Source organism: Microtus pennsylvanicus, chromosome 5 (assembly GCF_037038515.1).
Source record: "Microtus pennsylvanicus isolate mMicPen1 chromosome 5, mMicPen1.hap1, whole genome shotgun sequence".
NCBI classification, from domain to species: domain Eukaryota; kingdom Metazoa; phylum Chordata; class Mammalia; order Rodentia; family Cricetidae; genus Microtus; species Microtus pennsylvanicus.
Window position 1 is genome coordinate 89,921,135 of NC_134583.1, and position 123,196 is coordinate 90,044,330.

At 52.5% G+C, this 123,196-nt stretch overlaps 15 protein-coding genes across 40 annotated transcripts in view; 4 read left to right on the forward strand and 11 right to left on the reverse strand.

Annotated features, from left to right (window-relative positions):
- Positions 1–26,719: 26,719 nt before the first annotated feature.
- Positions 26,720–29,587, reverse strand: Prdx5 (peroxiredoxin 5). Of its 2 annotated transcripts, XM_075973315.1 has the most exons (6): positions 29,348–29,581; positions 27,984–28,118; positions 27,539–27,670; positions 27,223–27,261; positions 27,046–27,107; positions 26,720–26,965 (listed from the first exon to the last, which is right to left on the reverse strand). In XM_075973315.1, exons 1-6 carry the CDS (start codon positions 29,513–29,515, stop codon positions 26,860–26,862), a joined length of 642 nt encoding a protein of 213 aa, XP_075829430.1. In that variant the 5' UTR covers positions 29,516–29,581; the 3' UTR covers positions 26,720–26,859. The 2 variants fall into 2 exon arrangements, with proteins under 2 accessions (XP_075829430.1, XP_075829431.1); XM_075973316.1 differs by lacking the exon at positions 27,046–27,107 and having other exon boundaries at positions 29,348–29,587.
- Positions 29,588–29,616: 29 nt separating this feature from the next.
- Positions 29,617–30,860, forward strand: Trmt112 (tRNA methyltransferase activator subunit 11-2). The gene is made up of 5 exons (XM_075973317.1): positions 29,617–29,754; positions 29,931–30,142; positions 30,213–30,314; positions 30,434–30,523; positions 30,599–30,860. The coding sequence occupies exons 2-5, from the start codon at positions 30,065–30,067 to the stop codon at positions 30,704–30,706; spliced, it is 378 nt and encodes a 125-aa protein (XP_075829432.1). The 5' UTR covers positions 29,617–29,754; positions 29,931–30,064; the 3' UTR covers positions 30,707–30,860.
- Positions 30,810–41,147, reverse strand: Esrra (estrogen related receptor alpha). The gene is made up of 7 exons (XM_075973314.1): positions 40,945–41,147; positions 39,402–39,738; positions 33,952–34,068; positions 33,691–33,819; positions 32,548–32,715; positions 32,187–32,456; positions 30,810–31,831 (listed from the first exon to the last, which is right to left on the reverse strand). The coding sequence occupies exons 2-7, from the start codon at positions 39,724–39,726 to the stop codon at positions 31,572–31,574; spliced, it is 1,269 nt and encodes a 422-aa protein (XP_075829429.1). The 5' UTR covers positions 39,727–39,738; positions 40,945–41,147; the 3' UTR covers positions 30,810–31,571.
- Positions 41,148–41,740: 593 nt separating this feature from the next.
- Catsperz (catsper channel auxiliary subunit zeta) lies at positions 41,741–44,884 on the reverse strand. Its single transcript, XM_075973324.1, has 5 exons — positions 44,686–44,884; positions 44,188–44,500; positions 42,829–42,908; positions 42,556–42,622; positions 41,741–41,971 (listed from the first exon to the last, which is right to left on the reverse strand). Exons 1-5 carry the CDS (start codon positions 44,704–44,706, stop codon positions 41,865–41,867), a joined length of 588 nt encoding a protein of 195 aa, XP_075829439.1. The 5' UTR covers positions 44,707–44,884; the 3' UTR covers positions 41,741–41,864.
- Positions 44,885–45,032: 148 nt separating this feature from the next.
- Positions 45,033–52,805, reverse strand: Kcnk4 (potassium two pore domain channel subfamily K member 4). Of its 5 annotated transcripts, XM_075973318.1 has the most exons (7): positions 52,245–52,378; positions 51,565–51,830; positions 47,672–47,798; positions 47,384–47,544; positions 47,038–47,224; positions 46,552–46,688; positions 45,033–45,721 (listed from the first exon to the last, which is right to left on the reverse strand). In XM_075973318.1, coding segments are annotated over exons 1-7 (1,272 nt in total). In that variant the 5' UTR covers positions 52,246–52,378; the 3' UTR covers positions 45,033–45,328. The 5 variants fall into 5 exon arrangements, with proteins under 5 accessions (XP_075829433.1, XP_075829438.1, XP_075829436.1 ...); XM_075973323.1 differs by lacking the exon at positions 52,245–52,378 and having other exon boundaries at positions 51,565–51,753; XM_075973321.1 differs by lacking the exons at positions 47,384–47,544; positions 47,672–47,798 and having other exon boundaries at positions 52,245–52,805.
- Positions 52,806–56,886: 4,081 nt separating this feature from the next.
- Positions 56,887–60,316, reverse strand: Gpr137 (G protein-coupled receptor 137). Of its 2 annotated transcripts, XM_075973326.1 has the most exons (8): positions 59,898–60,305; positions 59,329–59,700; positions 59,205–59,254; positions 58,389–58,614; positions 58,122–58,271; positions 57,883–58,011; positions 57,625–57,743; positions 56,887–57,353 (listed from the first exon to the last, which is right to left on the reverse strand). In XM_075973326.1, the coding sequence occupies exons 2-8, from the start codon at positions 59,683–59,685 to the stop codon at positions 57,194–57,196; spliced, it is 1,191 nt and encodes a 396-aa protein (XP_075829441.1). In that variant the 5' UTR covers positions 59,686–59,700; positions 59,898–60,305; the 3' UTR covers positions 56,887–57,193. The 2 variants fall into 2 exon arrangements, with proteins under 2 accessions (XP_075829441.1, XP_075829442.1); XM_075973327.1 differs by having other exon boundaries at positions 57,032–57,247; positions 57,625–57,769; positions 59,329–60,316.
- An 805-nt stretch (positions 60,317–61,121) lies between these two features.
- On the forward strand, positions 61,122–69,325 carry Bad (BCL2 associated agonist of cell death). Of its 4 annotated transcripts, none has more exons than XM_075973328.1 (4): positions 61,122–61,261; positions 61,704–61,883; positions 67,969–68,159; positions 68,814–69,325. In XM_075973328.1, the coding sequence occupies exons 1-4, from the start codon at positions 61,144–61,146 to the stop codon at positions 68,937–68,939; spliced, it is 615 nt and encodes a 204-aa protein (XP_075829443.1). In that variant the 5' UTR covers positions 61,122–61,143; the 3' UTR covers positions 68,940–69,325. The 4 variants fall into 4 exon arrangements, with proteins under 4 accessions (XP_075829443.1, XP_075829445.1, XP_075829444.1 ...); XM_075973330.1 differs by lacking the exon at positions 61,122–61,261 and adding an exon at positions 61,338–61,450; XM_075973329.1 differs by lacking the exon at positions 61,122–61,261 and adding an exon at positions 61,387–61,603.
- A 1,781-nt stretch (positions 69,326–71,106) lies between these two features.
- On the reverse strand, positions 71,107–86,552 carry Plcb3 (phospholipase C beta 3). The gene is made up of 31 exons (XM_075973325.1): positions 86,322–86,552; positions 83,806–83,883; positions 83,563–83,631; positions 83,335–83,475; positions 82,999–83,078; positions 82,864–82,917; positions 82,694–82,769; positions 82,478–82,578; positions 81,620–81,786; positions 81,391–81,537; positions 80,323–80,563; positions 80,082–80,166; positions 79,815–80,001; positions 78,999–79,204; positions 77,903–77,999; positions 77,741–77,825; positions 77,380–77,504; positions 76,424–76,578; positions 76,171–76,332; positions 75,521–75,620; positions 75,335–75,439; positions 75,087–75,178; positions 73,475–73,628; positions 73,353–73,388; positions 73,028–73,220; positions 72,564–72,690; positions 72,392–72,468; positions 72,211–72,300; positions 72,069–72,126; positions 71,738–71,824; positions 71,107–71,657 (listed from the first exon to the last, which is right to left on the reverse strand). Exons 1-31 carry the CDS (start codon positions 86,418–86,420, stop codon positions 71,454–71,456), a joined length of 3,678 nt encoding a protein of 1,225 aa, XP_075829440.1. The 5' UTR covers positions 86,421–86,552; the 3' UTR covers positions 71,107–71,453.
- Positions 86,553–91,485: 4,933 nt separating this feature from the next.
- Positions 91,486–93,666, forward strand: Ppp1r14b (protein phosphatase 1 regulatory inhibitor subunit 14B). Its single transcript, XM_075973333.1, is given in 5 exon segments — positions 91,486–91,534; positions 91,537–91,925; positions 92,960–93,043; positions 93,268–93,300; positions 93,398–93,666. Coding segments are annotated over 5 exon segments (609 nt in total). The 5' UTR covers positions 91,486–91,500; the 3' UTR covers positions 93,467–93,666.
- Positions 93,667–94,181: 515 nt separating this feature from the next.
- Fkbp2 (FKBP prolyl isomerase 2) lies at positions 94,182–97,103 on the reverse strand. Of its 5 annotated transcripts, none has more exons than XM_075973334.1 (6): positions 96,948–97,103; positions 95,566–95,734; positions 94,914–95,026; positions 94,756–94,802; positions 94,404–94,439; positions 94,182–94,327 (listed from the first exon to the last, which is right to left on the reverse strand). In XM_075973334.1, exons 1-6 carry the CDS (start codon positions 97,043–97,045, stop codon positions 94,266–94,268), a joined length of 525 nt encoding a protein of 174 aa, XP_075829449.1. In that variant the 5' UTR covers positions 97,046–97,103; the 3' UTR covers positions 94,182–94,265. The 5 variants fall into 5 exon arrangements, with proteins under 5 accessions (XP_075829449.1, XP_075829451.1, XP_075829452.1 ...); XM_075973336.1 differs by having other exon boundaries at positions 95,886–96,988; XM_075973337.1 differs by lacking the exon at positions 96,948–97,103 and adding an exon at positions 96,568–96,667.
- Positions 97,104–98,974: 1,871 nt separating this feature from the next.
- On the reverse strand, positions 98,975–104,242 carry Vegfb (vascular endothelial growth factor B). 2 transcript variants are annotated; one of them, XM_075973343.1, is made up of 7 exons: positions 103,892–104,242; positions 103,323–103,365; positions 102,838–103,034; positions 102,575–102,648; positions 102,331–102,366; positions 101,883–102,118; positions 98,975–99,367 (listed from the first exon to the last, which is right to left on the reverse strand). In XM_075973343.1, the coding sequence occupies exons 1-6, from the start codon at positions 103,949–103,951 to the stop codon at positions 101,905–101,907; spliced, it is 624 nt and encodes a 207-aa protein (XP_075829458.1). In that variant the 5' UTR covers positions 103,952–104,242; the 3' UTR covers positions 98,975–99,367; positions 101,883–101,904. The 2 variants fall into 2 exon arrangements, with proteins under 2 accessions (XP_075829458.1, XP_075829459.1); XM_075973344.1 differs by having other exon boundaries at positions 101,883–102,017; positions 103,892–104,240.
- A 204-nt stretch (positions 104,243–104,446) lies between these two features.
- On the reverse strand, positions 104,447–109,473 carry Dnajc4 (DnaJ heat shock protein family (Hsp40) member C4). 3 transcript variants are annotated; one of them, XM_075973342.1, is made up of 7 exons: positions 109,430–109,473; positions 109,048–109,161; positions 107,181–107,274; positions 106,491–106,675; positions 106,246–106,410; positions 104,742–104,828; positions 104,447–104,659 (listed from the first exon to the last, which is right to left on the reverse strand). In XM_075973342.1, exons 2-7 carry the CDS (start codon positions 109,140–109,142, stop codon positions 104,548–104,550), a joined length of 738 nt encoding a protein of 245 aa, XP_075829457.1. In that variant the 5' UTR covers positions 109,143–109,161; positions 109,430–109,473; the 3' UTR covers positions 104,447–104,547. The 3 variants fall into 3 exon arrangements, with proteins under 3 accessions (XP_075829457.1, XP_075829456.1, XP_075829454.1); XM_075973341.1 differs by lacking the exon at positions 109,430–109,473 and having other exon boundaries at positions 106,246–106,407; positions 109,048–109,387; XM_075973339.1 differs by lacking the exon at positions 109,430–109,473 and having other exon boundaries at positions 109,048–109,386.
- Positions 109,474–109,872: 399 nt separating this feature from the next.
- On the reverse strand, positions 109,873–112,660 carry Nudt22 (nudix hydrolase 22). Its single transcript, XM_075973348.1, has 5 exons — positions 112,184–112,660; positions 111,604–111,702; positions 110,482–110,579; positions 110,259–110,352; positions 109,873–110,055 (listed from the first exon to the last, which is right to left on the reverse strand). Exons 1-5 carry the CDS (start codon positions 112,658–112,660, stop codon positions 109,900–109,902), a joined length of 924 nt encoding a protein of 307 aa, XP_075829463.1. The 3' UTR covers positions 109,873–109,899.
- Positions 112,661–112,673: 13 nt separating this feature from the next.
- On the forward strand, positions 112,674–115,690 carry Trpt1 (tRNA phosphotransferase 1). 8 transcript variants are annotated; one of them, XM_075973354.1, is made up of 8 exons: positions 112,674–113,268; positions 113,372–113,440; positions 113,631–113,712; positions 114,615–114,784; positions 114,876–115,050; positions 115,218–115,274; positions 115,352–115,462; positions 115,571–115,690. In XM_075973354.1, exons 2-8 carry the CDS (start codon positions 113,381–113,383, stop codon positions 115,663–115,665), a joined length of 750 nt encoding a protein of 249 aa, XP_075829469.1. In that variant the 5' UTR covers positions 112,674–113,268; positions 113,372–113,380; the 3' UTR covers positions 115,666–115,690. The 8 variants fall into 8 exon arrangements, with proteins under 8 accessions (XP_075829469.1, XP_075829471.1, XP_075829465.1 ...); XM_075973356.1 differs by having other exon boundaries at positions 115,400–115,462; XM_075973350.1 differs by having other exon boundaries at positions 115,550–115,665.
- Positions 115,655–123,196, reverse strand: part of Fermt3 (FERM domain containing kindlin 3) — a 17,697-nt gene continuing 10,155 nt past the window's right edge. For all 3 annotated transcript variants that reach the window (XM_075973346.1, XM_075973345.1, XM_075973347.1), the window contains 9 exons: positions 120,439–120,546; positions 120,175–120,309; positions 120,033–120,082; positions 119,835–119,959; positions 119,593–119,699; positions 119,239–119,475; positions 118,780–118,904; positions 116,340–116,481; positions 115,655–116,221 (listed from right to left, as the gene is read on the reverse strand). In XM_075973346.1, coding sequence (XP_075829461.1) covers positions 116,042–116,221; positions 116,340–116,481; positions 118,780–118,904; positions 119,239–119,475; positions 119,593–119,699; positions 119,835–119,959; positions 120,033–120,082; positions 120,175–120,309; positions 120,439–120,546 — 1,209 coding nt within the window. In that variant the 3' untranslated portion in view covers positions 115,655–116,041. The remainder of the gene's footprint in view (positions 116,222–116,339; positions 116,482–118,779; positions 118,905–119,238; positions 119,476–119,592; positions 119,700–119,834; positions 119,960–120,032; positions 120,083–120,174; positions 120,310–120,438; positions 120,547–123,196) is intronic.

Here is a 123,196-nt window from a genome sequence, read left to right on the forward strand (position 1 = left end):
CAGGCTCAGCAGCAGCGGTTTCTGGAGAGGAGGTGTGAGCCACTTAGAAGACGACTCTGAGGCCCTGCAAATGGTGGGAGTGCCCTCAGGAGGGACCTGATGATCTGAGTTACTCCGGCATCCCAGCAGAGAAGTCTGGTTCCCAAGCCCCCCCCCCCCCCCCCGCTGGTGCGACCTGTTTGAAGTGCAGCTCTGTGGAGTATTCTGCACGTCCCCGTCCCCGAGTGGGAAGCAGCCAGGAAATACAGACATAAGGACTCACAACAGAAGGGGTCACAGGCCTCGCCATGGGAACTCTGCCACTGCGCTCACCCATTCGTCTGTCTCGATGTTGTCATCCTGTGTGTGTGTGCATCGGAATTTTATGTGATGTGAGCCTGCATCTAATCAGGAAGCTGGTCTCCTGGGAAAGACAGAAACATCCTAGTGAGGAAGAGCCTGGGGCATGGTTAACTTTCTCCTTAGTGGCATTTTTTTTTTTTGGTTTTTCGAGACAGGGTTTCTCTGTGGCTTTGGAGCCTGTCCTGGAACTAGCTCTGTAGACCAGGCTGGTCTCGAACTCACAGAGATCTGCCTGCCTCTGCCTCCCAAGTGCTGGGATTAAAGGCGTGCGCCACCATCGCCCAGCTAGTGGCATTTTTTAAAAATATTTATTTATTATATATACAATATTCTGTTTGTGTGTATGCCTGAAGGCCAGAAGAGGGCACCAGACCTCATTACAGATGGTTGTGAGCCACCATGTGGTTGCTGGGAACTGAACTCAGGACCTATGGAAGAGCAGGCAATGTTCTTAACCCCTGAGCCATCTCTCTAGTCCCCAGTGGCATTTTTTTTACACTTGATGACATCTTAGAGTTGATATGATATGAGGTAATAGTACCAGCAATGGAGCTGTGGTGGTGCAGGCCTGGAATCCCAGCACTCAGGAGATGGCATGTCAGCCTCTTCATCTAAGGGCAGGGGAGATGGCTCAGGAAGCCTGGAAGTTCAATTGCCAGGACCTACACAGTGGGAAAGAACCAGCTCCTGCAAGCTGTCCTGATCTCCACACTCATGGTGGCATGTGGGCCCCCCAAATGTGACCCAAAATTAAAGCAGTAAATACAAATAATGTGAATTATAGCAAACACAGGCTTCACATAGCTGGACATGGACTGGATTCTAGCATAAATTCTAATTGGTCCTAATAATAAAAACTCAGAGTCAGCTATCAGGGGGTGAAAGCTGAAGGATCAGAGAAGCAAAGCAGCAGCCACTAGCGTTCTTATCTCTACCAAAGCTCAGACCAAAGCGGCGATCCTGTCCTCAGACTGCATCCTCAGACTGACTGCCTAGACTGCAGCCTCGGACTGACAGGTGCTCAGACTACTGCCTCAGACTGCACTGAGCTACAGGACTTCTCTGTGAAATAAAAACTATGGAATATTTCTCATTTTGCAGAGGGGAAAAAAAACCCAAGGCACAGAGGCTTAAGAAACCTGCCTAAAGTCATACAGCTATTAAATTGGTAACGGACCAACTGGAATAGGGCAGCAAGGCCAGAGGATAAGGAACTAGGGACATCAAGGCAAGGCAAGCTGGGGTGACAGGCAGTGGGAAGTCACACAAGACTACGAGAGAGGCTTGTCCTTGAAAAGCATTCATAAGGGGGCTCAGACAAGAAGTTGTTGAATGACCCAGCTGTGCCTTGGGCCTTCCTAGTAATACTTTCCAGGGGTTGTCGACTTGAATCTTGTCCCCTCTTGCCTCCTCCAACACTTTCAGTCCAAGGATTCCTGGAGGTACTGCCACACTGGCAGAGAAGGTCCTTCACAGTCGCCAGAACCGTGACTGCTGCCGTGACTGCTGCTCACCTCCGCTGTGGCAGAGGAAGGCCCTGAGTTGCTCAACTCTGAGTCACACCCTTCCTGCGCCCTGAGGCAAGGACCGTGTCCGATTGCTCTTACTTCCTTCATTTAGATAAAACTGTCTGCACCTCTGTCTGTCCTCAGACTGCTGAGTCAGGTGAGGCAGGGTGGGCAGTGAGGCCCACAATCCGTCAGCACTGGCGTCCTGTGATTCCCAGGATTAAATACAGAGTAGAATTCATGTCGGAAGGCTGGCCGGGGTCCCTGGCTTGAGTCTTCCTTTAAACATTTTCATATGCATATGCATGATTTTGCTGACCAGTTTCATGTCTATTTGACACCGATTAGAGTTATTTTGGAAGAGGGACCCTCAACTCAGACAATGTCCCCACTAAGCTGGCCTATAGGTAAGCCTCTGGTACATTTTCTCTATTGATGATTGATGTGGGAAGGCCCAGTGTGGGCAGTGCCTCTTCTGGGCCTGTGTACTCTAAGTAGCCGGCTGAACAAGCAGGCTGCATTCCTTTATGGCCCCTGTTTCAGGTCCTGCCTCCAAGTCCCTTCCTTGGAATTCTACCCTGACCGCCCTGGATGGTGAGCTATAAATGGTAAGATGAAATAAACCCTTTTCTCCCCAGGTTTGCTTTTGGTAGTGGCTTTTTATCACAGCCATAGACCCATGCATGAGACAATAAATGTTTAAAAAGCAGGGCTTTAGTGGCACCTGACTGGAACTGGAACTTAGAAAGCTGAGGCAGGGCTAGGAAGTTGTAGCCAATCTTGTAGCAAGCTTTTTTGCTGGACTCTTTTTGGGACCGCCAGCCCCCACATAATGACATGGAGACTTCTTATTAACTATGAAAGCTTGGCCTTATACGAGCTCTTATACCTTAACCTGTTTTTATTAATCTACCTTTTGCCACATGACTTCTTACCTCTCTTTCATTCTGTACGTCTCACTTCCTCCACGTCTCAGAGCTGGCATCTCTAGTGTGCCTAGATTCTTCTTGAGTTCCGCCTATTCTCTCCTGCCTAGCTACTGGCCATTCAGCACCTTATTAATCACATCTTCATGCAGTGGAAAAAAAATATTCTGAAACACAATCTGGACTACATAGCAGGACCCTGTCAAAATAAATGGGTAAATAAAAGGACATAGTGGCTCACAACTGTAATCCCAGGACTTGGGACAACTGAGTTCAAGGCCAGCCTGGTCTACAAAGTGAGTTCCAGGACAGCCAGGGCTACACAGAGGAAACCCTATCTTGAAAATAAAAGGAGGACAAAGAGAAACTCAAATGTCTATCATCCATCACTCCCACTGCCCTAGCTAGAGATAGTCACTGGTACACTTTTGTCTGCTTTCTGAGGACCTCAGTGGCCGTGTGCCCTCTGCTTTGCTTCACAGGGCTTTACAGCCTTGTCTCTCTGGTGGTGCTGGGAGGGGGGCATGGCGTCACACATGCTAAGCACACAGTAGCACTGAACTAGTCTGAGCTGTAGCCCCCAGGCAGCCAAGATCTCTTGTCTTTCTGTTCAGGGAGCCAGGCGTGGTGGTTCATGCCTTTAATTCCAGAACTTGGAAAGTAAAGGCAAACAGATCTTTGTGAGTTTGAGGCCAGCCTGGTTTTTTTGAGACAGGGTTTCTCTGTGAAATAGTCCTGGCTGTCCTGGAACTCACAGAGATCTGCCTGCCTCTGCCTCTGAGTGCTGGGATTAAAGGCGTGCGCCACCATCACTATGCAGGGTATGTGGCCTATAGCTTCCAGAGAGTCTCCTGTGTCAGCCTTCCATCTCCTCAGAACTCCAGGACTGCAGGTGCACAGGCCCCACATCTGGTCATTAGGTGGGTTCTGGTGATTCAAACTCAAATTCTCAAACTCGTTTGATTGGCTGGCCTGAAATTTACCGCACAGCCCAGGCTAGCCTCAAACTTGTGATGTCTTGAGACTCAGACTTCCCAAGCACCAGGATTACAGGTATGAACCACTGTGACGTTTTTGTTTGCTTGCTTGTTTGCTGTCAAGGTACCACTTGTGTCATCCAGATTGCCTGCAAATTTGCAATCCTCCTGCCTCAGTTTTCCAGGTTCTGGTCACAGGCACAGGCCACTAAAGCCCTGTTTTGTTGGGTTTTTTTTTTGTTATTGTTCTTTTTTAACACTTTTTAGCCCAGCCCAGACTTGACATTTTAAGAACTCACAGCTCTGGGCTTCTGCTGTCTCTTTTCCACTTAGTCTCCTGTTTTTGTGTGTTTGTTTTTTGAGACAGGGTTTCTCTGAGTAGCCTTGGCTGTCCTGGACCTTGCTCTGTAGACCAGGCTGGCTTCAAATTCAGAGATCCACCTGCCTCTGCCTCCTGAGTGCTGGGATTAAAAGTGTGCACCGTCACCTGGCTTTGTTCGTCTACTGCTGATGGATGTTGGACACATTTGCATCTTGTACTACGAACGACAATGGCACAAGAACCGGCTTTCTCAGAGATCTTTCTTGATCAGTTCCTTTTCAATGAAACTAACTCCTCAGTTCAGCATGGGGTCTCACACCTGTAACCCCACCATTCAGGAGGCTGAGAGGGATGGTAAGTTTGAGACTAGCCTTGGCTACATAACAAAACTTATCTTTAAAAAAATCTACTGGGCATGGTAGCACATTAAATCTCAGGAAAGGCAGGTGGATCTCTGTGAGTTCTAGGGCAGCCAGGTCTATAGAGAGAGACTCTGCCCCCCTCAAAAAAAAAAAATAATAGTCTGGTAGCTCATGCCAGCTCTTAGGAGGAAGAGGCAGGGGAATCAAGAGAAGTTCAAAGCAAGCTTAGTCTAGTCTAAATAAGAAGTTCCAGACTAGCCATAGCTGTAAAGTGTAACCAGAGACTGCTTGTCAGTTTCCCAGCCGCTCAGACCCAAATAACCACATAGAAACTATATTAATTATAACAATGCCTGGCCAATAGCTTAGACGTATTCCTAGCTGTTCTTACATCTTAAATTAGCCCATTTCTGTTAATCTATGTATCACCATAAGGCTGTGGCCTACTGGTAAGGTTCCAGCATTTGTCTCCTTGACACCATCTATATATACTCTACTCCCTACATATATCTCTGTGCAGTTAATCTATGTATCACCACAAGGCTGTGGCCTACTGGTAAGGTTCCAGCATTTGTCTCCTTGACTCCGCCTACTCTATATATACTCTACTCTATATATATCTCTGTGCAGATCCCCCCTTTACTCGGCTAAGCTATTGGCCAAAACTGCTTTATTCATTAACCAATAAAAGCAACAAACATACAGAAAGACATCCCACATCATTACAGTGAGGCCCTATCTCAGAAAACAAAAACAGGGCCAGAAGGATGCCTCAACAGGCAGAGACACTGTTGGCCAAGTCTCACGATCTGAGTTTGCTCCCTGGGCCCCACATGGTGAAAGGAAAGAACCACCTCTCATAAGTCATCCTCTCACCAACACACACACACAATAAATTAATAAATGTAATAAAGTTTAATTAATTATTTTATTTTGATCGATTCATAAAATTTATACAAGAAGTAGAGAAGGTACAAATTTAATCTAGAGGGCTGAGGATGTAGTTGAGTTAGGAGACCATTTGCCTCCCATGCAGGAAGCCCAGGTACCATTCCCAATACTAGATAAGTCAGATCAAACCAAATGTCATGGCACATGCCTATGATCCAAGACTTGGGAGGAGGAGGAAGGAGGATCATCCTCAGCTATATAAGGACTTTGAAGCAAGTCTGGGCTACATGAAGTGCTGTCAAAAAAAAAAATCCTGGGCTTTGTGGCACAGACCTGTGTTCCCAGCCATAAGGGAAACTGAGGCAAGAAAATTGCAAGCTAGGCTCTCTAGTCTAACAAGTTCAAGACTCTGTCTCAAAATACAAAAGTAGAAGTTAGCTGGGCAGTGGCAGCGCACGCCTTTAATCCCAGCACTCAGGAAGCAGAGGCAAGCAGATCTCTGTGAGTTCGAGGCCAGCCTGGTTTACAGAGAGAGTTCAAGGACAGCCAGAGTTGCTACAGAGAAACCCTGTCTCGAAAGTGATGGCTATGAGGTTTGGCTTGGTCTGGGACAAGCTCTTACCGTGTGGGTAGCCCAGGCTGGCTCAAACTCAAGAACCTTCTGCCTCAGGCTGTTAAGTGCTGGGAGCACAGGCTCCCACTGGTGGCAGTTTTTAAAGGGGGCTCAGTTCACACTGCTGTCCAGTAGAGGGATCCAAGAGAATCAGAAAGGAGCAGAATATGTCAGACAAGCAGAAGGCAGTGGACTCAGTGCCCCTGCCCCGTCCCAGAGCGCCTCTCCAGGCGCAAAGTCGGGCTGGGAAAGGCTGCAGCCCTCTTCCGGCTTTGAGATTTCTGCGTTCTGTGATCCGACAGGATGCCCAGCAGGCGGCGGGCCCCAGGGCTGGGGTCAGAGGCATAGTCACTGAGAAGCTTGTCCTCTCTGTTTGGGCGGCATAGAGTCACACCTGGTACCGCAGTGGTCTGGCTGCACCCCAGCTCTGCATTCAGGGTGTTCGGGTCCCCCAGACTCAGAAAGTCAAAACATGGAACAGAGCCTCTAGAGCTTGCTGGAATCTCTGCAGAGACCCCCTCCTTTCCAGCCACCTGTGGGAGAAGCTGCTCAGATCCAGAAATGCCCAATGACCCATGCTGCCCAGGTGGGAGGCCAGATCCAGCTGGAGCAGAGCCCTGTGCCCTCTGCCCATGGCAGCACACACCTTTGCCCCTCAGTGCCAGCTGTAGCCCTAACAGCTGAAAAGAGTAAAACAGCCCAGGTCTGCCACCTGTCAATTGACCACACCGTTTCTTCCTGTCCTTCCCAAGGGTCTCGCTTCTGGGCACCTTCCCAGGGCTCCAGGAATTACTAAGACACAATCCTCCCTCTCTTTCCAGGCCTTCTCCAATGGCCTCTCCTTATACTACAAATCAAGCTGGAATCTCCGTCCATGGCATTCAAGGCCCCGTAGGAAAGGCCCCTTTACCACCCTGACTACTATGGTTTGAATCTGAAATGTCCCCTGCAGGCTTGTGGCTTGAAGGTTTGGCCCCCAGATATGGTTCTGGAAACAATGAGAACGCAGATTTCTAGGGGCCAGTCTTTGGGGTCTGTTATTTCTGACTACTGCCTGTCTTGCTCTCTGCCTCCTGTTCGGCCATGCTGTGACTCTGGCTGCTCCACTATGCCTTCCCCAACACGACAGACTGAAGCCTCTGAAATCATGGGCGGAGTCTGTGGCTCAATTGGTAGAGTGCTTGCCTAGCATGCGTGATGCTCTGGGTCCAAGTTCCAGCACTGCATAGACAGGACTGGTGGCACACGCCCTGGGTCCCAGCACTAGGGAGGTGGAAGCAGGAGGATCAGGAGGTCAGAACCATCTTCAGTCATCTATCAAGTTTAAGGCCAGCCTGAGATCGGCAAGACCCTGTCTCAGAAACAAATGGGCTTCAGCAATGGCTTCACAGATAAGAGGATTATTGCTCTTCCAGAGGTCCTGAGTTCCCACATCCACGTGGTGGTTTCAACCATCTGTAACTACAGTTCCGGGGACTCCCATGCCCTCTTCTGGCCTCCACAGGCAATGCATGCAGGTGGTGAAAAAGTATACATGCAGACAAAACACATAAAATAAAAATAAATTAATCTTCGAAATGAAGTAAAATTAAAAATTTGAATAAGCAAATTTTAAAAATCTTTGTTTCTGTCAGCTATTTGTTAGAGTAAGAAGTACACTAATCCAATCTTCTCGCCTCCATTCCTTCCTGGAGCCCTCTGTCCCCTCCATGTCCTTCTGTCCTTCTCTCTGTCCTCTCTCTCCCTCTCCACAAGAACCCCGCCCCTTTTTCTCACTACAGTACGCTCAGTCAACTACCCTCTTCTCACAGAAGCCTTTTCCTTTCTTCTGAGGACCCCAAGCCCCATGCCAAATCTATGCCATTCTGTGGTGGCTTCATCTTTCCTGTGGAACATTTGTACCTGACAACCATATATGGCAACCACAGCCATCACAAGACCGCCGGCTCTGTATTCGTATCAGGCCCTCTCTCCCCCAGCCATAAAACCGTGCTGGTATTATCCCCATCTACAGAGGTTCCTTCAGTCACCCAAGGCCATGCATCCAGGAAGTTACGGTGCCAAGATCCAGAAGGCAGTCAAGCTCATGCTCCTGACTAAGAGAATTCCCATGGCAGAGACAAAGAAAATGAACCTCCAAATAGGTGTGGTAGGGCACACCTGTGATCCTAATGCCAGGGAGATGGAGGCAGATAAGGAGTTCAAAGTCGTCCACTCCTCAGCTTCATATCAAAACTGAGGCCAGCCTAGGTCACATGAGATTGGCAAAAGAACAAAAAAGGGGCTAGAGAGATAACTGGAATGTTAAGAGCACTGACTGCTCTTCCAAGAGGACCTGCGTCCAATTCCCAGAACCCATGTGACATGACACGTGTAGCTCCAGCTCCAGAAGATCCAAAGCTCCTTCTGGCCTTCAAGGACAATGCACACATATGCTGCGCAGCTATACAAGCAAGCAAGACACCAATAGGCATAAAAATAAAACATTTTTCAATTTTCTTGATTACAAAAAGAGCACTTGTTGCTCTTGCAGGGATCCAGGTTGGTTCCTAGCATCCAGATGGCATCTCATGGCTGTCTGTAATTCCAGTTCCAGGGGATCGGATGTTCTCTTCAGACTTTCAGGAGCACCAGGCAAGCACATGACACATAGATGTATATGTGGGGAAAACACTCATACACATAAATAAATAAAAAGGAAGAAAAGAAAGAGGCCACCTCAGTACTAGGTGGTGCACACCTATAGTCCCATAGTCCCAGCTGAGGCAGGAGGATCGCTTGAACCCAGAATTCAAAATTAACTTGAACAACATAGTGAGAACCTAAGCAAAGGAGAGAGAGAGAGAGAGAGAGAGAGAGAGAGAGAGAGAAGACTCTGGGGGACTGGATGGGGATGAAGAGAGAGAGACAGACAGACAGAGACAGAGACAGAGAAACAGAGAGAGAGACAGAGAAGACTCTGAGGGACTGGATGGGGATGGAAGGGAGCACCTTGGGCTCTTAAGGACCTACCACCACTAAACACCTATTAAGCAGGAAAGCCAAATCCGGAAGGAAAGTGAACTGTGAGGTGTACAAACTCCTCAATGAGGCAGGCCTCCAAGAGGGTCAATAAAGCACAGCCTTTGCCTGGTGACACAGCCTTGAAGAACACACCCTGAGGCAGAAGTCCAAGAGGAAAAAGAGAAATGCATCTGCAGCTGCTGCTCCTCTGAAAGCTGGAGATGCCAAGTTTCCACCAAGCCAAGAGAGCCACACGTCTCTGCCTTACTCCATCAGACTTCCCCCTGCACAGACCTCTCCTGCATCTTAGGACACCCTTCAGTGTTTACCTTTAGAGTCCGTGCCTGGCAGATTCACTGCTAAGTCCCTGAATGCAAGGCAAGGACTCAGACTTGACTCAACAGACAGCTGCTGAAGGCAGGGGCACCCTGTGTGACTGTGAGGGGACCTGGAGGTGAGAACATGAAACCCTAGACATCTGAATATTACCCTTAGAATTCTGCAAAGTTACTCTGCTCAAAGGGAGAAATAGCTTTGTGAGATCCAAAGTTACACTTTAAGTTTTAATTACTATGCCTAAGAAATAAAGGAAATTACTGGGCAGTGGTGGTGCCTGCCTTTAATCACAATGCTTGGGAGGCAGAGTTAGGCAGATCACCATTAGTTCAAGGCCAGCCTGATCTACAAAGGAAGTTTCAGGACAGCCAGGACTGTTACATAGAGAAACCCTGTCTCGAAAAACAAAAACAAAACAAAAAAACAAACAAAAAATTTATGAAATTGTATGCCTCTGATCTGAAAGCCTCGTGTCCAAGGAGAGAGATAGACAGTTCCTGAAATGCTGGAGGCTGTGGCTTATGGGAGATAACAAGCCACAGGTTTTCACTCCCCTAAACAAGTTTGTGTGACCCATCTGCTCCAGATGAGCTTGATCACTGTGGACGGGCAGGAAATATGTCAGGATGTATGCTTGCCCCTGATTGGGCCTGATGGGAAATGCTTAGGCCGCTGCAAACCATTCTGGAAACGCAGAGATGGACCTGGCCAGAGCCCACCCATCCGGTCAGTAGTTAATTAAAGCTTGCTTCAAATTTGGCTTTTAAAAGGTAGTGGTCGTATTCTTGACCCGTGGGATTAGCAGCTTCCCACTTGTTGAAGTCACCAATATTACGAACCCATTTTGGGACCTGAGCATGGTGGCACACACTTGTAATTTCAGTACTGAGGCAGCCTGAGCTAGTGTGACCTGTAAGAACGCCCCCACAGACTCAGCAAAGATGGCAAAGAACCTGCTGACTCCTTGTTGAAGGCAGGAGCCATTGTGCGGTATTGTAAGTTTCTATTGACTGCGAGAGCTGAGTTGCTCTCTCCGAGAACCTGACCTTCCCCAACCAATGACCTTGACTTGTTTTTAAGGTTAACCACACCCTCCAGACCCACCCTAATCACTTGGTGACTACCTGCTGTTTTCCTGAGATTTTTTTCCCTGTATTTCCTTATTGCCTCATTATCTTCCTTCTGTAAAATTACTCCTGCTCTTACCCCTTAAAAGGGGCCCAAGACGTGGATTTAGGGCTTTTCTCTTTAACCCGGCTTAGGAGGCAGTCGCTGGCCAGCTCTTGGGTGCATCCCACTGAAAATCAAGTTTGCTTCAAGTTTGGCTCCAATTGTGGTAGTGGTCTTGTTCTCACTGTTGGGATTAATGGTGGCTACAGAGTAAGCCCAAGGATCTGATTCATTCAATCCCAGAACCCTCAGGGAAAGAGAACTGACCCCTGAAACTGTCTTCTGGTCTGGGAGATGCCAAAGTGGGAGAGGAGCTGGAAGATCCACTACTATAGAATTAGGGTGGAGAAGATCAAGGTTGATAGAACTGAGGTTTACAGTAGGGTCAAGAGGCAGATGAAGCCACACAGAGATCTGGGACAGCTCAGCACAACTTGGATTTTTGAGAGAGCGTCTCACTATGTATCTCTGACTTATCTGGAACCCACTCTCTAGACCAGGCTAGCCTCAAACTCACAGAGGTCTGCCTGAGTCTGCCTCCTGAGAACTGGGAATAGAGCTGCGAGCCACTATGCCTGGCTTCCAAAGCTGGTAGAACACAAGAGAGGTGACACTAACCATTTGGATGCCATGGGCTCCCCAAAGGTCCCTTGTCTCAGAACTGGTCCTTGAGTGGCCTATGCTTCTTGCTGTCTACCCAGCGTCCTGTCCCTCTTTCCGCCAGGGCAACAGTACCCTCGGTTTTAGCTGAGTATACAATTTCTTAGAAGAAAGTGATTTCCCAGGTTCCCTTGCAGCTGTTTGGGCCATGAGACTAAATTCTGTCCAATGAGATAGAAGAGGAAAAGGCACATAGTAGAAGCCTCTTTACCTGAGTTTAATTTTCTGCGCTTTTAGTGACTTATCAGGGTCTGAAAATATTAAATAGAATTTTTCAGAAATAAATAATTCAATAAATAAATAAATAGTGAAGCTATGCACTATCCTAAGTAATATGGTAGAACCTCATTCTACTTTATCCATGTTATCCACATTGTATAGGCTACCCTCTGTAAACAGAGACTGCTTTTTGTTTCCCCATTACCCAGACCTGAATAATCACACAGAAACTATTTTAATTACAACACTGTTTGGCCAATGGCTCAGACATATTTCTAGCTAGCTCTTACATCTTAAATTAACCCATTTCTATTCATCTATGTATCACCACAAGGTTGTGGCCTACCAGTAAGGTTTTATCATCTTTCTCCTTCAGCAACTACATGGCATCTCTCTGACTCCCTGTATTCAGTTTAGTTTTCCCACCTAGTTCTATTCTGCCCTGGCATAGGCCAAAATAGCTTCTTTATTAACCAATGATCATAAAATACATTCTCAGCACACAGAGGGGAATCCCACACCAACCCACCTGCTAGTAATTAAGTGGCCATCTTGATCGTCAGCTGGACTGTCATAGCATCACAGCTCTTGGGTCCAAATAGCACTTGCTGGGCTGAGAGATGACTCACGATCAAATAGCATTTACTTTATTCAAAAATGACCCCACAAAGTAGTGATGCATGTAAGGATTGGGAGAAAACAATCTCTCTCTCTCTCTCTCTCTCTCTCTCTCTCTCTCTCTCTCTTTCTCTCTCTCCCCCAAAACAAGGTTCAGGGTTTCTTCTTTGTTTTTCTGAGGCAGGATTTCTTTGTAGCTTTGAAGTCTATCCTGGAACTCACTCTGTAGACCAGGCTGGCCTTGAACTCACAGAGATTGTAAGGGTCTGTCCTGTCCCTTTAAGATACAAGCCATGCCCACTCCCTCACCCATCTGCTGAGGCAAGCAGATCTCCCTGCATGCAGCCCGAGTCTCTTTCTTTTCTGTTTATCCCCTAAAGAGAAAGCTTCTGCCTCACTCCATTCTCTCCACTTCTCCCCTTCCCATATCTATCTATCTATCTATCTATCTATCTATCTATCTATCTATCTCTGCTCTTCCCCCTTCTCCCCTTATCCCCCTCCCCTTCCCTTCCACAACCCACTAAATAAATATCCAACCTCACTCTGCATGGTGTGCCTATCCATGTCTCTGTCTCTCGCCCACCTCTGTGTGGCTCCCTGCCTGGGACCAGCCACATTCAGAGACCTGTCTGCCCATCTGTTTGTCTCTTCTCGTGAGACTTGCTGCTCCTTGTGGCCCACTGCAGCCACTTGGGGAATTGCACGGTCTCTGCCTGGGATTGGCTGCTCTCGGGACCCGCTGCCCACTGCTGCTGCTTGGGACCTGCAGCGTTTCTGCCGCTGCAGCTACTTGGGGATCCACAGCATTTTTACTTAATTCATTTCAGAGATATCCACCTGCCTCTGCCTCCCAAGTGCTGGAATTAAAGGCGTGCGCCAACACTGCCTGGCTGGACAGGGTTTGCGTGTAGCACAAGTTGGCCTCAGAGTCACTACTTAGCTGAGGCTGGTCTTGAACTCCTGCTCCTTCTGCTTCCACCTTGCTGGTACTGGGACTACAGGCTTTACTACCATGCCTGACTTTATGGATCCTGCCTTCCCTCTGTTCTTGTGCCACTAAGTTCAGCACAGAAAACTCTCTAGACTCAGGCATCTCCACATGACAAGCATGTGTGACCCCTGATCCAGTTCACTTCTGATACTCTGCCAGGAAATGACATGAGGTCCCACTAGTTGGGGGTTCACTCCCCAAGACTGTCCTATCCTAGATGCCAGCTGCAAGCTTCGGGTTGTTTTAGTTGTGCTTTATGCCAATCATCTATACATCCATGTTCCCACAGCATAGATTTTTTTTAATTTGTATGTTAGAGTTGGAGAAATGGCTCTGTGATTCCAAGTACTTGCTGCTCTTCAAGAGGTTGGGTACATAAAACCCATACAGGGCACTGTGGCTCCAGTTCCAGGAGATCCAGTGCTCTCCTATGGCCTTCATGGGCACCCCCCTCTGCTGTAGGAATTCAGCAGAGTCACTGTAGCTGGGTAGATATTAGAATGAACTACTGGGTTTTTTTTTAGATGTACTTTGACCTTGAAGAATCCTTGTGGAAAACAGTGACTGTTTCCCTGTGATTAGTAAGTAGACTTGTTTTCCTGAAGAGCATAACAGACATCCCATGACTTGACTTTGGTCACAAGACACCTCAGGCACACTTGAGACTCTTGTATCATTGTGTATTGCAAATGCTACATAATAAAGGACTAGAGTCATGGGGGCATGTGACGCCCCCTTCAGTAAGACGTGTGAATTAGATGAGGGACCTTGGTATGAGGAAATACTTTGTGTAACTTTCAGTAAATACACCTTTGTACAGTAGTTCAGGGTTCAGTCCATTGGAGAGGCTGGCCCACCCCCAGCTGCCACACAGGCCTTAACATTTCATCTTGCAGTTACTTCTTTCTTCAACCGATCTGCGTTGCACGTGCACCTCGACACCCTTCCACAGACCATATATTAAGACAAACACATACTTAAAAATAAGCCTAAAACAGAAAAAGGGTATCTTAAAATTTGCGTATATGCTATGTAGTTGTTAGTGCATCTGTGTGGATGTGTGCATATGGGCACAGACACATGTGGAAGCCAAACCTTGACGCTGAACCCTTCTGCGATCGCTGTCCAGCGTGACTTACGCTACTGTGTGGGTGTGATGCCTGCGTGTGGGAACATGGGCCACAGCACTCAAGTGGCGATCAGAGAACAATTTGTATAGTTTTCTTCTTGCACCTTTGCATGGTTCCAAGGATCAGACTCAAGCCACCACTTATCTCGTGTTATACCTGAAACTGAACCTTGATTGACTGGCTGGACAAGGAACTTGAGGGATCCACTTGGCTCTGCACCCACACACACACACCAGTGCTGGGTTTTTAGAAGAGCACCCCCACAGTTTTACACAGATTCTATGGACTGAACTCAGGTCCTTGTTTGTGTGTGGCAGGCACTTTACCAACTGAGCCATACCTTCATCCCTAGTGTGTGTGCACGTGTGGTATGTGTGTTCCTTAAAGCTAGGGTCTCAGCAACTTGCCATGGAGCTAAAATTGTGTTAATCCTAGCAGCAAGCACAAGACCACCACCCCAACTGGAGTCAAATTTGAAGCAAGCTTGATTTTTATAAGGGTACACCCAAGAGCTGGTCAGCAACTGCCTCCTATGTCAGGTTAAAGAGAGCAGCCCTAAATCCACCTCTTAGGACCCTTTTAAGGAGTAAAATCACTAGTAGTTCTACAGAACGCAGACAACGAGGCAATAAGGAAATAAAAAACATCCTTAAAATATCATGTAGTCACTGTGATGGATTAAATAAAAAATGCTGCAGGATCTCTGGCGGCTGCAGCGGCAGAAATACTGCAGGTCTCCGAGTGATGGCATGTTGTAATAGGAGCGGCGGGGCTGCGTCCCCAGCACCCCGGCCGCCTGTCTAGCTTATGCCCCAAAATAACAACACACAAATTGTATTCATTTAAACACTGCTTGACCTTTTATATCTATCCTCTTCTCGGCTAACTCTTGCACCTGGACTAGGCCATCTCTAATAATCTGTGTAGCATCAGTCTTACCGGGAAAGATCCTAGCCTACATCCATCCTGGGTCAGAGCTTCATCGCGTGTGCCTCAGAGAGCAGAGCTCTCGTGTCCGCCTGGGAAAGGGGAGCATGGCGTCTCTCTGAGCTCACTTCCTCTTCCTCCCAGCATTCTGTTCTGTTTACTCCTCCCACCTATGTTTTAACCTATCAGGGCCAAGCAGTTTCTTTATTGCTTACCAATGAAATCAACAGATTGATATATGATACTCCCACATCAATGGCAGTGAGCCATGTGGCAGCAGGCAGCAAACAGCAGGTCCCAAGAGCAGCCAGTCCCAGGAAGGGATGGCGCAGTTCTCTGAGTGGCTACAGTGGGCCACAAGGAAAGACAGATAGATGGGCATGCCACGAGGCCATGCCGCAGGTCTCCGAAGGCAGGGAGCCACTCAGCAGTCGCGAGTCAGAGACATGGATAGGCACGCCATGTAGAGTGAGGTTGGATATTTATTTAGTGGGTTATGGAAGGGAAGAGGGAGAAGGAGAAGAGCAGAGAGAGGGGCAGAGAGAGAGGGGGAGAGAGAGAAAAAAACAGAAGGGGGAAAGGAAGAAGTGGGGAGAGGCAGAAGCTGCCTCTTGAGAGGGAGATGGAAAAAGAAAGAGACTCAGGCTGGAAGCTGAAGATCAGCTTGCCTCAGTGGCCGGGGGTGTGGGGGGGTGAATAGATGGGGGCGTGGCTTGTCTCTTAAAGAGACAGAACAGACCATTACATTCCCATCTCTTTTTTATAATAAAAAGACAGGAGGGCGGTGGTGGCACACGCCTTTAATCCCAGCACTCGGGAGGCAGAGGCAGGTGGATCTCTGTGAGTTCGAGGCCAGCCTGGTCTACAAGAGCTAGTTCCAGGACAGGAACCAAAAGCTACAGAGAAACCCTGTCTCGAAAAATCAAAAAAAAAAAAAAGAAAAAGAAAAAAACGGGCGGTGGTGGCGCACGCCTTTAATCCCAGCACTCGGGAGGCAGAGGCTGGCGGATCTCTGTGAGTTCGAGACCAGCCTGGTCTACAAGAGCTAGTTCCAGGACAGGCTCCAAAACTACAGAGAAACCCTGTCTCGAAAAACCAAAAAAAAAAAAAAAGACAGGAGGTCATGCACCACAGGTTAAAGGAATTGGGGGCAGCAGATTCTCAAGACTGCTTCCTGCTTTTTTGTGGTCATCATCATTGGTAGGGAGAACCTAACAAAGCTGGGTGCTGGTCACATTCTGGCGTAGCTGGTCTCTTGGTTCCTGTCTGACGTTTGTGGTATGGAAATGTTTGGTGTTTCTTAAACCTGTTTAAGGTATTAGAAGAACAGAGGACAAAAATTAAGTTTAGGGGAAAAAATTTAGGACCAGGGAATTGAGCAGGATGTACCTGACCTGTTTAAGGTGGATCCTTCAATTCAGCTTTCTGGAACTCACAAGAATTCTTTGGGTTTGTGAAAATAGAAGTTCTAGACATATACATTATATAAACAGTAGCATATTTATGTCAGAATGACTATGACAGATATTTTTGTACAACAAAAATTATTTTTAAGACTATGGAAGGCAGTGTGAGAGAGAAATCTGATAGCATGCACTTGTCCTCACACCTTTATAACTTGCAGGTACACACCTTAATAACTTGTATTTGTAATTTACTAAAATTTGTTTGGTGAGGCTGTCTTTTTAAACTGACAAAACCTCTCAGCTGTTAAACTGCATCAGAGATCTTTGGGAAGGATAAAATTTTACTTGAGTTACTGATTAAAAAATGACAGAGAATTTACTTGGTTAGCACCTAGAGCTACTCTTCAGGGTCCTCCATGGTTGCTGAAGGCCATATTTGCCTTTTGCTGTTTAGCACAGGGCCTGCCAGGCTCCAGATGATCCTGTGGGCTAAGAAATCTGTAGAAAGACAGGCCTACCTTGACCTGAGGAGAAAGGCTGTTGATTCCAGCGATTCTGTCCATGTCTGGAGATCTTCAGTTTAGATGAAAGGCAGTTTTCCCCAGTGGTCAGCACTTGGCAGTTGCAGCGAATTGCAGAGGACGTTGTTCTGTGCCCATTTGTCTTCTGTCTTCTTTGGAGGAAGTAGAGTGCTGCTAGGAGCCAAACTGTCTCTTTTTGTTATGAAAAATTTTCTAATAATTAAATAGTTAAATGTCATATTCCCCAGATCTCTGAGCAGTTGAGGACTGTTTATATGGTATAGCTACAGTATAGCATCTTCCTGGAGAGCTAGGTCCAAGTTTGACTGTACTGGCGCTCAATTTAACAGCTAAGATTTACACTCGTAAAAAGACAGAAAGAAGGCCGGGTGGTGGTGGTGCACACCTTTAATCCCAGCACTCGGGAGGCAGAAGCAGGTGGATCTCTGTGAGTTCGAGACCAGCCTGGTCTACAGAGCTAGTTCCAGGACAGGCTCCAAAACCACAGAGGAACCCTGACTCGCAAAAACAAAAACAAAAAAAACAAACAAAAAAAAAGACAGAAAGAAGAAAAAACTGCTTGCAATAGAAGGTTAATAGCAGAACTGACAAGTAGAGACATCTTAATATAAATATAAAGTAATTTTGTAAGAGAATTAAAAGTACATGCCAGTTTAAAACATGAGACTTATTGTTTTTGTAGTCTGAAATGAGATGCAATGAACAGACAATTATAACATTTAAAGTAAACATAGGTGCATTTAAGTTACATGTATGAACCCACACACACAGAGTGAGCAGGAATTGGGTGAAGTGGATGCTCTTAGTGGGTCCTAGCAAAGGCATGCCACTGTGCAAAATACACATGCAACAGAGTCAGCAAAAGGAATTTAGAGACAAAAACATAAGTAAGCCAGGGGACCAGGTAGGGTACACTTCAGTAAAGATGGCAGGACTTGGTCACCTGACCTGGCTATCATTTAAGATGGTGGCAAAGTCACCTGACCTCAGTTAAGATGGTGGTAAGGTCACCTGACCTCAGTTCAAATGGCAGCAGTCATATGTTGTCTGGAAAAGCCACTCAGTTAAGATGATAATGAAGATATCAACAAGACAAAATGACAGCCTACAGAATAGGAAAAGATCTTTACTAGCCCCACATCAGACAGAGGTCTGATCTCCAAAATATACAGAGAACTCAAGAAATTGGACACCAAAAGATCACATAATCCAATAAAAAAAAATGGAGTACAGACCTAAACAGAGAACTTTAAACAGAGGAATCTAAAATGACTGAAAGACACTTAAGGAAATGTTCAACATCCTTAATCATCAGAGAAATGCAAATCAAAACAACTCTGAGATTCCATCGTACACCTGTAAGAATGGCCAAGATCAAAAACACTGATGACAACTTATGCTGGAGAGGTTGTGGGGAAAAGGGAACACTTCTGCATTACTGGTGGGAATGCAAGCTGGTACAACCCCTTTGGATGTCGGTGTGGCATTTCTCAGAAAATCAGGAAACAACCTTCCTCAAGACCCAGTAATACCACTTTTGGGTATATATCCAAAGGATGCTCAATCATGCCACAAGGACATGTGCTCAACCATGTTCATAGCAGCTTTTTTTGTCATAGCCAGAACCTGGAGAGAACCTAAATGATCGAAGAATGGATTAGAAAAATGTGGTACATTTACATAATGGAGTACTACATAGCAGAAAAAATAACGACAGCTTAGATTTTACAGGAAAATGGATGGAACTAGAAAACATTATTTTGAGTGCGGTAACCCAGACACAGAAAGACAATTATCACATGTACTCACTCATAGGTGGTTTTTAAACATAAAGCAAAGAAAGCCAGCCTACAAAACACAATCCCAGAGGACTTAGACAACAATATGGACACTAAGAGAGACTGACACAGATCTAATCTACATGGGAAGTAGAAAGTATAAAAAGACAAGATCTCCTGAGTAAATTGGGAGAATAGGGAACTTGGGGGAGGATTGAAGAGGGGAGGGGAGAGGCAGGGAGGGGAGCAGAGAAAAATGTAGAGATCAATAAATATCAATAAAAACAGATGGTGGTGAAGTCACTTGACCTCAGTTAAGATGATGGCAAGGTCAGCTGACCTCAGTCAAAATGGAAGCAGTCACATGGATGGAAAAGCCACAATTTTGAGCTGCAGGGAATTTAAGGTTAATAATAAAGAGAGACCTAGAGGCATGATCCACCCTGTTGCTAAGCCGCCATGCCACAAGCCACAGCGGGGAGCAAAAGGCTGGAAATGAAAAAAGCTGCCTCGTGGATCTGACCAGTCTTGTTGACAGCAGTAGCGGTGGCAGGGACAGTTTGAGGAAACTCTTCCATTTGCCTGTGTGCGCTGACAGCAGTTAGGAAGCTCCCATAAAAGTGGAGCTGGCGGAGCCGGGCATTGGTGGCGCACGCCTTTAATCCCAGCACTCGGGAGGCAGAGGCAGGCGGATCTCTGTGAGTTCGAGGCCAGCCTGGTCTACAAGAGCTAGTTCCAGGACAGGAACCAAAAAGCTACGGAGAAACCCTGTCTCGAAAAAAATCCAAAAAAAAAAAAGTGGAGCTGGCGGAACACCTGCGGAGTGAGGGTACGAGCTGAAGAAGTAGGGCATTAAGGCTGGGGTTTTAGGGCCTAAAAGGCCTGCACCCCAGGGGGGACAGACATGGAAGGCTTGCTAGCCATAGCTAAAACCTTGAAAACCAGCAAAAAACAGCAACACCACAAGGCACAAAGAGAGATGTCTCTCGGCTGTGGGTGGGGTGTGAATTGGAGTAAACATTGAAGGACCTGTGGGAAAGCGTCCCTGCCCATGAGTGGGATGTTATGGCCTGACTGGATCAGGTCGGGGTGACTTGGAAGCCAGAGAGGCCAGAGGCCACTCTGAGCAGCCTTTCACAGCAAGGTAGAAAAAAAAAACAAAAAGAAAAAAGAGAAAGAAAAACTGAGAGACCCTGGGCCCCCAGTTGAATGCACCACCCAGTGCAGTGCTAGCACGGCAGGACTGACTCCGGGTCAGTCTGGTAACAATTTTAGCTATGGGAAGCAATTCAGAGATGAATGTCAGCGAAAGGCTCAACTGCCTGTGGTTGGGGGCTGTCCCTCCATTTTCTAGGAATACCAAAAGATTTCCAGGTGTTCACTGGTCAATTCCTTGGGTTCAGTGATACAGTTAAGCTAACCAGAATGGGGGAAACTCACCAATTGAAGCCAGAAATTACACTGTAGAAATCATACTCAGGCATATGGAAGACATGGTTGTTGTGAAAAAAAAAAATACCTGGTTTCGGATTCCGACCCCGGGAGAGGGGCTCAGGGTGGAAGAGCCTCCCGGGTTTCGACACCAATGTAATGGATTGATTAAAAATGCTGCAGATCATCAGTGGCTGCAGCAGGAGAAACGCTGCAGGTCCGTGAGCAGTGGCAGTCAGTGGGCCACAAGACCACGCCACAGGTCTCCCAAGGCAGCTGGTCCCAGGCAGGGAGCCACTCGGTGGACGAGAGACAGAGACATAGATAGGCATGCCACGCAGAGAGAGGTTGGATGTTTATTTAGTGGGTTATGGAAGGCAAGTGGGAGAAGAAGAAGAGCAGAGAGAGGGAGACAGAGAGAGAGAGAGAGAAACAGAAGGGGTCAGGGGAGAAGTAGGGAGAGGCAGAAGCTGCCTCTTCGAGAGGAAAAAGACTCAGGCTGGAAGCTGAAGATCAGCTTGCAACAGTGGCCAGGGGGTGGGTAGGGTGAATAGGTGGGGGCGTGGCTTCTCTCTTTCTCTCTCTCACTCTCTCTGTCTCTCTCTCTCTCTGTCTGTCTCTCTCTCTCTCTGTCTGTCTCTCTCTCTCTCTCTCTCTCTCTCTCTCTCTCTCTCTCTCTCTCTCAGTTTTTCGAGACAGGGTTTCTTTGTAGTTTTAGAGCTTGCCCTGGAACTAGCTCTTGTAGACCGGACTGGTCTCGAACTCACAGAGATCCGCCCACCTCTGCCTCCTGAGTGCTGGGATTAAAGGCTTGCACCACCACTATCTTGCATGCCTTGTCTGGGAGACCTTTAGAGTTACCACCTTGGTGATTAGGGAGGGGTCAGGGAGGGTCAAGGTTTCTCAGAAACAAATCAAGGTCATCTGTTGTGGAAGGTCAGGTTTGAGAAACTCAACTTTCACATAAATAGAAACTTGTTTATTAAAAAACAGCATAATGGCTTCTGCCTCCAAAATGGAGTCAGGCATGTTCCTCTATTTGACTGTATTCCTGATCCTCCTACCTTCACCTTCTGATTACTGGGATTACAGAGAAAGCCCAGTGCTTTTGTTTTTCTTTTTCTAATATTTATTTTTATTTTATGTTTATGAGTGTCAGTGTGCCATAAGCATGCATGGTGCCTGCATAGTTTATAAGAGGGTGCTGGGTCCCCTGGAACTGGAGCTGCTGATGGTTGTGAGCTGCTATGTGGGTGCTGGGATCTGAACCAGGTCCTCCAGAAGAGCATCAAGTGCTCTTAACCACAGAACCTTCTCTCCAGGCCCCAGTTTTTAACACTAATTTCTGTTTCCTGTCTTTTTGCAATGAATGCAAGGCAAGTGCTCTGTCCCCGAGCTTTATCCTCAGCCTTTCTGTGCACAGCAGAAAACTGAGACACTTACTTCAGTTTGTTGTATTATAACGAGAATCACAGGCTGGGGTGTGGGTCAGCAGCAGAGTGCTTACCTAGCAAGGCCTGGCCTCCACCCCCAGCACTGCAGAGGAACAAAGACAAAAGCTTCAGGTAGAAAGATTGGAGTGGAGCAGGGGAAGAACAGGGGGAAAAGCATGCTGCCCTTGGCACCCTGCCTTTTTGGCAATTCAGAGGATCTTGCCAAACCCTGTCCTTCTGAATTCTCAGGGTGGCATCTCCATGCAGGCAGGACTGAAGTTTCACACCCTCACTAAAAAGTAGTTAGACAAACAGGGTCGGAATGGGTGTGGATGCCAGCTCAGCCAGTCTGCTCAGATTCTCCAAGGCCCCATCTGCAGCACCTCCCTCCAGGGGAAGGGACAAATCCCCTCCTGAAGGATCAGGGTCTCAGGATCTATTATCAGACAAGGCTAGGTCAAAGAACTATTGTTCTGTCTAGCTCAGAGATGAAGAACAGAATTTAGAGCTTCTATGAGAAGCTTTGAAGAAGATTTCAGTTTAGTTCCTATGGCTGCCTTGGGAAGGGAGTTAAAAGCCAGTGACCACGGTCTATAAACAACATATGTAGCATTGGGTAGATGGATGGATAGATAGATATACAGACAGACAGACAATTGCATACTCCCTAGGTGTACTTACACTGTGTCAGGTAAGTGATTCGTTCCTACAATCCAGTCCATGAAAGACTGAGACAGAAGGATTTCAAGTTCCAATGAACAAAGGAACACTACTTACTAGCTTGCTCCCTATGGCATGCTCAGTCTGCTTTCTTATACAACCAGGGACTACCAGCCCAGGGTGGCAGCCCCCGGAGTGATCTGGGTTCTCCCACATCAATCATTAATCAAGAAAACGCCCCACAGGCATGACTACAGGCCAGTCTCATGAAGATGGGTGTAGTTGGTTGCTTTTTACTCTTTTGACTTTTTTGGCTCTTTTGGGGGGCTGCCAACCACCTCCCAAATAAATCACACACAGAGGCTTATTCTTTCTCATAATTGCCCAATCTTAGCTTGGCTTATTTATAGCCAGCTTTTCTTAAATTACCCCATCTACCTTTTGTCTCTGGGCTTTTTCCTTTTCTTCCTTCTGTGATCTTACTTTCATTCTTACTCCATGGCTGGCTGTGTGGCTTGGTGGCTGGTCCCTAGCGTCCTCCTCTCCTTGTTCTCTTGTTCCTTCAATCCTCTTCCCAGATTTCTCCTCCTCTTTTATTCTCTCTGTCTACCAGCCCTGCCTATCCTTTCTCTTGCCTTACTATTGGCCATTCAGCTCTTTATTAGACCAATCAGGTGTTTTAGACAGGTAAAGTAACACAGCTTCACAGAGTTAAACAAATGTAACATGAAGGAATGCAACACATCTTTGCATAATTAAACAAATGTTCTACAACAGATGAATTTTTGTGTTTTTTTTTAAGTTGAGAGTCCCTCTTTCAGATAACTCTATCTTATTTCAAAATGACAAAAAAAAAAAAAAAAAAACTAAGAAAGGCATCCATTTAGGTTTTTGGGATGTGGTAACTTGGTAACTTCTTCAGAAAACCTTAAAGGTAATGGGATGATTTTTCTCCTATTTCCCATTTCCTCCTTTGTAGCCAGCCCTGAATGAATGAAAGAGTATTTTGACATGTGCTTGTCCATGTTGAGGACTCTAAGATCTTGGACACAAGATCTAGGGGCCAAGCTCAAGAGGAATGCAAAGCTCTCCTATGGAGTCCAAGCACGAATGTTTACAAATTACTGATGAGTGTGTGCAAAGACTAGCAGCTGCAGCTTCCTCCCTGTCATGTGCATAGGGGAGACCACTCACCTACAGAGCCCTCCTACTCAAACTAGGGAACTCCTCCTCAGTGTTGTGCCTAATAAACACCCTGAGGCTCCCTGTAGCCACAGTACTGGTAGCAGAGTCTACCTGATCCCAGCTTTGTGTATCTGTGTCTGTCCTCTCTTCACTCCTTGTTGTCCTTAGCTAACACACCAGGACCCAAGATGCACAGGGCACAGCATTTCTTTCTGTTTGCTAGACTAAAGGTGTGGTATCTGGAATTCCAGCAGCCACACTGAGTTTTCAGGTAAAAACATGTTCAGATTAGCAGAGCTGTAAGATAGAGATGTGTCCCCAGTAGTCACCCAGCCACCATCGCCACCTCAGCACATCTATGAACTCCCAACAAAACTTGGTCTAGTCCCATATCAGGTCCAAAAGAAAATCAATTCCTCAAACTCCAAAAGGCAATCTAAATACCCAGACATGAGCTCAAACTGGACTATAGGAGGATTTCTGGAGGTTACATGAATGTCAGCATTCCTCAGGAACTTAAGAAAGTGGTTCACCTCATTTCCCTTAGCTCTGACTAAAGGGACACTATCTCTCCTGTGGTGCCTATCAGCACTTCAGTGAATGCTGATCTCCAGGCCCCCTCAGTATCACAAGTCTCTGTCACACATTTCAAGGTCTATGCGAGCATCCTAGCCTTTCTCACCTCTTCCCCTACCTGAACTCTCTCTAGCTAATGGACTTCCCTCCCCACAGTTACTCACTCTCATTACAACCCTGCATGCTGTTTTTTCTCCCACTCTATGCTCTGCTCTGCTTCTCTGTTTTTTCCGAGACAGCGTTTTTCTGTGTAGCCAGCCCTGGCTGTCCTGGGACTCGCTCTGTAGACCAGGCTGGCCTCAAACTCACGAAGATCCACCTGCCTCTGTCTCCGCATGCTGTAAACCTCTCTTAACGGCTGACCCTCAGGCTTCCTGCTCCTGCAGCAGAAAACTAGTGTACCAGTCCCTGTTCCAGGTGCAGCCTCGGGTCTCCTAAGCTCTCAGGCCCCATCCACAGGGCCTGATTAGCCTTCCTTCAGGCCTGAAGCTCAGTCTGCTGGCTCTAGAAACAGCCTTAGTGCATTCTCCTGGCAGGTAGTGATCTCCTTAGGGGTCTGGAGCTGCCCTAGGACTGGCTCAGCTACTAGACATTTCACCCCAGATGCTGTGCAACCAGGGCCCACAACCCCCCAGAAGGCTGTCCTAAGGTGCTGGTAAACCCCCTTCTGTCAGCCTAGAAACCCAACAAGTGGTAAGAGACTGGAGAGGACACTTCTTTTTTGTTAACTATTTTATTATTATTACTATGATTGTGATTATTATTTATACAGTATTCTGCCTGCATGACAGAAGAGGGTACCAGATCTCATAGATGGTTTGTGAGCCATCAGATGGTTACTGGTTTGTGGTGGCTAGGAACTGAACTCAGGACCTCTGGAAGAACAGCCTGGGAATTGAACTCAGGACCTCTGGAAGGACAGCCAGTGCTCTTAACCTCTGCCCACCTCCACAGCCCTGAGGGAACACTTCTTCAGAGGCCTTGTGAGAAATGGAAGTTGGCATTTGTGAGGGCCTGCCAAGGCGGATGAGGCTGCAGGGTGGAACAGGAGGCACAGCTCCGGGACACTGCTCTGCCTCAGTCCACGCCCTGTACAGAAGCCCTGTTCCGTGGCTCCTTCATTATCTTTAAAGATCTGGGAAGGGACAAGTCTGCACTGTGCTTGTCAGGGTCACTGTGACCCAAGTGTCACAGAGGACAGAGGAGAACTGGCCGGTGACATATGGGGTGGTGAGGAGGGTGAGAGACTCTCAGGAGCAAGGATGGGTGCACTGGCCACTCAGATAGCTGAGGAGTGGGTCCCCTTAGTAGGAGAGCCCAAAGACACCACCTAGCCCCCTACCCGGAGAGCCCATGGCTTCACCCAGCCCCGTGCCCTCCCCTGGCATCCCATAACAAATCTTTCGACACCTGTCTTCTGTCTCCCAGCTCCACAGTCTCAGATTTAACTTGGACCTGTGCTCTGGACAAGTCCTGTGGTGATGGCTGAGATGTTGCTTACCTCTCTTAAAGCCCTGAACTCCTGATTTCCAGATGGCCTCAGCCAAGCAGCCCCGATACCCAAACTGCCCAATCCTGCTATAACCGAGGCCAATACTACCTTTCCAGACTAACCCTCTGAATTAACTTCTCTGCCATTCCCATCTCGAGGTTCCTTTGAGCAACAGGGCGTCTTCCACCCTGCCTGGCCTCAGTGTTTGGCTGCTGCAGAGCTGCTTTGGTCTTGAGTGCTGTATAGTGTTGTGGAATATTTGTTTAACCAGGCAAAGATGTGTTAACGCTTGCTTGCGCTGCATTTGTTTAACTATGTAAAAATATGTTGCATTTGTGTTAATTAAATAACAATAACCTGGGCTCAGAGAGTGGGATTAGCAACTAGTTGACAGGAAGTAGCAGAGGAGAGGAGGGAGGAAAGGGGGGGATGCTTGGGGCCAACCAGCCAGGCAACCACCAGTTAGCTGGATACGGAGTAGGACCTACAGAATGAAAGAAAGGCAAAAAGCCCTAAGGCGAAACAAAGATGAAAACCAGGTTCATTTAAGTTATGAGAGCTAGGGGGACAAGCATAAGCTAAGGCCAAGCCTTCATAACTAATATTAAGTCTCCGTGTCTTTATTTGGGAGCTGGCTGTGGTCCACGAGAAAGCCTGCTACAGTACAGGACTGGTACCCCTCACTACAGCTACACAGACTGGTCAGATGCTTTGTAAGCAGCTACCTCCTAAACACAGTGAAGGCTTCCCAGCCATCCCCTGCTCCCCTGAACACGGATTCTAAAGGCCAGGAGTAGGGTCTGCCTCTCCTGAGGCCCTAGGCCCTACTAGTGTCCCTGACTTTTTGTGCCTCATCCCTGCTCACCCCTGGCCACACCTTTCCCTCAGGTAGTTTCCTGTACTGCCTGGGGCTGGTACTGTGTGCTCTTAGGACGCCTGGTCGGTCGGTACCTGAGATGCTCCTGAAGGATCATCCTGTCCAGTGTTTTAAGAGTAAATGGAATCGGTCAGCTCCTAGACCAAGCACCAGCTGCCTCAGGATGCACCAAGCAGAGCCAATTCTGGCTTCCTCTCAGCTTTCAGCTTGTTAGAGGATGCTTCCGGAAACCTGCCCTGGCTGTTCTCCACTTTCTCCCATGAACCCCTGCCATTGACCTCGGCTCCAACTGGAGCTACACCAAGAGCAAGGGCAAAGCAGACAATTCCATGGCAAAGGCAAAGACGAAAATCAAACTGTTTATTGCAGAAATATGGTCAAGGTTCCATTTAAGGGGCCCCAGGTGAGGAGGGGCTGGACCTCTTGGCCCAAAGCTGGGCAGGGAAGATAGAGCAACAGAGGACCTCCATCTGGCCGGGTCTCAGAGCTGGGAGAGGATGCTGGAGGCCAGGCTGCAGGTGAGGCCTGTGCCATCCGGCTCCACATTCAGCGCCTTCACTACGCCATTGTCTACCACCATGGAAAACCTGTGGAAAAGAGGCACAGCTGCAGAGGCCGAGCCAGCCTTTAGGACCCCTCGTGCCAACGGCGAGGATTTCCACTTTACCTCTTCAGCCGGCGGTTCCCAAAGAGAGACACCAAAGAATCACCTAGTAATAAATCTGTCTCCTAGAAGACAGGCAGAGATGGGTGTCAAGAGCCCCCAAACAGGTCAGAAACTGCTCCCCACATAACACGTCCCTCCAGGACCAACTGCAGGCTGAGGGAAGGGTGGCGCACTCACCTTCCCAAAGGCCCCAGTTGGGTCAGCCAGGAGCCGAACCTGAGGGACAGAGAGTAAATGTCACGAAGAAACCTCCAGTGCCAGTGATGGTTCAGTGAGCAAAGGCGCTTGCTGCCAAGCCTGACAACCTGAGTTCATTCCCCAGGACCCCACAAGGCAGGAGGAGAGAACCAAATCTCACAAGTTATCCTCCGGCCTCCACTTATATACCATGGCATGAGGACCCATCCAACACATAAAGGAAGCAAACCAAAAGTAATAGAAAACAAGGAATCCTACCTGGGTCTGACCCCTCAGACAGAACCTCATACCTCACCTTGCCTTTCGCCTGGTGGGCTCGACCCCACTCTTCTGTCACAAAGACGTCATTAACAGTCAGACATGCCAGCACCTGCACTCCCTTGGCCTTCAGAGCCTCAGCTTGCTCCACAAACCCAGGCAGGTGGGTCTAAGAGGAAACCAAAGGGTCAAAAGACAGCAAAAGAGCAGGCGTTCCCGAGCCTGCTCTTTAGCTCCCAGTTTCTGGTATCTCTCTGATCAGGCTAAGGAACCCGGAGTAAAATGTGCCTTTTCCTTTCGCCTTGGCTACGAGGAAGCTTGAACCTAAGGATCTGTGGTCAAAAACATAAAATTCCCATGGGCAAAACTTCTGTCTCATTAGCACAATCTTTCAGTGCTCCCACGAGCAGGATCAGGCAGAGGTGTTAGATTTAACTCGGGTCCTTTTCTCCCACAGGCCTGATTCTGCAAAGAAGCCTCACCTTAGAACAGCCAGGGGTGAAGGCCCCAGGAACTCCGAACAGCACACCTTTCTTGCCCTTGAACAGCTCTGCCAGGTTCACCTTCTTCCCAGGCTCCCCCTCAAATACCTCCACGGAGGGGATGGCATCTCCCACCTGCAGACAAGGGCTCCAGGGTAAAAGGGGGTTAAAAAAGGCCTAGGAAACCACACCTAGGCAGACACAGATCTTCATGGAGCCGGTGCTGACACCCAGCAGAGAAAGTGCACCTGCCAGCTTCCAGGGTTCCACCCCTGTCTTCTGCACCTCCTGCTTGCCTCACATCTTCCAAGCTTCAAGGAAGCCTGGTTTTTGTTTCAGGCCAGCTGGTGGCCACAGAGAAAGGAGAGGCCTCCACTAGTGTTGCAATGCTGTGTAAACAAGCTACCCAAGACGGATCAACGCACAGAGAGAAGCACCCAGTCTGGGGTTGAGAAAGCACCTGGCAACAGGGAGGAAGAAAATCCTGTCCACACAATGGAAAGCCAGGGAAGACGCTCAAGGCAAAGTGTTCAGGACACAGGCTCTCAGGGTAGGCTGAGGTCAGCAGGTCAAGCGCTTGCCACCAAGCCTAACCACCTGAGTTTAGCCCCATAACCACATGGGAGAGAGACAGAACTGACTCCTGAGAAAGCTGTCCTCTCACCTCCACATGCACACGGTGTTCCCAAATATACACACTAAACATGTATTAAAGAGTGCTTTTAAAAAAGTAAAGGGCCTTTAATCCCAACACTACGGAGGCAGAGGCACGCAGATCTTTTAAGAGTCTGAGGTCAGTCTGGTATACACACCAAGTTCCAGGCCAGCCAGGACTACACAGTGAGAATGTTTTTGGTTGTTTTTGTTTTTTTCTTTAAAAAAAAAGGGGGGGGGGTAAAGTCCAAGAACAGGAGGGGGTAGGTAGGTTCAAGAAGCTTCCAGAATTCCAGAAAGACCAAATAGAAGGCGAAACATTCACAGAGGGGAGACAGCAATGGGAAAAACAAACCCCAGGTATCCAAGGGACCCCAGCTCTTTCAAAACATGCGGTGAAGTGTCATCTAGTACTATCACAAAAGGGCTGGGGCTTTGGAGAGGGTTATAAGGGATTTGAAAAGCAGCAAGGGAGATATTTTAAGAATGGAAAATGACAGCATCCAGTTGCTTGAAAATAGGGGGGACCTGTCCCTGAACGTCACACCGTTAATTTAACAGGGAGGCTCAAGTCCCGGGACTGAAGGACAGCGATGGGGTCTTGCAGAATGCATGACAGGAAGAAAGCTTCAAAGGAGGACAGCCCGAGAACCCGCGTGGAGCCCAAAGAGCCGCGACAGGGTGAACCCAGGAGAGCTAGGACCGGTCACCTTGATCGGGGCCATAGCCACCGCGGCGCTGCTGAAGCTGCGGGCCCCGCTACGCTTCCACCCTGCTGCTTCCCGGCTTGCTCTGCCGGCCTCGCACGTCCAGTTGGCCGCTGCACGGAGCACCGAACCGGCTCTGCCGCCCAGACCGTGTATCCCTGACTGCAACATACCCGCCCAGTTGTCGCAGCCCCCCGCCCGTCGCTAGGTCTGCCCACCGGAGGCGGGTGCCGAGTCCGCTCCGCCCACGCCAGCTCGTCACATCTATCACGCGGAGTTATAGGGGCTGAGCCGTGACGCATTATGACGCGGCGGGGCATGCAGGGGTCGCGCTCCATGTTTGCACGCAGAAAGAGGTGACCAGTTTACAGGTGCAAGTTCCTGACCTTGAACCGCAAACAGGGGTCGAGGTACGATCTGGCTAAGCCTCAAATGTGCTTGTTTTATACTGATCGAGAGCCGCGCACAGCACCTGTTTTGCAAGTGATTTGCATTGTACGTGCCATTCACAGCAAGCAGGTCTCCCTGAGAAGCGCTTCCGGTATCAGGACTTGATCCAACTCAAGTCTTTCCTATCCCTTTGCAGCTGCAAAACCCCAGAAATTCCAGCAAGTTCACCACTTCCGGTCCGGCGGGTTGTTCAACGGCTTCAACAACGGAAGTGGCATAAGAAGTGAGGGCTCCTTCCGGTTCCGGCCTCGCGAACTCCAGTGTGGCAACATGAAACTGCTCACCCACAATCTCCTGAGCTCGCATGTGCGGGGCGTGGGCACGCGTGGCTTCCCGCTGCGGCTGCAGGTACTTGCATAAGTCTGTCGCCCTTGTAGCTCAAGATAGAGACGCCGGGCTAAACCTTTCCTCCCCGCAGGCCACCGAGGTCCGCATCAACCCCGTGGAGTTCAACCCCGACTTCGTAGCGCGGATGATCCCTAAAGTGGAGTGGGCGGCGCTTGTGCAGGCGGCAAACACCGTGAGGATCCCGCCCCTAATGACAACCCGGGAGCGGGTCGGGCTCTCAGGGGCCCTGACCCCAGCCAGGGCAGAGTGGAGTTTGTATGCCCGGTGATCACTTGAGCCTCTCTTCCACAGTTAAACCTGACCGAAGTACCCAAAGAGCCTACTGAAGGTTATGAACAAGACGAGACGTTTTTGAGGAAGATGCACCACGTGTTGCTTGAGGTGAGAGTCCTGTCACCTGCCTAGCTGTCCTACAAGGAGGCGCCCGGTACTCAGCTTTGCCCTGCTCTCCCACAGGTTGATGTGCTAGAGGGCACCCTGCAATGCCCAGAATCTGGCCGTCTTTTCCCCATCAGCCGCGGGATCCCCAATATGCTGCTGAATGACGAGGAGACTGAGACGTAAACTTGTTAGCCACCACTTTGGCATGTTGTGATGTGTCAGTTGTATAGCCTGTTAAATAGGTGTGTGACCCCGATCTCCCCCCAGTGACTCAACAACCACCATGTACTTGAGCTCCATAGTATATTTTTTTCTCATTAAAGGTTCAAAACCAAAAGCGGTTTCTCTTTGCAGCAAATATACATTAAAATAGAGTCTCTGTACAGCCAAGGGCTCTGGGCCCTGGCTTGCCCCATGGCCCTGCGCCTCCCTGGCCAAACCCAAAAATAAATATAGTGTTATTGCTCTGCAGGGCATAGAGGCAGTGCTGTCCCCCACCCCTCGAGGTGGGAGCTGATGGGGGGCCCTGGTCACCCCAGGGGTCCAGGGGCTGGAGCCTGCTTGGAGTTATTGCTTCAAGGGGGGCACTAATGCCCAATGCAAATGAGAGGAGCGAAGGGAACAGGGGCCTTTGCTTTCCAAACCCCCCTCTGCCCTGGAGAGGGGTTCGGATTAAGCAGCAGCAAAAGCATTGCCCACTGGGAGACTGTGGCCTCCATCCCCTTCCCTCCCTGAGATCAGTTTCTGCCTCCCACACATCCCCTGCAGCCCCCTATGGCTTCCGCAAGGCCCCCTACACTCTTGGGGGCACATTATGGCTTGCAAGGGGCAGCACTGTGCCCACACCTGGGCATTCACTTTCCTGGCTTCTAACACCCCCCAGAGGGGGGAGGGGAGGGCATGAAGCCTGCTCCCAGGGGCGGATGGCATTGCCCTGGCCCTGCCAGCAGGCTGTGGCACTGCCCAGACTCCAGCTTTGCCCCCTTGGGGCTAACACCCCATGCTGGGCAGATCCTGCCAGTCACCCCACCCTGTCCCACCCCTTGCCTCAGTCCATCATGGCCTCAAGCATTTCCAAAAACAGCTTGTGCATGGGCACTTTGCCCTCCAGCTTCACCCCATAGAAATGGGCCAGGACTTTGCCTGCTGTCTGGCGGAGCAGTGGCAGCGTGAGCAGCAGCCTGCCTGCCCGCCTCCGCTCAGCACCCCCTCCAGGGCCAGCCCGGCCAGCTTCATACTCCAGCAGGGCCTCGTGCAGGGCTTCCCGCAGCTGCTCCACAGCCTCAGCGTCTTCAATATGCACAGAGTCTGAGGAGACAGAAGAACCGCTGGTTGAGGTAACTGTGGAAAGGGCAGGATTCACTTGTTTGGGCACTGCTGGACGGGGCACAATCCACTCACTGCTCTGCCTGTGAGCCAGGGCCCACCCTTTCTCACCTGTGGCCACCTCTTGTCCTCCACACCTTCCCCTCCACTACTTCCTTGTCAGCACAGCACTAGGGCTCAGAATCCTGTGTACAATTCAGGACCTTGGCTTACTTGGTGATTTTCAGTAATTAAGCCTCAATTGTCCTTATCTATAAAAAGGGACTGTGTCACCACCATTGACAATTTGAGGGCTTTATGGGGGACGGACCTGTGTGTGCCTTCCCTAGATACTCACCAGAATTGGCAAGGGCCAGAGCTTTCAACAGTACATACTCCTCCCGCTCCAGCCGCAGGGCTTGCAGTCGCCGTACCAGCTGCAGTAAGGCTGCCCCCAGATCCCCCAGACCAGCTGCCCGGGCCCCCTCTTCATCCAGGACCAGGTCCTCAGCAAATGCCAGCTCATCCTGCAGTGGTAGTGAGCGCTGGGCCACACCTAGCACCAGCACCTCCATCCACACACTCTGGAGTACTGACATCTGGTCAGACAGTGACAGCGAGGAGAAGCCTGGAGGGCGGCGGGAAGAGGACCAGTCAGGAATGCAGCAGTAAGAAGTGGCCTACCTGCTCAGAGATGCCCTGACCACCAAGCCCTTTACCTGGGATGCTCTTGGCCCAGCTGATGGTGACCACTATCTCTCGATCAAAAAGGTCGCAGAGTGTGGCCACGGCAGGGAGGTGTCCGTCAGGGCTGGCTGGATCAGGCATGGCATACAGCTTCTCAGGCTCAACCACCAGCAGATGAGACACCAGAGCATTCACTGGGGCTACAGCGACAGGTCCAAGACTAGAGTCATGAACACAGATCTAGCGGATCTCTGCAGTCCCTCAGAGCCAAGCATCTCCCAGACATTCCTCTCCCGCCTTGCTTGAGAGCACTGGTAAACCTGAAAACACAGCTCACTTCCCCAGAGAAAGGTGAGCCCTTTTCCCGGGGCTTGGATATAGCTTGCATACAACCCTAGTCTAACATTTAGTAGGTCCTGGTTCCCCTAACAACTTTTAAAGAAAGAAACCATGTGCTGATTTGTTTTTTTGTCAACGGTAGACAGACAGACAGACAGACAGACAGAGATCCTATCTGGGAAGAGGGAATCTTAATTGAGATAATGCCTGTTTCAGCTCCTGCCTTGAGTCCCTACCCTGATTTCCCCAGTGATGGAGTGTGGCCTCAGAGTTGTAAGATAAAATAAACCCTTTCCTCCCCAAGTTGTTTTTGGTGTTTTGTCACTGCAATAGAAACCTTCCTACTTGGGCATCTGACCTGTGAAGTAGTTTATTGTCCTTGAATGTAGCCACCTATGATCCCAAACTCCCAATCCTGGTTTGCCTCCTGAGTGCTGGGCTTAAAGTCATGCGGTGCTAAGGACCAAACCCAGGGCTTCACGCATGCTAGACAAGCACTCTACTGATATTTTCTTTCTTTTTTAAATATTTATTTATTAAGTATACAATATTCTGTCTGCATATATGCCTGCAGGCCAGAAGAGGGCACCAGATCTCATTACAGATGGTTGTGAGCCACCATGTGGTTGCTGGGAATTGAACTCAGGACCTTTGGAAGAGCAGGCAATGCTCTTAACTGCTGAGCCATCTCGCCAGCCCTCTACTGATATTTTCATAATTATTTTTTGGGAAGAAATGAGAGAAGGTAAGACTAGGGTCCTAGGGCATGTAAAGAAATCAAACAGACCTCTCCAGTGGCTGTCCCCTGCCCAACGCTTAGGAACCCAGGCTCTCACCTGTCTTCCGGGGGCCTCCAGCTACTGCCAGAGGACCAGCAGGAAAGGGGCCTGGAAAGGGCAACGGGTCCACCTCTGGCCGCCGCTTGTACTTCTGTCGCCCACCTCGGACGCGGTCCAGACGTACGCCTTGAATTGTAAGACCAGACTGTGTCCTAAAACAGCTGCCCCACAGAGCCCTACTCCTCTCACCTCCTCCCCAGGCTTCCACCCAACCCACAAGACCACCCCCGTCTCACCCAGGCACTGCCCAGCGCTCACCCTCCTTGAGCATGCCCACCCGCAGGCACTTGGTGAAGCGGCAAGCCTGACAGGCCTTGCGTCTCCGCTTGGTGATCTCACACTCATTGGAGGCCGGACAGCTGTACTCGATGCTCCCTGCCAGGAAGAGGCAGGGCTCCAGTGGCAGCCTCCCAGAGCCCAGAGGGGGCCCCCCATGACAGGAGAGCCCTGACTCACCCTGAGCAAGCACCAGTCTGGGGGTATGGGGAGGAAAGGGAGAGCAGGATGCCATGAGCAGGGCAGGGAGGGGACAGCCACTGCACTGCGGGAGCCCTGCTTGGATGAGGCCAGGCCCTGGAAGTCAAGCTGCATATTCGCCCTAAAACCATACTGCTGGCCTACACTGTCCAGGGCCACAGCAACCTCCCAGATAAATCCACTGAATCCTCGCCTCCCTTGCCTCAAGCATTGCTTTCTACTCCTAGAAATCCTCCAGTGCTATCTTCCTCTCCACTAGGACAGGCTCTCCTGGTCCTCCTACCCACTGGCGGCTCTACGGTTTCTGTATAGTGAACTGATCAGCCCTTGAGGCTGTCCTACCTCGTTCTCCCTATCTCCCAGACTTTCAGCTTGAACAGCATTGTGCTCTAGACATACAGCAGCCCCAGGACACCCCAAGCTCTCCAATCCCCTACCTCTCCTACCAAGTCTGCAACCACCTTCCATTGCTCCAGAAACCTAAGTAGCATCTTCCCTTCTCTCAACCACAACCCAAGCCACTGGCAGTGTGGGAGTGTCACCTTCTCACCCACCAGAACCCAGCTCTGCCGACAGCCTCCATCTTGTCCACCTTTGTGGCTCACTGGCCTCCTGCTATCTGTTCTCCACATAGCAGCCTGAGGGATCCTGCCCCTGTCCTCTCATCAAATGCCCCAGTCAGTTCTCTTAAGTATAAGCCCAGGTGAAGCAGTGTCCCACAGGTTCTCACAGCCAAGCTCCATCACTTATAATCCTGTTCTGCACAGCACGCTCCGCAGACAGAGCCAGCCTCGGGGCATTCTGTTCCTTGCCTGGGGCTCTAGTCCTGGCAACCAGGCACGCTCCCTTACCTCCTATCACCTTTGAGAGGCCTTTCCTGAGCAACCCAAGACAAATCCCTACATTTGCCTGCAGAAACTCTCAGGCCTTATCATCTGATACAGAACACACGCGTTCAGTTATCCTGTGGCTTTCAGCTCTTGTTTTGCTTTTTTGAGATGGTTTCATACCATGGTCCAGCCTAGTCTTGAACTTGCAACAATCCTCCTGCCTCAGTCTCATGGGCGTAAGACACACCATACCTGGTTGATTTGGTTTTAGTTTTTGAGATTTGTGTGTGGTTGCATGTAAGGTGTCTCCATCAATGGTTCTCAACCTTTTTTGATTCTGAGACAGGGTCTCACTGTGCAGTCCTTGTTGGCCTTAAATTCACTATATAGACAAGGCAGGCCTCAAACTCTGCCTCCTGAGCACTGGGATAAAGCTGTGCCTAATATGACTGACTTCTCCACCATATATATGTTTTTTTTCAAAACAGGGTTTCTCTAACAGCCCTAGCTGTCCTGGAATTAGTTCTGTAAACCAGGCTGACCTCAAACTCAAGAGATCCAGCTGCCTCTGCATCCTGAGTGCTGGGATTAAAGGCCTGTGTCACCACTTCCTGGCTTCACCTTATATTTTGAAACAAGGTCTCTTATTGAACCTAGAGTTCATCAACTCAACAACAGTATCCCAAATCCTCCTGCCACTGTCTCTCAACATCTGACTTTTTTTTTTCTTTTTTTTGGTTTTTCGAGACAGGGTTTCTCTGTGGCTTTGGAGCCTGTCCTGGAACTAGCTCTTGTAGACCAGGCTGGTCTCGAACTCACAGAGATCCGCCTACCTCTGCCTCCCGAGTGCTGGGATTAAAGGCATGCGCCACCATCGCCCGGCTCAACATCTGACTTTTATGTGAATACCAAGCATCTAACTCAGATACTCTTGCTTGGGCAGAAACATATGACCAAATGTGCCATCTCCTCAGCTCCCACTTTTGAGCTTTTGTGAACAAAGTCAGATGTAGCCCAATCTGGCCTCTTAACTATGAAGTGGAGGATAACTTTGAACCTTGATCCTACTGCCTCCTCTTCTAAATGCTAAAATCACAGGAATGTGCCACCACACCAGAGAAGAAGACACCGGCTTGCTCTATAGCCCATATGTACTCCATATGTAGCCCAGGTTTGCCTTGAACTCACAATCCTCTTAACTCAGCGAATGCTGGGATTAGACGAATGCCAGTGTGAACGCCTTAACCTATCTGTTCACTCTTATCCCATCTACTGTCAGCCTGTTTCCCAAGGCTAGTCACAAGACCTGACGTGTAGTGGGTACCAGTGGCCCCTCAGCCTCACAGCTGTTCAACGAACAAATCACAAATCACACAAGCAGCCAGCAGGCCTTCCATGCTTCTCTCCTCCTCCACCCAGCAGGGCTGCTATACTCAGTTCAAGACACCTCCTCAGGAAAGCCCTTGGCCCTGCTCCTTGCCTTCCAGCACATGCTACAAAACAAAGAGGACGGTTCTGACAATCAGGTTCCCCTGGCCATCCTCAGTCTCAGCCGTGTCTGGAACACAGGCCGGGGAGGTAAAGAGCAAGGGACAGTCTGAGTGCTGCACACACACCTGTATTCCAACACTTTGCAGGCAAAAGGTAGAGAATCTCTAGATGGAAGCCATCCTGGGCTACACAGCAAAACTCTGCTTAAAAACGAGAACTAAGCAAGGGATGTGGGGACTTATCATTGTGGTTTATTTATATGCTTATTTTGAGACTGGGACTCTCTCTATAGGTCTGGCCGTCCTGGAACTCCCTCTACAGATCAGGCTGGCCTTGAACTTAAGAGATCCGCCTGCCTCTGCCTCCCAAGGGCTAGGATTAAAGGCGTGGGCCACCACTGCGTGACTGTACATTGTATTTCTTATTTCTAAAATTTGTGAGCCTTCAATTTTCCGAACTGCGAAGTAGCATGATTAAAAACAACATATACTTGAGGCTGGAGTGTAGCTCACTGGGGCAGTGCATGCTCAGCATTCACAAGGCACTGAATTCTCTTACTAGCAACCTCTCTCACCGCATCCCCCCAAAATCATACTGCAAGAGGAAGGCTGGAAAAAAAAAAAGAATGGAGCTGGGTATGATGGCACAGGCCTTTAATCCCGGCAATCAAAAGGCAGAGGCAGGCAGATCTCTTTGAGTCCCAGGCCAGCCTGGTTTACAGAGTGAGTTCCTGTATGGACAGCAAGAGCAATACAGTGAGAACCTATCTCCATTTAAAAAAGAAAGAAAGAAAGAAAGAAAGAAAGAAAGAAAGAAAGAAAGAAAGAAAGAAAGAAAGAAAGAAAGAAGAGAAAATTAAGGTAATTACAGCAGTTAGGTCTGGCCCACAGTATAGGGAGGCATATGTCAGGCACCTGGCTCTGACCAGCAAGGAGCAGTTTTAGGCCAGTGCACTTCAACCAAGTAAAGACTCATTGGAAGCAGGCACGTAGCGCATTAATTCCTTCAGTCACAATATTCTGGAGGCAGAGGCAGGCAGATCTCTGTAAATGTAAGACTGCCCTGATCTACGGGGTGAGCGGCAGGCCAGCCAGGATTGCACAATGAGACTCTGTCTTAAAACAACAACAAAGCTCCACAACACACCACTGGAATGTCACTATCAGTGGTCCGAAGTCCAGTTACCAGTGCTCAGCTCTGGGCCTGCACCAACATCAGGGCTGTCATTTTCTACTGGAGAGATCTGAGCAGCCACAAAGCCTCCCTGTGCTTCGGCTCTTAACCCTGACCATTTCTCATGGGGTTGCACAAGGGGCTGAGATCCTGAAAGGGGACAGTACCTATCACAGGATAAGCACTCAAGAAAAAGTGTTCATAAACTATTTGAGGGGTGGCAAGATGGCTCAGTAGGTATAGGTACTTGATGCCAAACCTGATGACCTGAGTCCAATGCCCAGGTCCTAGATGGCAGAAGTCAAGAACTGACTCTCACAAGTTGTCCTCTGACCTCTACACATATACAGTGGCTATAAGTGCATACACACGCGCACACACAAAATAAACACATACTGGGGCTGGAGAGATGGCTCAACGGTTAAGAGCACTGGTGCTCTTCCAGAGGACTCAGGTTCAATTCCCAGCACCCACATGGCAGCTCACAACTGCCTGTAACGCCAGGAAATCTGACACCTTCATACTAAATGCACATAAAAGAAAGTAAAAACCAATTATTTAAATAAATAAATAAATAACTACCAAGAATTTTTAAAAAATTACTTGCAGTGGGGTTTGCCTATAATGACAGCACTCCTGGGAGGCTGAGGCAAAAGGATGGAGAGTTCTAGGCCAGCCTGGAACAGTAAGTTCTAGGCCAACTACATAAAAAGTTAATGCCTCAATGTTTTTGTTTTTTGAGACTGGGTTTCTCTGTGTAACGTACTGGCTGTCTGGAACTCACTTTGTAGACCAGGCTGGCCTCGAACTCACTGAGATCTGCCTCCCAAGGGCTCGGATTAAAAGCCTGGGCCACCACTGCTCAGCTAAAAAAAAAAAAAAAAAAATCTTTTTTTTTTTTTTTTGATTTTCGAGACAGGGTTTCTCCGTAGCTTTTGGTTCCTGTCCTGGAACTAGCTCTTGTAGACCAGGCTGGCCTCGAACTCACAGAGATCCGCCTGCCTCTGCCTCCCAGTGCTGGGATTAAAGGCGTGCGCCACCACCGCCTGGCATCAGTTACCCTTAAAAGAAGGAATTCTGGGACGTGGTGGAGATAAGTAGGCAACTACTAGAGGCAAAAAGAAAGCCAGGAGCACGCCTTTAATCCCAGCACAGGGCAGATGGATGTTCAAGGCCAGCCCAGCCTAGTTGGGGACAGCCAGGGTTGCAACACAGAGAATCTGATTGGGGTTGGGGGGCAGGAGCAAAAATTCTATGGCAGGTAGACACCTGCATCCTGGCTTATGCCCATTCCAATCCAATGACCTATGTTAGTGGTTTCTCTTTCTTTTTTCTTTTCACATAGTCCTAGTTGGCCTTCAACTTATTATATAGTTAATGATGACCTTGAATTTCTGATTCTCCTAGTTCCACCTCCAAAGTTCTGAGATTCTAGGTATGCAACACCACACCTGGTTATACTGTGCAGGACAGAACCTGGAGCCTCCAGCAAGCTCTCTACCAACTTAGCTACGTCCTCAGCCAACACACCTCTTAAAAAAACAAACACAAACACAAACAAAAACAACTTCCCTGGGAAGTACAAGGAAATTCATACTCTAAACTGTCAACCCCCAGCAGCAGGAGACAGGCTCAGGGCCTCCCGCAAGCATCTCTATACCAGCACTGTTGGAAGATTCCAGGCCCAAAGGCTATTGGGCAAAGGACACAGAAAGAGGATGAGGGGTAGGGGCTCACCCTGAATGGTCCTCTTGAAGAAGGCTTTGCAGGCCTCACACGATGCCACACCATAGTGGTAGCCGGAGGCCACATCCCCACAGACCAGGCAGAGGCGTTTGGGCAGAGAGCTGAGCACTAGCTTCCCACTGCCCTGCTCACCAGACCCTGCACCCTCCCCGTCCTCCTCCTCCTTGTGCCCTGGAAGGCAGCGGGTTGGAGCTGGTCCCGGGGCCAGGGTCACAGGGGGTTCAGTCTCAGTCTCTGAGGAACCCTTTGGACTGTCAGGGCTGGCTGGCTCTGCCTTGATGTAGAGAGGCTCGATGCCCACCACCTGGCTGGACATGATGCTGGTCACCTGCAGGGAAAGACCATCAGGGTCACAGTGAGGCACTCTGCCACATGGGTTGGGCAACACTGGGCCTAGGCCAAGCTTCCAGGCTCAGCCAAGGAGAGGGAGGAGGCAGAGTCCAAGGAAGGGCTGCCCATGAAGAGGGCCCCCAGCTGTCACCATGGGAACAGAGTCTCCAGAGCCTCTGGGGCCAGTTAACTGACAGCAGGTCCTCCTCTTGGGAACCAGGGAGAGGCTTGGCAAGTTTAACTCCCACCCAAGCCAGGAAGCAGGCTAATCTCAACCTGCAGGCAACTCTCAACCCCCAAACGTAATACCTCTCCCGAGTTTTCTCCAGATGCTGGGAGGGCTCCATTTAGGCACTGAGTATTCAAGAGCACACTTAGGAACACGGCGGAGGGGAGGGGGTGTTTAGCCACTCTCTCAGGAGTTTCCACCTGTCCACACATGCTCACTGTCTCCTGAGGATCTTCACACTCACACATGGCCTTTAACCAGTCCCAGTTCTCACACACTCCCAGTAAAAGGGCACACTCAATAAGCAAGCTCACACTCAAGTCTTATGATCACACTCTCTCTCCAGACTCTTGTAAGAGAACCTCTCACCTCTGACACGCCACCCCCTCTTGCCTTAGCAAGCCCAGTCCAGCCACGCCGTGTAGGGCGCGGCTCCACCTCTTTTGCACCCCAGGCCTGCACGGTTCATTCTTACACTCCAGCTGTCGCAGAGCCCACCACCTCCTGCGACCTCCCGGGGCGCCCCCCGACCCCGGCGCCCCAACCTGCGCACACCTATGGGAAGTTGCCTGAAGTTACTTGTGTCCCCCCCCTCCCCCACTACCCGCGGGGGACTTCTATCAGGTTATCAGGAAGTAAGAAGAGGCGACGAGGAAGAAGTTCTCCCCCGCGCTGCGATGACCTATGACCCAGAGAGGAAGGTGGCCCAAAGCCCCTGCAAGCGCCCCCACGTGGCCTCTAGGGCCCCTTTCAACCCTAGTCCAGCCCGAGGGTTCCTGCAAAGCTCAAGGGTCGAGCTCAACGCTGCCCGGAGGCTCTCTCCGAGGCCCAAGAATAACCCGGGGCCAAGACCCGTCCTGACCCGCCAGCCGCACTGGCGCGACCCCGCCTGCAACCCGCCCCCAGCCCGCGCTCGCACATGGCCCCCGCCGCGCCCGCCCACCCCCGCGGCCGCGCTCCCCTCCGCCCCCGGACCTGGGGCTCCGACAGGGCTGGCGGGCAGGCATGGGGGCCGAGAGGCCCGGAACGCCGGGATGAGCAGGGGCCGCCTCCTCCGGCCGCGCCGCCCTGCCGCGCTGCGTCCCCCCTCACTCGGCGGCGCCGCTGACTGCTTGTAGGACACAAAAGGACATCGCGGCCGCTTCCTACTCTGCTTCCTCCAGCTGACAGCGGAGGCGGGGTCGGCCCTGCGCATGCAAATCAGGGGGCCGGGCCAGGTGCTTTATGCTAATCATCCGAAGGGAGCGGGCGGCGCCTGCGTACCCGGAGGCCAGTGGGCGGGCTTTAGCGACGTGTTCTCGTGCGTCGCCGCCCCGGGGGCGGGGCCGGAGCCTAGGCAGGAGCAAGGACTCGGAGCGCCTTTGCGTCATGAAGGTAGGCGGTACTCCACCTTACAGGAGTGGGCGTAGCCACTCTTTGGACTCTGTACTGGCAGTGAACGTGTATGTAAATGAGGGGGCGGGGATGCAAGCTGCATATGCATAAGGATGAGGGGTGGGGCCTAACGGGGGCACTGCTTCCCCCCCCGCCATAATGTTGATGGGACACTTGACACGAACTTGGTAATCAGTACACCAGTGGACCCTCAGGTAGGAGGAGCAGACCTAAATAAAATATGCAAGTATCCCTGGTTTGTGAGCTCCTGGAAGGTAGTACTGGTGAAAGGCGGGCGGAGAAAACTCAAGGTCACTGCGGTGACCGAATGAAGGTCACGGGAAAAGGCGGGGCCACGTGCGTCCGCCTCACGCAAGCAGCCACGCACTGACTGGGGAACCATGCATAAGACTGTTTAATTTCTCTAGAGCTCAAATTCCTTGCAGACGGGGTCGAGCTTGGGTCCGGGGAACGGGACAGGGCACGGAGCTGACATCTGGTCGGCCACTTGAGCTGGAGGTTCACACAGGCAGGTACAGCCTCTTGTTCCGGCGCTTCTTGAGTCCCTCGATGTATCCCCGCAGCTCTTTAGTCAGGTAGTGACCCCTGCCAATCGTGCTCTTGTAGGCTAGGAAGAAGGCAGAGCTGAGGGGAGGGCCATGAGCCACCGCAAAGCTTTCCCCGCTAGGCACCACCAGTGCCGAACCGCAGGTGACTTGAGGTGGCAATTAATGCTGGATTTGGATCTGTGTTAGTTTGGGGGGCTTTGGATCTCCAAGTACAAAGTGTTATGGTGAAGAAGATGCTGCAAGGCTAAACGGAGGCAGTGAGAGCCAGTAGCTGCACAGCCTCCTCCAGGGCCACCCACTCTAACTAACGATCTGGCCCCTTTTTCCCTCTGAATGCTTATCTGTCGTGAACAGAAGGTCACCCAGATAATCCAAATACTCCTGATGTGTCACAGCTCCCTCCCCTTGGAGTAAAGCAGAACTCCACAAAGGCTGTCTGTCATTCCACTGGACAAATGGAGGAAACCATTGAGTCTACCTGTGCCTAGTCTCTCGACTTTTAATTTGGGGGGATCCCTTGGAATATTTGTGAGTGCTAAGGGGATCTGACAAGACATACACATCCTGAAACTCCACTCCTGAAGCCCCAAGCCCTGCCAAAGCCACCAGGATGTTTTGTGAAAGCTGGGGTGGGGGTGCTCACTATTGAGGGCTTTCCTGAGAATGTCCAGAACTTCATTCTCCATGAGTTCCATCAGGGGCAGGGGCAGCTGGAAAAGCAACGAGAGGCTCAAACAACCAAGGAACCCCGGTTCTGTGTGGATCTGAAATGCTCCACCACGTGACCTCCCCAAGCCTGCCTGCCTGCCCGCCCCACTTTCCTGAAACCTGCCCCACCCTGCCACTACTGCAAGCCTCAACCTGTCCTCCTCCTACCCACTACCCACCCCCAGCAGTCTCCCCAGGCCCCTCCAACCCTGTTCTGCTGCTCTGTCCAGTAGGCTTGATGCGGCATTTGCTTTGACTGGCTGGCTGATGACTCTGAAGTACACTTTACTGGAGAAATGAAAAGAGAAACCAGTCATCTTCAGGCTCCGGGATCTGCCCTGGAGCAGAGTTGCAGGCACATGGAAGGAGTGGGGTTCAGAGATTAGTTCCACATACTACCTTCATTGAAGACTGTATGGGATATAGGTTACAGCCCTAGGCTTTAGAGTCCTACCCGACTGGGGTCCAGAACTACCTGAAGACTCTTTTTGATTCATCACCTGTAAATGGGGATTGCCTTTACGAGAATAGTGCATGCTGTGTGTGTTGTTGGGAACAGAACCCAGGACCTTGTATAAGCTATGAAAGAACTCTACCAGTAAGCTGCGTTCCTCGGCCCAGAATGGCCTCTTATGGCAGTTGTGATGTGTAAAGTTCACAGTACCAGATTTCTGTGCCTGACATATAACAATTCTCAGTATATGTTAGTTGCTGTGTTGCTATCAAACATGTTTGTTTAGACAGTATCTCCCTATATGAACCTAGCTGTCCTGGAACTCAATATCTAGACCAGACTGGCTTGGAACTCACAGATATCCACACAGATCTGCCTCCTGAATATTGGGATCAAGGGTGTGCGCTTCCACACTTGGATTTGTTATCAGTGCTAATTCCCTGAAGAAGTTGGAAATGGAAGGGCCAGAGGATGGACACACATGAGTCTCAAAGAGTACTTGCATATTGTGGATATCCTTAATTGTTTTTTAACTAAGTCAGACATGGTAGTGTGTAATCCCAACACTCAGGAAGATACCAGGAATCCAAGGTCATCTTGGACTACTTAATGAAACTCTCATTCCAAAATGAAATACAGAATAAAAATAAAGTAACCGTTGACTAAAAGTGAGGCTTCAAAACAGTGAGATCCCAGCCAGGGAATAAAATTTATCCTCTCAGCTGGCAGAGTGATGAAGTTAGATCCACAGGTGAGGGAGGGCTCGGAATGTAGTTCAGCGGTAGAGAACTTTCCTCGCATGCATGATGCCCTTGGTTTGACCCCCAGCACACCACTTTACACGCGAGAAACCCACCAGGTCTTTACTGTCCTGACTGCCTGCGCCTTCTTCTGCGTTTCCCGGTTCTGAGTAGTAGGACGCCTTCCCGGTAGGGGGCGCTCAAAGAATGTATGAGTTAAAACGTGAGAGATTCGCGCCCACACTCCCCTCGCAGGAAATCCTAGAAACTTGGGATCCTATGGGCTTACCCCCATTTCCCAGGAAGGAAAATTGAGGCCCTGGCTAGCCCACCCCTATGCACACCCTTCGCGCCTTGGCGAGGCCACACTGACCAAGGGAGGTCGCAGATTCGTCGTGCTCCTCCTCTACCGCGAGATCGCGCTCCAAGGATCTGCCACGGCGCAGCTCTAGCTCCAAACGCGCTTGTTGCTGGATCTCTTCTGGCTTGAGATGGAGGTTTTCCAAAATAGAAATGGTCTGGCTGTACCTGCGAGACTTCCCTACGGTTCTGCCCTCCTCGTCGAAGTCCTCGCAGACGTCGGCCACCGACACGTTCCCTGTGGACATCGTGGCCGTGGTCCATAGATCACGAACATCTCCGTGAAGGCTCGATCTGCGGTGATGGTGTACGTGTTTGGGCACAGCCTGTGGGTCACACACACAAAAAGGAAGCCAAGGGACTCAGGGAACTGGAAAGGGCAGGGAGAATGGACTGGAGAGGGTACTCCGTGGGCACTTAGCAGCGCCCAGGCAGAATGATAAGTTACTCTAAAAGCCTGAATGAATCCAAAAATGAGTCTAGGCTCGGGGGACTCAGGCTGACTTCTTACTTTGGACAGGTTTTCCTCCATCGTTCCTCACCAACGGACCAGTCGCCAAGGACTCAGTCGAGACGAGGGTCACGCTCCAAGAAGTGGGAGGGGGACAGCGTCTCTTCCCGGATGCGATAATGGTCTCGCGGGAGGAGACTTCAAACTGCAGATGTCAAGATTCTAAATTGCTCCCACCCCCAATATCGATGCCAAGGCTGGCAGTGCTCAAGCCAGCTCTGAGTTGGGGTCTCCTCCAGGCATGGACAAAAGGGCCACAACTTGACTAGTGTGGTCGCCCAGGAATGACAGCGGGCTGGATATACCCCCACGGTGGCGCGGGAAAAGCACTCAGGCGCCCACTCGGGTCCCAGGAGCAGACTTTTTGTTTATTGGTGCAAATTTTGAGGCACAGTCGTGAGGTGTGAGGGACAAGCCAGGCCAGGACAGCAAGACAGAAAGTCTTGAATGGTGGGATTTGGAAATGGTTAGATGCGAGGAACCCGCCGGGGAAGAGCAGTGGCATTTGGCAACCCTTCAACTCCTCCCAAGGTTGCAATCGCGTGGAACAAAAGAGGGCTCTTTGGTCAAATAAGCCAAACATGCCTGGGCATCATCAGGAACGAAGCCCCTTACAGGGGACCCCGGACCAGGGACCCTGCCCCTACACCGGCACGGCCTTATCTCGGAGACGCCCAGGACCCCGGGGTCTCGAGGGTTTCCGGGCGGGATTGGGACGGCGACGACCCCGAGGCGCGCGAGGCAGGGCGCAGCCACGTTCACTCTGCGTGTCTGAGGACTCGTCGATGAAGGCCAGATTCTCACTGGGGTAATCCAGAGCCGAAGCTGTGGGAGGAGAAGGTGTCTCGGCCTTCTTTGAAGGCACAGGGGATCCCGGCCTGCAGGCTGGCTCAGCAGCACCAGGCGGTGCCGGCAGGGAAGAGGGCAGGAGCGGTTGCTCCTTCTCTGGCGGGGGGCCGCTAGGTCCGGCTCGCTGGGTCACTCGTGCTGTCACTGTTCCGGTCCAGCTAGCAGCCTGCGCCGTGAGGCCACCCACCTGCACAGAGAGGAACCGGTGTCTGCCCATTGCAGCTCCGGGAACTGCCCCTTTACCAGTCACATCCTCCTGGCCCTCGAGCCTCAGTCTCACCCTACACTGTCCCTTCCCGCACTGGCCCAAAGCGCCGCTTCCTTTCTAGAAAGCCCCAGTTTTGTTTCAACCTTCGCTGCCTCTCTGTAGTCGGCTAGAAAAATGCAGGTTTCAGATAAATCACTAAGTTTAGTGTGAGCATGTCTCAGAACATTTAGGGCATGAGCCAGGTGGTGCACATCTTTAATCCCAGCACTCGGCCGATCTTTGTGAGTTCAAGGCCAGCCTGGTCTACAAGAGCTAGTTCCAGGGCAGGCTCCAAAGCTACTGAGAAACCCTGTCTCGAAAAACTAAATATATATATATATATTTGGGGCATATTCTAAAATCTCATTTGTTCATCTGAAATTCTGAAAACTGGCCTTTCTAGTTTTGTTATTTTTTGAAATAGAGTCCCATTCTATAGTCCAGGCAGGTCTGAACTCGCAGCAATCCCCCTGACTCTGCTCTGCTTACCACATCTGGGATTTACAGAGGTATACTGCCTCGCCTCTCTGCGCTTTTATTTACTAACCCTTGCGACCCTATCTATCCATGGAGGCCAGGGTGGTCGAGTCCCTGATAAACCTGAATTGGCCCCATTTTTTCCAGCAGTGCATGCTCTGAGTCTCAGTTTCGGAGGAACTCACATTTTGAAGGGGAGTCTAGATGGTCAGCCTGCCATTAAGGGTACAACACACAAGTGACACACATGGCGCATGCGCAGCAGAGAACTGACACTGCGCTGGGAAGCGTACCTCTGCCCGTGTGCGGCGGGACACCGCTCGCAACCAGTTGCCAATAGTGGTGAGCACCGAGGCGAAGTAGGCTAGGCCGAACAAGATCCAGAACCACACCAGAGGTTGGTAGGCTGAGTTCTGTCCGGAGCCAGTGCCTAGACGTTTCACAGGAAGAGAAAAATAAGTTGATGGGAGGCAAACGTGTGAGCCTCTGATTCACTGCTGGCTTCTGCACCTTGTTGAAAAAAAGGGATGTGCTAGAGTGTGTAGATGTATGCAAGATGAGTGTGCAGGAGTTGGAATTGTGTATAGTAAGAGCATGCAAGATGGGTGAACTTAATATATGTATGAGCATGCATAGGACTCGGGCATACAAGATGTAAGTGATAAGAAGCACTGTGGTGTGGGAGTGTGGGAGCTGGGGCAGAAACCCACAGTAGTAGTGCATAGGCAAAGTGCAGGGATAAAGTAGTTAAGGAAAGTGCTGGGCAAAGTTAGCCTCACCGGGCACATAATCGCCAAAGCCCACGGTGGTGAGTGTCACTATGACAAAGTAGATGGCTTCCAGCTTGCTCCAGCTCTCCATATAGGAGAACACGAAGGTAGGAGTTAGGACAAAGAGCAGGCAGCCAATCAGCAGAAAGAGCACCGCAGACAGTATTCTCACCAGTCCGGGTGGTACGTGCCACTTCTGCAGGGAGGACAGATAGGGCCATGGAGATATTAATTCCATTCTCCCCACCCTACCCTACCCTACCTCCATCCTGGCTTACTGAGTTTCTCTGGGATTGCACACTCACATGCCAGGGACCTAGGGAAAGTACCCTACGAGGGGCACAGTGCAGCTCACCAAGAAGATTGCTTCGATGTGACCAATGCCCCTGCGCAGAGAGGAGCCCAGCCGGTCCCCGACCCCTGCCAGCAGCATTCCGAACAGCGGGATCCCCACCAGTGCATAGAAGATACAAAAGAGACGCCCGGCTTCTGTCTGTAAAGCTGTATTGCCATAGCCTGAATAGAGCGGGCAGTGCAGGAAATCTAAGTGGTACCTGGTACCCACGGCCTCTCCCTGCACCTTCCCCCATAGGGAAACTCCTTGCCCCTTGCCTCCCTCCACATGCTGCATCTCCTCCCCCACCGATGGTAGTGATGATGGTCCCCGAGAAAAAGAAGGCGCTGCCCAGGTTCCAAGCTGATGAGTGGTTGCTGCTATTGGTCCAACTGGTGTCTGGGTTTGCACCCCCTCCCAAGGCATCAGCCACGAGCTGCAGGACAAGGCGCACAAGGAGGAACCTCAGTCCTTCCCTCCAGTTGGACCAACCCCCAACCCTCCCCCTTCCTTACATAGCTTACTGGCTGTGTATCTCTTGCTTTCCTTCTGCCTCTTTGGTTTTAGGTTTTTGGGGGGTTTTTTGTTTAATTTTTTTGCTTTTTTTTTATTTCTTTAAGACAGGGTTTCTCAGTGTAGCCTTGGCTGTTCTGGCACTCGCTCTGTAGACCAGGCTGGCCTCGAACTCACAGAGATCCACCTGCCTCTGCCTCTGCCTCCAGATTGCTGGGATTAAAGGCATGCGCCATCACCACCTGGCTGGTCTTAATTTTTGACAATGTCTCTCTCACTCTCTCTACCTAGCTGTCTTTTTGTGCTTGGTTGGTTTGGTTTTTTTGAGACAGCATTTCATTATGTATCCCAAGCTGCCCTGAAATGTGTTGTGTAGTCCAGACTAGAACTATTGATCCCTCCTGCCTCAGACTTCCAAGTGCTAGAATTAGAAGCATAAACCCACCATAACATGACACATTCCTAACTTTAGAGTCAGGAACACAGATACCGGGAGCAGATGCCAGTGTTCCAATTTTGGCAACCTTGGGCAAGTTAACTCCTGGTTCCTCAATTTCCTCCTCTATCACATGGTGGGGGGGAATTGTCATAGCACCAATATCATAGACATGGCGTGAAGAATAAACCCTGGGCATTTGTTGGGAAATTTCCCACATGGTCATTATATACTGTGAGTTCCTGCTTTCTGAAGACTTCTCCACTCCCACTGCTCCTATGGAGAGTGAGTCTGAGTGTCTGGCCTTTAAACAATGTGCTGAAAGGTGAGGCCTTCCCTCCAGAAAGGTACACATATCATCAAATTCTGTGGCCAATATTAAGGTGTTATGTGTGTGATCGTGTGTACACGCCACCTCCTAACACTCGTGCAAACCCAGCGCTTCGTATTGAGTGCTCACTGAGCGTGACTGGATGAGTGAAGGCCGGAGCTGTGGAGCTGTGCTTCCCTTGCCTGCCTGCAGACTCCCCTGGGGAGAGTCTAAGTCCAGAAAGAGCTTGCCCTGGGTGCTGGGATGCCAAAGAACCCGAAAGATGACATGAAGAAGGGTCCTTCCCCAAACTAAGCAAGGACAGACTCCACAGGGAAGTTTACAGTCTCTCTCTCATCTCCCTGATGACAGTCACCAGTAGCAAGAAGACCTACGAGTTCATGCTCCCTGTGAAGTAACTGCTGCAAACCCTCCAGTTTGTCCAGAGGAGAGTCTTAGACCTTAGCTCAGCATTTATTTATGTATTTATTTATTCATTTATTATTAAGAAAAAAAGTCTCATAGAGCCTAGGCTAGCCTCAAACTCAGTATATCTTCAAGGATGGCCTTGATCTCTGACCCTCTTGCCTCTACTAAGTTCTGCTGACAGACAGGTGTGAACTACCCTGCCCAGTTTCCGCAGTGCTGGAGAAGCAACCCAAGCCTGCAGCATGCTAGACAAGTACCAATTGAGCCACAGCCCCTCCCCCTCTCTCTTATAGGAGGTTTGTTTGCTTTTGTTTTGTTTTGTTTTGTCTTACTTAGTAGCCCAAACTAACCTGGAACTTACAGCAGTCCTCCTGTCTCAGCCTAAGAGCTGAGATTACAGGTGTGAGCTACAAGCATTTTTCCAAACTGGTCTCTACCTTTCCCCAGACTTCTCTCTTGAGATTATCATTTTGCACCCCAAAATACAGCAACCTTCTTCCCAGATTCTCTTAAGTAATTTTATTTTCTGTAATAATGGTCTTTGAATAAAGAGGTGAAATGTCTAGTTAAAAGTGATTTAATTTTTTTAGGTTTATTTTATATATTTTATTTTATTGCATTTATATATAGATATGTATCATGTGCATGCCTGGTGTCCACAGAGGCCAGAAAAGGGTGCCAGATTTTCTGGATCTAGAATTATAAATAGCTATGAGCCACTGTGTTGGTGCTGGGAACCAAACCCAGGTCCCCTATAAGAACAGCAAGTACTCCAAACTTCTGAGCCATCTCACAAGCCCCAATGATTTAATTTTTATTTTGCAACATTCCCCCACATCCCCAAAATCCTTCATTCAGTGTGTTCTAATTTTTGTTTCAAATGACCAGGTATCTGCTATCTCCAGTTTCTGCTACATACTCTGATCCTGCCAACTTCCAGTCTGTTGCCATGCCGTAATCTGCTTGGGAGTTGTTTGTCCCCATACTCTAAATTCTGTCCCTCTCACTTGGTACTTTCCAACTGCCAGCTGTCCCCAAAGTCTCTGCATCTCCCTTCTTTCCCAGCACACAACCCAAGACCCAGCCAGTGGGTGCTTAATGAAGGAAGAAAATCTCCCTTCCAAGGCTCCCTACAGTGATCTGTCTGTCCCTGGATTTGTGCCTTAGATGTAACACAATCCATCTGCTTCATCCCAATATTTGTATATCTACACCCCCCCTAGCACACATGGGCATATAATTGCTACAGGGCTCACTCATTCTGTGAGTGGCTCTTGGTGTGAGAAGCAAAACAGCAGTCACCCAGCCTTCTAGACTCCCTGTCTCTCTTTTTTTTCTTTCTCATCCCAAAATAAAGCAATTCCATTGTGAAGATAAATAGGTCAGACTCCCTCCCTCCTTCTGCCCTGTGGTCTGGCCAGGCGCACTTTCCACCCAGGCATTTCTGAGCAAAGCTTGTCCTGATTTCTGGAAGAGGGAGAGACCATCGCTCTACCCGAATCTTTGCCCTGGATCCTGCCACCTTTGGAATCAGTTGGAACTCTGAGGCTTCCATGCAGACCCTCCCCAAGGAACAGTCGGGGAATGAGGGATATTGCCAAGTGAGATATAATTAATTTATTAAGGTTAAGTTGGAGCTTTCCAGAAGAGTGACCGGGAAGTCAAAGGGATCAACACAGGAGCTCATTACCTGGCCCCATGGAGGCTGAAGCCCAGAGCTTTCCTTAGTGGCTGGATGGAAACTGATCAAAAATAGCAGCATGGGAAAGCCTGATACCCCACCCTCCCCACGTGCTTGGCTGGGGAAGAAGGGCTCCTGAACTGGCACCCACAGTGGTAGGAACAGAAGCCCCTCTAAAATCATCTACTGTGTATGTGCAAACTTGGAGAAACAGGGGGAGGTGTTCACCATATTCTTGGGTTTCTCTAAAACATCTGAACTTAAAAAATGCATAGGAACTGGTGTGGGAGGAGCAGCCAACATTAGCAAGAAAAACTCTTCAGGGAGCCAGGTGTGGTTATTCAGGCTTGTAACCCCTGCCCTCTGGAGGCTGAGGCACGTCAAGACAGTTCAGAGTTCAAGGTCAGTTTTTGTAACTCAGTGAGTGCCCGGCCAGTCAGGGCTACAGAGCAAGCTCCTGTCTCAAAAGATCATTACCAGGGATATATTTAAATTAGGCTATTGAGCTGAAAGTCACATGTGACTGAATATCTAGGATTTGGTCTGGTGACCTAATGATGTTAGACCTGTACAAAGGTAATGTCCCATTGCTCCAGCCATTCATTTATTTCATTCATTCATTTCCTTCTGTCACCATCACACAGGGAAGGAAACATTCCAAGAGCACAGCCTTGTGCCAGCAAAGACAGGCAGCAACAACATGGCCAGCATACTGAAAACAAACACCTGGATCCCAGGTCCTGCTCAGCACCCCCAGGTGCACCCAGTCCTTCTATGTCTGGAAGCAGCACCCTGAGCAGGACCCCCGCTGCTGACCAACTCTGCCAACCCACCTTGATGAATTTCCTCAGGTTCTCCTGGTTCACACATGGATGGTCCTTGAGAAACTTGTCCCGGCCATCCTCCAGCTCCTTCTGAACCTGCTGCTCATGAGGCCGCTCCAGAGCCTGGAACACTAGAGCCCCGGATACCAAGTAAAGCAGCACCACTGCCAACAGGGCCAGAAGTGTGGTGCTGCGCATGGCCCTTCCAGAGGCTGGTCCAGCTCCGCTTCCTGCCTGGGGAGGAGGAGCAGGGAGCTCCTGGGGAGCAGTGGTCACTGCAGGCCAAACCAAGGATTTTGGGGTTAAGAAGAGATTTGGCACCCGCATATTTCTGTTCTATTTTAGACTCCCCAAGGTTTTGGAGCTCCTAGCTTTATTGTCTGTCCATGGATGTAACTCCTCCCCACCCCCACACCATCCTCTGGCTAGACACCTAATTCCAGGTACCTAAGCCCCCACCTCCAGCCTCCCTCTTACCCCCACCCCCGCCTAACCATGAGGACAGTGGGAGGAAGGAGGAGACAATAAGCCAGCCTCAGAAGAGACAGGGTATGTGAGAAATGTTGGGAGTTGTGAGGCATAGGGAGCTCCGCCTTGGAGAAGACCAAGGGAAGACCAGGGCGTTCCAAGGCAAAGCAGGAGGAGAGGCTGGAGCCCACGAATAGGAGACAGGAATAGCAGGTCCATACTTGGCTCTCCCAGTGCGGCTGTGGCAGCCTCCTCAGATGCATCTGTCCCTTCCTGCCTTTCCCGAGTCCAGGCTAGCAGGGATCAGCAGGGTCCCCACCCGTCCGCGGGCCTTTCGAGGAACCCAGAGGCAGATCTGGTTTCAGGGTAGATGCAAGGCCCAGAGCCAAGGAAAGCAAGGGTGGGCACCAGGTTCCCGGAAGAAGCGAGGCACAGGGTAGGAAGGGCAGTATAGATACAGCAGCCCACGGGACAGCTGTCACCTAGGGGGCAGTGGAAGATGGCAGGCGCGCACGCACACATATATACACTGTCCGCCACACGTGTCACAAAAATCCACGATTCCACACTCCACCCCTCGTCTCTAGCCGCCAACTGCCGGAGCTGCAGGCGTAGCACTGCACCACACTCCAGCAGACCCCGGCACAACTGACCACCATGGGCGTGTCCGCCGTGTCGAACCACCCTAGAGATCCGCGTGCGCTAACACACACACACACACACACACACACACACACACACACACACACACACACACACACCCCAGATCCGCGTGACACCGCACGCCAGCCACTTGCTCCCACCATCTCCCCCGCGTCCTTACGCCGACGCCTCCGAGCGTGACCCACGACGGGACGCACGTGCATCCGCGCGCGGGAGGTGGGTGTCCCGCCCTGCCAGTCGCCTCCCAGGTCCCGGCCCGATATTCAGCCCATGTTCCCGCGCCTGCTCCGCACTTACTGTCTGCACCCTCCGCGGCTGCGGCTTTGGCTGCGACCAAGTCTCCCGCGCCGACTCACACGGATGGATACGGGCTGGGCCACGGAGGTGGCGGCACCAGGGGGACCGAGCGCTCGGCCTTCAGGCTGGGACCCCCCCCTTTCCCACTGTCAAAAGCCCCCTCCGTGGGCGCTTAACCCCACCACAGCTACGTCTCCCTACGTGCCGCACCCTCGCCACCGGCTCTCACTGCCACCCGCCTTGCACCCAGCCCTTTACCTGCACCCTCTGGGCTGCCCAATCCTGGCTTGTCCTGGCCAGTGAATGGCAGAAGAACCGAAGAGGGATCGACGCGGAGACCAATCTTCCAGACTGGGATCGGAACCCCAGCGCTGCCCTAACCTGCACATCGGTTGGTCCAGCACTCAGAACAGCCGCCACACTCATCTCCTGGAAGCTTCTATTACTAGACTGGGAAGAGCCCTCTTTCCTCCGCCCATGGGGAATAGTCTGGTCCTTGGGCTCAGCACTTATGAGACAGAGGCCCTCGGGGGAGAAAGTGGTATGTGGGGATAGAGGGCAGGGAGATCTTTCTAAGGCCACCTGGATTTAACCAGCTGTATGGGTTGGGTCCTGGTTCTGGGAAGTCATTGACGGAGCACTTCCTGCTCTGGCTGCACCCCCGCTCTGATACTCCAAGCCCTGGAGTCAGCCCCCCCCCCCCCCGGTGGGGGGCAGCTGCTGCTTGCCAATCTCAGCAGGCAGAGTAGAGTGCTAGCATTTTCTGAACAGCTAAGCCTGGGTCCCATCCTATCTCTGTCCTCCCCTGTTTATGTTCATATTCATTTCTTTACTCATCTTCACAAAGTCTCTCCTGCAGCATTCCGAGATCCTATGGCCTTGTGTTCAGCACTTTTTGTTGTTATTTTGCTTTTTGGAGTCGGGGTTCCTCTGTGTCCTGGAACTTGCTTTGTAGACTAGGGTGGCCTCAAACTCAGAGATCCACCTGTCTCGGCCTTCTAAGTGCTTCTAAGATTCAAGGTGTGCACCACCATGCCAGGTTTAGTGGTGATGGTCAGTGCTTTTAAACCTAGAGTTTAAAGTGACCACCCCAGATAGCAGGGGGCCAGGGTGAGTTACTAAACTCTCTAGAGTCTTCTTGCTCCCACTTAGAGTAAGATAATTTTCTCTGGGTGCTGATTGAGGAGCATTTAAGAGGTCAGTGTTTCTAATACTCAAAGGCTGGCACACACAATTAAGTGCCCTATAAATGTTAGCAATTTTGCTTCCAACCAAAGTGATTGTCCAGCTTACTGCTGAAGTCCTGAGCCTCTGCTGGTTCTCTCTGGAGACCTTGCAGACTTGGCTCCAGGATGCTCCTAAAGAAAGGGCTTCAAGGCAAACACACTGCTAGCCTGAGATCCCAGAAGAGCTGGAATCACCAGGTTTATGGGCAGGTGCCACAGGCTCTAATAAGCAACCTTGGGCCACAGGGCAGATCTGCCAAGATGTCCTGCCAGGAGCACAGGGCACTGACTAAACTGTTGGGGACGTAGGAGAGCACCAGGGGATGACTGCAAGTGGCCAGGTAATCAGCAGAACCCACACCCAGGTGAGGAGATTAAGTGAGGAGATGAAGGCTGTTGTGTGATGTTTTACTCTTTGAGGGGCCCGCCACCCAGCTCCCAAATAAATCGCACATGGAAGCTTATTCCTAGTTATGAATGCACAGCCTTAGCTTGACTTGTTTCTCATCAGCTTTTCTTTTGTTTCTTTCATTTATCTCTCTCTCTCTCTCTCTCTCTCTCTCTCTCTCTCTCTCTCTCTCTCTCGGTTTGCTAAGACAGAGTTTTTCTGTGTGTGGCTTTGGAGCCCATCCTAGCACTCCCTCTGTAGACCAGATAGACCTCGAACTCACAGAGATCCTCCTGCCTCTGCCTCCCGAGTGCTGTGATTAAAGGCGTGTGACTTTCGTTTCCGCTGCATATGTTTTAACTGTGTGAAGCTGTGATTCTCTGCCTGTCAAAAACTTCTGATGGTTCTAATAAAGAGCTGAATGGCCAATAGTGGTGACAGAAACTAGGCCTCAGGCCAGTGAGATTGCTCAGTGTTGCATAAGGCTGCATACCACCAAGCCTGAAATTCCCAGTTTGATTCCTGGTACCTCATGGGTTTCCTTAACTCCATACCTATATGTGTCGATGTATGCACATCCCCCCCAACAATTAAAATAAATGAATATTAAAGGAACTAGGCCTTCACAAAACTTCAAAAACATTAGAAAACAAGATGCCCAACAGACTGTAGAAACTGTGTGGTTAAGAGCACTTACTGCTGCTCCTCCAAAAGCCCTAAGTTCACCAGCATAGAAACAGCCTCTAACTAGCTCCAGGGGATCTGATGCCCTCTTCTGGCTTCCTTGTGCACCACATTCAGGTACAGATACACCTATACATAAATAAAAATAAATCTTAGGGGGGGAAAAGATGCCAAACAAGCTAGGCAGACATGATGGTACATGCCTGTAACCCCAGTAGCTGCAGGTAAAGGTGGGAGTGTCAGGAGTTCGTCGTTCTTCAGCTACATTATAAGGTCTCTGTCTCAAAACGCTGAAACTGGGCCAGTGAGATGTCTCAACAGGTAAAGGTCCTTGCCACCACGCCTGATGACATAAATTTTGTCCCCTGATCCATATGGTGAAAGGAGTGAACCAACTAGTAAGTTGTCATCTGACCTCCACATATGTGCTGTGACAAGGGCTTGTCCACACATACAGACATACAAATACATGTCATTTTACAAAACAAATTAGCAGGGCATGATGGCGCACTCCTTTAATCTCAGCACTAGGGAGGCAGAGGCAGGTGGATCTCTGTGAGTTCCAGGCCAGCCTGGTCTACAGACCAAGTTCCAGGACAGACAGGTAGGTCTGTTAAACAGAGGTATATGTGTGTGGTTTTTTTTGTCTCAAAAAACAAAATAAAACAAAACAAACAAACAAAGTTATCGGGCTAGTGAGCTGATTTAGTGAGCGAAGGCACTTGCTGCCAAGCCTTACAACCTGAGCTCGCTCTCCAGGTTCCACACTGTAGGAGAGAATTACCTCTATAGGAACCCACACACATACACAATAAATAAAATACATTTTTTTCAGTTTCTCTGTGTAACAGTCCAGGAACTCACTCTGGAGACCAGGCTGATCTTGAACTCACAGAGATTCATCTGCTTCAGCCTCCTGAATGCTGGGATTAAAGGTGTGTGCCACTACTGCTCTGTTGTAATAAAAAAAATTTGGGGGGGGGTTGGTTTTTCGAGGCAGGGTTTCTCTGTGTAATAGTCCTAGATCTCATGGAACTAGCTCTCATAGACCAGGCTGCCAGGCTGGCCTTGAACTCACAGAGATCCACCTGCCTCTGCCTCCCTAGTGCTGGGATTAAAGGTGTGTGCCACCACCACCTGGCAATAAAATCTTTTTTTTAAAGGATGCCTAAAAGCTACCAATTACAGTGCTGTGTGGTTTGGGAGAGCGGTTATGGCTCTCTGCACAGCCAAAGGAAAGTTTCATGGAGATTCAATTTCCTGCCTCCACCTAGGAGATTCAACCCATGGCCTTGGACATTCCTGGAAAGCATTCTACAATTGAGCCTCATTTCCAGCCTGTGGAGGCAATTTTTCAATCAGGAAGACTCATTGAAGCCCAAGAATTTCAGGCCAGGCTGGGCAACACAGAGGAGGCTACTCTGAACCAGGAAAGCTTTGACAGCAGACCCCTGTGCAGTCCCTCTGCTGCTTCAAGCCTGCTAGCCCTGATGAAGGTGGGTGCTACCTGCTCAGCCTAGCAACCCATGTCAAGGGCCAGGGTTTGATCAGCCTGATGCTAAACAGGCCAAGGCAGGAAGGAACAGAACTCAGACAGATGACAGATGAAGGGACAGGGCACAGACTCTGTTTATTGAGTGGTAGGCACAGGAGAGGTAGCTGGCTCCAGTGTGGAAGCAGAGGTGGCAGGTCATGCCAGGGCACTGTGGGCATCCGGCAGCCTGGAGGCCTTGTCCCTATCTTAGGGGGATGGCACAAGCTCACTACGATAGGAGCAGCAAGGAGCTGGCCAGAGGAGAGAAGCAGCCACAGTCCCCTGGCATCCTGGGCAAGAAGCGGCAGATGCACTTGGCACAGGGGCTGGGGATAAGGGGATCTGGGACCCGGGTGCTCTAAGGGGAGTAAAAGGAGATCATGTCTGTGGTGTGGAATAGAGGCTGTGGTGGTGGCCGCCAGGTCCTGGCACCTGGGAGAAGAGCAGAGGAGTGGTCCTTGTCTGGCTGGCCCCGCCCCAGCCTGGCTCGCGCCCGATGGCACCATACCAGCTGCCAGAGCCCAGGCTGCCGGACATGCTGCAGGCAGAAAAGCAAGGTAAGTACCAGGAGTCCCAGGTAGTGCCCAGGGTCACATAGGATGGGGGAGCAGAGAGGCTGAAAACAGAGAGCCCTAGATCAGAGGGCAAACTGCTTCTTGGGGCAGTAGCAGGTGTACATAGTAGTACTGGGAACCTGGGGTGGCTCCGCTCAGAACAAGTGAGGAAACAAAAGCCCAGTTCTTGATCCCCATTGCCTCATGGAGCCAGGCAGGACCCTAAGACCCCTCAAGCAGGGTTGAGGCTCCTACCTGGTGCTCTCACTCCGGCTGTGCTCCCAGGAGCAGCCCTCATCCTCACAGTGCCCAGCCCGGTCAAAGAAGTAGGAACGGGAGCCAAAAACCTGCCCGTTGAGGATTCGACTGGTGCTCTGTAGGTGTGTGGGGAAAGTTGCAACTATGGAGATATATATATATATATGCGCCCCATAACTACCCCAGGACCCCAGGCTAGAATTCCCAGGGTCCAGCCCTCTCCACTAAACCTAGCGGTGGTTGGGGGAGTCCTACCAGGTCCTGCGGGGGCCGGTGTACCCGGAAGAAGCCCACCAGCAGTGTGGTGGGCAGCAGTTCCCACACGAACAGGATGAGGCCAAACACCAGGTAGCCTTTGTTCCCTAGGTCATTCACCAGGTCTGCCTGGGGAAGAGCAGAGGCTGAAACAGTCTGCCACCACACACACCATGTTGGGAGGACCCGGCCACAGGAGGCTAGATACTACAGAAGGCACAAATTTGACCAATGCCTACCTGGTCAGATACGTTGTACCAGTCGTAATCGAAGGCATCTAGCCGGCTCCGAGGGGCCAAGGCCAGAGCTGCCAGGTTGTAACAGGCCCGGCTGGCATAGAGCAGAACCATGGCACCCCCTATGGCAGCTGCCTGGCACACACTGGTCCCCTAGTAGAGACGACAATAGAGGATCTTAAGGTAGAGGAGGCTTCTATCTTCCTTTACATCCTAAAGACTTCTGTTCAAGGATCCCCCAGGATACTACATCAGGGTTGGTGGCCCTACCTTAGCCTCTAAGTAGATGCTAGTGGAAGGGGCTCGCCGGGCGACGAGGCAGAGGCAGGCAGCAAGCGAAAGGGCACAGATGACGAAGAGGGAGTCGCTCACCAGGACACGGACCAGCAGAAGGACCCAGGGCTGTGCCCGGTGCTGGCGGGACAGCACTGCACACAATACATTCACCAGCAGAAAGAGCAGCGAAGCGCCCACGAAGGCCCCTCGGACAGCCAGCCTGCAGCCCACAGCAGAGTCAGCGCCAGACCGTGGGTCTTCCTGACCCACACCAACCACCCCAACTCCTCAGCAGACCCCAGGCTCAGCCAGAACTCATATGGTCCAATCTAAACTCTGAGGAAACTCAAAGAGGTGAGGCTATGCATTGTAGGGAGAGCACCAGATTTGGGGGGGGGGTGTCAACATCTAGATCTAAGCCCTGACCTTGAACACATTGCTTTAAATAACTGGGCCTCAGTTTCTTCATCTTGCAAATGAGAGAAAGAATAATATCTCAGGTGAGATGTGAAAAGATGCTTGTGAAATATCTTTATAAACTGGAAGTCACTGTGCAAAGGACAGGACAGTGCAGACAAGGTCACTAGAAACGCAGCACTACTTTATATATATTCCATGAACTGGAGCTTCTATCCTTCTCCACCATGGATGACGCTGGTGCTTTCTCCCCCTGACACTGTCACAGCTGTCTGCACCAGGTGCTTTAGTTTTTCCAAGCTCTAACACAAATGTTCTTGGGGTTCTTCTTGTCTCAACCCTGCTGGGTGGGCTCCTTCCTGTCCCTGACCCATTAACATCTCCAGTACTTACAAGCCTCGGCTCATCTCTGGCCGACGCTTCGCCTTGGCCTTGAACACCACCTGGGAGCAGAGATCCCCATCACTCCTTTGGACCCTTGGGCTTGCCCTCCCACCACACCAGTTCCCGTGGTTACCTGGGCAAAGTAGAGGTTCATAAGCGTCAGTGTGAAGAACTGCAGGCAGACAGGGCAACAATAGAGAAGCCAAAAAGGCAAGGGACCCAGGCGGTTGGCCCTGGGAGTATCTCGGAAGTAGAAGGAGAAGAGTGTGGTACGCAAGGCTGCCCAGAGCAGACAGAGTGCCAGGAACACAGTCTGATAGCTGAGGCGCTTGTGCCCATACAGAAGCACAAGCCAGAGCTGCGCATAGACAGAGAAGAAGAGCAGAGCGTATAGGGCAGTGTAGGCAGCGGTCAGCCCAAGGGTCACTGTAGGCGGCAGTGCAGGTACCAGCCCGGCTGCAGGTACCAGGCCAGACAGGTTGCTCTCCATGTCAAGGAGGGAGGCCTGAAATCAGGAGACAGAGATGGAGGGCTGGCCAGAAGCCAGGGAAATAAATACGGAGGGGTGGGAACTGCAGGAGGCGGTGAGAGCTGGGACTCTGGAGGAAAGAAGTTGGGGTTGCCAGGCCTTTCCTCAACAGAGACGTGGGGGATGAGCCCTGGACTCCTCACTCTGGAGTGTGTAAGGGTACTCTTTCCTACCCAAGGCAAATGGAGTGGGGGTTGGGGGTGTCCCTCCCTGGGTCAGCCCCAGAGCCAAGATGGGAGGATGCAGTGGTACAGAAAGTCCCTGGCCTTGGTCGCTCGTGTCCGGCTGGCAGGAGGGGGAGAGCCGGCCGATGCCCCTCAGTTTAGGACAGCGGCCGCTGCGGGGGCGCCCAACGCCCCGCTCTCCCCCTCCCCACGCTTGGTGGCTCTTCCCCCTCCAATAATCCGGATTGGGGGGCTTCTTCCTCTGTCCTCAAGATTCCAGGCGTTGTTCCCCCACCGCGTCCACCCTTAGCCCCGGTGAATAAGAGGAAGTCGATGTCAGGTCCTCAGGCCGCTGCTGGGGAAGCGGGATCCGGTCGCCGGGACACGGGGCTCCAGCTCCCCGGCTCCCGCTGCTCCGCCCCACTCCTGCGCCTGCGCGGGCGTCCGTCCGCTACGCAAATTGCGCAGCGGCCGATGGGAACTCCGAGACCGTGCACCGCGCCCGGCGTGAAGTTCTTTAAGAATCGGCGCAAGATGCGCTGCTGACGGGCGTCCGGGGTTACGGATGGCGGCGGGAGGCCGAGAGGCGGAGACTGCGTCGCATACAGCAAGCACCCGAGTTACCCGTGCCCTGAATCGTTAGCTCTTAATGTTTGGGGGACCACTAATTCCCATGCCTAGATCCCCAAGCCCACAACAGGATCGGCGTGCCTTTATGGGGGCGGCAACGACTTCCCCGCACAGGGTCGCTGAAGGAAACTTCCGCCCACAACCAAGATGGCATCCGGCCCCGCCCCCTAGCTTCTGTCCGCCGGCCCAGCGCTCCGGCCTGCGGCCGCTTGCGCATCACACACTATTCCTGATAGCCGAGCCCCTGGGAACCCCACGACTCGCCCTCGTGGGTACCCCTGTCCCTTTTCCCATCCTGCTTGGAAGGAGCTCCCGAGATGGTGCGGTGGGTTGTTCCCGAGTCGGGCAGCGCGAGGCCTCCACGAGCGGGAGGAGGAAGGAGCCGGCTTCCCCATCCTGGTCACTCGGTCCAGGGAGAGCAATAACCATCGCAACGATCATTGCACCCGACGGCGGAGCTTCAGTGAACGGTTCTACAAGTGCTTTCACCCATAGTGATCACTGAGCTGTTTACAGAGTTTTCACCAGCTCCCCGGGGGGTGTCATTAGCCCCATTTTACAGGAGGGAATTCGGGCCCCGAAGGTCTGGAGGATTTATCAGCCGAAGCAGGCCTCCAGGATCTAAATGGGAACCCCAAAACAGCCTTTGCTGGCTCCAGCACACGCTCTAGGCGTGAGGAAGTCCGATCCCGGAATCCGGAGCCTGGGGAGCGACGCGGGAGGAAGGCGGTGGAGACCAGCAGGTCGACCGACGGCAGGGGTGGGACCTGGCTTGGGGTGGCCCCGCCTCCAGGCCGACCCGGGATTTACTTCGAGAACTGATTGGGTCAGATCTGTGACAGTTCCCGTCGCCGAGGAAACTAGGACCGGGCGCCCTTAGAACTAGAGGGAGGAGGCAGGCCCGGGTCTGGGGCCTCGAGATCGGGCTTGGGGTGAGACCTATTCGTGGTCATAACGGGCAAGCAGGACGCACCAGGACTGGGACAGAGCTCTCAAGAGAGATTTAGTATCCCGGGGACAGCCTGTGTTCTCTACCAGGCTAGACCCAGCAGACAGATGAGGGCTTGGAAGACTGGTGGCCTGAGGTGGGGCGGGGAGGTTTGCTCCGGTGGGAGAGGGAACCAGGGGCACCTCTGCCCTGCTGTTTGCTTAGCTGTGCCCTGAGTACTTATCTTGTCTCTACAGCCCAGAGTATGTTCCAGATCCCAGAGTTTGAGCCGAGTGAGCAGGAAGACTCCAGTACTGCAAATAGGGGCCTGGGCCCTAGCCTCACTGGGGACCAGCCAGGTCCCTGCCTGGCCCCAGGTCTCCTGGGGAGCATCGGACACCAACGGGGACAGGCAGTCAACAGCAGTCATCATGGAGGTAGGTCCCCCACCACCATCATCCTTTCTCCTTGCCCCCTTTGCATCCCTGTTGCAGCTATACTTCCTGGAGACTCTGGGGGAAACTCTGAGCCTCAAATTGCCTCCTCTACAAACCAACTATCACTACCTTAGTAAGACCACTCGATTAATTCACAGAAATGTATGGCATGCCCTTAATGATCAAACTGATTCACTGAAAGCTCAAGACAGACTCCCTTATTATGGCCTCAGGATAGACATGAGCAGGAGATGAGCAGATCCCCACGAGCAAGTGACTTTCCTAAGGTCACCCTAGGAGGTAGTGCTGGAAGACTCCTCAGATCCTGGGTTAGAGCCTTCCAGTGGCCAGTAGAGCAGCCCTGGCTGTCCTGGAACTTGCTCAGCAGACCAGGCTGGCCTTGAATTTGGAGATCCACCTGCCTCTGTCTCCCGGGTGCTGGGATCACAGGTGGGCCCACATGCCTGGCATTTTTAAAATTATATGTGTGCCAGTGTGCGCAAGTGCAGGTGCCTTGGATCCCCTAGAGCTGTTGTAGGTGGTTGTGAGCTGCATCCACATGGTTACTGGGAACTGAACTCACATCCTCCCCAAGAGCAGCAAATGCTCAGCCACTGGGCCATCTCTTCATACCACCTCACCTCTTTAAACCTTCAATTTTTTTTGTTTTTGTTTTCCAAGACAGGGTTTCTCTGTAGCTTTGGAGCCTGTCCTGGATGGAGCTAGCTCTTGTACACCAGGCTGGCCTTGAATTCCTTGAATTCACAGAGATCCGCCTGCCTCTGCCTAGAATTAAAGGCTTGCCTGGGATTAAAGGCTTGCGCCACCACCACCCAGCTCCTTGCTTGCTCTTTTTCTGCTCCGATATCCTATTCTCTGCCCTCACCTGGTTGTCCCTTCTCACGCCTGAGGCGCACTAACTTGTGTTCATCCATGTGCTAGTGTGGCGGGACAGACCGCCAACAGAGGATCTAGAAGAAAACTACACAGTGCTCAGGAGATAATGTGTGAAAATAGAGAGCAGAATCCCAGGGCTATGTAGTGACTGGGGAGTGACTTACCGAGGTAGTCGGGGGGCCTAGGAGAGAGCAGCCCTGTAGGTAAGGCCTGTGTGCAGACAAAGAGAAAAAGACTTAGCAGGCCCCAGTACAAGAATTGCTCCTGGGTAGCAGGGTCCCAGGTGGGAAGAGGTGAAGAAGGGTAACTAGAGCCCTGTCCAATTCAGTCTGTACAGATCTTTGAAGGCCATTGTAAGAAAACCTTTGACTGGAATCCTGGGAAGATTTTTTTTCCTTTTTACTGTGCTGGGGATGGAGCCCAGGGCCTTTGCATATGCTGAGCAAGTGCTCGTCTCCTGAGCCATATCCCAGGCCTAGGTCTGTCAGGAAGACAGTGATAGCCTGGGAGTGGGGGGAAGGAAAGAGGTGTCACAAAGGACACCCAGCACCCTTGAAAGTTGGAAGAAAGAGAGATGGGGGAAGGTCAGGGATCAGGTAGGAACTTTTAGAAATGAAGGTGGGAGCGGCAGGGAGTTAATCTCAGTAGCTTTTGTAACAGCCAGCCAGGAATGGGTGCTAGATGGTGTACACAAGGAGAAAATAGTGCTTGTGGGGTGAGCTGGCCCAGTCGGAAGAAGAGGAGCTGCCTCGGGTTTTACACCTCCACCCAAGGGATGATGCATCAACATGTGGGAAGTGGCAGTTGGCTGACATCCTAGGACGGAGTCATTTGATAAGTGACAGGGTCTAGGTTATGCCATTGGAATGAGGGACTGGGACACTGTCATGGGAGGAGGGGCAAGGAACAGGGAGGACCACTCAGGTTCAGTAAACTCGGAGTAGGGGAAGGGGCTGGCAGAACAGTTTGTGTCCTGTCAAGCTTGAGGCATGTAGTTAGGCAGTGACAAGCTCTGCAACCTGATTTAGGGGGACAGCGAAAGCATGCCCTGCAGTGTGGCAAGGAGTAGAGAGGTGCACCCCAGCTCGGCTCCTTGAAGGAGAGCTGCCAGGCAAACAGCCATGGGGCAGGCAGCAGAATGTCCTCTTTGCTTCCCTGCCCTCCCATGCTAGGCAAGGACTAAACCAGGGAAACACTCCCTGAGCCCTGTATGTGTGTGTGTGGGGTGTCTCATAAATGTTTGATTTAGTTTTTAGTTGTCTCAAAACCAATTACAGAACTGGGTGCAGTGGTATATGCCTGCAAACTCAGCACCCAGCACGGATGAGTTTGAGGCCAACTTGGGCTCCTTAGTGAGACCCTATTCCAGCAAAACAAAGCAGCACAAATGATTGTCCTTAAAGAGATTTACAAGTGTCAGACCTGTCAGAGCCGTGGAGCTTCTGACCATCTATCTCTGCAGTCAGCTCACCCTGCCTCTCCTGCCAGCTCCCTGCACCATGGGCTGTGAGCATCCCTAGGACAAACTGCACAGTAGGAAGGGGAGAAGCAGCCAACACCAGCCTCTGGGCAAGACTGCAACATCGGGGCCCTTTAGGAGCTGATTGAAAGGTTAACTGCTGCTGCCTGAATTTCCCAAGCTGTAAAATGGGACTAGAACTGTTCCTACTTCACAGGGCTGCAGTAAGCGCACTTGAGTTCATGTTAACAGTGCTCAGAAACTGCCTAGCACAGAGGAGGTGCTGTGGAGGTCCTAGGCCTGCCATAATTGTGGTTATTATTGTTTGTGTGAATTAGCTCAGGCTCTGCAGATCTGGGTTTCCATCAGTAGTCAAGGGCCTTGAACATCCAGTGCTCTTGGATGACAAACAGGTTAGACTCAGGATAGAAATGACTTGAAGGCATTCCTTCCATATAGCCATTCAAGGTTTAAGGTAGATGTAGACTTAGTTGGGTTTTGGGGCAGGGATTGGGAAACCACAGACATGGGCTAAATCCCTGTGGTTTTGCACTGCCCCTTAGCTAGGAATGTTTTTGTGGTTGTGTTTTGGGGTCAGGACCCAGGGCCTTCAGCTTACTAAGCAAACACCATCACTGAACCACATATCCCCAACCTTTGTTATATTTGTTGAGACAAAAATCTCACTGTTACCCAGGATGGCCTCAAACTCCTGGGCTTAAGCAACCCTCCTGCCTCAGACAGCCAACTAGCAAGCAGCTGGGACTGCAGGTTTGCACCACCAGTAGGAACAGTTTATTTGTCTTTTCAATGCAGGACTTTTGTGAGTAGCCCTTGCTGGCTTTGAACTCTGGTTTCTGCCCCCCAAGGGCTTGGATTAAAGGCGTGTGCTACCATGTCTAGCTGGGAACAGTTTTATCTATTGAAATGGTTGGTTGACAAATTCCACAGAGCAAATTATTTCCCCCCCCCCCCCCGAAATGAGGCTTCTTTGTACAGCTCTGGTTGTCCTGAAACTCACTCTGTAAACCAGGCTGTCCTTGAACTCACAGAGAGCTGCCTGTCTCTGCCTCCCAAGTGCTGAGATTAAAGTCCTGCACCACCACCACCCGGTTTTTTCTTTAACAAATATTTTATTGTAACAGGTAAAAATTGTATCAAGTTCATATTTCGGTTTTATTGAGTAAAACAATGGTTGGCACAGTGGTGTTGTGGGGGACGTTTTGTCTAGACTCCAGCTCTGAGCAAGCTGGGCTGTTGTTGTTGAGGCCCTGGGACCGAAGACTTGGCCAGGGCAGGGCCAGGTGAGGCCCCAGGCTGGAACTAAAATGTGTTTCCTCAAGGCTACAGCTCAAGTCTGGGCAGGCTGCTGCTGGTGCTGGGAGGGTATAGGACTCCTTGTTTTTGTTTTTATTACTCTTTTCCCCCTAGCTGAGTTTTGTTTGTGTAAGGGCCTGCACAGAGGTCAGAAGATAATTTCTGGGAGTTGGTTTGGTTCTTTCCTCTTCTACTTCACAAGTCTCAGGAATTGAACTTAAGTAATCAAGCTTGGTGGCAAGCGCCTTTTCCTGTTTTGTCACCGCCAGGCACGCCCATCAGTTTTAATGGAGTACACTAGGATGCTTCCTGAACTATGAAGTTTCCCACTCAGCCACACCCACTTATCCAGAAACCCCGTGGGTAAGGAGCTTTAAAGGTGCTTAACAACCAGTCTCTTCCCATCCTCCCCACCCCCAGTCTGTCTGGGGGGGGTGGCAGAAGTCAGGAGGCCTGAGCAGCCACCCACAGAAGAGCAACCCATCCCTTCCCCTGAGGGATTGAGGCGGGTCTGGGCCACACCCCACCCACCACCCTCTTTATCCCCGAGGAGTTAACAGAATCTCCAGGTTCTTTCCAGTAAATGCAAAGATATTTCTAGAAATTCCATTCAGGGGCCTGAGCCGCGGCTCAGTCTGTAGAGGACCTGCCTGGTGGCTTCCAGTCTCAGTACCTTCTAAACTGCAGTTGGGAGGTGGGAGCAGAAGGACCAGAAGTTTAAGACCAGCATTTCAGCTACCCAAGACCCATCAACCAATAAAATGTCCCTTGACACAAACACACTGCTTAGTACCTTTAGTGACTGACACCAAGAGCCATGCCACCGCATAGGCTCTTGGCATAGCTGACACTAGTAGGGAAGAAGAAAATGACTTCTCCAATTGGGCCACTGTGCACTCTGAAGGGGGTGCTGGGACGGAAATGGACGTAGCCCTTGGAGTCAGACTGGTTGTGTTTACACCAGTCTTCAGCACTTACTGTGTGGCCTTGGGAAGGCTGAACTTCCCCGATAATAGGAGTTGAGAACTGTCAATCCAAGGGAAGCTTCCAGCCCTACCTGCTCAGTGTCCTGCTTGATTGGTTGGCTTTTTGTTTTGTCTTGTGAGGTGCTATGGATGGAACCCAGGGCCTTGAGCATGCTAAGCAAGGATTTAAACACTGCTCATGAAGGCAAATTCTTTGGCGGAGGGAGCACATGAGCTACAGTGCCCAAGTGCCAGTGCAGGTCAGAGGGCAGCTTGTCACAAAAGGAAACCACCTAGTTGCCAAGTAGTCCCACTGAAATACTCTGTAGGTGGCCAGTGGTACTGTTCTGGCCAGGCGCATTGAAGAGACCCAGGCCAGGCCTTGCTTGATCTCCTACCTCTGGCTTTCTGTTACACGCCTGCAGCTGGGATCCTTCGGCCTACAGCTGAGCAGCAGAGTTCTGCCCGCTGACTTCTGAGAAAAGAAGGCAAACTTACCAACCCCCAAACCCGGGGGCTATTTTACCTCCTCCCAAGCTTTCCCTACAGACTGGGTGTGGGCAGCAGGCTGCACCTAGCTCTGGACTCTGCCCCTGGGAGTGGTTCTGGGTCTTCACTGGTCTGGACAGCTGGACAGCGGGGGTACAGGTGGCAGAAGTCAGGATGGCACACAGTGCCCAGATCAAAGAAGCAGATCTTCCACCATTTGCCTGCAGCTCACAGGGCACTTCTACACTCCAAAGTGACCTTCACACAGGTGCGTTAGTGCGCAGGGCAGGGTAGGTGAGACTCCCTTCCTGAAGGGAGGAAACTGACTTGAAGTTGAAGGGAGGCTGGGCAAGGCAAGGTTGCACAGCCTGCTGGGCTCTGGTTTCCAAACCCAGGGACTCTGGTTCCAGGGCTTAACAGCTTTGTCAACCTGAGAAAACGGACTTCTCTTAACTCCTGAGTAGCTTTTTTTCTCCCGACCCCCACCCCATTTGTGAGGGAAAAAGACTACCTGTTCTCACGTAGCTGAGGTTGGGATTATAAATGTGAACCTCCACGTCTGGTCTGTAGAACCAGGTGAGGAGGATAGTTTAGCACATAAAGGCTAGTCTAGAAAAACAACACAACACACCCACAGTTCTGGACACTGTCTCCACAAAAGAGGTGCAATAGAGACCCTTTGCAAAGCCAGAGCAGGGCTCCTCCCTACTTAGGGGTTGCTATGACACCATGTGATAATTATCCCTTATGCCCCTATTTTGTGAGAGACACAGTAGAAAATTTTTGTGTACACCAAAGGCGACCTTCATTACCACTCGACAAGGACTTGTGGCGTTAAGTCGATTTTTCACAAAAGCACTCTGAGCTCCCCTCCACTCTCAAAGGAGAGACTGGGGCTATTGGAAGGGGAGTAAACAGCAGGTCGAGATTCACACCTCTTCCAACCCGACTCCTGCAGGCGCTGGAGCAATGGAGATCCGGAGTCGTCACAGTTCGTACTCCGCGGGGACCGAGGAGGATGAAGGGATGGAGGAGGAGCTCAGCCCCTTTCGGGGCCGCTCGCGTTCGGCTCCCCCCAACCTCTGGGCCGCGCAGCGGTACGGCCGTGAGCTCCGAAGGATGAGCGATGAGTTTGAGGGTTCCTTCAAGGTGAGCGCCTGCGTAGGCTGCGACGGGACCTATACTGGCCTGCCCATTCTGATACCTAGGGCATGTCGGGATTTGTAGTTTTAGGTCCACCGGGTTGGCCCTTTCGTATTCCGGGGTATGCCGGGATTTGCAGTTCTAATCCGTCCCCTGTTACTTGTGTCCGGTGACTTGCTGGCCCGACTTGTAGTCCAAGGATTTCCTCCCTCTTTCTTTGCCCAAAGCCCCGCCCCAGCCCCGGTACTTGTCGGCACTTGTAGTTTTTACAGCCAGACCACTAAGAAAACCAGTATTGTCTGGGATCTGTAGTACAGACTTACTTCAGGCCGAAGATCCTGAATCTCCGAGGTTCGTAGAGCACGAGGCTTGGTAGTATCTGAGCCTCTCCTCAACTTCTGAACCACTTCAACTTCTTGAATTCAGCCCCATCCTCTTAACTCTAGGTCTCTTGTTTTTGAGGTTTCATTTAGGGTCCCAGTAGTTTCTGGGCTCCAACCAATCCCGATTCCTAAGAGCCTACTCATCTTGTAGTGTCTCTGACCGCCCAGTTCAGAGCAAGCTGGTGGCCGTGGTCTTTATATTCCAACTCAGAATGTGGGGACTTGGTCGGGATGCCAGGGTAAGGCTCGCTCATACAACTCTTTTCCTTCCCTGAAGGGACTTCCTCGCCCAAAGAGCGCTGGGACTGCCACACAGATGCGACAAAGCGCTAGCTGGACGCGTATTATCCAGTCTTGGTGGGATCGAAACTTGGGCAAAGGAGGCCCCACCCCCTCCCAGTGATCTGCTCCACATTCCCGGAACTGTACCAGCTCTCGTCACCCGCCATGTTGGGTGTGGGCGGAAGTCCGAGCCTTGGGGATAAAAAGAGGATCGCTGTGTCCCTTCAACAGGGTGAAGAGCTGGCGAACAGCTCGAGTCGCTTCCGGTGCGTGCAATAGCCACGAAGGGGTGGTTCTCGTTGGGAATTCTAAAGTTTCCGCACCCTCCCCCCCCCAGCTTCCGGAAGTGGCAACTTTTCCCCTCTCCGGTAACAGGCCGCCCTCAGGCGCCTGCGCTAAATTGCGAGCCGGGGTAAACCGTGACTCGGCTGCAGCCCTATCAAGCAAATGGTTGCAACAAACGTGCTTTATAATAAAGCCCGCGCCTGTGCTGTCGCGTCTGTCTTTTGTTGGGGTTCCAGAAACCGGATTATTATTTCTGATAGTTTTAAGAAACTCATTTTACTCGTAAGGGAAACAGGCTCTGTCCAAGAATTGAGACCGAGAAGTCGAGGCAACCAGGAAGCCCGGCTGCTAAGCTTTGGGGTGAAGGAGCGGATCGTGGCTAGACCCCTGGGACAGCCAGGCCCTTATCTCTAATATGGTAATTGGGAGCTGCAGGCCAGACGGCCGCCGGAATTCAGCTTTCTGCAAACCGTGCCGCGGTTCCCCCGGGGCGGGGGGGGGGGGTCATTTGCTCCTATTTGGGTCAGTCCTTGTGAGCAGCTACTGTGTGACCGGCTTGGGGCCAGCGCTGCTGAGGGACCTGGCAGGGCACACGGGGCGGGGCGGCACGATCACTAGGGAACGGAGAAGCTTCTCACGGGGACCTGGAGCTGGGCCCAGAGCTCAGTTCAGAGATTTATTGGCGCCCCTATAGCCCAGGCCAGTGCTTTGCGCTGGTTATGCAGATAAGTTGCGCCACAACCCTGCTTCCCGGAACATGGGATGGGGCGGCGACCATAGCAGGGCCTCAAGGAGTAGGTCAAAAGGTGAGGCTGTGTCTGGGACTGCCACTGTCAGCAGAGGGACACATCAGGATGTTGGGAGTTAGCTTGTTTTTGAGGACCCCAACTCAATCAGTGTTTGGGAAAATGAAGGTCAGTCTGCCAGCAATACAAGATATGAAATATGGAGAAGTGACAGACCTGGGAACAAGATACGGTCTGACAGTTGAAGAAGGTAGCTTGGGCAATGGTAGGAATCCCATCTCAGAGAGCAAAGGCCTTAGCCCTGGGAAGCCCAACCCTGGCCACCCAGTTTCTCTGGCCTTCCTACCCGGATCTGTTTGCCTGGGGCTGCAACAAAAACAAGGCAAAGAAAACACTTCATTGGCAGGAGATAAGCCCCGATAAGAGGCTGCCTTCCTCTGGAGGGAGCAGTCAGTCCCCAACGCCAGGAAGCTGGGAGAGGCCTTGAAGAAGTGCCAGCCTGCCTCTACTGCTGGGCCTAGCCCATTCTCTTGCCACAGGGTCTCTGGTATTCCTGGCTGGTCCCAGGCTCAGAGCAGGTTCTCCAGGCTGGTGAAGACCATCTAGCACAGCGCTAGCACGTAGGTCAGCCTGCCTCCTGGCAGGTCTCCACTTAGCTACAGCCCAGTACACGCTGCTTCCATTCAGGACCTGTTTCCATATCTGTAAAACAGGCAAAAACATCTCCCTCACAGGAGTGAGGGGGCCATGGGATATCCACAGAGTATCATAGCCCCTGCCAGCAACAACCCTTAAGACTGCCAGCTTCCTTCATCCTAAGAGCCATGGACCCCTTCCCAATCTGACAACTCAGCTCCAACCAGCCACCTCATCCCTGTGTGGTGCCCTCAGTAGCCCTGGCAGGAGATGCTGGGTGCTTGGGGCATATCAGGCAACAGGAAGGGAGGCAGGAAAGGCTTCCTGACACAAGGTCTGAGCCCGAGCAAAGAGATGGAAAAGCTGAGGGAGAAGAGAGTGATAGGGCTGGGGAACCAAGGTGCTCAGGGCAGAGGCAGAAAGCTCAAAGCCACCTCTGGCAGGGAATGAGGTCACCACAGATCCTGGGCAAGGCCACCAAGTTAAAACCTTGAAACTTTTGCTAGGAGTCTAACCACAATGACACAACCCCATTTTATAAACGAGGAAACTGAGGCCCCAGAGGAAATGGCAGTAATTGAGCTAGAGCCTAGAACGCTTTCATCCAAACCACACTGTGCACAGGGTCCCTCAAGTCCACTTTTATTCACGTAAAAAAAAAATCCCAAATATAAAGGGTTGGCCTCTACTTCCCAGAGCTCCACCTACTGCTCCCTGGAAGTGGGGAAACACCCATCTTTGTGAGTGCGATGGCATACTAGTCCCAGCCTTTTCCTAGGCCTGAGGTTAGAGAGGGAGACTGAGGACTAAAGAGGCCCAAAGAAAATGGAGTTAGTGTGAGGCATTTGCTTCAGATTTTAAAAAAATAAAATTTCTAAAGATAAAAGGTTAAAAAAAAAAGCATTAGTGTCTTCTACCCACTGCCCAGTGCCCACCCCAGTCCTGTGGCCACCTCTTGTTCAGCCAGTTTAGAGCTGGGTGTTCTCCTCCTGGCTCTCCGAGTCAGCGCCGGACAGGTGCCCACCACTCGCAGGTGCATGACCATTGCTGGCACAAGCCACCTGGGGGCCGTCCCCCAGCCCCTCTGATGTCTCGCCTAGCAGGCATCGACGGGTGTCCTGGGGCAACCTCTCACGCTGCTCCCGACACTCCTGGGTCAGCTGGGCCAGCAGCTGCAAGAGGATGAGTGTCCAGAGGGGCCAGGCTGCCCAGCTCCTGTGCTACCTGCCTGTCTGCCTCCTCCCTGGCTCACCTTGGGCTCCTCTTCCACTAGCTGCTGGAGGACTTGCTGCTGCCCTGCCAGGAGGCGCTCATGGCGCTGCTTCTGGGCCTCTTCCAGCTGCAAGGGAGGGCAGGAGTTCAGCTGCAGGAGGGCCAAGACCTGGGAGCACTGAAATCAGGGAGCAGGGCATCGGGGCTCCCAGGACACTTAAGGTGTTAGATACGACGCAGGCACCAGAGGTTGTTGGTACAGACCCTGGAGGAAAGGTGTTAGGAGCCTTCTGGAGAACAATATGGCACCAAGCCAGGCATGGAAGAGCAGAGTTTTTGATGAGTGAAGGAGAGAGGTGGGGCTCACTTACCCGTCTGATAGAGTTGACTGACTCAGTGATATGCCGCCGATTAATCTCTGTCAGTTCCCTACAGAGGGGAAAGGGATGGCTCCGTGCCCAGGCATCTCCCTTCTTCCCCTCACTCAATGGCTCCCAGCCCCAACACACTTACACCTCCTTCTTATGCTTCTCCCTCGTCTTGGCCTCTGAGATACTGTTGTTGCGTTTTCTGTCCAGGATCTTCTGAAGCTCCTTCTTCTCCCTGGAGCAGCAAGAAGGGACAGGAGGGGGTCAGAGGCAGGACTCCTGGCACCAGAGTCCCACCGCACGCACACAGGACCTTCTGTCTTTACCTTTCATTCAGCTCCTTCAGTCTCTTGAACTGGGTTGTGTGTGCATCCAGGACAACCTCCCTGAGCCGCTGCTGAGCCTGGGGACACAGGCAGCCAGCCAGCAGGTAACACAGGGCTGACAGGTTTACCCAGGAAGCTGGTTCTCCTTGCCTACACCACAGGCCCCTCTCACCTGTCTGAGGTGCTCCAGCCTTCGTTCGGTTTCTGCATCTGCCTGGGCCTCCCTCAGCTCCAGCAGGATCTGTACCTTTTGGTTCTGGAACTCTCGATACTCCTTAATGTCTTCAGGATTGCTGACTCTGTAGGGAGAACATTCTCAATAATGCCATGTCCCTGGCATAGGACAGTTAAGAGCGGGATTCGTGCCAGCAGGCAGTGGCAGGCACCAGCCAGGTGAGGTCTGCTATGCAAATCAAGAGGACCAGCAGGGGCCAGCAGCTATACCGTTAGCTTTACACAGGTGCCGGTTCCTGCTTTTGGCAGGGGACTTCAGATGAGATGTTCCTCTCAGGGAAGAGTGAGGACCAGTATGGGAATCTCTCTCCACCTTCCCGTCATCCAAGCATGCCCACCCAGCATGGAGAGCCACATGCACACCTCCCTCCACAAGGTGGTACCAGGCTTCAGAGCACTCACGGGGCACCGGGGGAGGGCCGGCATCTGCCCTCAGCCCTGGCCTGCGCCAAACCATCCAGAAGGCGGCGGGTGAGGGCCACAGTCTTGCGCTGGTGCTTTTTCTGCAGCTCCCTCAGGTCTCGATCCTGTCGGCTCTGGAGCTTTACCATAGCCTTGTGGTTTCGAAGCTCCTCTAGAGGGGTAGGGGTCACCTCTAAAAGGGAGAGGTGTAGGTAGCAAGCAAAAAGGAGGCAGGGTAGCAGGTGAGGTGGTCTGGGCATGACCGAGATGGGTGCGGTAGATGCCCTCCAGGTGGCCCCACCCCAGATCAGGCTGTATCCCTTACCAGAGAGGATGCTGGCAATCAAATCATCTCGCTGCCCTGGAGAGCAGAGGCTATGGTGAGAAGCTAAGAGCCAGCAGCACATGGCTCCCCTTGGCCCACTCCGAGGACAAGCTTCCCCTTACCTGGGCTACTGAGGGAGGTGCTAGTGGGGGAGGTAGTAGGACCTGGGGGCCAGCGAGGTGAGGCATCCAGTGGGTTAGGTGTGGGGTTGGGCAAGAACTGTGACCCTGGCTGTTGAGACTGCGTCTCCTGATATGTCTCTGTACTGGCCTGAGCCTGCAAGAGAGAAAACTCTTTCCAAAAATGTTTTCTCCATCTCTGGGTCCTTCTACCTCTGGATGCCCTATACCCCTACCAGCTCCCTCTGCCTGCACAATAAAAAGATAAACAATAGGCAGACCCTTGTCCACGCCAGCCAGGAAAGCTGTGTGTTACCAGATCACTGCATGTCCTCAACAACTCCCAGATAATTCTGGAAAAGCCTGGCCTGGCCCCAAGAGTTCTCTGCTGTGTCCCTCCCACCCTTGCCTGGTGGTCCGTCCTCCCCCTGGATGCTCAGCTCCCAATTTAATCAGCAGAGGAAGTAACAGCAGAGCGGGCACCAGTCTCTTCAACTAATAGCTCCTCACAGCCCTAATTGCAGTCATCTCTTTCCTGGCCGCCACAGGCCCCATGGGGATCGGGTCAGGACATGTGGCTGAACCTCTGCTCCTGTGCTCCTGGTGCTGAAGCCACTACCTCCTCATGGCTTCCCTGACTTCCAATGCCCCTGTGTACGTATACCCAAATTTTTGATTCCATGTAGAGCTTGAGAAACTCGAGCCTAGACACAACCCAAATCAGTGCAAATGGGTACATCCTCTTCCAAGAGCCCACAGCTGAGCTGAGGGTATAGCTCAGTGGGAGAGCTTTTGCCTGGCCTGCTTAAAACCCTGGGCTCCATCCCTATCCAGCACTGGAGGGAAGGAGGGAAGGGACTGGAAAACTGACTGACTCAGTAAGCTTGCCATAAAAACATGAGGACCTGCGGTCAGACCTCCTCATGTCTATAACCCCAGGGCCACGGTGGACAGAGACAGGCAGATCCCTGAAGTTTCCTGGCCAGCTGCTCTAGTTCAATGAGAGACCCTATCTGAGAAAATAAGGTGGAGTGTGACTCTGGAAAACCATGTGCACATATATGTGAACACGTGCAAACATGTTTACATACGAAAGCAAAAACCCACAGCCCTCACGCCTGCTGCAAATCAGCCAAAGCTCCTGAAAGTGCAACATGGCAGAAAGGTCAAGCTGGAAGCCCAGCCGAGCTGTACAGACCTGAGCCACTCCATAGCCTCTCTGAGGGACATGGCAGAAAGGTCAAGCTGGAAGCCCAGCCGGGCTGTACAGACCTGAGCCACTTCCATAGCCTCTCTGAGGGACATGGCAGTGAGCCAAGGATGTGACTGACCTCACACCAGGCCTGGCAGCACGTTGGCAATTAGCAGCCATTTGACATCATTTCCAGGTTTGAGTGAGATAAAAGAGCCCAGAAAGGGGAGCAGGTTTTGCAGGCCTGAGCTGGGCTGGCGAGACAGGAAGCTAGGGTCCACAGTAAGACACTTAACAGTTCAGTTTGGGGAGAGGCATCAGATGGCAGAGCTGGGAGATGGGGGTACCTGTGGGAGGGCTGTCCACTGGTCCCCAGCGTCAAGGTAGGCCTAGCCCTGCCTCCCACCATTGCTGCCCACTCACCTCGCTCTCCCCAATGAGAGCAGCCAGCTGCTTGGCCCGCTGGTCCATTAGGCTGACATGCTTGATGGGGTTAATCAGGGCCTCTGCATAGTCTAGAGGAAGCAGAAGGCCCAGTCTTCAGACCAAACCCAGCACAGGGCTCCAAGTGTGGGAAGCCTGACCCCATGTGAACTGAGGCTCCTAGTTCAGCCATGCCCATGCCCAGCTCCCACCTCTGGTCCCTGCCCTGGTCTACTGCCCCAGCTCACCCTGGTGGTCATCTGGGATGTAGTCAGAAGCTTCAGTGTAGATAAGCAGGGCAGGCAGACACAGGGGCTGGTTAGCCTCATTTCGCAGGCAGACATAGTGGTATCCTGGACAGACAGAAGGGCAAGATCATCTATCCTGGCCAAATCCCCAAGTCAGCTCAGTGCTACCCAAAGCCCATGACTCACCTGAGCGGATGGCAGAGACAGGCAGGATGCGGTGCCCAACAAATCTGCCACCCTCCTCAAAAGCTGCAATGCGAAGTGAGGCCAGCGTGGGCAGCACAACCTGTGGGGTCCAGACTGTTGAGCTATGGGGCAGAGCCAGGACCACTATGCCATAGCCATAGAAACCCAGCTCACAGGCAGTCAGAAGCCCTCAGGGCCATCCACTGGACAAGATAGGTCAGGTTGCATTGTGGCCTGCTTAGCAACTATACTGAGCCATGTGTATAAATTCGGGATGTACTTCAGCCCAGTCAGAAGTAGAGGTCATATTCCCATGGGACCGTAGGAGAGGGTGCAAGCTTGGAGCTGTGGTCTCTGGCAAGTGCTTCCTGCCTTGGAGATGAGGCAGGCAGTGTCTGTCCCTCGTGTGGGGAAGGAACAGGAACAACACAAGATAGGACAATGTTGTCATCATCCCTACCCTGCAGCCCTCTCTCTCCTTATTCCTCCTGTCACCCAGGAGAGGCCAGGGACCCCAAGCCTGACCATGGGACATGCAGGGCCTGGAGGGTCACTTGCCCTTCCCACTTTCTGATCAGGTGCCTGGCCCCTGCTCTAAGACTGATTACAGCCAAGTCAGGTTAGACTGACCTGCCACAGAGCAGGCTTACCTTGGGGAAGTCAAAGGGCTCTTCATCCCACACAGGGTTGAATGAATTCCCCTGGGATGTCCTTGTGCGATATTTGCGCCTTGTGTCAACTGGGAGACCAAACATGTCCACTTCGACGTAGATGCCCACCTTCCTGTCAGACAGGAACTGCCCCGAAATCACCTGCAGTAGGAGAGGCCAGGAAGGGAAGTAAAGCAGCTACTGTGTGTCTTACCCTCAGAACACCTGAGGCCTGATCCCCCTCAGGACCTACCTTGACCCGCAAGGCATTGGCCACTATGCCATCCACAATGACCTCAGTGAAGGGGTCAAAGGACTTGTCTGGCCGCCGCATGAACTCAGGCTTGAGCAAGTACCCACTGCGTCCATTATATTCGAAGACACCTGCGTTGAGCTGCATTGGCATGTCTGTAAGTAACACAGGCCGGGTAAGTAAAGTGGCCTAGTGGGGTTCAGTCAGAGTTCGAGGTCCAGGACCAGAGCTAGGATTAAATGGATGCCAGGGTAGAGATGCAAGAACAAACAGACAGGTAGGGGTCCAGTCAGCAATGTCAGGGCTCCAGAGAAAGTCTGGGTTCAATTTTGGGACCTAGGATTAGGTAAACTTAGGAGTCAGTAAACGGTCCAGGTCAAGGAGGATGTTCTGCCTGTTTAAGTCAATTTGATCCCAACTACAGTCATTTTGGTAGAGGGAACAATGAGAAAATCGCCCCCCATCAGATTGGCCTATAGGCAAGCCTGTGGTGCATTTTCTTGATTAATTGATGTGGGAGGACCCAGCCCACTGTGGGCAGTGCCACCCCTGGCTGGTGGTCCTGGGTGCTATAAGAAAGCAGGCTGAACGAGCAAGTAGAAGTAGGCCAGGAAGCAGGGTTCCTCCACAGCCTCTGCTGCAGTTCCTGGCCTGGCTTCCCTAGATGATAGGCATGTAAGCTGTGAGATGGAATAAACCCCTTCACTCCCAAGTTGCTTTTGGTCACATGTTTTATCCCAGCAATAAAAACCCTAAGACAGGGCCGGGCAGTGGTGGTGCACGCCTTTAACCCTAGCACTCGGAGGCAGAGGCTAGTGGATCTCAGTGAGCTCAAGGCCAGCCTGGTCTACAAAGTTCCAGGACAGCTAGGACTGTTATACAGAGAAACCTTATCTTGAAAAACAAAAAAACAAAACAAAACAACAAAAAAACTAAGACTGAGGGCCAGAGCTCACCCAAGGTCTGGAAGTTGAGAGCCACAAGCTGGCAACCCACATTCCAGAAGAGCTGGGGCATGTAGTTGGAGGAGTCCACACGGGTGCCCTTGGGGTAAATGCGGCTAAGCTGCTGTTTGTTGTATCTGAGGTTGGTGGTCAGGGCCATAGGGAAGAGTGACCAAGCTCTGCCAGCCTCTGCTTCAAGTCCCATCTCCATGCTCCCAGAAGCCCACTCCCAGCAAAGCTACCCATATCATCCCTGAGCCTCCACACCTCACACCTCAACCCACTGATATCCCCGTGCAAATGGGGGCAAATCCCTGGGGCATCTGCAAGTCCCTGCCTAGCCACACCCCAGCCCAGTGCCCGGGAAGGATACTCCACGAACTCCATGGGACTCTTGGTTAGTTGCTCCATGGCCTTGGTCTCCACAAAGGATGACATCTCGAAGCACTTGTTCCTTTCTGTGGGTGGGGGAGGGAAAGTATAAGGTCTGGCAGGGCCTGGCAGGGCCAGCTCTCAGTCTCCTATCCCCACTTACTTCGAGCAGCCTCAAAAGACTTGAACTTGACGGGCTCAATGTAGTTGACGAGTGTCGACATCTCCTCGGTGGCATTGACTTCACTGCTGGCTGTGCCCTGTGGCCCCAAAACCCGGGGTCAGTGGCATGAGAGGTCCCTTACTTGCACCCCTAAAAGGGGGGCTAGCCCTTTCCCACACCTGCAGCCATACTGCCCAGCCACTTCCTGCAAGACTCCTTGATATCACCTTGATAGAAGACTCTCATTGCCCTGCAAACACACACCCTCCCCAACTTGGGGCTGCTCTCAATCCACCCTCTCACAATAGCCACAGTGACCTTTCTGTTACCTCTACTCTCCAATATTCCTCTTGACACTCCCTCCTCTTGTACTAGTTTCTCCTGCCACAGGGCCTTAGCACACGTTAGTACAGCATCTTTAGGTCTGTGTGCCCCAACCTCCCTGCCAACTCTGTAATTCTGTGTCCTCCTTTCCTTCAACTTTTAGCTTCAGTTTCTTTTCCTCTCACCACACACTGTGCGAGAGTGTGTGTGTAAGTGTGGGTACTTGCTGCCACGGTGCACACACGCTGATCAGAGGACAACTTTCAGGAGTTAGTCGTCTCCTTCTGCCTTGGGTTCTGGGTATCAAATTCAGGCCACTAGGCTTGTATGGTAAGGACTGTTACTTTGCCAGTCCTGTACCCTAACAACATTTTTTAAAAATTACTTTATTTATTTTGAGACAGGGTCTCTCTATTTTGCAATTACTAGCCCAGAGCTCACTGTGTAGACAGACCAGGCTGAGCTCAGGTGCAGAGATCTGCCTCCCTCTGCCGCTGAGAATAAAGGCATGTGCCAGCACATTTAGCTCGTTCTTATATTATTACATTTTATTTATTTATTGTGTGTGAGGAGGACAAGCATGTGGAAGCAGATACTTTAACTAGGGGAGCCATCTCCTAGGTCTGTGCCCTAACTCTTTCAGGATGGTTTGCATACCTCCTTAAGCTGGGGTCCTACACAGATCATGCTCTAGGAGAGCAGCTGACCAGGACGATGGCTGTCACCCAGCAGGTGCTCAGCAAATGCCCCCGTGCCCGCCTGTGGTCCTAACCTCATCCGTGGTGGGTTTCTTCGGATCCGATGTTTCTTCCTCTTCTTCATCCTCTTCTTCATCCTCTCGGTCAGCAGGTATGAGAACATTAGGTCCCCGGCCGAGGCCCTCCTCGCCTAGAGACTTCTGGGGTTCCAGGCTGGTCTTCTCAAGTCCCACCTCCTCCCCATTGCTTAGGCCAGGGCAGCTGTCTGAGCTAGGTGACCCTAGACCAGGACCAAGGGTCAAAGGTCAGAACCACAGGCTGATGCTGAGGAAGCCTACAGTTGTGCTCAGTGTACGTGGGGAGGGCAGGGTGCCATCTTAGAGAAGCACAGCTTGGGGAGAGGGTAGGAGTCAGAATCTGGATGGCATTAAAGCTGGTCCAGAGGGGTCATAGGTCAACGTTATATACAGTAGGAAACCAGAACAACAGCCTGAACAGCCAGGTACATAGAAACAGGCTGGGCTACAAGTTCAGCTCAGCAAGAGCCATACCCAGTGGGGATTAATGGGGTGAGCAGTTAATGATGAGGGACCTCAATAAAATGACAGGGCAAAGGTTAGCCGAAATTTTAAGGAGCTAGGTGAGCAGAGTCAGTGGAGGTTATAGGTCAAGTGTCAGAAGGCTGAAGGCAGAAGTTCACTGACGTCAAAGGTCAGAATCCAGAGCTCTACCCTGGCCAGGCAGCAGCGACAGGTTGGAAGTCAGGGCTGAGAGGTCACCACTCGGCTGAGGTGGTAAGGAAGGAGGTCAGGGGTTGGGGTGATGGAGACATTGGGGTGAGAGGTTAAGTCAGTGCTAGGATCTGGGCTGGAGGTCAGGCCAGGCCATACCAAGCTGGGGTGAGGAAGGCTCTGTGGTGGCTGAGCTCTCGCTCAGGGCTGAGTTGCTCTGCTCCAGCGGCCTCTTGCGAACTGAGCTGTCGGGGACGCCTGTGCTGGGCCGATGTCGCTTCTTATTCTTCACCAGGATCCGGCCCATCAGATCTTGTGGACTAGGCAGAGGGACTCCGGGAGAGAGCTGGACAGTGTGGACAAGTCAGGACCCTTCAGTCACCCTTCACTCCCATATGCCCTTGCCTTAGCTCCACACCCCCATACCGGGTACTTATCCAGGGGGTCAATGAGCAGCGCATCCCCAAAGATAGAGCGGCAGTACTCAGCCATCTTGGCCTGCTGTTTTGCCCTGTGGGAACAAGGTCAGAGGTCAGAGGTTCCCAGGGGAAGCGGAGGCAGTTCAGTTTCAGAGGTGAAGAAAGCGTGAAAGGAGGCTGTGTGGGCATCCCTCTGGAGTGCCTTCATCAGAGGTCTCTCTAGAGATTCCCGGGGCAGGCCCACTCACGAGTCCACATGGTTCTCGAAGGAGAGGATGACAGGGTAGGGAGAGGTCTTGAAGGCTGTCTCAGCGATGGCCTCAAGCACATCACGCAATGGCACCTCAGTGGTCATGGTAAAACCATGGGTAATGAAGGGCTCTTCCTCCGGTGGCCGTCCCTTCCATACATCCAGCTCCACACAGCGGCAGCCCCACAGCAACGCCTGGCGGTACATCTCCACTGACGATGTTCCAGCCAGCTGGCCCGCTGCAGGGAAGGCTATGTCACTATTCACTGGCCACCACGGTCCATGGAGAACCGACCCAGACCAACTCCAGGGTGGTACACTCTGGCCAGTCGGATACTCCTCCACTCAAAGTGGAGCCAGTACCATCTCCCCCAGAAGCCCTCAGAGAAGGGCAGACATTCTAACCCCCAGTCCCTGGCATTCACCAGGTGGGAGCAGAGCAGGCATCCAGTAGCATTGTTAGGCCTAGCTGGTTCTCCCTTCGAGGCTCACATTCTCTCTCATCACACACTCCCAGCACTGCCTGACTCCCCAGATACCTTCCAGAGCTCCCTAGGACCTAACTGGTATCTACTGTCTATTCCTGCTCTCCGTCTCTGACTGCACCAGCCTCCCCGCCTCCTGCCTAGGGGACCACAGTCCCATAGAACTGCCAGTTCCAGTGCTTTCTCTTCTTCAGACTCTCCAAGAACCTCTCTGCCATTCATATTGAGTCCAAAAGCCTTCCAGACCAGGGTTGCTCCTGTCTCCCCTTCCCGGTCTTCTCTCACTACCCTCCATTCTGTGTACCTGCCCCTAGGTTCATGTTCCCCATACCCCCTGATTTCCTTTCTTGCTTCTCCTGGGGCTATGCAAGTGGGAGGCTAGTGCCCTGTTCCTGAGTCACACACACCTGCCCCTTTTAAAACCATCTATCTCCTACCCAGGCATCTGTCCCTGCACAATGCCAACAGACATGCCCTCAGCCCCTCCCCAGGGACACCTCAAGGACAGCCACCCATAAAGTGATACTGACAGAGATATTGACTCTGGGGAAGGGTGTCTGCTCTCTCTCTCTCTTACTCACCAGTGAGATAGGTATTGTGTGAGGAATTGATGAAGTACGCGCTCAGAGGCTGCGTCATGTCCATGCTCAGATCCAGGGCCTCCAGCGGCAGGATGCCATTCTCCTCCCCTCCTAGGTAGCGGCTGAAGCCCTCCATAGACATCTGGTCTGGGGATGGGGTACCAACAGGTCAGCTGAGCTGAGCTTGCCCTGTCCCACCCACACTGCCCCACTGCCACCAGCCATTTACCTCGCTCCAGGAACTGCTGGTTAGGCTCATACTTCTCAATGAGCAACCGAGCCTGTGAGGGCCGCAGTGGCGGGTACAGCACTTCATTGAGTCTGGGGTCTCTTTGCTTCTGGTTGATAAAGTCCATGAGCTGCTCCAGAGTGAGGTACGGCTTGCCCTTGGCACCTCTGGAGGGGCCCAGAAGCTGGGTCAGGCTGTAGCCTCAGCTCCCACCTCGTGCTAAGCCCTCACCCTGGGAGACAGAAGTGGGAAGGCCTGCACCTAACTTCAGCAGCCACAGATTGGCGTTCTGGGCCTCAGTTTCCCTGTCCACTCCTGAGCACTCAACAGCGTCAGGCAGAAGATGGACTGGCATCAGCATTTGCCAGGGCTCAACTCACCACTCTGAGGCTCTAGACCCCAGGACCAATCTTGGCTCTGTCCTCCCACACTGTGTTGGCTCAGGCAGGTCCTACTACATATCTGAGCCCCTTGGTTCCCATCCTAAGTGGGATGATTAAGCCACCTGTGGCAAAGGAACGGCATCAAGCTCCAGAAACCACAGGAGCATCCTGTGGCGGTCCCCCCTTTCCTGCTTCTCTCTCTCTCTCTCTCTCTCTCTCTGAGACAGGGTTTCTCTGGGTAACAGCCCTGGCTGTCCTGGAACTCGCTCTGTAGACCAGGCTGGCCTCAAACTCACAGAGCCCCACCTGCCTCTGCCTCCCTAGTACTAGGATTAAAGGCGTGCGCCACTGCTACCCAGCGGTCCCCCCTTTCTTACTCTGACCTGCCCACCCACACCACTTCCACTAGAAAGAACACTGAGCATAAGCCAGGGGCAGAGCCCAAGCCTGTGGCAGCCACTCCCAGGCCACTTACATCTCGAGCAGGATCTTGTCAATATCCGGTCGCAGACACAGCTTGTTCAAGAACCGCTCAAAGATTTCCAGGGAAAACTCATCAGGCCGGATGGACTCACTCTAAGGGTGAGGAGTGTGGGGTGAGAACCTAGGGCAGCAAGTTCCAGAAAGTGGGCACCCACCATGACACCCACCCTACCCCACCCTCCCTGGCCCCGGCTCCGGCCCTACACACCCGGTTGAAGTTGAGGCCACAGGACTCCAGCGCAGTCTCCACCCGCTTCTTGTCTGCTGAGAACATCTTCAGAATGCTGATGCAGGCGGGAGGGGTCAGGGTCAGTTGGGGGGCAAAGATCACCAAGGTCAGGGCAGGAGAGAAGATGCTGAGGGGGAAGGGGTGCTCACTTCTTGACCGGAATCCGTCCATCCTGGTTCACCTGCAGCTTCAGCTTTGTGTATCTGAGGAGGCAGGTATGAAGATCAGACCTTGGGACTGGTCAGCTGAACCCCCAGTGCTCCCCAAGGTGACCCAGGGCTCACGCTTTCCGCAGGAAGGTGTTCCGGGAGGCATTCTGAGCCAATATGTTCATAGCCAGTTTGAACAACTCCTCCGACCAGACCTGGAAGTTAGCACACGGGAGAAGAGGTGTAGGGGACGGAGAGGCTGGCGCACTCATAGCCTACATCCGGAACAGGGTCTGGTACAGAGGACATCAAGAGGACAAAACTGGGAGTGGTGGCTGTAAACCATCTGTAATCCCAGCACTTGAGAAACTTAGGCAGGAGGATTGCCTTGAGTCTAAGGCCAGCCTGGGCTACGCCATGTCTTCCAGTGAAGCATCTGCTTTCCTGGATTGTCTCCTGACCCCAGCCCACCTTGACTGTGTCATCCTGCACGGCCATGAAGTTCAAGAATGTGGTGTTCACTGGGTCTGGCCCAGCCACCACTGTCATCAGCTTCTCTTCGAGCCGGGCGTCAGGGCCCCCAAAGCCCAGTACTTCTCGGATCTTGGGATCCTGTGTAGTGAAAACCAAGGGTGAGGAGAAGGGGTGTGCTGTCCCCTGACAACCTTGGTCCCATCAGTACAAGGCCTCATCCCTCACCTTGGGCAGGCGGGCATAACGACCTGTCCGTGTGTCCCTGATGGAGCTGATGTCCAGCGTGTCCACCTCCTACGGAGACCAGAGTCAAGGTTTGTGTCTGAAAACTATGAGGGGTCCTTAATCTCCCCACTCAAGCTGAGGAATGCCCAACTCCTGGCTAGGTCCTATCCCCAGGACAAGAGAACTAGACAAGGTCTCCCACAGGGGCCCAGGACTGAGCCAGTAGCACCAGCGAACCCTCACCATATTGGGTCCCGTCCAGTACAAGAAGAAACCATTGGGATCCACACGCAGGGTCACCAGGTTCCGACTGGAGGCCTCCTGAGGGCAGCACAGAGAGTCAGGGAGTGAGACTTGGTCCTGGACCTACCCAAGCTGGTTTCCACCAGTGAGTCAAGAGGAAGCTGCAGCAGCCTACAGGTGCTCCCGGACATGAAGGCAAGTCCTCAGCAGTTCAGGTTTGGTACCCAACACCCCTCCCAGCTCCACCTTCACGCTGAGTTCTATCCCAGAGGCTACTAGCTACTCTGGCCTCATCACCCATCGTCCACCACACCCTTCCCTGTGCTTTCCTTTCTTCTCTACACATGAAACTCGTGTGGGGACCTCCAGGAGAGCCCATCCCAGCCTCGGTTTCCCCTGAAGGCCTGAGAGGACAGGGAGGCTAGACTCCCCTGCTCCACAGCCCCCTTACTGAAGCACACGGCTACTGAATGAAAGCAGGAGGCTGGGAGCCTGGACCTAAAGCCTCTCAGCGTCCCTTGAGGCCTAACAAAAACTGGGCACCCTAAAATCTGCCTCAAAGCCCACCACCCACCACTCTGTATCTCCTAGTATCCTCGTAGCCTTCAGGCTCACCCCAAGTGACAGAAGAGCCTCCATGACCTCCAGGAAGACGAGGCTGGAGTCTCCCCTTCTCCCTAATAGCTCTAAGATGACTGACAGGAGGGCAGGATAGAGGAATATGCCTATTTTCTGAAAGGACCCAGTCACTGATGCCCAGGGTTACCCCATATGCTCAGGACCAGCAAAGGCTTATGTACTCCAGCCAGCAGAACTAATTCCCCTTGAGACAAAAGAGGATCTCCCCTCCCCAAACTGGTGCCCTACACAATCCTGCCACCAACAGTGCACACTCCCAGTCCCACGGTCCCAACTGTGGACCATGTCCAGTTCTACACCCTGAATTTCAACAACCCCCTTTCAGGCTCTTCAAAGCCCTGTAAGGTATGTCCTGCCACCACCTCCATCTTACACAGGAAGGAACGGAGAAGCTAGGATTTGCAGGGTTACATTTCCAAAGTCCTGGGACCTGGGAAACAGAGCCAAGACTCCTGCACAGCCCCTGGCTCCTGGTTTCAGCAACGACCTCACAGCCAGCAGGGACATCAGTCAGAAGACTGGGAATTGCGGAGCCCCACCCATGCAGTCTTGGTTTACAGAAGGATAGCAGCTGATCCAGGGACGCAGGTCCCTAAACCTTCTGGCTGTATGGTCCTTCAGTTCTAATTGGAGGACACTGGGTCCCAACCCCTCTAGGAGATTCCCAACCTTGCCCTGGGCCTGACTATACAGCCCCCAGTAGAAAGGAAAGATTTGTGGGTACTATCCCTAGAGCCCCCACGGGACCTCCCCTAGGGGCCTAACTTCCAAAGGCCATCCAGGCCCCCGGCTCTTCAGTCCTAAACTGTGTTTATCACCCCCACCCCACCCCGGGCCCTCTCCCTGTTTCCACTTCCTTATTTGGGTTTATCACACGACAAGGAAAAGGAGAAACTTTTCCCTTTAGGCTGGCTTGGGGGAAGGGGTCTCCTGGGGCCGCGGCAGTGCCAAGGCACCCCTTGCCCAGCACACCTGCAGTTAAGGCCACGCCCCCAGCCCCTCCCCTTAGTTCCCACTCCTGCCCCACCCAGCCGGAAAGAAACCTAGCGTCTTCCAGGCCTATGGCCCAACTGGGAAGGAACAGTAAGGAAACTCAGGCCGCTGGGTTGAGGCTCTAGAGAGCAAGGGGCCCAGGGTGCAGGGAAGGGAACGGTACGAAAACGTGGGTGAGACGTGGGATCCGGATAAGAAGCCGCAGGTGGGCATCGGGTAAGTACCAGGGGAAGAGCAGTAAAAAGTGGGGGCCAGGATTTATTGGGGTTCAAAGTTCCCAAGTTAAGGAGTGGAGAGCAAAGGTCCCAGTGTTGGAGGAACTTGGAGACGGTCTAAGTCTTTCAAGTAAGGGGTAACATGGTGCTTCCACCTGAACAGAAAGCTCGCTGGAATCCTGAAGCAGGGTAAGGGGTTATCAACCAGGACAGAGTGAAAAGTGATGAGCAGAAGAGAATTGCTCAGACGAGGCCCTGAGAAGAGTGGGATCCCCAGTGACACCTCACCCAGGACAAGGATGCCCTACGTCCCGTGAGAGTCCAGTGCCAGGCGCAGGGGTCTAGGGACCAGACCAGTATAGGAGAACCAGAATTCGTCTGGCAAGAGTGGGAAAGAGAGTGCGAAGAGGGACAGGATTTAATGGGGTTCAAAGTCTCCACGCCAAGGAGTGGAGAGCCTAACTGACCACAGCTGAAGGACTGGGTTGCGGGTAGAGGGGGGACAAAGTTTTCAATTACTAGCACGACAGGGGACTCAAGTTTCCGGAGTACAAGGCTGGACTGGGGGGTTGCCGTGGTCAGGCAACGCTGATGTGGGGGTCCCTGGCATCTAGGCGAATGTGAATGGAGTCCCCCGATCTGGGCAGAGCAGGGGACAGGCGCTCTTACCTCGTCCCATTTGATGAACTTACTCCCGCGCCGCAGGGTCTCCACCACGGTGGGCGGCTCCAGCTGCAGCGCGTGGACGCCGGGCCTGGCGCCCGCCATGGCCAAGCCAGGGGCAGCTCGGGGACCCACGGAGCCCCGACGGGAACCGACGGTGCCGTTGGTCTTTCTACACGCTCCCGCGCGGCCCGCTCCGGCCCCGCGGCGTCAGCGCCCGCCCGCCCGCCAGCCAGTCTGTCCCGGACGGACCGGAGACTCGGCGCCCGGCCCCGCCCCCGCCCAGCTCCGCCCCGTCGGGCGGTGCCGCCCCCTCCCACCGCGTCGGGCCCGCCCGGCCCGCGGCGGCGCCCCCTGGTGGTCGGGGCGGCGACTGCATCCAGAGGGAGGATGGAGCAGATTTGGGGGTCTTTGTTACGGCCGGCTCAGTAGGACTTTATTTTTCCGGGGTCTTAGATAAAAGAAGAGAGCTTGGGGCCACGGAACTATTGCGGGTGCACCTGGAAGGATGAGGGTTAGAGCTGCCTAAGATGAGCCAAGGTCAGTTCATTGAGGGCTCCAAGTGGAAAAGGTGGAGATAATAGGGCTGTGGGCGCAGATTGTACCCCATCCCGCTCCTGCCGCACTTAAGTGAGCTCAGGAAACGTCACTCCATCTCTCTATCCCACCCCACCCGCGTGCCCTCACTTCGCCTCACCCCCTCCTGCTGCAGTACAGTCCCCCCCCTCCCAGGGAGCACTTAGCTGGCTAATGGGCCTCCCGCCAGCAGGCGCCCCTCCCCCGTCCCTAGCCTTGGAGGCCCAGAGCCTGCCACCTCCTTTGAGGACCCAAGCGTCCTGGCTTTCCAGAGAAAACCTTGGCGCAGTTCTTGCCCTGCTGACCCTGTGATGGGAACTAGTCTCTATGAGCCTCTTAGCTGTAAACTGCATAGTGAAGAATGGTTGTTTGCCCAGAGGGGGCAGAAGCCTCATGGGTGTCCCCAAAGGAGGGGTTGTGCAGTGCCTGGCCCACAGCAAGTGCCCTGAAATCTGTGTTCCAGCAACCGGGAGGAACGGAAGGGGCAGGCTCCTGGGCACCGGCAGGGGTGGGGGCTGCAGCCCCTCCCGCAGGGCTTGGCTGGGGGGGCTCCTGCCTGAGGGCCCCTGTGGGAGCCCCCCCAATACAAAGGAGGCAGCAGCAGCAGGTTTAAAGTAGAACTCATCCAGAGGGGCCAGCCAAGTCACCTAGAAACCCAGAAAGAGTTGGAGCTGGCTCTGGGGGGAGGAGGGTCAGCCAAGGAGGAGCTTCCCTACTGGCGCCTTTGCCCCAGGCTCTCAGGCCTCAGGAGGAGCCCTGCCTGGCACTGGCTGTTCTCCAAATCCCCACCATAATGGCGGTAAACTTAATGAGTCTAGTTGACTCTGACAGCAGCCTTGTGCAGTGGTGTGATTATTATCTCCACTTGAGGCCCAGAGAGGGGAAGGGACTTGCCCAAGGTCACACAGCTTCCTGAGAGGACTTCAACCCTCATTCTGACTTCCGGCCTCTGCTCCCAGCTCTGGAGGAGACAAAGGGGAGGGGGTGTGCAGCGCTGTGATCCTCTCCCTCTCTTAAAAGGGCCTTAAAAGAAATAACCCTTCAGAGCCCCAAGGATCACCAACCTCCTCGGGAGAACAGAGCCATTCCGGGTGGAGGTTGGCTCTGTACCCCCAGGCTGAGGTTCAAATCCAGAGTTCCCATAAGCTAGGGAAGAAATGGGAATGTCAGAGGGGAAGGAGGAAAAAAAAGGACACGCGTGAGCTCTGGCACAGGGGACCCTGCTCACCAGCACTAGAGTTAGGAGATCTGGAGTCAAGACCTGAACCTCAAGCCCTATGTCTTCCTCAGGAGACCTTCCGAGAAATTTCTGGAAGCAGGTCCTTGGAAAACAGGATGGAAGCTGTTTGCTGGGCCAGGCCCTCTTCTTCCCCCACGGCTAATCTCTTGAGGCCGGACGCCCCTCATTAGAAGACTCCTTCCTCCTCCTTGGAATGGTAATAGTTTCTCGGCAAGCAATAATGGGGGGACTAAGGCAGCCTTTCAGGCTTCTACCCTCGATTAAGGGATTGCTTTCAGCCCATGGGTCCTTCCCCAGGGCCTCCGCTTCAGGGAGGTGCTACGAGCATCCTTAGCTACACTCTGGTGGGAGGGGGCCACACTCCCCTGGGAAAGGTAGAACATGGGAAAAGGAAGCTTGAGCACCAGGCGGGATGAGAGGCCAAGGCACACTCGGGTGAGCACAGCAGAATAAAGGTTCCAGAGCCTGCGTTGTGGGTTACAGAGAGGTCAGAATCTTCTGGCTCCTGGCATATGAGCGATTTGCCCACTTCCTGGGCAGAGTCAGGACTCAAACCTAACCCCTTGTGCTCCAACGCTAGGGTTCTATGAAGAAGCCCAGGTTTCAAGAAGGCTACAGGCCAGCATACCCATCTTTCTGCTCTCACTGAATAGTCACAGGAAGGGACATGAACAGCCAGCCCCAGGAAAATGAGGCTGCCTTGGGGTCGGGGACGACACGTAAGGTGGCTGGAGAGAAAAGCAGAATGGGCCGCCCCTGAAAGGACCTGGCATCTGAACTGAACTGGAGACGTTCACATTAACTAGGAAAGTCAGTGTTCAGTGTCATCACTTTGGGGGCAGAGGCAGAGCCTTTGGTGGGGTGCATTGAGCATATAGGGAATATAGTCCTGGGAAAAGTGACTCTCCCATTAGTTCAGGCATGGAAGAGGTCAGGCTGGGGATAGGCATGTCACTGCCTAATCTGCCACAGCAGGAGCCAGACTCTCTGGTCCCACAGGCTAGCTGAAGAGAGGCTGATGTCTTGCAATGGGTTGTGGAGGGGGGAACGCCGCCAACTTACTCAAGTGCTTCCCCTGCTAAGAACTGTCCCCAGCCAGGTTCCTGGTAAGCAGCTCACCTCCCGTCCTCGGGCACAGGCTAACACCACTCCTAAACCTGTCTTCTCGTTTTATTTATTATTCTCTCATGTTTCTCAGGCTGGCCTCAAACTCACTAAGTAACCAAGAATGACTCTGAATTTCCAATCCCCCTGCCTCCACAACTATGGTTACAAGTGTACACCACCACAAACAATTCATGTGGTGCTTGGGATCGAACCCAAGGCATTGGTACACTGTACCAAGGGATCTACCTCCCCAGGCTCCTCTCTCTGCATCTTATTTTTACAGGGCTGGGAATCACACCCATGCTCTTCCTCGCACATGCTAGGCAAATGTTCAATCTCTGACCTATTACCCTAGCCTTTGTGGTTTCTCTCCAAGAATAGCATCTAGGGGGTCTAGAGCGCTGCCTTAGGAGTCTAGAACACTGCTCTTGCAGAGGACCCAAATTCAATTCCCAGCACCCGTATGATGTCTCCCAAACATCTGTGACTCCAGTTCAGGAAATTCAAAGCTTTCTTCTGACTGCTGCAGGCACATGGTGATACACATGCACACATGCAGACAAAACACATACACACATATATACAGCATAAGAGAGGAGCCCAAAATCCTGGGTTTAGATGCAATACCATCTGTGTGACCTGGGCCCAACTTACTTTCTGAACACCACCTGCTGAGAGGCCTTTTACTTTGTGCATCTACAGAAAAGATGCCTATAAGGGGCTAGGACCTACTATCTCTGTAAATCCTGAGACTATTTGGGACTGAAGATGGTGAGCCAGCCAGAGAGATGTCCCAGAAAGTGCTATACAACGTCATTGGGTTGTATGAGATGGGGCGGGGTTGGGGACGGGACACTGGTAGACTCTACCATAGTGTGTGCCACACAGCCTTGGCTCAAAATCCCAGGTCCCCCCGTATATAGCCCTATGTCTATGATTTAACTGTGTTGCCACAATTGAAGTTTCCACGGGTTTTCCTATTTAAACAAAGTCCACCATTCTCTTATGGTCATTTGTTTAACCAATAGGACGGAGTCGTCTGCTTGAGTCAGAGTTTTAGGAGTTGGGGTTCTGTAGGGACCGGATAGTTTACTAAGGCCTGTAGGTTTGACAGTGAACAGGGTGTTCCAAGGTTGGGTATTAGCAAACAAGGTCTTCAGTGCTCTCCGCTACCAAAATTCGCTGTCTAGAAGAGAGAGAGAGAGAGAAACGGATGAATGAGACAATTTAAAGTTTCAGACAGTGAAGGAAGGAACGTGGTCTCCTAAAGTGTGAAGGATAGAGGAGCTACTGGGAAAACTAGCTCGTTGCCCTCAAAGCGGAACAGGCCGGATGAGGGTCCAAATAAACGCTCATTTGGGGTCAACTGCTATTATTACCTTTATCATTTTGAGTTTTGGTTTACTCTTTGTACCAGAGTTTCCTCCTTCGCACACGCGCAAGCTGCAGGGTGCCCAGGGCCGCGCCTAGCACAACCCAGCCATCCAGGAGAGGCGCGACCCAAACAAGTTTGCGCTTCGCGGCGGGCTCTGCTTCTAGCTGGGAGGAGCAGCAAAGCCGAGCCGTGGACTACATTGCCCACAACGCCCCGCGCGCCGCCATCTCAGCCGGTGGGCGGTGGTCGCCTGGGGTCCTGGCTTTTGTAAGCTTCAGGGCTAACTCTACACGCCCTAACCCCCGACTTCTTGAAGGCCGTGAGACCGAACCAAGTAGGGTGCTCCGGCCAAATAGAATTCCTGGACGCCTTTGCACTCCCTTATCCCCGGAAGCCCCATCCACGTGTCGGCCCGCTCGCGGACGTCATCTAGCCCCTTGCTGGCCGAGGGTCTCGCACGTTCCTCACCGGATCCGCGCCCTACTCGGCCTTATGCCTTAGCCCGCCTCGGTTTCGGCCTCAGAGACAGAATGAGACAGGGCCAGAAGAGAACTATGGTCCTGGCGGACGTGCAGATCCAGGCACCCGACACCTAGAAGTCTGGGTTTGGGGGCCAGAGGTTAAATTAAGGGGGGGACCGCAGAGCCCCGGACCCTGCAAACTAGGTCCTCTCCTAACCCCTTTCAGGAGGCGGGGTTGGGGAGAGGGGGGGTGCCTGAAGCGGGGCTGGCCCTTTAAGGGGGTGTGGTCGGGGGGCGGGGGAAGAGAGCAAGACAGAGAAAGCGGCGGCGGCGGCGGCGGCTCGGGCGGCGGCCGCGGGGGACAAAGGGCGGGCGGATCGGTGGGGAGGGGGCGGGGCGCGGCCAGGCCAAGCCCGGGGGCTCCGCATGCAGCAGCTGCCCCCGGGCGCCCCCGCCGCCGCCCTCGCCGCGGAGCCGCGCGGAGCGGAGCCCGCGAGCTAACCGGAGCCAGCGGCCCGGAGCCAGCCGGCGGGCGTCCGGGAGGCGGCGGCGCAGGGAGGGGCCCGAGCGCGCACGTGGCCCCGGCGGCCGCCATGGCGGACAGCGGCCCCGCGGGGGGCGCGGCGTTGGCTGCCCCGGCTCCCGGGCCGGGCAGTGGGAGCACGGGGCCTCGTGTCTACTTCCAGAGCCCCCCCGGGGCGGCCGGCGAAGGCCCAGGGGGCGCGGATGATGATGGCCCGGTGAGACGGCAAGGGAAGGTCACCGTCAAGTACGACCGCAAGGAGCTACGGAAGCGCCTCAACCTGGAGGAGTGGATCTTAGAACAGCTCACGCGTCTCTACGACTGCCAGGTACGCTCCCCACCCCGTGCCGATACCCTAGAACCGGACCTAAGTCGGTCTGCTCAGAAACCCCACCGTCAGTCTGTCACCGGTCAGTGGGAGTTCTGCTGCCAAGCCTCCCGTCTTACTTTCGCCGCTCCCCAGTGTGTGGCTTTTCTTGCCTGACCCGAGTCACTAGCTTTCTCCTCTGCCTCGAACCTTGTGTCCTTCGTGGTGCTACCCCAGGTTAAGCATGGTGTTCTCCCCAAGCCTACAGGAATAGAACTGGAGGCAGGGGTCTAGCTTGGGCTGACAGTGAAAGGTCTGATCTAGTTCGTCTCTCTGGGCTAGCGTAGACACTAGTTGAAAGGCACAACTCTGTTTCAAGTGTATAAAGGATCTGAGTTGTTCTAGTGGGCTAGCCTGCCTTGCTGTCTGTGGAGACCGGTTAGCCAGTTCTCCTGGCTCTGGCTCTCCACCCCATGACTCCCTGCTTGTTCAGATGGTGACTCAGGCCCCCAGGGGTAGGGTGGAGGAGTGGGCTTGCCCTGTGATGCCTACCCTAGCCCAGCCCTGGAATGCAGCTGGCTCCAAGTGGGATAGCTGTTCCCTTGAGGAGGGGGGTGTACCCCTTTCTCCTCAAAGCATGGGCTCTTTGTTTCCCCCTTTATCAAGCATGGGTCTTTCCCATTGACCCCTCACTTCCTCCTCCCTCCCAGGAAGCTGTGACAGGTGTTTGGGGGAGGGGAGGGGACTGTGATGAACTGGGACAGCTGGCCCCACCAGTGCTCTAGTAAGCTAGAGGTCCTGGATGCTGAGAATACACATCTGCTAGGTTCAAAGCCCAAGGTCCCCAGCCCTGTCTGTCTGGTGCCCACTGGCAGGGACAGGAAGTTCCCCCTCATTGGGCAATTTGCCTTGGCACAGACCTGATCTGTTTTCCTTCCTAGAGCAGCTGTCTTGTGCTGGGCGAGGAGGGCTGGTACGGTTTTGAGTTAGGCAGGGAGTCCTCTCCAGGCCCCCTCCTGCTGAGGCATTGTCCTTCTCTCCCACCCCTACCCCAGGAGGAGGAGATCCCAGAGCTGGAGATAGATGTGGATGAACTCTTGGACATGGAAAGCGATGATACCCGGGCTGCTAGAGTGAAGGTAAGCTGAAGTCATCCGGGGGAGGCTGCCTGGAGACACTGCCCCTTGGGGAAGCTCTGCCATGGTGCCATACCTTCTTTGGTTTGGGTCATCTTCTGCCTCTGGAAAAACGAGGGTCATGGAACTTAACTTAGCTATGTCCCTAAGTGGCCTCAGTCCCTTGGGAGGGTATAGGTGAACTGTAAGTCCTGTCCCCAAAAACTCACTATGTTTTCCCTCACCAGGAGCTGTTAGTTGACTGTTACAAACCCACTGAGGTAAGTCGTTTTCCCTTAGAGTGGGTATGTATGTATGTATGTCAGATTATCATCTTGGGTGCCTCACTAATGATACACCCTCTTCCCTCTTATCTAGGCCTTCATCTCTGGCCTGCTGGACAAGATCCGGGGCATGCAGAAGCTGAGCACACCCCAGAAGAAGTAAGGGTCCTGACCCAGATGACCATGGCTCCCACAGGACAATCGCTGCCCCCAACCTCGTAGCAACAGCAATACCAGGGGACCCTGCGGCCAGGCCTGGTGCCATGAGCAGGGATCCCTGTGCCCCTGCCCAGGGGCCACTTCCCTTGCCCTCAGTTTTCCATTTTTGGGGTTTTTTATTGTTATTAAACTGATGGGACTTTTTGTGTTTTTATATTGATTCTGCGGCGCAGGCCCTTTAAAAATAAAGCTGGGATCACATGGCCTTGGAGCAGCTAATAGGCTTGGCTGGTCTTTGGGGGGTGGGGGGTGACACACTGCTCTACAATTGTCACCACTCAGCTACTCCCCAGGTGACCACAGGTCTTCCTGCGAGCCACATAATCATGGTGATGACCCCATGCTGGCTCCCAGACTGGTATGCCAAGTGGCTGGGGAGCAGTGCTACCCAGCTCTCTTAAATTTTTTTTATTCTGCACTGGGTAAGGGTCTCCAGCCCTTGAGGCTGTACCTCAAGGCTCTGCAGTTATCAGGAAAGCTGAGGCTGAAGCTAATGTTATTTTCTCTTCCCCCAAGCTGGGGATCCGGTGGGGTGGGGGTGGGGGTTCACTCATATTAGGCCCATGCCCCATTCTGAGTCATTGAGCTATTCCCCCTATGCTGAAGCTAAAGTCTTAACCTAAGTCTCTTAGAATTCACAAAGAAACACAGACTCACTCTTGGGTTTTAAATATTTTGTTTGTTTTGTTGTGTTTTGAAGCAGTCTGGTCCCTGACAGGGGTCTCCTACCCCTCTGCGGCCTGCTACAGTTCTGAACGTCGCTCAATCTTGAGCAGCTCCACCTCAAACACCAGGGTTGCTCCACCTGAAGGGAGAAGTCTGGTCAGACTGGGACCTGGGACCCAGGGAAGGTCATGGGGTGGGGGTGTCAGGGGTATTACCTGGAATCTTTGGGGGAGCTCCCCTCTCTCCATACCCTGTCAAAAACACATAAAAACACAAAGTAAGTGTGGCCAGGATTCCTTCTAGCCCCCATAAAGGATAAGCTTGCTATAGGCAGGCGGAAATAGGGGGTACAGTGGAGGAGGACAAGGTCTCAGAGGGTCACACTACAGCTGAGTCAAGCCTTGCCCGGTCTGGCTGCTGAACACGGGCCAGACTTGGAAGTGGCATATACTAGGACAACTAGATAGTGTGGGGACCCGTGTGCTGAAGTGGCCTTAACCACTTTAGGGACATCTAAGTGCCCTGCTCCCCCTCCCCGAGTCCCCCCTAACCCCAAGGGCCTCTTACCCAGCTCAGATGGAATCACCAGCTTCCGCTTTTCCCCTTCACACATCCTGCAGGATGATACATGCTCAGCACGTGGGCACCCAGACCCTTGCTCCACAAACGGACTTTTCCTCCCACAGCTTATTTCCTGCATCACTGCAACATGTCCCCAGACTCACCCCAGCAGCCCCTGGTCCCAGCCCTTGATGACCTGGCCAGTGCCAAGGGAGAAAACAAAGGGCTGGTTCTTTGGTAGACTGCTGTCAAACTCTGTCCCATCTTCCAGCTTCCCCTGTGGGATAGACGGGGGGAAAACTAGTAAGGGGAGGTGACCAACCACTCCAGAAGCCCTTTCACCCAGTCCCTCTCCCCACCCCAGCGATGGAGTCACCACAGCACTAGTAGTTACATTTCTTAAGAGACGATGCCTTAGTAGCCCAGGTGCAGTACTTTTCATGCTAACATCTAGATGATGAGTACGAGGAAAGGCAAGGGCAGACTCCTGGAAAAGAGCTACAGGCCAAAGGGCTCAAGGTCATCTACCTAATTGAAAAAAGAATGAGATTCCCAGGACTGGAGAGATGGCTCAGAGGTTAAGAGCATTGCCTGCTCTTCCAAAGGTCCTGAGTTCAATTCCCAGCAACCACATGGTGGCTCACAACCATCTGTAATGGGGTCTGGCGCCCTCTTCTGGCCATACACACAGACAGAATATTGTATACATAATAAATAAATAAATGAATAAATGAATAAATAAAAAGAATGAGATCCCCAGTCCCTTCTGGGTCCCAGGAACTGTCATTGCCCCAGAAGCTCCACCCTGATACCTACCGTGTAGTGCATGTGTAAGACATCTCCCTTTCTAGACTTGATGGGACAGTGGTCCACGCGTTTCTTCACTCCAATCTGTAGCTTGCGTTTGCCTTCTGCCCCCGTGGCTGTGGCCAGGGCACTCAGGCAAATGGACAGTATTGTCAGGACCCAGCTCAGCCTCATGTCTCTGTAGACACAGTCCCCAACACCAGACCGAGAGGGGAGGATCATGGAACTCCAGTCAGTATCAGGAGGATGCCACTCCCATTGTATTTTGCCTGTTCCTGGTGAATCCCACTGTCACCACCCTGTCCCCTGGGCTCTGCGGCCACACTTACCAGTCCCGTGAGAAGGGGGCTTGGCCGAGGACCCCAGCAGCGAGGGGAGGGGGTCAGGGGAGGCCACAGCAGCCAGGGCCCCGCCCCTTTACTCAATACCAGACCTTCCCTTCCTCCCGGTCCCCATCTCCTTTCTTCAATTCTCGCTCGCCCCTTTACGCAAAGTCCAAACCCTATCTGGTTGCCCCGGATTAGTCCCGACCGGAGGACCCCACTCCCGCCACACCCAGCTGCCTCCTGTCCAGCACACCCACACCTCTGCCGCTGCTGCAGGTGGCCGGCCCCGAGGCACCCATACATCTCCGCTAGGCGGCTCTGGGGAGCCCCGGTCCTCCGGAGGTACACCCCATCCCGGGGCCGTGCCTCCTCCGCCAGAGGTGCCCCCCCAGCTCTGAGCTCTCGGGGGCCTCCGGGGCACCCAGACTGGCCCCGAGTCAGCGGGGCGCCGAGCCCGCTCCACCCACACAATCTCTCCAGGGGGAGTTCTAGGTCTAGCGCGACCCCAGACGCGGCCACCACGGAGACCACCCCCACGTGGGCGCCCAGGGCCATTACTTGGGCTCAGCTCTTCGCAAGGCTCCTTGGCCCCGGCCTTCAGGGCACGTGGCTCTGCCCCCTGACCTACAGCTCCGCCCTCGGCAATTCTAGGCCCCTTCTCCAGCACAGGAGCTACGCCACTCACCGGCTGAAGCCCCGCCCCCAACGCCTGGGACCCCACGCCCTCCGTCTCCGAGCCCAAGGCTCCACCTTCCACCTGCTCCGGCTCCTCCTCTAAACGCCAGACCCCGCCCCGCAGTCGTCCTAGCCCCTCTACGGGCGGCTGGGCTCCGCCCTCCACTCGCACCGCCGCTGTTCCGCGTCCCGCCCCGAGTCCCAGGGCTCCGCCCCGTATTGCGTGAGAGCCCGCCCCCTGCGGCATTGCCAGACACTGGACCCCAGCCCCAATTCCCTCGTCCGCTACCCCTTTCTGGCACGCAGATTAAGGCCTGATTCGGCCCGGCCTGCCCCAGCCTGCCCTCCTGCACCCGAATCCCCCAGCCCGGGCTGTGGCCCCCCGCTCACCTCCTCACCGCGCCCCCGAAGCCAATCGCACGCGTGCGGTCACCTCTGCGCAGGCGCGTCCTCGTCGCTACAGGGCGGGACACGCTGCCCGCCCTCATTGGACCGTCCCGAACCCGCTGCCTCACTCTTAGGATGGGGCTTCCCCTCTAGCTCCGCCTCCTGAATAACGTCGTGGATAACATCACTTCCGCCGCCCAGGGCACCTGTCGGGTTTGGTAAAAATGGTTTTTGAAAGACAGAAGGCACTTCCGGCCTATGTGATTTGGTTAAGCAAGAATGAGTACCTATTCCCAGAGGGGTTCTAGCCAACACTGCGCTGACTTCCGCCGTCATGCCCCGCACGCCTTTGGCTAGTTTTTTGTGAGAAGAACCCAGGGTTCAAAGCGATACCCCTGGTTTAAATCCTTAGGTCTTCCACTTCTAGGCTTCCTGGCTGCGTGACCTTGAGCAAATCGTTCTCCTGGAAGTAGTCTCCGTGACGTCCACCCCACATGGCCCAGTCGCGTGCGAACCCCTTCCATCTTGTGGTCTGCAGCATCCAGGCTCACCTTTCATTGCTGCACACTGAACAGACACAGCCTTTGGTGGCCTGACTGGGTCTGGTCTACCATACCCGGTAGACATTTGTCAATAGAAGGACCCTAAAATTCAGAGGAAGCCAAACCTGAGTTAGGGAGTTTGGTGAGTTCATGCCTGTCCCAGGCCTGTTTGCCTTGCTAAGACCATGTACTCAAGACACCAAAGATAAAAGCAAGTGGGTGACTTAAGGCCAAGCTTAGTGGGCTCAGAGGCTTTAGCTCTCAGGTTCTAACATCGTGGAGCCAGAACATGATCACCAACAGCACCACCGAGAAGGCTAAACATTATAAAAATGGTGTGATGTCCCACGCCATTGGAGGTGAAAGCAGGAGGATCAGAAGTTCAAGGACATCCCCAGCTACGTAAAGATCTCTGAGTCAGGGCTGAAGAGATGGCTCAGAGGTTAGGGCCACCGACTGCTCTTCTGGAGGTCCTGAGTTCAATTCCCAGCAACCACATGGTGGCTCACAACCATCTGTAGTGAGATCTGGTTCCCTCTTCTGGCCTGCAGGCATACATGGAGGCTGAATACTGTGTCAGCCTGGGCTACATGAGACAACATGAGACATTATCTCAACAAAAAAAGTTTAAACATAGTATCAGGGCCGGAGATGTTGCTAAGTTGGTAGTGCTTGCCTAGCCTGCAGGAACAGGTAGGTTTGATTCCCAGTTGTAACCCTGTAGTTCCAGTATGTAAGAAGTGAATGTAGGAAGATTAAAAATTTATGTCATCCTTGGCTACGTAAAGAGTTTGAGGCCAGCCTGGGCTATGTGAGACTCTTGTAAATGGATAAAGTATGTGGCCATCATCAGGAATTCTTGTTTATCCTCCAAGATCATGACCATACACTCCACCAGTCCCTTCATTTGGGTGACTGCCTGCCTTCAGTCAAGTCTGCCCCAAACATCTTGTCGTAGCCTTGGTGCCTAGGCTGGGTTCCCACTCTATCCAGGACACTAGAGAAGGGTGGACACTTAGCTTGAGTGGGATAGTTAGAAATCTCTGATGAATCCTGGGGTACTAGTGATTGCACAGCTGAAGACTGTATAGGGGTAGGGGTGGGGGTGGGGTGGGGGTGTACTCTTAAAGGAGGCCTTCCAGCCAAAAAGGCAGAACTGAGAAATGAAAAGGGCAGCCACAGGGAACAGTATTGTAAAGTGCCCAGCGGGGAAAATGGGTGTAACTTCCTACTGTGTGAAGAAAGTCATACTTGTCTGAAGCCCAAAGGGTTCTAATAGCAGCAGTCATGCGTTCTTCCCATGTGAACATGGGTCCCACATTCCTTTCCCTGGCTAGGTTTGTGGTGGTTGTGGCTTTGCCTGGGAACCATTGTTGGGTCCTGGGTCCCCATGGCCCAGAGAGGCAAGCTCAGATGCAGTGGTGCACACTTTCCTGCCCAAGCTGGCCAGCCTACAGTGTAGCAAACAATGACAGAAGCAAGCAGTGATGGTGTCTTCCATCTTTTTTATCAGGATTGAGGGGGCGGTGTCAGAGTTATTGTAACAGAGCCCAAATCCCACGTTTGCAGAGGCTTAGGGTCTTCATAGTGAGGGGAAGCAGAGCAACCAGAAGATGCTCATTAGCCCAGGGTGGTTAGCTGAGCTAGTACCCTGTTCCCCCTAAGGGGAGATATAGGTCCCTTGCCAACTGTCAGATGGCAGTGCTAGGAGACAAAGGATGGCAGGAGAGCTCTCTAAAGGGTCCATGTCCTGGGGCCGCTTCCTCCCAGTCTGAGTTGGTTCTTCTATGCTCCTGTCTTCTCCCACTAGGACGAGGCCTGTGAAGCAAATGGCCCTGTGGAATCTGAAAAGCCACTTGTCATTTTCGAGGCTTCCGGCACCTGGGGAGTGGAGGAAGGGATATTAGTACAGCCTGGAGCTTAACTCCAAGCTCTTCTTTCATATTTATTCATTTTTATTTTTTTTTTTTAATTTTGTTAAATGGGCTGGAGAGAGGGCTCAGTGGTTAAGAGCACTGACTGTTCTTCCAGAGGACTTAGTTCAGTGCCCAGCACCCACACAGTAGCTCACAACTGTGTGGAACCAGTTCTAGGGGACCTGACACCCTCACACAGACATACACGTAGACAAAGCACCAATGAACATAAAAATAGGTAGCTTTTGCCAAGCAGTGGTGGCACATGCCTTTAATCCTAGCACTTGGTGGGTAGAGACAGACACTCTGAGTTCAAGGCCAGCCTGGTCTACCAAGTAAGTTCCAGGACATGCTCCAAAGCTACAGAGAAACCCTGCCTCGAAATAAACGAAAGAAAGAGAGAGAGGGAAAGAGAAAGAAGGAAGGAAGGAAGGAAGGAAGGAAGGAAGGAAGGAAGGAAGGAAAGGTAGGTGACTTTTTAAAGGAGGGGCTAGTGTGTGTGTGTGTGTGTGTGTGTGTAATATCCTTAAGATTTAATCATCCTCCACCTTTATCCTTTTTGCCTGGTGTAGTGGTGCACACTTTGATCCCACCACTTGGGAGGCAGAGGCAGGCAGATGTATGAGTTCAAGGCCAGCCTGGTCTACGGTGCAAGTTCCAATACAGCCAAAGCTATGTAGAGACCCTGTCTCAAAAAACCAAGTCAAACTAAAACAAACAAGAACATATTTTGCTATTTTTACTTAGTTGTGTATATGTCTGCCTATATAAGCACATGTATACAGGTACCTGAGGAGGCCAGGAGAGGGAGCTGGAGCTGGAGGCAGCTGGAGTTGCAGCCCTCAAGAGGGTTTTGGATCTGTACTCAGTCTTCTGCAGGAATAGCAGTCACTCTGAGCCGTCTCTCTCTACCCCTTCCACTTTTTATCTTTGGAGACAAAGTCACTAGGTGTGAAGCTAACTGATTCTTCTATGATGGTTGACAAACTCCAGGGTTCCTTCTGTCTCTGCCTACCCTTCCCACACTAAGGTTACAGTGTATCACTCCTACCTTTCTTCATGGGTGTGAGGGATCCAAATTCAGGTCTTCATGCTTGGAAGGTATTTTCCCAGCTGAGCCATCTCTTCAGCCCCTATTTATTTATCTATTTAGTTATATCATTTTTGTTTGTTTCTTCGAGACAGGGTTTCTCTGAGTAGCCCCGGTAGACCAGGCTGTCCTTGAACTCAGAGATGATCCTACTTCTGCCTCCTAAGTGCTGGGATTAAAGGCGTGCACCACCGACAGGCTGGATCTTTTATATGTATGAGTGTTTTGCTTGCATGCATGTGCACTGCATGTACGCCTGGTGCCTGCAGAAGAGGGCATTGGATGTCCTGGAACTGGACTCGTGGATGGTTGTGAGTCACCATGTAGGCGCTGAAAACCAAACCTGGATACTCTGCAATAGCAGAAAGTGCTCGTAACCACAGAGCCATCTCTATAGCCCTTACTCATGTGGGCCAAGCTAGCTTCAAACTCAGCAAGGAATGACCTTGAACTTTTGAATGCTACCCTACCTGGTTTCACTTGTTGCTCAAGATCAAATCTAAGGTTTCTTGCATGCTGGACAAGCACTCTACCAGCTCAGTTACATCCCCAGCTCTTTGTTATTACAGCTTGTGTGTTGAGACCACTTTGATTTACAGCCCAGATTGTACTAAAAATCACTACTGCCTCTACTTCCCCAGTTCTGGAATTACAGGTGTGTGCCACCATACCCAGCCAAAGCTCCTTTTTGCCTTCTTGTGGATTTTTGTTTTTTAATTAGGATTTCAAGCAGCCCAAGCTGACTTCAAACTCTCTGTAGCTGAGGTTGACTTTGAACTCCTAATCCTCCTGCCTCCACCTGAGTGCCAAGATTCCTGGTATACACTACCATGCCAGGTCCCGGTCCTCTTGACACATTTCTTTTTATTTTTTTGAACCCCATTTTTTCCCGATAGTCTCTGGGGACCTCCAGAGCCTGGCCCATATATCACCCCATGGCCTCACTATGGAACACAGAAGGGCTGCTTAAGCATTGTAAGCAGAGGCACACGGGGCTCCCATACTCCTTGCTCTCTCTCAGCTTACAGAGCGGAGCAAATGTCTATCACATGGGCTTTTGTGAAACATAAAGCTCTGCAAATTGGAGAAAGTCTTTAGTTCTGCTCCAAGAGATGGCTGAATTGTGCAGAGATGAGATCGGATGCCCCATCACAGTGCTCAGCATCCTCTGCTGGTGAAGGCATCATTTCTCCCGCTCTCTGACTTGAGCATCTGAACCGGAGTTGTGTTTTACTAATCTGGTTGCCAGCAGATGCGCAGTAAATGTTTAACACATGCAGCTGGCGCCTCCTTCCCCGGTCTCTCTCCCACTGGCAGGCTCACCTGGACCTGCTCCAGGACACAGCCTTGATGCCTTCCCACACAAATGCCACCCCCATAGACTCCTCACCTGCAGGTGTCTGGGTTGAGCTCTAAGCCCCGCCCTTGGCAACGGAGGAGGCTGCGGCGTCGGCAGCGGCAGCGGCAGGTCCGGGGGTCAGGGCGCTGACGGCGCTGGGTACAACGTGGGCAGAGGGTCCTGGGGCTGGAGTGGGATGGATGATGTCAGCTGGGGAGGGTGCTCCCGGGGCAGAGTCCCAGCCCGGAACAGAGCGGGGCTGGGGACGGTGGTGGGGTATGGCAGCCCTAGGAGGAGAAGCGACATGTCTGGGGTGGAAAGAGTCTTCCCAGGAGCTAGGGCTGGGACAGAATGCAGTGATTTGGGGAGCATAAAACGGAAGGGGTGTCAGGTGAGAGGAGAAAGCAAAGAGGGGGCTGCAGCCTCCTGGCTCACTTGTGCACCTTCTAGCCTACCCGTGGGCTCTCTCCTGGACCAGCAGCAAGCCTCAGGCACTCACCTATCTGGCTTCACAGCACTCTCCTTTTTTTTTGGTCTGAAAAACGAAAGACGGGGAGAGATAGAGGAGGGGAGGAGATGAGAGAGGGTAAGGAAACCCAAGCCTCCTGCTCTCTTGCCCCAGGATCCATGCCTACTTCTGGTCTACTCTCAGTCACCTAGTCCCTACTACAGTGCAATCCCATGCCTGATACCCCCTCCCCAGGCTACACTTTGTGAACTTGGAAGTTAGACCTGGCTGGCACCTGCATTCACATTGGCTGTGTTCTTCCAGGGACATCTCCCCCAGCTGACTGCTCGGGTACTGGATCATGAGGATCTGTACTCAGGAGAATGAGGAAGAGACAGTGAGTGGTGGGGGGCAGTAGAAAGGCAGAGAAAGGGGATACTCATGGGCTAGAGAAAGAATGGCCAGAACTTCCCGCCTCCTGTGTGCCTGTCTCTGGGCTGACCCAGCCCCCAGAGCACCACTGTCCCATCAACATGCGTGACCCATAGACCCCAATACCTGCATTCGGACTTGGTGTTGCCCAATGGGCACACATTCCAGGCCGTCGTCAGGGCAGCAGCCACCACAGCGCTGCACAGTCACGCAGCTGGGCACTAGTTGTTTGACCACATTGCCCATGAGCTCCATACTCAGAGGCACCACCACCTCCCTGGGCTGGCATGTGGCACGCGCATAAACATCTATCCACGACACCACTGTGGGCAGACCCAGAGGGATTAAGTTCTTACTGCTTTTCCTGAAGCTGCTTCCAGCATGTAGCCTCCCCAGTACCTTGTCGCCGCCCCCAACCCTTCCTTTAAACCTGTCTTCCTTTGCCTTCTTTCTCAAGAAATCATTAAGCTCTCTGCCTCAGTTTCCTCATTTGGGAGAAACGGCATCTCCCAAAGGGTGGGGAATCACACACGATGAGGGACATAAACTCAGGGCATGTGCCAACCCCTCTTAGTACTGGCTGGAATCAAGTTATTGTTAACTATTATTACCTTTCTTCTGGTGGCTGGAGCCATCAAACTGGGACACAGGAGCCTGTGGGAAAGAAGATACCTGGGCCCAAGGTGCACTCTATAAGGCCTGGCCCTGTGACTGTGTGAGTGCTTTGGCCTTGAGTCAGGCTTCTTGCTCCTTTCTGACATCTTTCCAGGTTGTTCTGTTCCTAGGACCTCAGCTCTAATTTTCCTTGTCCACTTAGCCATCTGGGACTTCTCCCTGGCCCAAGACCCACCAAACGTACTATGGGAGTGGCACTCAACCTCAAGCCTAGGAGCTGGGCTTGGTTTTAGGTCAGGAGCAGGGACAGTGGGAGAGGCAAAGAGATTCCGAGGGCACTGAAGCAGCTCCGCCCCCCTCCCCAGGAGTCCAGGGGCTAAGGTGGGGTGGGGGAGTGGCAAGGGGGCTAGAGCTAGGGCTAGCAGGCCTGCGTAGAGGGGCACCCAGGGTTATCCGTAGTTGGACCAGTGGATCCCCTCCGCAGAGGTACCGGGCGCCTCCCTACTTCCGCCAACCTTGAGAGGGCACCGCGGGCGGGCGAGCTGGATGTCGTGGACACACATACCTGGGTGAGGGCCAGCTGCAGCAGTGCAGCGAGCAGCAGGCTGCGGAGCAGGGGGCTCATGGTGCCCGCGGGGGCCGCGCGCCTGGGAGCCCCACATAGCCCTAGCCCGGCGGCGCGGGGGGCGGCGGCAGCCAGAGACCCATGGCGCGGGCCCGGGCGCGGGGACCCGGGGCCCGGCGCGGGGGGCGGCTCCTCCGCGGCCCCCTCCCGAGCCCTGGGCGCAGGCAGCGCAGCGCAGCGCCGCGGCGGCGGCTGGAGGAGCAGAACGGGCAGGCGGCCGGTGGCGGTAGCGGTGGCGGGGACGGCGGGCGGCGGGGACGACGGGGGTGGCAGGGGGCCTGGCCGGGGCTGGCGGGCTGGAGGCTCATGTGACCTAAACACGCGCTCCCCACCAGGCTGCGGGAGGAGGCGGGGCGGGGGCGGAGCTGGTCCCCTCCAACGCCCCCTCCGGACGCTGCAGGGGAAAGGGGACGCACCGCCCTGGAGGCCAGGCTCCGGGGTCGCTGCAACAAGAGGTGAAGGGTGAGATGTGTGACCTGAAGAACCGAGCCGGACAAGAGTCTGAAAATGAGTTTATTGCACGTGCTGTGGGAAATCTGTAGTCCTGGATAGGCAGCAAGGAGAGGACCAATGCAGGTCCCACTTAAGTGAGCCCCTCAAGGGCTACTGTCCTGGGGCACGATCCCAGGGCCTTCTGTGGGCAGGGAGGATCCTTTCCGACGCTGCTGCCTCCGCTGGCGCTCCTGCTGAATCCTGGCTCTGTTGGCCCTGGAGAAAAGATAGATCTGGGCAGGGATCCTGAAGGGTACTTCTGGGGCAGGGAGCCAGGCAAGATGGTGCAGTGACAGACCTGGCCCTCGCCCTCGTGTCGTTGTAGATGGCTGTGATGATCCGATCCTTCTCATCCATGAAGCTCCGGTGCACCTGCTCCAGCTTCCTGTGAGGGGATTGCAATTAACTCTGGTTCTCCAGACTCTGCTGTCCCTGAAGCCCTGGTCCTCAACCAGGCTCTAGCATCTACCACACAACTTTACATCTCTCCTAACAAGCAGTTTTGTGATAAACTGAAAAAAGAGGTTGGGCGGTGGTGGTGCACACCTTTAATCACAGCTCTGGGGAGGCAGAGGCAGGCACATCTCTGAGTTCAAGGACAGCCTGGTCTACAGAGTGAGTTTCAGGACAGCCTGGGCTGTTACACAGAGAAACCTGTCTCAAAAAACCAAAAACAGAAAGAAAAGGGCACAAGCTGGGTGGTGGTGGCCCACATTTTTTAATTCCAGCTCTCGGGAGGCAGAGGCAGGCAGATCTCTGAGTTTCAGGCCAGCCTGGTCTACAGAACAAGAATAAGTTTAAGTACAGCCTGGGCTACACAGAGAAACCCTGTTTTGGAGCCAGGGGAAGTAGGGGAGGATACCAAGTGGTCAAGGTCAGTGCAGGGCTGGGTGGTACCCTAAGTCCTTGACTGTCTGGTGAAGATTGGTGAAACAGGTCTGAAATCGAAATGGCCCTCCCAGGAGATTAAGAAGGGGGTGTATTTCTCTCATCGCCATTGCTGAACTAGACAGTACTGGCAGTGGGCACCATCCTTTGGGCTTCTGTGCTGCAGAAAACTGGAATTACAGCATGCATGAGAGAGCGGCGAGAGGTCCTGGCTGCCAGCAAGGACTGTCTCTGTCACACTGCACTTGTCCTCCCTCACTTCCCTTTCTTGCTATAGTGACACAGTTTAATGAAGCCTAGGCTGTCTTCAAACTCAGTGATGTAGCCAAGGATGACCCTGGACCTCACAAAAAGATTTGTGTGTGTGTGTTCATGTCATGTGTGTGCAGGTTTGCTTAAAGGCCAGAAGAGGGCATCAGATCTCCTGGCAGTTGTGGGTTATCATATGTGGGTACTGGGGATTGAACTCTGTGAACTCTGTTCCTCTGTAAGAGCAGCAAGCAATCTTAATCACTGAACCATTTCTCCAGCCCCCAGCTTCTTATCCTCCTGCCTCCATCTCCTGCGTGCTGGGATTACAGGCATACACCACCATGCCCGTTTTACCATGTGGCCGGAGGAAGAGAACCCCAGGGGTTTCTCTATGCCCTCCTTGTACATGGTTTTGGATGGCTCTAGGCTCTCTAACAACCAGCACCAAAGATTAACATTCAAGCTATGAGAAAGAGAAAACAGCTTTAGCCATTTCATGCAGCGCTGCCTTTACCCAGCAAGGCAAGGCTCCAAAGACTGATTTCACAAAGTTCTTAGCTTTAGAGAGACAAAGAATGCGGGTCATAGGCTGCTGTGGCTGGCCGGCCACAGCACTCTTCACCCACCCTCTGCCCAGGACCCGAGGAAGGATGGAGAGGCACCTGAAAGCGATATAGTGCAGGCCCATGCCTGCCACCATGAGCAGGAGGCAGTACCCCAGGACCCGCTGGTTGTGTTTGTTCTGCTGCCGCCTTGACTCAGGCCCCTGTGGCCTTACATTGTGAAACTGGGCCCAGTATTGTGCGTTCGGGGGTTCCCAGGAGCTACTGAGAGAGCAAAAGGGCAATGGAAAGATGAAGCTCCCTGGAAGGCTTCAGAGTGGGACAGCAGAATCAGGAGACAGTACCTGTGTGTCTCCTGGGTATACTTAGGCTGGGCTCTGGTCCCTGAAGATTTGGGGGGACTGGTTGAATGCAGCTGTTGGTCATAGTTGCGACGACTGTCCTCACGGCTGAGCACTCGGTAGGCCTCATTCAGCTCCACAAAGCGGCTATGCAGGGCTGGGTTCCCAGGGTCTCGGTCAGGGTGCAGCTAGGGTGAGACTTATCTCATTTTCCACGTCCTTCCTAGGACCTATCCTGATGATGTCCACTCAAAAAGACTGGCATCACTCCCATAGTCCTTGCCTGTGGGCCACTGCCTCTCACTCACCAGCTTGCTGACCCCCCAAGGGCCAGAGAGTCAGAAAGTAGAGACTTCTACCCCTCTCACCCAAGAAGACCAACCAGACATTCCAACTCACATCTGTAGCTCCAGGTCTAGGAAAGTGGAGATGGGAGGACCATTGAAAGTTTGAGACCAGTTTGGGCTACAGTGTGAGATCCTATCTCAAAAACAAACAAAGAAAATCACACCGGATGGACCCCTGGCCTTGCCGCATCCTTTCCTCAGAGAGGATATTGAGTGCCCCCTCTCCACACAGGTGGTAGGAATGTGCTGCCAGCTAGAGGGACAGACCGAACCCAGGAAGGTAGAGTGCTCCTGTGCCTGGCTCAGATCTCATCGTCCTCCCTCCGCACCTCGGGGACACCAATACCTCTTTTGACTTGGTGAAGAAAGCACGTTTAACCTCTTCAGCGCTGGCACCAGGATGCACCCCCAACAGTTCATAGTAATTAGTAGAAGTAGACCTGTGAAGAGAAGCCCAAACCTGCAGAGGCTTAGGAGACCAAAGGGCACCACTGCCCTGTCCTGCCACCCTCCCTGGGCCACACCCTTCAGTTCAACCACCAGGAACTGAAGTTAGTCCCAAGACACTTCTAGCTCCAGATTACCCTTTCCTTTGGGCGTTTCAGGAATGGTCAGGACTCCTCAAAGTGTAGTCCTTGGTCTCCTACAGACCCAAAGGGGTTCTGCTGTCTTTTTGTTTGTTTATTTGTTTTGTTTTAAACAGGGTCTCATTAGCTTTGTCTGACCTGGAACTCCCTAGGTAGACCAGACTGGCCTTAAACCGAGTTTGCCTTTGTCTCCCAAGTTCTGGGACTGAAGATGCGCACTGCCATCCTGCCGCCATTCTGGCTAAAACGCATCTTTAAAGATTTATTGTTTTAGCTGGGCAGTGGTTGCACACACCTGCACTCAGGAGGCAGAAGCAGTAGGGTCTCTGTGAGTTTAAGGCCAGTCTGGTCTACAAGAGCTCGTTTCCGGGACAGGCTCCAAAGTACAGAGAAACCCTGTCTTGAAAAGATTTGTTATTTTATTTTATGTACATGAGTGTTTATAGGTATGTGCACCACGTGAATGCCTGGTGCCTCCAACAGGTCAGAAGAGTGTGGTTGTGAATCGTCATGTTGATGCTGGGAATCAAAACCAGGTCCTTGGACAAGAGAGATGGCTCAGAGGTTAAGAGCACTGGCTACTCATGCAGAGGTCCTGAGTTCAATTCCCAGCAATCACATGGTGGCTTGCAACCATCTATAATGAGATCTGCTGCCCTCTTCTGGCCATGCAGAACACTGTACATAATAAATCTAAAACAAAACAAAACCCAAAACCGGGTCTTCTGTTGAGAGTGGCAATTGTTTTTTGTTGTTGTTAGTTTGGTTTCTTTTTGAGACAGGGTTTCTCTCTAGCTTTAGATCCTGTCCTGGAGCTCACTCTGTAGACCAGGCTGGCCTCACACTCACAGAGATCTGCCTGTCTCTGTCTCCCCAGTGCTGGGATTAAAGGCGGCAGCACCACCGCCCAACTTGGCAAGTGCTTTAATCTCTGAGTCATCTCTCCAGCCCCTAAAAACTTACTTAAACCAGTAGGTTTTGTGATATGAGGTGGTGACCACTTGTAATTCCAGAATTTGGGAGGTGGAGGCAAAGTCAGAAATTCAAGGTCATTCCTTGGCTACTAGTAAATTTGTGGCTAGCCTAGTCTACGTCAGACCTTCTATCAGTGAAGTAAATAAAGATTTCCTGGCCTCTTATGCATGAGGTTCTGTGTTCCAGTGCCAGTATGGGGTGGCAGTTTGATTTCCAAGTCAGGCATGGTGGCTGTGCCTGAACTCTGAGACTGAATTTGGAGCCTTGCCTGGGAAACTTAGGAAAACTCCATCTCAAAGGAAAAGGCAGGCTTGCACCCCCGCTTCATTCCTCCTGACCAGCCCAGAAATCCAAATCTTTGTACCCCACCTCCTCTTTCCCGGTGTACGCACAGTGAAGCCTAACAACGTATCAGCACTATGAAAAGAGTACTGGGTTTGACCTGAGCTCAAATTCCCCATCTGCCACTTATCTCAATACTGCGGCTCTACTCTTAACTCTTGACGCTGCGTCCAGCACTGAAGGTGAGGGACATCTGTGACAAACCTCTAAAGGCACTTGACATATAATGCAGAGACAGCTATCTCAGAACGCAGGGTTCTCCACAGAAAGCCACTGGGCAACATGGTCAAGATCTGGAGCTCAACTCACCGCTGCCCTGTGTTGGCTGTGAGAAGCCGGGTGGGAGGACTGCGAGGCCACAGCCGGCATAGGCGCAGGGGCAGCAGGAGCAACAGAGACGGCATGATGACGGCGGGCGGGCAGCTGGGAAAGGGAGGCCCCCGAGAGGGGTGCATTGGTGGTCCCAGTCGGGCGGGTCGGGGCAGAGGGAGGGAGCCTGTCTCAGTTTCCCACAAAGGCAGACTGAAGCAGGCTCGGGACAGGCACCAGACGTGGGTGCCCCGGCGCTTCCAGCACTGGCCTCCAGATCTGGACCACCGGCTCGGGACTAGGGACACCCTCCCCACCTACAGCGTTAGGGGGGCGTGAAAGGAGGAGCCACAGACAAGCCCCGCCCCTGTCCCCCACTCACAGGCTCCGCAGTCGCCGCCATTTCCTGCGCCCGTACAGGCCCCGCCCCCGATCCCTCATTGGCGCAAGGTTCAGGCCACGCTTATTGGCCAGGAAGGTGAAGATGTGTGGCAAAGGACCTGCCCCCGTGCTCTCATTGGTCTAGGGTGCCAGAGTCCGCGAAGCGGAAGTCTTGGGGTTCCCGAAAGGTACCGGTGTCTACCCGTTGTCCACCCGTCCGGTACCGGATCCAGTTTAAGGCATCCCGTCCCGCCGCTCAGCAGCGAGGTCGCTTTTCCTGCGCCCTGGCCCACATTCACCAAACAAGAGGGACACACGGAGGCTGCGCTGTGAGGCTTTCTTTTTGTTTAGCTCCCTTTCTGCCACGCGGTCAGCCCCTCTCACCCACCCTGGGTTCTCCCATAGGATCCCAGACTTTCAGAGAAACAGCAGAAGCCAACGGAATTGAAAAATAAAAGTCCTTTATTGTCTTCAGCGATGTGATAGGGCTGGGACGCTAGGGTGACTCAGGTGCGTCTTCTCCGCACCCGACTGTAGAGGTGGATGGCGATTGTAGAGGAGGATGGCGCCTTTGGCCGAAGGGCAGAGTTGTGCCCACATCTCCGTTTCCTGCAGTCTCTGTACCCTCTGTGGGAAATCAATGAGACCCAGACATCAGACTTCCTTGGAGCTGTGTCCGGAGTTGCGGAACCTCAGTACGTCTCTACTGTCCCTGTTCTGGACTTTTCCCTTAGGTAGGAGCTAAGCCTTGTGCCCCTTGGAGATCTCTGCCTCACCCAGGTATCCTCCCCCCACCCCATCACCAGACCCCTTGAAGGTCGGCTCCACACCTGTGTCTCCACAAAGATGATTCCTGTAGATTCGTGGGCTTCAGGTCCCCCATTCATGTAATAACGCCTGACCTCCTCTGAAGTTAGGCTGCATCTGGGCAAGAACACGAGAGTGTCTTGGTTTGTGTCCAGACCTTAAAGGAACCCTGAAGAACTCCAGTTTCCTCAAACCCGCTCCTTCCCCACCCACCTCACCCAGGATCCTGCCCCCCAGAGCACTCACTGGACATAGAACTCTGCACTGGCTCTGCCCGCGCTGGTCTCATTGCAAGCGATGCCCAGTAACAGTGGCTGGCTCAGGGTGTGCAGTGGCAGGTTCACCTGTGGCAGGGAGTCCCCCCTGTCAGGCTGCCCTCTCAATGGCCTGTTTTAGTGTTGGTTTGGTGTTCTGCATATTTGTCTTTGTTGAGACAGGGCCTCATGTAGCCCAGGCTACAAAGATGACCCTGAATTTCTGATCCTCTGCCTTCATCTCCTGAGTGCTGGGATTACAGGTATGTGTGTATCACTGTACCTGGATTACATGGTACTGAGGATCAAGCCCCAGGCCTTGTACATGCTAAGTCAGTGTTTCTCAACCTGTGGGCCGCAGCCCCTGAGGAAGTTGAATCACCCTTTCACATAGGTCACCTAAGACCATTGGTAAACACAGATATTTATATTATGGTTCCTAACAATAGCAGAATTACAGTGATGAAGTAGTAATGAAGATAATTTTATGGTTGGGGGTCACCACCACATGAGGAACTGTATTAAGGGTTGCAGTATTAGGAAGGTTGAGAACCACTATGCTAGGCAGTTTACCAGCTCATCCCCAATCCTCAATGGCCTGTGACCCTTGGCACTTTTGTTTTGCTAGCCATGTGTCCCATTAAAATACAGGCTCTGGGTACGTTCATTTTACAGATGAGAAATGGGACAAATTGTCCAGGGAAGTCCTTTGTTTGTTTGTTTTTTCGAGACAGGGTTTCTCGGTGTAGCTTTGGAGCCTGTCCTAGAACAGGCTGGTCTCTAACTCACGTAGAGATCCACCTGCCTCTGCCTCCCCAGTGCTGGGATTAAAGGCGTGCGCCACCACCCAGCCCCAGAGACGTTTTACTCAAGTGAAGTTGAGACTCACATTTTTTCAGCAAATATAGGAACAGACTAGACTAGACATTTTTCTCTGTTTCTACTGTAGGAAAGACTCTGAGGACCAAAGAATCATGGCCACGGCATTAAGGCCATGTTCTTTCTCAGTGCCAGCTAGCTCATGCAGACCCTTACTCCAGCCCAGGCCTGCGAATTTCTAGCAAATTCTACCCCTTCATTCATGCCCATCATATCTGGGGCCCCTGTCACTCACCTCATCACAGATCTCCTGTAGGACACTGGAGAAGAGTTCCCGTACCACCAGTTCCCCAGGGAGGTTCTTGTGCTGAGGGCTACCACCAGGGCACAGGGCCTGTGAAAAATTTAGGCTCAGCCTTCATCTATACCAATTCCAACACTGTTTTTCCTCTTGTTCATGAAGACCTAGGGCAGATTCAGTGTGGGAGTCTTGGCAATCCCTTAACCCAGGCCCTCCTATTCCAAATAAGCAGTCAGAAGCCTGGCTAGGAAGGATTACATGGATTGGGTGAGAAGTGACATCTCCTCCCCTTCAGTCTCTCCTCCCATGTTCCCTAGCTTCCATAGGACTGTTTCAGCTTAGATCTATAGCTTGGTGTCCTGAACGGCAGTGAGCACCCTGTCTCCTCTCAGCAGTGGTAAGAATCATGGGCTATGCTCCTCTAGACCCACAGTTTCTCCTGGACAGCCCTCAAGCAGGGCACACAGCATGGGAGGCTGCAGGCTACAAAACGCCAGTCCGCTTTTCCCTTTAAGAGAAAATGAAACCAGAACTAGGAGCTTGGACTTTGCGCCCTTGTATTCAGTCATTTTACCTGAGGTTCAGGGTGCCCACCAGGCACGTCCACCAGCCCAGGTGCCTCGGCCACCTGCTGAGAGCGGCGCAGGAAGACAAGAAAGTCATCAGCTGTGACCAATGCGGCACCCACCCCCAGTGGGTCTGCCAGATAGGCTTGCTTGTCACCCCAATCTGTAGCTCCCTGCTGCCGCAGCCAGGAGGCGGAGCTGGACCAGTTGGTGCCCAGGAAGTCCCGGTAGGAAGTTAGACCCAGCTGCAGGAGCAGCTGTGGTCCAGGTGAGCTGGATGCTAGCTTGGCTGAGTGAAGGCGGAACTTGGGAGCATCAAAGATCCAGGGTTGGGTCTGTAGCCGGCTCTCCCAGATGGCAGTAATGGTCTTGTCTCCTCCAGGCAGTGGACGACGATCATGAGCTGGGCTTAGCTCTACTGCTACTTGCTCCTGGGACAGTCCCCCAAGAGGGCAAAGCAGCAGGAGGGACACCTCAGGGTCCATGGTTTGACAGGGACGTTCTGGGGAAAGACACCGATGGTTATCCTGTAACTCTAGGAAACGAGCTGAGCCTCTCTTCCACAGAACTCCTGAGAGTGACCCAACTCTTCTGCAGATACCTGACTTGCTTGGGCAGCGAGTATCCTCCCAGCAATGAGCCTAGCAAGCGCCAACACTCCAGCTGCCCCGAACCCCTAAAACCTTTGGTCATCCCTACCACCCAGCAGCTACAATGCTCATGGCCCCCAAACCAGGACTCCTACATCCAACCTGAATACGCTGAATCTACCCCCACGGTCTGGAAGCGGGCTCTCGGAATTCACCGGCCGGCTTGGCCCCCCAAGCTCCACCTCTTTCCCCTCAAGCGGAAGTTCCCGCCCCTTTCCTTCGCGGCTTCCCATTGGCCAGTCCGTGTCACGCGACCCGCCCTCCCGCAGCTGAGCGCTTCTGAATCGGCTCACCTTGGCGTCTGTCCGCACGCCAGTCCGGAGACCCGGACGGCAGATCCGCCATCCGATTCCGGAGAGCGTGGTTCGATCCTGATCCCTCGGGCCACGTGGCTGTCATTGTGACCCTGGGCAAGTCTCATCAGCTGGGCCTCAAATTTCCTTGTATGGACCAGAGGTTCCAGGGTGGGATGAGTCATGTGGTTCTCTCATCCTGAGCCTTTGTGACTTTATGGGCAGAGTGACCACAGGTCGGTGTTCTCTACAGGTCTTAGTCATGAACGCCCCTGGAGGAAGGAGGCAGGAAGGTAGAAGGGCCCATAGACCCCGGGAACAGGTGTGCACTTTTCCACCGTCACCCCCACGGTAGCTGGACAGGGGAGGGGACCCTCTGAGCCTTGGCTTCCTGGTGGGAAGACTGCAGGACCAATGGTCCCAGAGACCACTGGAGATGTCCTGGTCTACCTTTGTAGTAGGGCTCTGGGCTAGTTACTGAAACCCAGAAATCCACCACGGGACTCTTTCAGGACCGAGACGTGCAGCTGTCTAAGGCTCTGTCCTATGTCCTACGCCACGGAGCCTTGAAGCTGGGACTTCCCATGCGAGCTGGTAAGTGAGCACTGTGGAAGATGGGAGGAAAAGCAGGAGCCAGAGAGCAACTGGAACCTCGCCTCCTCAACTCTTAACACTGCTCCAGTAGGAACACAGAATACGCAGGCTCTCCCAATGTATAGGAGAAACCAGGTCCAGAACCCCTTCCGTGGCCTCTGGAAGAGAAGCCCCTGCCTAGGCTGGGCCTCATGATGTGTTTTTCAGCCAAGTGGCCCTATACGGGCAGGGGGGCATACTAAAGCAACTGATGTTCATTGGATGGCCACTCTGGGTCAACTACTTAGTGCTTACTATGTTACTCTGAAGCAGATATAATTTTTTTAGTGTTTTTTTGTTTTAAATTTTATATGTGTATGAATGTTTTGCCTGTGTGCATGTATGTCTGCACATGCATATCTGGTTCTTGTGGAGGCCAGAAGAGGGCATTGGACCCCCTGGAACTGGAGTTCAGATGGTTGGGAGCTGCCGTGTGAGTGCTGGGAATCAGACTTCCTTTGGAAGAACAGCCAGTCCTCTTAAGGACAAGGGGTCACGTAACCTAAGCTAGCCTCAAAATGCCTTGAATGTTTGATTCTTCTGTCAGTATCTCCCAAGTGCTGGGCTTATAGGCGTGTACCACTATGCCCACCATGAAGCTGATCGCCTTCCTCTGTAAGTTAAGAAAACAGAGACTTCGGAGAGAAGAAGTGTGTCTCCTTAGCAGAGTGCTTGCCTAGCAGGTGCAAGGCTCTGTTTCACCTCAACACCGAAAAAACAAAATGAGGCCCAAAAAGGGAAGCCTTCCTGCAGATCACACAATGGGAGGTCATGTGACCTCCCAGGCTTAGCTTTTGCTCCAGCTGCCTGTGGCTCCCCTGTTAACCACAGCCCTGGCTCCTGAGCACACCCCCACCCTGCAGATGGCTTTGTACCCCTGCGATCCCTTCTGCAGCTGCCCCAGTTCCACAGCTTCTCAATTGAGGATGTGCAGCGGGTGGTGGATACCAATGGAAAGCAGCGGTTTGCCCTGCAGCCAGGCGAGCCCAGCACTGGCCCTCTCATCAGGGCCAATCAGGGCCACTCCCTACAAGTGGGTGCCAAGGGGCAAGTGGGAGGGAGAGCCAGGTGGGACCCCAGTTGATGAAGGTCTCACTGCTGTCCATTCTCACACTCATTCCCAGGTACCTAAGTTGGAGCTGATGCCCCTGGAGACACCACAAGCCCTGCCTCTGATGCTAGTCCACGGCACATTCTGGAAGCATTGGCCATCTATTCTACTGAAGGGCTTGTCATGCCAAGGAAGGGCGCACATCCACTTGGCCTCAGGATTGCCTGGGGACCCTGGTGTCATCAGTGGTCAGTGTCACCTTCACCAATCTATCCTCCCAGGTCCCCCACCAAAGGTCACAACTTCCTTTGTGTGAGACTACTACCCAGACTTGCATGGAGCAGTACATCCCTACTCCACCCCAGAGCCCCATTCTGCCCAAATGCCTCAGGCTCCAGTCTAGATGTCCCTACAGGCATGCGCCCAAATTGTGATGTGGCGGTGTTCATCGATGGACCCCTAGCCTTGGCAGGTAAGTGTAAACTCTCCTGCAACTCTCCCAAATCTGTCAGAGAGGGGCACTAGTCACATCCCTAGCTCTGTGAGCAGATGGAATCCCCTTCTTCCGCTCTGCCAATGGCGTGATCCTGACTCCAGGGGATGCTGAAGGCTTCCTGCTTCCTAAGTACTTCAAGGAGGCCCTGCAGCTGCGGCCTACCCGTGAGTGCCAGACTGCTGCCTACCCTGCGTCCTGAAGCCTATGCCCTTCTGCCCTCTCATACGCTGATTTAGGTGTTCCTTTCTTAGCAACTGTTGTGTCTACCTCAGGAAAGCCTCTCCCCTTGGCTGGTGATAAGGAAACAGAGCATCAGAGTGGCCCCAAGCACAGCTCCAGAGGAGGAGGAAGAAAGATCCAACAATAAAATATTTATTTATTAAAAAACAAAACAAAACGACTCTGAAAACAGTCACAGAAAGAAAGTCCAGTTTGAAAGAAGGATTCCTTGTTCCTTATCCATAGCTGGACCTCCTCACGTGCTTCGGGACTACATATAGGTAGGAGTGTGAGCTCCTGCCAACAGGGCAAGAGGAGGGGCACTGTGTGGCTCAGAGTCTACCATCCCTAGGCTGGGTGGTGGCAGCGTCTACCCCAGCCAAGGGCCTTGGCCTGCCGGCACCAGCAGGTGAAGATGCCCAGCATGGTGCGTGTGTGCAGTGGTGGAGCAGTGAGTTCAGGTGCATGCGGGCTTGTGAGGGTCCCTGGCGGCACTAAGTGGAGCAGGGGCAGCCTGGCTGCCCTCAGAAGGCCTCATGGCCACCCGTAAGCTGCAGGAATAGGTCCTCGTCCAGCTCCTCCCCGCGAGCCCGCTCTCGAGTAGACAGGAAAATGTAGCCCCCGATGTACTCGTGCACGATACGGCAGCTGGCAGACACACAGCTGAAGGCCACGTTGATGTGCTCGTCAAACTCAATGGCCACCTGTGGGCGGGTGGTCACAGGTCCAGTGGGCAGGGGCAGCAAGCGGCAGCTTCTGCTCTGCCCTAGTTGGGTCTGCTCTAGCCGCCTGGCCCTAGCCCTGGCCTCCCTTGGGGCTTACCTGCCGAATGTCCCAGTTGACGTTCCACTGACGCATGTTGCTGAAGCGCCAAGTCTTGACCACATCGCCCACGGCCAGGTCAATGCGGATCAGTCGGTTGTTGGCAATGCCCAAGATCTCATCTTTCCTGCTGCCCTTGAACCTTATTCCCAGGGTGGAGAAATATGAGTGACAGATACACCGCGTCTGGCCCTGGAGCCTACCCCGTGTGTACACCCCCAGAGCCCTCAGTGTAGCGCGCAGCCTCACCCGCCCCAGTTTCTCCTAGCCTTAAGCTCCTACTCTGGAAAATGGGATTATTCAAGGACTCAGGTTAACCAGGCGTGGTGCAGCAGGTCTGCCATCCCAGCAAGGGGGCTGAGGCAGGAATTCAATTAAGATTGGCATGTGGTGAATGAAAAAACAGTGTGTGTGTGCACATGCACTCACATGTGTGGGTAGGGGATGAGGGAGGTGGGGGGGACTGAGAAGATGCTTCACTCAGTAAAATACCTGCCTTGCAAGTATGAAGACCTGAGGTTGGTCCCCAGGACTGGTAGTGCATGCTTGTGGTCCCTCGGACAACACAGGCTGGGAGAGGTTGCTCAGTGGATAAAGCTCTTGCCACACATGCGTGAGAACACAGACCCCTTGTAAATCTAACGCATCTGCAGTGTGCCTACAGCAAGTTAGGCAGAGGTGGGAAAGTCTCTGGACAGTCTGAGACCAACTAGCCTGGAACACACAGTGAGGAGAAAGACCTCTTGTCTCAGCAAGGTGGACAGTAAAGACGGACCGAGAGGCTCTTCTCTGAGCCCTGTGTAACGGCCACAGCATTTGTACGGACACACACAGAGATTTAAAATGAAAACATTAAGAAAAATAGGGGTATCAGGCTTGTGTGACTACCGTTTTTACACATTAAACCATTCCTAAACCCACATTTATTTATTAAAGAGTGTCACTTTGGCTGGGTGGTGGTGGCGCACGCCTTTAATCTTTTAGTTCAAAGCTACAGAGAAACCCTGTCTCGAAAAACCAAAAAAGAAAAAAACAGGGCCAGCAAGAGGGTTCAGCCTCCTTGAAGCCTGATGACCTGAGTTTATCCCCAGGACCCACATGGTGGAAGGAGAGAACCAGGTTCCTGTAAACTGTTCTCTGACCTCCACATGTATACATGCACAAAATAAATAAGTTGAAAATGTAAGATAGAGGGGCTGGAGAGATGGCTCAGCTGCTAACACTTGCAGCACTTGCAGAAAACCCAGGTTTGGTTCCCAGTACCCACATAGAGGCCCCATAACTCCAGTTCCAGGGGATCTGGTGCCTCTTCTGGCCTCTGTGGGCACTGAGCACTGTATGCAGTACATGTATACATATACATATTCATGCATGAAAAACAATCTTTTTTCTTTCTTTCTTTCTTTTTTTTTTTTCTTTTTCCATGTGGTACTGGCTATCCTGGAACTCACTCTATAGACCAGGCTGGCCTAGAACTCAGAGATCTGCCTGCCTTTACCGCCTGAGTGCTGAGATTAAAGGCGTGTGCCACTACTGACCTGGAAAAAATACTTAAATCTTTAAAAATGTAAAGTACTCAGGAAGCAGAGGCAGTTGGATCTCCGTGAGTTTGAGGTCAGCCTTGTTTACAGAGCAAGTTACAGGACAGCCAGGGCTACACAAGAAAACCCTGCCTTGAAAACACCCCGCACCTCCGCAAAAAAGTAAAAATAATCAAGATAAGCAGGGCCTGAGGAACAACACCTGAGGTCACCCCCACATACACCAATGCATACAAGGTGCAGGCATCATAATATCATTTGGCAACATTAGGAGCAGTTCATGCCTCTAAGTAATGATCACGTTTCTTGTTTTGTTTTGTTTTCGAGACAGGGTTTCTCTGTAGCTTTGGAGCCTGTCCTGGAACTAGCTCTTATAGACCAGGTTGGCCTTGAACTCACAGAGATCTGCCCCCCTCTGCCTCCCTAGTGCTGGGATTAAAGGCGTGTGCCACCACCGCCAAGTGATGATCTTGTAAGTATCATCATCAACCACATATCATTCATCTCTCTGCAGACTTGGGAATGAGTTCTCAGGGTTCCCTTATAACACCAGGGACAGCTGGCTGAGTTCTCAGGGTTCCCCCTATAACACCAGGGACAGCTGGCTGAGTTCTCAGGGTTCCCCCTATAACACCAGGGACAGCTGGTCAAGACAGAGAGGGAAACATCTGTCACAGCTGGGACATGCACTGGGTCTTCGCTTATCTGGCACGAGTTCTGTCTCTTGGATATCTGTGACAGTGCACACTGGGGAATACACAGAACCCCAGGGAGAGGTACCACAGAGAACAGGGAGAAAGCGATATGGTTGTGTGTCTGGGACCCGTGTGGGATGTAAGCACAGAACAGCTGGTAGCAAGTGAGGGCAGAGACGGTGCTTTGCAGGGCTGGGATCCTACCTGACCATCACATAGGAGATGCCGAAGTCGGGCAGCGATTGCCAGGACTGGATGAAGCGCAGCTGGGCTTCAATCAGTGAGAGCTGGGCCACATTTTGGTGAGCTTCCAGGATCCGTGGGGTGAGCTGAGGGGCCATAATGGTAAGGGATTCTTAGGGCCTCCTCTTATCTAAAGTCCCTAGGATTCCCCCCACCTCCCTGCCTGTTCCATTGAGGGCACAGCACACTGAACATGGAACAGGGGAAGGCAGCCATTGTGGTACCAAGGCACATGTGACTGAATCAGGCCCTACAATAGACCTGAAACCCTTCCATAGAGGTGTCTGGGACACAGCAAAAGGAAGAAGTGAGCACAGAGGTTCCCTAGGGAAGAGGGTTCCGTTGGAGGTCCAGGGATCAAGGGTGACTAGATAAACACTGTGGTGGTTCCCACACACCCACACCCACTTCCTCTGGTACCTGCTTGGCCTTGAACTTTCGCTGGAAACGGGGAGCCACCAGGCCATAGGGGTTAAGGCCCTCCGCAGAGGCTTCAGGGCCCTGGGGGGTCCCTGAGCCTCCGCTGCCACCACCGGTCCGCTGCAGGCTAAGGAAGGCCAGAATGGCTTGCACCTCACTGGCATAGCTGCTGTCTGCCATAGTACGGCCCTTGGAGGCCAGTCGGCAGGCAGCCATCCACTGAGCATACTGCTGTTCCTGGAGCGGACAGAGAGGGTGGTAAGAAAGCTCTGGCCACACTCTTACCCTGAATGCCAATGCAGCCCTGCCCCTTGCTCCTCCCACTCCTGTCCCCCTTCGGTCCAGTCTGCTCACATCCTGGCAGCGCAGGTAGATCTCACTCATGCCCTCCGGTGAGGGCACCAGGAGTTTGATACAGAACTTCTGGCCAGAGACATTGACATCAGGGACCACCTCGCAGCCTGCAAAGAGAAGGAGGTGGCTAAGAGGTCCCCGTAAGAAAGCCAGCCCCACCACCCACAGCTGCCTCAGGGCGGATGGTATCCTAGGCCCCTAGGAGGAAAGGGCTGAGAGCTTTGCTGCCAGTGTTCCCTCACCCTTGAGATTCAGCTGCTGGATAGGGTCCCCGGGTGATTCGTCCTGGCTCTTGTAGTAGGAGAGGGTGGTGTCCTTGAAAACCACCCAGTGCTGGCGGTAGCCCTTCAGGGTCAGCTTCCGGGGCCTGGAGGGAGTAGGAAATTGTGAACCATGGCCTCCCTGCCTTCCCTTTCCTCCCCTCTCTTCCCACACTTAACCTGAAGATTCGGAGGTGGTCCTTGAGTTCCGGGATGGTGGTAAGGCTATCCTAGGGGAGAGAGAAGTAAGAGGGAACCTTGGGTCCCCTACCTGGCCTTGGCCCTGACCCCAGCCTCATTCCCAGCCCAAGCCCCTCCTCACCAGCATGTCTGAGGGTGCTGACCCCTTCAGCTTCACCTCCAGGTTGTTCAGGGCTGCATCCAGGTCATCCAACCCCAGGTCCCCAGAGGCCGGCTCCCCCACATCCCCACTCAGGGACAATTTGTTGATGTGGTACTAGGGACATAGAGTCAGTTAGAGCTGAGTCTGAGGCCCATCTGCCCCCAATGCTGGTCTTCACTGGAGATGGACTCCCTTCTGGAAGGCCTTTTACCCTGTAGCCCAGCACCCTGGGGTCCCAGGCACCTGCAGGGCAGCGAACACCATCATCTCCTCTTCAGTGCAGTCAATCTCCTCTGTCAGCAAGTCCCAACGCGCTTGTTCATACAGCTGGGTCAGCCGGACGGGGTCTGTCTGGAGCAGCGGGAGGTCAGGGGGCTCAGCTAGTCAGATGGCGCCTGTCCTGGATACTCAGGCTCGGCTCAGCATGGACAGCAAGTCCCCAGCTCTACCCTGCTGGCCTGCACACCCTATCCTACAGGCTAGCCTCCTGCTGAGGCAAGCGAGGAGGAAGACAGCCCCAGAATAGAAGGAAGATAGCATCCCCTGGGGTAGATCCCTCAAGCCATCAGGAGAGTACAGGCCACAGGAAAGAACTCCAGGAAGGCTTCCCGGAGGTAGAGACCTACAGAGCAGAGGCCCATGGGGTGACAGCGGACCACTAAAGGAAAGAAGTGAAAGTTTGCTAGAGTCAAGAACAGAAAGGGCCTCCCAGGGACCCATGGAAGTGCACACTCTGAGACCCACCAGACCTGAGAGGAAGGGCATCAAAAAGGCAAGGAGAGGAGAGGCAGCCTTGACTGAGTAAACCCTGGGTTCCATTCCCAGTGCTGCATGAAAGGGAGCTTAGAGTTGTTTGCTCATCACCCAGCACTTTGGAAGGGGAAGTAGGAGAGCCAGGAGTTCAAGACCAACTGTGACTGAGATCAGGCCGGGCCACATAAGACTGTCACACTCACACACACACACACACACACACACACACACACACACACACGGCAGAACAGAATGGCTTATCAAACCGTCAAGAGAATTAAAAGGCAGACTGTCGAGCAGAGAAGTGGACTCGGGAGCCAGCCCTCTGACAGATACTCTTATCTAGAGTGTATAGAGCACACCACAAACCAGGAAGGACAGACAGCTTAGGGCAGGAACTGCCCAAAATATGAAGAGATACGGCACTGGAGAGTGGTTAATAGCTAAACAGAGCTGGAGTCCCTTAGTCACTGGGGAATGTGGGTCACAGAAGAGTCGGTCTACTGGTTGTCTGGGGTGTGTGTGTGTGTGTGTTAGGGGCAGAAAACTAAAATGGGCACTAGAAAATATTCTGGAACAGCAAAAATGTTTTAAAACTGGATGCAGCAGGGTTGGAGAGATACCGATAAAGAACACTGACTGCTCTTCCAGAGAATCCAGGTTCAATTCCCAGTATCCACATGGCAACTCATACCTGTCTGTAACTCCAGTTCTAGGGGATCTGGTGCCTTCACGTAGACATCCCGCGGGCAAAACAACAATGAACATAAAATAAAATAAAATAAAAAAAACCTGGAGGTGGTGGTGGCTGTACAACCACCATGCCCGATGGCCAAAAACAAACTGCTAAGGCTGGGGGTGCTTTCAGCGGAAGCCACATCTCAGTGACGCTATGGGACAATCTTCTGGCATAGTGGCTGTATCATAAAAGCAGCAAGTAGCAAGTGCCGCTGAGGTTGGAGCCACTGAACTATCTGTCACTTGCTGTTCACGGGGAGGTCCTATTTGAGGTGCCCTGCATGCCCTATGCCCCACCTCTTCCTCCTCCAAATCTGTGCACACAGTGTTTCGAATTACACATTCAGCTTCAGATCTGGGGCTCCAAATCCTGATTCAACCAACACAGACTGATGGTATTTGGGAGGGGACCGGCTCTAGTGGGGTGTGGTGGCTCATCCCTGTAATCCCATAATTTGGGAAGTTAAGGCAAAAGGATTATCATAAATTCCAGACCAGTTTGAGCTACACAGTGAATTCTGTTTATTTTTTTATTTTTATTTTTTTGTTTTGTTTTATTTTGTTTTGTTTTTGTTTTTTCTTGAGACAGGGTTTCTCTGTGTAGCCCTGGCTGTCTTGGAACTTGCTCTGTAGGCCAGGCTGACCACAAACTCAGAGATCCACCTGTCTTTGCCTCCTCAGTGCTAGGACTAAAAGTGGGCACCACCATCACCTGGCTTTACACAGCAGATTCTAGAAAAGCCTGGAGTACAAAGTGAGACCATATGTTTTTGTTGTTATATTTGAGACAGGGTCTCTCTACATAGCCCTGTCTGGCCTGCAACTCACTATGCAGACCAGGCTGGCCTAGAACTCAGAGATCCTCCTGTCTCTGCCTCCTAAATGCTTGCCACACCATGTGGTGCTACACTCCTTTAACCCCAGCACTCCACTCAGGAGGCAGAGGCAGAAGGATTTCTGTGAATTCAGAGTTAGTTTAGTGTGCATAGCAAGTTATAGATTAGCCAGGACTACAAAGTGGGAGCCCCCATGACACACACGAGAGAGAGAGAGAGAGAGAGAGAGAGAGAGAGAGAGAGAGAGAGAGAGAGAGAGAGAATGTGCATATGTACATCGGGTAGGAAATTGCGAGTTACTTACCTAGAGATGGATTAGAGCACAGGACTCATTAGTAGTTAAGTAAAGAAGCTCTTACCAGGCTAGGACCTGGGCTGTCAACCCACCCACCCACCCTTCTTGGTGCTTCTTCAGCCCCCACTTCCACGAATATTGAAAAAAATTCAATATTTATATATACCCTACTGATATATATACATATATATATATGTAATTACTATTATTATTGCTTGCTAATTTGAGAGTGGGTTTTATTGCCCAGGCTGGCCTTGAGTTCATCATGCAGCTAGGACAGGACTGAACTGCCCACCTTCCTGCTTCAGCCTCTCAAGCTGCCGGAATTACACCGCCAGGCCTGGTTTTGCTCACCAGTTTTGCTCTGAAAGTGGTATTG

Coding starts and splice junctions, on each gene's coding strand:
- Vegfb (XM_075973343.1), bottom strand. CDS start 103,951: ATGAGCCCCCTGCTCCGCAGCCTGCTGCTCGCTGCACTGCTGCAGCTG. Junction 103,035..103,322: donor CTCCAGCCACCAGAAGAAAG/GTAATAATAGTT, acceptor GTCTGCCCACAG/TGGTGTCGTGGATAGATGTT. Junction 102,119..102,330: donor AGTGCTGTGAAGCCAGATAG/GTGAGTGCCTGA, acceptor TTCTCCTCCTAG/GGCTGCCATACCCCACCACC.
- Trpt1 (XM_075973350.1), top strand. CDS start 113,381: ATGAACGCCCCTGGAGGAAGGAGGCAGGAAGGTAGAAGGGCCCATAGA. Junction 113,713..114,614: donor GGGACTTCCCATGCGAGCTG/GTAAGTGAGCAC, acceptor CCCACCCTGCAG/ATGGCTTTGTACCCCTGCGA. Junction 114,785..114,875: donor ATCAGGGCCACTCCCTACAA/GTGGGTGCCAAG, acceptor ACTCATTCCCAG/GTACCTAAGTTGGAGCTGAT.
- Nudt22 (XM_075973348.1), bottom strand. CDS start 112,660: ATGGACCCTGAGGTGTCCCTCCTGCTGCTTTGCCCTCTTGGGGGACTG. Junction 110,580..111,603: donor TACAGGAGATCTGTGATGAG/GTGAGTGACAGG, acceptor TCCCTGCCACAG/GTGAACCTGCCACTGCACAC. Junction 110,056..110,258: donor TCATCTTTGTGGAGACACAG/GTGTGGAGCCGA, acceptor GATTTCCCACAG/AGGGTACAGAGACTGCAGGA.
- Prdx5 (XM_075973316.1), bottom strand. CDS start 29,515: ATGTTGCAGTCAGGGATACACGGTCTGGGCGGCAGAGCCGGTTCGGTG. Junction 28,119..29,347: donor TGGCTATGGCCCCGATCAAG/GTGACCGGTCCT, acceptor CCTTGTCTGCAG/GTGGGAGATGCCATCCCCTC. Junction 27,262..27,538: donor CCCACCAGGCGAAAGGCAAG/GTGAGGTATGAG, acceptor TCTGTCCCTCAG/GTTCGGCTCCTGGCTGACCC.
- Dnajc4 (XM_075973339.1), bottom strand. CDS start 109,193: ATGCACCCCTCTCGGGGGCCTCCCTTTCCCAGCTGCCCGCCCGCCGTC. Junction 107,275..109,047: donor ACAGCCAACACAGGGCAGCG/GTGAGTTGAGCT, acceptor TTCTCTTCACAG/GTCTACTTCTACTAATTACT. Junction 106,676..107,180: donor TCTTCACCAAGTCAAAAGAG/GTATTGGTGTCC, acceptor GTCTCACCCTAG/CTGCACCCTGACCGAGACCC.
- Esrra (XM_075973314.1), bottom strand. CDS start 39,726: ATGTCCAGCCAGGTGGTGGGCATCGAGCCTCTCTACATCAAGGCAGAG. Junction 33,820..33,951: donor GGTGGGCATGCTCAAGGAGG/GTGAGCGCTGGG, acceptor TTACAATTCAAG/GCGTACGTCTGGACCGCGTC. Junction 32,457..32,547: donor CTGGGCCAAGAGCATCCCAG/GTAAAGGGCTTG, acceptor GCCGCCCTCCAG/GCTTCTCCTCGCTGTCACTG.
- Bad (XM_075973328.1), top strand. CDS start 61,144: ATGGGAACCCCAAAACAGCCTTTGCTGGCTCCAGCACACGCTCTAGGC. Junction 61,262..61,703: donor AAGGCGGTGGAGACCAGCAG/GTCGACCGACGG, acceptor TTGTCTCTACAG/CCCAGAGTATGTTCCAGATC. Junction 61,884..67,968: donor CAACAGCAGTCATCATGGAG/GTAGGTCCCCCA, acceptor CGACTCCTGCAG/GCGCTGGAGCAATGGAGATC.
- Kcnk4 (XM_075973318.1), bottom strand. Junction 47,545..47,671: donor GACCATCATCACTACCATCG/GTGGGGGAGGAG, acceptor CGCTCTATTCAG/GCTATGGCAATACAGCTTTA. Junction 47,225..47,383: donor ACATCGAAGCAATCTTCTTG/GTGAGCTGCACT, acceptor TCCTCCCTGCAG/AAGTGGCACGTACCACCCGG.
- Trmt112 (XM_075973317.1), top strand. CDS start 30,065: ATGAAACTGCTCACCCACAATCTCCTGAGCTCGCATGTGCGGGGCGTG. Junction 30,143..30,212: donor GCTTCCCGCTGCGGCTGCAG/GTACTTGCATAA, acceptor TCCTCCCCGCAG/GCCACCGAGGTCCGCATCAA. Junction 30,524..30,598: donor TGCACCACGTGTTGCTTGAG/GTGAGAGTCCTG, acceptor GCTCTCCCACAG/GTTGATGTGCTAGAGGGCAC.
- Fkbp2 (XM_075973334.1), bottom strand. CDS start 97,045: ATGAGGGCGGGCAGCGTGTCCCGCCCTGTAGCGACGAGGACGCGCCTG. Junction 95,735..96,947: donor TTCGGGGGCGCGGTGAGGAG/GTGAGCGGGGGG, acceptor CTGTGTCTACAG/AGACATGAGGCTGAGCTGGG. Junction 94,440..94,755: donor GGTGATTCCATCTGAGCTGG/GTAAGAGGCCCT, acceptor TGTTTTTGACAG/GGTATGGAGAGAGGGGAGCT.
- Catsperz (XM_075973324.1), bottom strand. CDS start 44,706: ATGGAGGAAAACCTGTCCAAA. Junction 42,623..42,828: donor GGACAGAGCAGCAGAACAGG/GTTGGAGGGGCC, acceptor TTGCTTTTCCAG/CTGCCCCTGCCCCTGATGGA. Junction 41,972..42,555: donor TCTCAGGAAAGCCCTCAATA/GTGAGCACCCCC, acceptor CCTTCTTCCTAG/CCTACAAGAGCACGATTGGC.
- Gpr137 (XM_075973326.1), bottom strand. CDS start 59,685: ATGGAGAGCAACCTGTCTGGCCTGGTACCTGCAGCCGGGCTGGTACCT. Junction 59,255..59,328: donor TGAACCTCTACTTTGCCCAG/GTAACCACGGGA, acceptor CTCTGCTCCCAG/GTGGTGTTCAAGGCCAAGGC. Junction 58,615..59,204: donor CCAGAGATGAGCCGAGGCTT/GTAAGTACTGGA, acceptor TGTGGGCTGCAG/GCTGGCTGTCCGAGGGGCCT.
- Plcb3 (XM_075973325.1), bottom strand. CDS start 86,420: ATGGCGGGCGCCAGGCCCGGCGTCCACGCGCTGCAGCTGGAGCCGCCC. Junction 82,579..82,693: donor GTGGCCTCAACTTCAACCGG/GTGTGTAGGGCC, acceptor CCTCACCCTTAG/AGTGAGTCCATCCGGCCTGA. Junction 72,127..72,210: donor GAGAAGCATAAGAAGGAGGT/GTAAGTGTGTTG, acceptor TCCCCTCTGTAG/GGAACTGACAGAGATTAATC.